At 38.8% G+C, this 129,504-nt stretch overlaps 2 protein-coding genes across 2 annotated transcripts in view; one reads left to right on the top strand and one right to left on the bottom strand.

Moving 5' to 3' along the window:
- Nucleotides 1–11,693: 11,693 nt before the first annotated feature.
- LOC306891613 (CUGBP Elav-like family member 5) lies at nucleotides 11,694–126,598 on the bottom strand (the record flags this gene model as incomplete). The annotated part of the gene is made up of 11 exons (XM_079451977.1): nucleotides 11,694–11,821; nucleotides 14,086–14,229; nucleotides 14,871–14,963; nucleotides 15,669–15,878; nucleotides 24,300–24,444; nucleotides 29,216–29,374; nucleotides 34,828–34,907; nucleotides 35,595–35,723; nucleotides 66,269–66,317; nucleotides 115,924–116,006; nucleotides 126,226–126,598. 11 exons carry the CDS (start codon nucleotides 126,596–126,598, stop codon nucleotides 11,694–11,696), a joined length of 1,593 nt encoding a protein of 530 aa, XP_079308103.1.
- Nucleotides 126,599–129,106: 2,508 nt separating this feature from the next.
- The window catches only part of sirt6 (sirtuin 6), an 11,968-nt gene continuing 11,570 nt past the window's right edge, over nucleotides 129,107–129,504 (top strand). The window contains exon 1 of the mRNA XM_079453472.1: nucleotides 129,107–129,290. Coding sequence (XP_079309598.1) covers nucleotides 129,225–129,290 — 66 coding nt within the window. The 5' untranslated portion in view covers nucleotides 129,107–129,224. The remainder of the gene's footprint in view (nucleotides 129,291–129,504) is intronic.

The raw sequence follows: 129,504 nt of genomic DNA, 5'->3' as shown, positions 1-129,504 counted from the left end.
AACAAATACTTACTTATATTTTTAATATAACATTTTATAATAACAGGTAATTCATCAACACTATGGAGTAGGACAATTGTAAGAAATTATGTTGCAAATAAAAGCATGTAAAATAAATCAAAACTATGTTGCATCTATTTAGGGCTCTGCTTTTTCTTCACTATTTTGGTTCAATTTAAAAAAAAGTCAATTAATATTTATTCTAATGAAAGTAGTGGATATGTTGGGACAACTAAATTGTTTTGCATACAAAAATCCTCTTTTGCATTCAAAGATTACGATTATTATAAGCATTTAGTTAAGTATTTCCAAATTTTTGACTAGTACAACATTTACATATTTTTAATTTAGGTGTTATTCCACATTTCTGTCTATTTAAGTTTAAAAGACTGGCTTCTATGATTGACTTGTTATTATTATTATTAAAGCTATATTAAAACAAATATTCCTAGGACAACGTTCAGCAGGAACAATGGACCGAGACAAGACAGACCCAGACTATGATTTCCATCTTTAAAAAGTTTAAGCTGAATATTTGTAAGACATGTCATGAGGAGATAAAAATGTACTTCAATAACAAGGACACAACCACGTAGCTTTGTTAGTTTGTCATCCTGCTGCTGGCACGCTTGTATTTATTTCCTTTTATTGAGGTCTCCCACTACATCTAGTGGACAGTCACGAGAACAGCAGCTCCCACACAAGCGCACCAGCTGGGTTGCCATGGTGACCTCACCACATCCACAAGATAACTAATGCCACTATAACACACACCAGGCATCATTTACATTTACATACAATATAAAATTAAGCCATTTGGAGAAAATGGTTTTTTTATTTTTATTTTGCGAGACGCCAAAAGCACAATTTTAAGCAAACATTTCACAAAAATAAGTTTCTGGCTGTCATAGGTTAGTAGAGCATGGCCATAATAGTAAATAAACAGATGGTTGGCTGGTTTGTAACTAAGCCATTTTGGGTCACCATTGACGCCCATAATAGTGTCCTACGATTAGAGTCAATGGTGACCCAGAATGTCTTAGTTACCAGCTCACATTAAAACATCTCTATGTGTGTTCAGCACAACGACACATTGTACAGGGGTTTGTAACAACAGGAGGGTGAACAAATGATGACAACATGTTCATTTTTTAACTATTCCTTTATCTGGTTTAAGGTGAACAAGCTGCTCCTCCAATTTAGACGACTTAAAGTGTGTCTGTTTTGACAAATTCTCTTAGAAATGAAGACAATTTGTAGAGTGAATTAAATCTCCAAATCTCCACCACATAGTGGCACTATTGGCTAAGAGATTTCTGTCCGAAGCAGAAATCAATGAGTTGGACATTTTATTTTTACCCCTGTCATGGCCTGTATTTCTTGCTCAAGGACGTGTCAGAATTTACATCGCAAGATATTTTTAGATTCGAACCCAGGTTGTAATTCATTTCGAGAGTCGAAGTTGAACCCACGCTGCAGTTTTCTTCAGAGGTTGAAGGAAAGCCATAATTGAAATTGATTTGTGCTACTAATTCTCACAGGTCAGCTGAAATATTAAAGAGTCCATATATCTTGTATATTACTTTGGCATTTGTTTGCCACATAAACTGTAGCGAATCCTTTTAGTACCGATGGCTATATGTTAGTTTAAGAAAATACATTGCTGTGTCTCCTGCAGCTTTACATCTGAATTTAATAGTAGTCTTAAACTTTGGTTTAGTCCTGAAGAAACGATCCTCTCAACACAAGTCATGATGTTTCTAGTACTTCCATCTGAAATGTAAATGATAGGGTTTACTGTCATCTTTATCTTTAAGGATTTAACTTAATCTCACGGCCCTCACATCCGTTACCCGAGCAGGAAGATAAAACTCTCACTAAACTTTGTTTTCTGCAAACACGCAAAACTGGAGATCGCGGCCTGTTGTTCCTTCATTCCTTACATGTGATGAATGTTATGTTCCTGTTAAAGAGAGCATAACCTGATCAATGTCTAGTTTAGAAAAAGGTCCATTGATTTTCTTCTTTTTCTTTTCAGAATGATTCATTCTGATTTAATTGGGCTGTTGGTTGGATGTATGTTCTGCCGGCGCTCCCCTTCATCCCGTGGCCGGGTGTTTGTGAGATAGATGTCAAAACCAAACTTTTTGTTGATTAAAATCAGATCAGGATGAAGTGGCCGTGGCAGGTTTGCCAAGCTCAGCAAAACACAGATGAGGAAATCAACAGTCCATTAAAGCCGAGAGATCTATCGGCACACAAACCCACATCTGCTTTTGGGACACGTTCTCGTTTGCTCACTGCGCCAGTTTAAGCAACATGTGTTTACCAAAATAAATAACGATTATTATTATTATTCGTACATTTATATAGCCCACCACACACTAGCTTATTGGTGGAAAAGTGACAGAGTTAGAAAGCCAATGAGTACACATGGGGAATGGGCGAATGTGGCAAGGTTCTGGGATTTCTAATGACCACAGGGAGTCAGTACCTCAGTTTTAACGTCTCATGCGAAAGACAGCTCTTTTGGCAGTACAGTCTCCCTTAAGAAGCTCTATGTAAGTGTTTTTCTCAGAGGAATTCTTTATTAACCTTTGTTTGCTCTCCATGTAATTCAGTTTTTCGTTTAAGAGAAACGGCTGAGACATTAAAGGGATAATTCACCCAAAAATGTACATTTGGCATCATTTAATTACCTTTCTGATCCTGTTGGATCTGTGGATTCAGTATTCACTTTATTGTGTTGTGTTCATTTGCCTATTTCTTTGCACACAGTTTTTAAATATAAAAAAAGGTTTGCAAAAACCTATGGCCTATGTTTTATTGTTTATTGTTTTTATTATATTATATTGCTATTCATTGTTATATTATTAGCTTTCATGTTAATGTTTGGTTACTTTTTGTCATTTCATTATGTTACTTATTTTTATATTGCTAGGTTTCATTTACATGTAGTCATTTAGCAGAGGCTTTTATCCAAAGGGACTTACAAAGAGTTCAGGGAGCAATAAGCGATATGTCATACAAAGAGCAATAGTACAATAGGTGCTAATACAAAGTTACTAGTTTCAACAAAAGCTAGACCACTACCTGTTGAGAGAAGAGGGTTAGTGTAACTTTTTAAGAATTAGTATTCATTTTTGATAGTTTTCCGTAAGTTGCATTTTACATTTATTTCCAGTAAAGAATTTTAGTGCCTCAACTTATTTCAATTTATTGCTATGGCAACATTTTTTATATTCATTTAGTTTAAGTTTTGTCGTATATAAAATATTTTAGAATAATATTTAGACATACATTTTATATGATTTAAATGACCAGAAATGTTTTAATATTTGTAGTTTCCAAAAATTGCCCTTCCTGGAACACACAAATGTTTACCAAAATAACAGTACACTACAATTTGACCACAAAAGTACCAATAAGGACACTTCTCTTCTGGAGCAGCTGCTTTTACACCTGCTACACGTCAGGCTTGGCGTGTCTGATCATTGGCATCAAATCTGGTTCAATGTGTCTTGATGTTTCGTATTTAAATGTTCATGATATGAGCACAATGGAGATGTTCCAGTTAATAAGTGTTTCAGAAGACTGGGATTACAGTGCACAAGTCAAATAGTGAATATTTTGTAAATTTAATCTCTTTCTAATTTAAATATCACCTGTTGTGTTCAACAGAATAAAAAAAAGACATTGTGTGAACAAAACAACGAGAAGACCGTATTTGTATTTTTTGACGAACTACTCCCTCAAGAGATCTCATTTGTGATATTTCTTTCTCGGTCTGCTGGACCATCAATGTATTTAGCTGTGGATGTTTTTTATTACACAGACATGATTTATAAGGACGAAGCGGGCTGGATGGTTGTCCTTCATGCTCAAACAAAATAAATCTTGTTTATCTCTTTCTAGCTGTATTTTGTGTTGAATATCTTATATTGCTTTCAGGTCATTGCCCTCCAACTTTGAGGAAAGTCAGAACACTTTCACCCTATGAAGGGAAGACTCACGCTCCCACGGGCCGTACCATAAACCCGATGTGTTAATAATGCTAATTCATAATCTGTGATATGAGCCGACAGCAGGACCATAATGCACAATAGATGAGGACAGATTCTCCTAAATACTGCCAATAAAGATGAACCGATGGATTCCATCATTCAACAACTAAGCAAACTTTTTTAAATGGCTGTATGCAGTCTATGAGACGCCTTTCTTTCTTAAAGACGGAGTTTCAGCGGCAACAACATGAACAAAAGTTACGTGGCCCAAACTTAACTTCTCGTAGACCTCCGCAAAGAATCTATAATGGTGGAGTACTTTTAATTCCATTTAATTTTATACAATTAATATACAACCAAATGTTAATATAAATAAATATTAATATTAATGAAATATAAAGCCAACTGTAATATATTATAACCAAACACAGATCGTGGGAAATTTTATGTCCTACGTATTGAGATGTGCATGCGATCAGACAGTGCTGGTGAGCATTTCTCATTTTTATTGTAAAATTGAAAAAAGAAGAAAGACAGAAAAAGCCCCATTAAGCATCATTCATACATAATGTCAGAAATGATCAACTTAAAGTTCATACATAAATATACAAATAAAAAAATGCAAATGTTCAAATTCTAATAACAAAATCATTTGAAATAAATAAATGAGCGAAACAATAAATAAAACACCATCATTAAAACCCTTAACACACTTAATTGTCAAAGCAGCAAGTTCGGAGGAAAGATGATGGTCTGTTTTTCTTCGAAAAGAAAAGGAAGGTTATCTTGTCTTTGACATCTCCATTAAAAGGCTTAAACTCATTGTGTCCCATACGTCCCTCCATAAGATATAAACATAGATTCGTTATTTAGCTTACATCTGTTTTGTATATTGTGCTAAGAAACCCTACATTATAACACAATCGTTCAGAGCAAACCCAACCCAGAGCTCCATCGATGTTTTCTGTCCCTTCACTGCGAATCGCTTCACCCGGACAGAACATAACCGGAAGCTTTGTACGTCTCTAACCCATTCTACCTGAAAAGAAGCTTTCTGTGCTATCAACAATCCCACCAAATACAGAAAACAGATTTCATAATTCATTTCAAGCGCATCCCTTTGCATTCAATGACGTATATAAAGAACCATAATATCATATCGGTATATTATCTAGGACATCCTTAACCCCCCCCGTTTCTTCTGTACAAAACATTCTGGATGCAACAAATGACCACAAACCGAAGCAAACATGGAGTGAGACTTGAATAGAAAGCTTGAGGTTCGTATGTTTTGATACTGTATGCAGCGTTGCTCTAGCAGAGTACTGTGGCAGTATGAAGGAGTATGAAAGAAGATAACATGGCTTAGTTCAGGTAGTAACATCATATGAATAAAAAACACAGTTTGTAAAACACACTCCCGAAATAGCCCCAAAACCTGAGGAGCGTGTCCGGCGACTCCTGCGCTTGGATTCTCGATGCAGCGCTACGTCGCCGTGATAACCGCAACCTCCGCCAGCGCCTCGGTATCCGTGAAGCTTTGACCTTTACCCTCGGAGGTATTGGTTGAAAAGGAAAATAAAATACGGTGCAACGATGCGTTTTTATGTTTTCGAAGCCTTTTACTAAAAAAAAGTGTCTCTCTACGTTTCTAGCAGTAAGCATGCACAAAGAGTGAGCTCATAACTATAGGCAGGGCAAGCTAAGAAATAAGAACTATTTTCTTTCTCTTTTTTTTTTGGCAATAGAAAGACTAGAAATTGAAATAGAACGTGAATCGTCATGTTTGTACATCGTGTATGTAAGGTTTAGCTTAAAGACATCTCGGAAAAAAGTCACATGTGCCACTGCGCTCGGTACAGCTGCCGCACGGCTAGGAATGTTCTCTGTCGTTCTGGGACACGTTCGGAATGGTATACTACATAAAAACGATATGCAGTAGGCAACAACAAACAGTATCTTTTGACCGTGCATACTCGATTCAGTAAGACACGAGCGGCGATTTGCGTATTGTGTTGTTCTGTATGTCGTTTTATACATTTTGGCAAATGCAGGTCATCCGGGTATTCCATGCGTACGGAAAATGTGCACGGTATACAAAACTAGTATGGTAGTATGCCATTCCGAACGTATCCGTAATCTCACTGGATCCTGTCTGGGAATGATGATGTCACTCTCCAAGGTCGTCACCTATCGGTTAAGCAGTTTAGTCTGGTAGCAGATTTGGTCGTGACACTAAATGAGGCTTCTGAAGCCGAGATGAAAGAGTCTGACATCATTATGGAAGGAATTTTAGCACGTTCAAAGTTATGATATTTATATTGAATAGAAGGTGCAGAATAAAAGTGTGCCTTTTCAATGTAACTCATGATTCACTTTCCGTTGTGATGATTTGTGTAGAGTAAAAAAAAGCAATACTTATGTGACTTCAATGAAAATAACGCGACTGTACACGATGACACCGTTATCAGGCGCACTCTTAAAATAAAGATTCTCGGGAATCTTATCAAGAACTGTATGTCTGTTCTTGGGTTGGCAATATGGCTCTGCGAAGATTTAAAAAGTTGTTGACGTTACACTATAGTTTCATCAGATGGGTGAATTGGTTCTGTTAACAGGACGGTGAGGACCACCTGCGTTTTTCAGAAGCACCCATCTTTCTATGACATCATATGATCGATAAAGGTTGTTCCATGACATCACACGAACATCAGGTTCTTGGATGACACCCTATAGGTGCTTAGAAGTTTGTTTTATGACATCACCTTTATATTTCAGAGTGTAATGTACTGTAATACTGTACTTTCAGTTTAGTTTTGATATTTAGTGTACAGTGTGAGAGGAAACAAGAGAAATACTGTATTTACTGGATTTAGGAGAGTGGATGTCTACAGCTACATGTACATTTTTGGATGTTACTGTTTTTTTGTATATTTGTAAAACAAACGCTTTGCACGAATGTCATGAAACCTGTCAGAGACATGTCCAGGCAAAATTTGAGATTTAAACAAAAAAATATTTATGTTTGTGAAAGTCACAATGCAAGAAATATATTAAAGGTCCTCTAAACAGCGTTTATTTTCTTTTGCGTTCTGGGTGAATTTGGTTCACTTCTTGCTTTGCTCATTTTTTTCACGGGCTTATATTGGACCTGTAAAAATGTTAAAATCCACTTTGTCCCGTAAATATTAAAGGCGGAGGGTGAAAGATGCTGTCCAATCACATCAGCTTCAAGCAGGACTTGTTTTTTTCAAAAAGAAAATTTCCTTGAAATCGCTTGAAAGAAGCGGTGCTGTCCTAGCACATTTGCGCGGTACATTGGTCACGGAAGGACAAGAGAAATTCTACTCAGAAAACAGATAACGGTTTGGTCCAAAACGTTTGAACGGGTTCAGTAGGTCAAAACAACTAAGCATGATGTTAAAGTCAACATGAAACTCAACATCTCGTTTTTACAGTTGTTGCATTTTGTGGAGAGATTTTGCAAGTGTTGGTCTTTGGATAACGTGCGTCGATGAATCATGTACAATATAACCAGCAACGGTGTTAAAAAAAACGTAAAGAGGCTCAATGTTCATTTCATGTTGACTTTAAAAGATGAACAATGTTCTCGCTGGTTTGTTTACGAACGTTTCCTCCGTACACTCTTTTGTTCCTTTACAAGACTAAACTATAATTTTCCTTGGTCGTTTAGGCCCGTGGCCCCGGCTCTACATAAGTACTACGTTTACATAGGCATGCACAATACAGTATAACTATGAGCTATTAGAAAGTTCATTTAACCTACATGTGAGATACCTGAATAAAGCATGAACAGAGAAGAACTACTGTCTCGAAAGAGTCTCTAGGTTACAGATGTGAACCGAGACGTGGTTATATCTCTGCGCGCTGTGTCACGCTGTCATACGCTCTGATTTGTCTAATAGAAACGTTCTAGAAGGCTCTTCTGGCAAACAGCATATCAGTGCAAGTCACTGACGCAAATTCAAAGCTTAATGTTGTACTATGGCACGATTGTAAATGAAAGTTCTTCATCTCTAAACAGCCCATTCTCAAAATGGAATCGTCAATCGCTGAGCGAAACGTCTTTTTGTGGCCGTTTTTAGGGCTAGTTTTTGTCATTTATTGACCTTCATGTCATTCCAAACGTGAGTGAGTTTCTTTCTTCTGCAGAACACAAAAGAAGATATTTTGAAGAACGTTGGTAAGCAAACGACACTGGTCCCCGTTGACTTCCATTGTATGGATCATGAATGGACCACTTCACAAGATGCAAACACTGGTCCGGATAATTCAATAATTTCATTTTTTTTAATCTTTTATATATATAGTTCAATTTCAAAGATATTCGTGAAACATTATGATTGGGTTATACATGTTCTCTTGTAAAAAAAAAACTGAAGAGGAAGTTCTTTTGGACCAGCTTTGAACCAACCTTGTTTACGTCTTGCAAAGTGGTCTATATACCAATTTGTCTGTCTGAAGGACAGAAAACATGAAATTCTACATGGTATGAGATTTTGTTTAATGGCAGTATCGTAAAAATTATGCTATTTGAATGCAAATGCATATATAAGTAAGATGAAATATGTCACACAAAATCAAATATGTGACCATGGACAACAAAACCGGTCTCAAGGGTACATTTTTCTAAATTGAGATTTTTACAGAGTCTGAAAGATTTCTGTTGACGTAGGATTTGTTAGGATATGAGAAATATATGGGTGAGATACAACCATTTAAAAAAGAAGAAACAGGTTTGTTTCGATGCTCTCTAATGGCTTACCGCTGTAAGGATGTTGTGGAGAATAGATGAACCCGAAAGCAGAAATTCTCAGCTTTACACCGATACCAAACTTGAGTGGGTATTTCTCAAAGAGCGTGCAGCGGAGAGTGTTTGTAGGCGTGTTTCTGGACATTTTTGTCAGCAATTCTGCCACATCCACTATATCTTAATGGAAGACGTCTTTACTTAATATCTATAATTTTTACCCATGCAATGTATTTTTGGCTATTTCTACAAATATTCTCCAGCTACTTAAGACAGGTTTTGTGGTCCAGGGTCACATATAAGTGACATTACTTCAAATTTCAATTCAAAGCAGATATTTGTCTTTAAAAAAGTGGTTGAAACCACCCTAAAAGCAGCCACTTTAAAGACATTTCCGGCGTGACGTTTCCTTTACAAACCGTGAAGCTCAACACTAATAGCTGTTGTTTGGCAAAAATATAGAGTTAAGCTTTCGTTCTGGTCGTTTTAAGATGGCGGATGAATTAAATATCGCAACGGACCGTATGGTCCTGTCAAATTTCTCTCTGAAATGCGACGTGGCAATGAAAAACAATTCAGAATGTGCCCATAACAATTCCATATCAACACACTTCATAGTTTATAACAATAGTCTAAAATACCCCACTAGACAGAATCTACCAACATCCTTTAAGTTTTTTTGCCCCCATAACCTGGAAACTAGTTTTATTCGATAAACCCCAGTAAACCTACACTATACACCCTGAAGTATTTGTGTCTAACTCTTAATTGGCATATTATATGAATAGCATGTGTGTAGTGTAAGATAATCGATCATCGTGTGGTAATATTGTACATCTTTACGATACCGACATAGATTAAAAAGATTTGGTCCTCTGGTCCCTACGGGTAAGAGAGAGTTCATTAAACTGCGCCAGTGTCGTACACACCAGCTCTGCAGGAGAGAGGGAATATAGAGAGAGAGAGAGAGAGGAAAGAGAGAGAATTTTATCCGTCCAAATGACGGGTTACCTTGGATCTTCAACATTAAACCCTCATTATTCCACAGAAGTAAAAGCTACGACTGACGCTTTCCCTTAGAAGAGTCTTTTGATATGTGCATGGATTGGTCTTTTGCTTCTAGGTCAGCCGTCGTGAACTCGCGGCCATGCACCGTTCTTCCAAAGTGTTCGGTATACGTTGTTTTTCAATGGAGGAAAAGGATTTCATCTGTTTAGTCCTCGTTTCCGGCATCATCGTCGTCCCTCGCGATGCCCGTCTTCCATCACGGTGGCGACGTGCCTAAGTTAAATGCGATATGTTTCTCCCAACTCCCTTCTGCGCTTGGTTTCTCGCTCTCTTGGTGTGTTTTGTGTTGTTGTTATTTGTTCGGTCTTTTTTGTGTGTTAGTTTTTCAAGAAAAGTTTCCATCCGTCAAAACATCAAGACTACAACTGTTCAAAACCTGCCGGGGAAAGAGAGAGAGAAATGTCAGAACTCAACTCAAGAGACAGACACATGCGGGAAAAGCTTGGCTACATGCTGACAGCTTGATATCTGGATGTCAAACCAGGAGGCATCAGTCACAGCGAGCGGCGTGTGAAGCTAAACTTGAGGCCTGAGCTTTTGACACCGCATTAAGCGAGATGGAAGCGTGGAGGAAAATGACATGATGCAGGTGTGCTGAAAGATTGCATCAGCCGCCCGACATTTACAGATTTTCACACTTTACTCTGAATGTACTCGGGTAAACATTTGGGTCAATACATTTTTTTGCTTATCATGAATATAGATATGATTTAAATATTATTAGTAAATAAGTATGCGTCGTACATTATACGTAGCTACATTTACATGCACAATTTATGTTCTGAAATTATTGATTTTCTCTACTGATAAAATGTGTTTTCTTTAAAGCTGCCTTGCAACCAGTGTTGGGTAAGTTACTCTGAAAAGTAATTCATTACTAGTTACAAATTACATTTTCAATAGTGTAATTAGATTACTGTACAAATTACTCTCACCAAAAAGTATTTCATCACTTATAGCCTATAACCTATTATTATATACTATATCAACCTTGACTAGTTAAGTGATTCAAGGATAGACGCAAAATGACTCTTAATTCATTCAAATAAATGTACTCTTATTAACCGACTACAGTATTATAAATGTGAGAATTATACATGAATGCATACACTTTAAAGTTAGACTTTGAATGTTTGAAATACTCCACTATTGTATACATTACACAGTATTTAGTTTGAAGTAATGGTAAATGGTAAACTTTACTTGTTAAGGGAAAACTAGTTACACCCAACACTGCTTGAAACTATGCAAAGTTGTCAAACGTGATATAGCAAACACCTAAATGGAATTATCAATTTTCACATAATTTAAAGGTCCAGTGTATGAAAATTTGCGGCATCTAGTGGTCAGGTTGAAAATCGCAACCAAGTTCCACCCCTTCCCTCTCCCTTTTGAAGCCCTACGGCAACTGAGAGATGATTGAGTTTTTGACGCGTTTTCGCTCATTTGTCGAATGAGATAACATATTTACGGAACGCGCTCTTTAGAGCACTTCGTCCGTTTAGGGCTACTGTAGAAACAACATGGAGAATTTCATGTAAGGGGACCTGCAGTGTATGTAGATAGAAAAAGCGAATTCTAAGGTAATACAAATATAACGCTTCTTTATGTAAGGTCTTCATAGACCTCTGAAGACATAGTTATGTACAGTAAATTATATTGCATTTCTGTCAATAGAGCCTCCAAAGAACTACACACTGGAGTGAAGTCAAGCAAAAAAATAATTGGGAAAATAAGTCTAATACAAATAGTCAATAATATGGAGGCAGAATGGATATGTAATGAAGTATCTCTCAAGATGACGTACCCCTCTGATGTGTGACGGTGCACACGTGTCTCTCTGGTTTCGGTCAGTACGGACGGCTAGCATCCTTCGGTCGCTTCAGTTGAACTTTTAAGCGTTTCATGCCGATCTGGAATCCGTTCATGGCCTGGATGGCAGTCTGAGCACTGGAAGGGTTGTCAAAGCTCACGAAGCCTGCGGAGATAAACAAGTTTGAGTCACAGAATGTCTAGGACGTTATTTTTAACTGTAGTTCAACAAGCTAATGGAGGGTTCACACCAAACGCGAGTGAAGCGATCTGCGCAAACTTGTGGCAGGCGATGCAAATGACGCGAATCAGGCAGCACGATTGCCACGAACGCACGTCAATCTCGTCTTCTGAGCTCACATCCCTCCCGTAAAAATAACGTATATTTCCAGCGAGTAATAATGAGCAAGGAACACACGAAACACGATTGTTCACGTTTGGTGTGAACAAAGCATTAAAGAAAAAAAATTTGAAGTAGCGAAACTACTCGAAACATATTTGGCTACACTGTGAGCTACACACGTATAATGCTCATAATGTGATTAAACTGAGGTCACAAATATTACCCATGTACTGTATGATGTCTGAGTTGTTTGTAACGCTAGCATAATGCTAGCATAAATAGCAAGTATTCTCAGTAAAATAAAATGATAAATAAACAGTGCAAGGAAAGAGTTTGTGTATCAAACTAAATGGGACACATTGTGTCCATCATTCTATGTTACTGTAGTTTGTGATCTGCCATTAAGAACGAAAGAAAGTATGCTTAATGCTTGCAATGCTGATCCTCGCCCAGCTCTATGTTCTCATTTTTCCATGTTTAGTATGGTAAAGCTCAATGTTAGCAGTGCATATGTTGTGGGTTGGATCTCTAGGGCAGTGGTTCTCAAACTGGTGGCCGTGGCCCCCTGGGGGGCCCCAAGATGGATCCAGGGGGGGCCATAGGTTTTGTGACATTTAACGAAATATAGAAATGTATCCTTAATTTTATGCAATCAAACATGAGAAAAATAAGAAAACCAACCAAAATAATTGATGTTCTAGTATTGTATAACTGAACGTTTTTAGTTTAATTAAAATTCTAAGTTTTAGATTATAAATCTTTATTTGGAGAACCGAAAGCCTTACAACAAAAAAGGTTGAGAACCACTGCTCTAGAGGACACAAATACTGATAAAATGCTTTGTACAGCAAGTCACTTTGGACAAAAGCGTCTGCCAAATGCATGAATGGAAATGGAAATGTTTCTTTCCTGCACACACACACACATACAAATAAATGTAAAGCAACTCTTGTCTACTATCAGCTGCCGAATACCATAGTAAAACAATATAGCACAACAAAATATTTACATCACATCGACAGCTAGATTTACTTCACATGACTTGAGGAGGCTTGATTACCGCAGGAGGTCTGCACCTTTAATACGTTTACCGCGGCGTTTATGTGTGCATGTTGTGCGCACTACAGTCCCTGCAGTACAGACCACAAAGGTCCAAAGGTGTCAGTCAAAAGTTGCTCATTTTGAATTCACGTAGAAGGACCTAGACATGAAATCCTTGAGGAAAGCGTTTACACTGAGAAGTCTGAATCAAATTAGAGTAATGGCCGAGAGAGAGAGAGAGATGCATACAATGTGTTTCTGCAAAAGCAATTGTGTTCCAAAGCTGCTTGTGTATGTGCAGAGAATGAATATAAATATGTCAGTGCAGACAGTCAAGGGCTTTGGGAGTGAGTAAGAGGTCCAATAAACCTTCATTAAACCTCAACACGCACCCGCTTGAGCCCTAGTACATATCTGACTGCATCGCACACTGAGTCCAAAATTACAATTTGACACTAAATGCACAAACTGCATATTTAATGCATAAATATGTGATTAGGTGGAGAAATAAAGCGGTTAGTTACTAGTTTATCAAGTGATTTTTTTATATAAAAATGTTTTAGTCATGATACCAAATCCTTTACAGTAATATAGTAATAGCATAGTGACTACAGTGATACGCTAGTTTGCAGCTCACATTTTAAAGGACGGTTCACCCCAAAATGAAAATTCTCTCATCATTCTACTAAACCTGTCTGACTTTCTTCCTTCAGCAAAAGAAGATTTTATAAAGAATGTCGGTAACCAAACAGCATTGAACGCCATCGACTTCCATTATTGAACACAGAACCACAGAGACATTTCTCAAAATATCTTCTTTCGTGTTCCACTTAACAAAGAGTCTTACAAGTTTTGCAAAACATGTGGGTGAACAAATGATGACAGGATTTGTCTTTTCAGGTGAACCATCACTTTAACTTTATGGTTTGAAACAATGATTGTTTTGTTCTTATTGAAGCTGAATGGTGCAAACAAAATTGTTCATAACATGGCTTCTTTATTATCGTCGTGAGCGTGTCTGTGGAGATTAAGAAGGCATGTCTGACCGAAACACTTGCTCTGATTGGTCGCCCGGTCCATGAACACCTTTGACGAGATGACGGAGCCGAAAGGAAGAAACATCTGCATCAGTTCGTTATCGCCGAACTCCTGCGGCAGGTGATAGATGAACAGATTACAGCCTTCAGGACCTGAAAACACACACATAAACATAAACACATACACCAAAAGATGAAAACATATGAAAAGATATATTATCCTGAACAAGACTCAGTGTCTACCTGAATGTGTAAAACATGTAAATAAACATACATAAATAAATAAAGAAAAATAGACATTTAAATTTCTTTTTTCTTTTGACTAGATTTTTCCTCCTCTTATAAACATCCTGTTATATTCTATATTAAAGTCCCCGTGAACCAGAAGTTGGGATCGTTTTTACTTCCGTATTTTGACGCATTTCAGAGGGAAATACAATTTTGAATTAGAAAAACAGTTTTTTGTCTTTTTCTGCGATTTGATTGGATGAATAAAAACAGCCATTGCATTTTGAAATAGAACTGGCAGCAGACTGACAGTTGAAGGGGAGGAGTTAGCGGTTGCTCCGCCCAAGCGGCCTTACATGCATCATCTAAGATGGATAGTCATTACGGGGTGGTACAGATTTTAACTGAAGATTATGAGGGCACACGATTTTTAAAAAGAGAATGACCCACATTGATAAACTATTTACAATAAATGCTGCAATATGTAATGAAAAAATAGGCATTGTCATTTTTTATTTCACTGGGACTTTAAGGGCCTAATTTAGGTTTCAGTTCTGTGAGCTCACCTTCTCGCTGCTGCTGCTGTTGTTGCTGGATGATCTGAGCGGGTTGTGGCAGAGTTTGACCTATAGAGCTCAGTGTCGTGGCAGGATATATGGCTGCAGACACACGGCCCGAAGCATACGGCCATACGCATACGAGAGAGTGCAGATGAGAGAAAAATAAGGACAAGATGAAGGTTGACCTTTATATGCTAATGAAATATGACAGGATCACAGTGCAATGAAATCTGAAAGCGCATTCATCTTATATCAAACTGATTTAAAATGACAGATCTCCAGGCATCCGTATGATCGCTGTAATATCCAGAAATTCTAATACAACCTGAGGTTTCAATCATGGCAAAGTCACCTCCCAGAAATAACGTTCACCGCGGGACAGACGGAGGATGTTTCACGTGTGCGTGTCTCAGGTAATTCTCACCAACACACGTTTCGCCCAAATCACGATTTTTAGGTCTATATTGAGTTTTTTGCATTGTCTCAATGATTATTTTCAAGACACATTTACAACGATTCCTCTGTTACTCAGGAGACTTGATGGAGTTCTCAATTCTGTTTCATTCAATTATCATCGTGATCTCAGATGTTACTTCTAAAATTGCTTAAGAGAAATAAAATAATTAAAATATCAACGTATGGAGGTGTGAAATTATTGTGATTGAAGAGGCCAAAGAATCAGGATTTGTGTTAATATTGAGATCTTCATATATTGTTGATATAGCTTCTGAAACTCAAATGACTCTATTTCTTAGTTTCTTCTGAGCTGTAAGAGAGAATATCGGAGCAATAAAAGCGATGTACCTGTGTATTGCTGGACGCCGGTGAATGCCTGCTGGAGCGTGTCTGCGGCCGTGGGGCTCTGGGTGGAATACTGTGGCAGGCCGTTGGTGTACACTGCTTCTACCGGGTGACCGTTGGGTTGGTGAGGAATGCCGCTGAAGCCGTTCACAATGGGCGCCACCATACTTGGCAGGGCGGAGGACGCCAGGTTAGCAGGCGGAGAGCTCAAGCCTACAGAGACGAACATATGATTGATCTGAGACCGCCGTTGAGGGTTAATGACAAGCCATGAACTTCACAAACCTAAAATCACTTTTAATTACCTGCACGATAATGACATTCTGCAGTTTCAACTCAATTTTCCACATTGATTTAACATGCTGGAGTTAATTCCATGTCAAAATGTGCTGACAGTGTATATTGATTCAGTGCACTTGGAGTATAAATGTGTTTATGCCTGGAGGGCAAACGCATACACCTTTAAAGGAATAGTTCACTCAAAAATAAACAAAAATCCTTCATTATTTATTTACCCTCATGTCACACCTGTATGTGATTCTTTCATCTGTGGAACACCGAAAAAGATATTTGGAGAAATGTCTCATTGGTTTTGTGTTCATACAATGGAAGTCAATGGGGTTCAATGTTGTAACCAACGTTCTTAAAGGGATAGTTCACCAAAAAACAAAAATTCAACAACATTTACTCACCCTCAGGTTGTTCCAAACCTGTAAACATTTCTGCTGGACACAAAGGAAGATAACTTGATGTCAGTAGCCAGACAGATCTCATCCACCATTTACTGCCATAGTAGGGAATATAAATACTATGTGAGTCAATGGGGGATGAAATCTTTTGTCTTCTGCAGAAGAAAGAAAGTCACACAGGTTTGGACTGTCATGAGTAAGAGGGGTGATTCCCATTTCACGCGCAAGTTATTTTACGCGTAGACATGCGGCAAATAGGGCCGAGTGCACTTGCGGTGCAGCGTGCACATTTTTCTAGGCACGCCGCCGTATCGAGATGGAAATAGTTCAACTTTTCAGAGTGTTTTCTGTGCGGTTTAAGACGCGAAATGTGAATCGCCCCTGGATAATGATAACATAAATTTTTTTTAGGATGAACTATCCCTTTAAGGAATTATTTGGCTAGTATTTGTGCAAGTATGCCAATGAGAGATGAACTCGACCCACAGATATAAAGCATACAACTCAACCACGAATTCACATTTCTCACTTTAAACCAGGGCTAGTCAACTGTAAGCCAGCAAGTCAAATGCGGCCCACCAATCATCTTTACCTGGCCCGCCTTATAAAGCCGTTTGATCAGTCTGTCCAAGAAACATAATTATTATGTTGGTTTGCGCAAGCACGCGAAAGGTCAAAATGCGTTTTGTGCCCTTAAAAGTAACCGCAGGAAGGGTACACCACATGAACCGTTGTCTCAGATAAGGGGAAAACTGTGTTGTTTTTATTACTGCATTCATTGTGTATGATTTAAACAGCTAAATTGACGAAAAACACCTGTTCATCAAAGGATATGCCCTTCTTAGTGCATGGGCCACATGAATGCGATAGGTCAATTGATTCGCTTTATAATATGCCAGTTTAATGTCAAGGGGCAGGGATTCATTTTGTGCTAAATGTAGCAGCGTTTTTGACTTTTATTAATTCCACCAAATATCTTCATAAATAGGATATCTTTTTGAAAAACCAATGCCACCCACATATTGGATGGAACGGTGGTGAATAAATTAACAGCAATTGTATTTTTAAGTATACTAACGCTACAAGGAATATGAAATACAATTAAAAAGACAATATCCCTTTGAATTAAATATCATGAAAAGGCATGCGCATGTTTTAATATATGACCTATACGTAACGTATAAAATGACCAAAATGCAATAAATAACAGAAATACAACACAACAGAAGAAATGAGGATATGGTAAAAAACTGGCCACATCCTATTTATACTTTTGGAATCTGGCCCTCTAAGAAAAGTAGTTGAAGATCCCTGCTTTAAACCATCAAACCTGTACAGTACGTTTGCTGCTTGTTTTTACACATAGCGCAAATGCACATAAATGTCCCGTGAACCGGAATTTGAGATCATTTTGACACATTTCCGAGTGAAATTGAATTTCTAATGAGAAAAATAGTGGCTGCGGCTTTTGTCTTTCTCTGTGATTTGATGGGATGTATAAAATTGCATTTTGAAATGGAACTGACAGCAGACTGACAGTCGAAGGGGAGAAGTTATTGGATGCTCCGCCCAAGCCATCTTACACAATTCATTTGAGATGGATAGTCATTTCAGGGCGGAAGTGCATTTTCAGATTTTAATGGCACACGGATAAAAAAAAAAGAGAATGACACACATTGAAAAACTATTTACAATAAAAGCTGCAATATTTCATGATAAAATAGGCATTGACATTTTTTATTTCACTGGGACTTTAAAGATAACCTTAAATATTCCTTCAGCCATGTGTCAGAACGGTCTTCTGCTCTCCGCTCGAAATGCAACTGACGTTTCTAACCGCGCAAATATTTACACAAGAGTGTCTTACAACAGACGTGTGCGGTGTGACGCAGAAGCTGTTGTTAATATTGGACAGATCAACACATTTCAGCTTTTCTGTCAGTCAAACAGCAGGTGGTTAGCGGTCAACTAGCCCTGAAAGACGCACAATATACGATCAAACACAAATCTCATGTGGTAAAGCAATGCATTAGCAGGTCATGGGTTCGATTCTTAGGGAACACACATAATGATAGAATGTATTTCAAGTGCCAAAATCATACATGTAACACACACACAACGTACAATTACTAAATCCATGCCGTTTTATATTTCTTTACATACTATAAGTGAAGCGGGATGCACACAAACAGACACAGTCTTTCTGAGCTCTTTCAACTGTGTTCCAAAGAAATCATCTGACATACACCTCTCATTCTTTTGTTGTCGCATAGTGCACACTGTGTGTTGTTGACTTCTGAGGGCCTTGTGATGAACGATTTTATTACTGTCACATCACATGCGTGGAGTAGAAATAGCACTCCCAAGTCTGGAAAACACCAGTTTAAGGTGACAGTGGCTAGAAGTTAAAACAGTTTGAGAGACCCTGGCCTTGCTTAAACCACCCAGCTTCCATGTTCTTCTCTAAACCTGCAGTCTCGTTACGCTGGATTTAGCCGGATTTTCCTGCAGGACCGTGAAAGCAAAGTGAGAAAAGACAAGTGCATATAGAAGGAGTGTAGAGGGAATAAAAGTGTGACGGTGTGTCAGATGTGTTAATAACATACGAGATCCAGCTCCCACGGTTCAAACACCTGACAGCGGTTTAATGTGAATTCATATGCTCGGTGAAATCCAGAGCTCTAAAAAAATAACCGCTGAAGGGGAGGATTGTACAAATCCACTGTCTTTACCACAAGCACACGCAAACTATGCTATTGTTTTAAAACAAGAGTTTGATGCAGGGCACATTATACTAGACATTGTGTTTCAGAACTTAATACAATTGAACAAAGACTACTTGAAAATAAGCCAAGGGCCAGAAACCTACGTGCTGAGAAAAATGTTCTGTATATCTTGAATGTAAGTCGTGTTTGAAAGTGTCTGCCAAATGCAAAATAACGAATTAAGCTTGTTAACATTCCACGTTCACTTATCTGTTAAACTATAGACCCGCCAGTGGGTCTAAAAACCTCATAAAAGTATTCCCTTAATGTTCACGTGAACTGTATTCCTGTAACTCTAACTATAATATGTGGTATCATTTGAAAGCTTAGAGTCTCTAGTTTCTGGATTAGTGCACTGTTTTGGCCTTCATCGGAAATGAAATAACTTCTTTAGGCTGAAATTCACCATTTCCCCATGTCATAGCCCCTTTAAGATCGTGTATGATTATGATCCTGAACGTTTTTCATAACGCTCAAATATTGCTCTCTGAACTCTTTGTAAGTCGCTTTGGATAAAAGCGTCTGCTAAATGACTAAATGTAAATGTTAATCCATCTAATATCTAAGTTAATAACGGCATCCCACCCTTTCACTTAGCCACAAATGCTACATAATCTTTTCTGCTTGTTTTCTACAAAATAAGTCCATTCCTAGATCTCCATTTATACCACTGTACGTGGGGTTATGGGATCAGTTTAAAATGGGGTATGCCAAATTCAGGCGTAAATAACGAAAAGCACGAGTTGCTTTAGAGTAATAATTGTTTAAAAAGTTCATTTTTCCTCTATTTGTTGAGACCTGCAGGTTTCTGGGCCCTTCAGGCTCAGAGAAATACACTTACAAAAAGCGCTTTTTTTTCTAAAGTCCGTTTTTGAGTCTTTTTTTATAGGACTGACAACACATACAATCATGTTTATCACTTTCAGCAGTGTTTTATGAAATTTGGAGGGGTTTCCTGGAATATGACACCAACATTTTGTATTTTAACCACTTTGTGCGGATATGGTGTGCGTTTAAAATTGGGTACGCCAAATTCAGGCGGAAATCCTCCAAAATGGCCCAGAGTTAAACAATTTACAAAAAACGAATGATTCAGAACATCATTTATTCCTAAAATACCTGTACAAAGATTCATTTTGTGTTATTTAGACATCAATATATTCTTTTGAGATCTGCAATTGTTGCGTCTTTTTGTTAGATAGGCCAGTTTGTTTATTTGCATTTTTGAGAAAATAAAAACAAGACCTTCATTTGGAATCTGGGGGGAACGTTGTCACGAGTATACTTACAGAATAATTCACAGAAAATTCATTTTACTTAAACATGTTCATAGAAAATACAGAAAATAATTATGGTGTGGTCACACGCACGCGCACATGCACACACAGATATATACAGCGCAGTGAAAAATTTAACATTTCATTTTTTGGTTTTCTGAATATACTGTTTATAGGTATGTGTTTATGGAATATTATCATTTTTGTTTCATTTTGTAACAATATTTCTCCCAAATTTCAAATAAAAATATATTCTATGTGCAGAAAATGAAAACTGGAGAAACAGGTGAAAATACTTAATATTTTCAGACCTCAAATACTGCAAAGAAAACAAGTTCAGATTCACTTTTAAGCAATAGAACAGTAATACTTCTACATGACTTTAGGAAAAGCTCAAAAATGATCTGTTAATGTGATAACTTAGATTTTTATCAATTTTCATGTGTTTTGTCATGCTGTCAATATTTGGTGTTGGATGACTTTATGTAACTCCTGAGGTTTGATTTTTTGTGTGCGTGAATCTGTTTTGTTTTTACTAGTATAACCTTATATGTTTTGCGTATAGTCAATGTGTGTCTTGTACGGCTGCTTTGTAACAATGAAAATTGTAAAAAGCGCTATATAAATAACGTTGACTTGACTTGATTTTGTTGAAATTCAACAGACGCTGGACTGGAATGACCACAATACATCTAGAAATGCTGAATAACTGAAAATTGGGAAAACAAATATCTATAAATATGTATACTGTCTGTGTTGGAGTGAATCAGTCGTTGAGGAGGACAGAACGGACCCAGAAGAGCGCTTACATCTTTTGCTCTCTTTTGCACTGCATGCGTCCCGTGGAGCAATGATAAATTACACTGCCATGTCAACTACTGACTGTTCTAGAGACTCAAGATTCTCTCCGGATCTTCTCAGTATGCACACACACTCACACACACACTCCAGCATCCACCCTGATTATTGATTAGATTTTTCCTCTGACCGCCTACTGGCCTTTATCGCTGTGTGTGTAAGATCACTAAACATCTGACACGGTCAGTGAGGAGAAACAGAAAGCGTACTACTAACGCACAACACTAAGATCCAAACACACAAGCCAAGATGTTGCTCTTATACAGCTTGGGAGATTTTCTCAGTTGTGTTTTATTGTAATTGTTGTATGGAGGTGTCATATGAATGTAGATTGTGGATGTCAAATAATCTAAATTTAAAGGAAAAGTTCATGTCAAATTCTAAATTGTGTAATTTTTTACTCACTCACATATGACGTTAAACATGTTTTAAGACCTCCCGGCGTCTTCGGAGCACAAATAAAGATATTTTAGGTGACATCCGAGAGATCTCCAGGCCTCCTCATAGACATCGTGGTTATAGTTGTTGTCAAGGTCCAGAAATGTACTAAAGAGATTGTTAAATTGGTCCATCTGGTCATAGTGGCTCGACTGAATTTTCCAGTTCCAGTTGATATTTTGGATTGTTTTCGCACATAAATTATTCTCGTCGCTTCAAAAATTGAGTACTTTTCTGGACCTTGACAACAACTATAAGCACGATGTCTATGAGGAGGCCTGGAAATATCTTTATTTGTGCTCCGAAGATGCCGGGAGGTCTTAAAACATGTTGAACATCATGTGGGTGAGTAAAGAAAAAACACAGCTTTGATTTTAAAATGAACTTTTCTTTAATGAGACGTGTTTGAGGTCTTATCGAGATCTTCAATATCAAACACACAAATCTGAGCTCAGTTTGACACATTGCTGACATCTCTTCTCAAACTCTAATGACAGACACATTTGTGAAATTTGTAAAATATTCGAGAAATAAAAGAGATCTCATCTGTGATTTTGAGCTTATGAGAACACAACCCGCATCCGAGGTTTTACAACATCGCGCTGGAGTCTATTTCTGATCACTAGTCGTGTTTAGCACAAGACGTGACCTTGAGCACATTGGCACGGAGCATCAAATAGCGCTGGTCTTAGATCGGCATCCTGCTGGTCACATTATTAGTTTCATTAGGATATGAAAGACAAACTCTGATCCCAGAACAGAATAAAGGTCACCCTCTCTGCAGATGAAAGCTTGGGCACAGAGACGTTCGACCGGGAGATGATTATGGCTGTCAATCAAACGTCTGGCGTTTCAGACAGCCGCACAACTACATGACACTCAAGCCGAACAAGAAGCGAGGTCTAAATTCCATCTGCTCTTCTGGGTTACGTCTTACATGCTTTACTTTTGAAACACCCCATAACATAAAAACGTGACTTTTCTATCAACAAGAGCAATATAGATCTCATTCCATAAGCGACACAAAGGTCACAGGTTTGATACCAGCGAACACACATACTGATACAAACATAGATTGAGTCACACATCTTCTTTTCACGGACCCAGTGGACTATCCTGTATCCTCGCTGTTATACGCTAGTAAGAAGAGCGAGACCCAGCAGCTGTGTTGTATGTGAGAAACGCCAGTGGTCACCATTTAAAATGCATCAGTGAGATGCTTTACGTCCAGCTCATCGATTCTCAATGGGAATCTCTGCAGCATTTCAATCCGTGACATTGATCAGTTGAGTCGAGAGTGAAAGCAGATATTCAGGGTTTGATGTGGTTGGATGCACAACAGGGTGGACGTCAGGAATACTTACTGCTAATAAAACCACCTAATGCAGTACACTATCCACTACTACACAAAGCATGGACTGGACTCGCCTCCGAGTGTCTGACTTTTCAACCCTGTGCGTCAAGTCCGGTCCACTTATTTGAGCCAATCACCACCCACTTTTACTGGAAGTGTCTGTCTGACCAACTAAACCTACAGGGGCGATTGTATGCAACACAATAAACCAGCAAGATTGTGGTATTGATCGTGTGAGAAATTGCTGTGAATTCAAAAGGATCTGTTACGAGACATTGACAGAACAAAGCTTATTTAACACGCACACAAAAGCACATTTCTATATAGCGAGAACAGAATAACAAATACCCATAATGCAACAGCCAGTCGGAACCATGTCAATGTCGCCGCCATACTGGACAGGGCAAGTAAACGGGAAAGCTGTTTTTTTTTTGATAAAAACAAAGCAAAATAACGTTTACATTTCTCAACTGATTTCAACTTTTGACAAGCATGAGTTTTCATCATTACTTCTCTGAGGAGGAACATTTTAGCCTACAAATTCTGCATTAGATGGACTTAGGGATAGATCACCCAAAAATGCTAATTCTGTCATCTTTATTCGCTCTCGTGTCATGTCTATCTTCGGCTGAACACAAAAGAAGACATTTTGAACCAAAACAACGTTGGGTCCCTTTGACTTCCTCTGCATAGACACAAAACAACAGACGTTTCTTAAAATGTCTTCTTTTGTGTTCCACATGAGAACGTCACATACAGGTTTTAAATGACATGGGGGTGAATAAATTATGTCAAAAGGTTGTTTTTTGGGTGAACTACCCCTTTAATATAGCACAGTGAATGTAAACTCAATAACTGTCCTACAGTATATTTGCAGCTGTCCACTATTAAAGCACACTCACTATTCTTTGACTCTGACTGGTCTGTTTCTAAATGTAACTATGTCTTCACGTGGCATCCAGTGATGAATGGTGACCTGGGCATTTAGGTGCTCCCTTTCGTCCCATTTCAAAACCTCTCGAGCATCTCCGGCACTAATGAAGAGCTGCTCTGAGATCAGTACTCCATGTCGGAGGAGTCAATCCGCTCAGCGTATAAATACACAACAACATGTGAGAAAAATGTTTGAATGCTACTTTTAAATTCATTCTCTTTTGTAATCTAGTAATCTCTTGTCTGCATCCTCAACAATTATTTTGCACGAAAAACGCCGTTTCAGGCTGTTAAAGTGTATGAACATGTATCTAACTTACCTGAAACAGGTGTCATAGGAGTTGGTGGCAAGCCATTCATGTTTAGCGCCCCCATCTGGTGAATCTGAGTGGCAGGAAATGCAACACTGGGCGCTAAATATCCACCGTGAGAGGCGGCCATTATCGCAGCCTGCTGCTGCATCAACTGAACCAGAGAGAGAGAGAGAGAAAGAGAGAGAGAGGGAATACAAACATTTAATATGCAATTTTTTTTAAAGAACTACAGTATTGTTTTTCTAAGTATTAGTAACATAGTCGTAGCCAAAACTTGGAGTGTCAACTTAAAGTGATAGTTCACCCAAAAATATCAATGTTGGCATAATTTCAAAACTTTAAGACTTTCAAAGGAAGATATTTTGAAGAAAGCTGTTAACCGACCAACGCTGGACCCACTTTACTTCTATTGTGTAAACACATAACCAACGCAAGTGAATGGGGTCCCTGTTTGTGCCATTATGGGATGGGGGAGTAAGGTAAGACGGTGATGTGCAGAACTGGTATAAATGAGCATTCTTTAGGAATAACTGTAGGTACGGTAAACACAAACACACACCAGCTAACCGCATCTTGACACAGACAAAGTGTGTAATCTATACATGTGGCGATATAGACCACGCTGATCTATAAAATAAACCATTAGCATGCATTCTTAATGAGAGAGCTTTCTTTAGACCAAGATGTCAACGCTTGAGCTTGATCAACACTCCAGTAAGTTTTTTTTAAACATGGAACACCTCAAGAACCAAGCACATTGATCTTTTGCGATACATATAGTCATGAAACATCTGGTACCAAGATCCCGTCACACACTACAATCTGATACCACTACTATGGTTTTTCTATGCATTTCTCTCATATTTTGATCTCCTTTCTATACAAAATCAAATACCATCGCTGTGCCACGGATGGTACAATCGTATTACATTTCTGCAGAGGCCAACGAAATGTCCAATTTAAAAATCAAATGGTCGCTATTGTCTGTGCTGACCAAATTTTCATAGCAAATAAATGGCCGGACACACAAAGAGAAGGAAACAGGTGAACTCATTCACAGGGAGAGATGCATGTGTGCGTACAGTATTTTGAATGCGTGCGTGTGTGTTTGTTCATGCATGCGTGATTTTATTGAATGCTAATGCCTGCTGATCTCCCAAGGTGCTCAGAGGCAATAAGCGCTCCATCATGGGCCAATTACTTGCGTATAGAGTCACACGACGAGAACTCTCTTAGACGGCCTTGAGTCGCTCGCATGCTGAAAGGGGGTGTGTCCCGACACGTGTTAAGGGTTGGAAAACTGATGTGAGTGTTTTGTGCCCAATAGGTTATCAATAATATTCAGTAAAACTGCTATGGCTGGGCATCTTTTCAAAGACTGTATTATTATAGTAAAAGTGTAGTAACCACAGATTGATTTCTATTTGCGTCACCATAGTTTGACTTCAAATACAGTTCCAGGGTCAAACTATGGTTGCTGTAGTACAACCCGGATAAAATTGTGGTTGCCATGGTTTAACATTTACATTTGTAGCCATGTTTTATTTGTAGTAAAACGTAAAAAATTGGTATAATTGGTAGTACAATCAAAGTGAAACATTGTAGTGAAATGTTACATATTTGTGTGTTGGATGAACACACGAACGGATGAAACGAAAAGGCTTAGAGCAGGTAAATACAAGATCCACCTTGAAATGGACTATTTTCATTACAAAATACACGTACACATACACATACAAGGCAAACTGTAAACGTCATTTGAGTCTCACACTATTAAAATAGACATTGTCTTGTTTTTTCAGTATAAATATCTAAATCAAGATTCTGAAATTTTCTAAGAAACATTAACTTAATTCAAAGGGATAACAAGCCTATTACCCCATTTGCAGGTTATTTTTTAATAAAATATTTATTTTTCACAAAGAACTATTCAGTCAAAGGTTCTTTAAAGAACCGTCTACCTTTTAATAATCCGAAGAACCTTATTTTGCCACAAAGAACCTTTCGTGAAACAGAAAGGTTCTTCAGATGTTTAAGCTGCATTTTGCTGAACCGTTTAGACAAAAATGGTTGTTCTGTGGCATCGAAGAACCATTTGAAGCACCTTTATTTTTAAAAGTGTGCTACTCTTTCACTTTTGAGTTTTCTCTGTTATAAATAAAAGAAAACAAATCGCGATTTGTTAAGTTGAGTTTTAAAAATAATGTATAATGTATAAATCATTAACAGGTTGATTTTAAGCCAAAAACAACCAAATTGTGACATCAGAAGAGTAATAATAACACTACATGAACATGATATGACATTTCATTTCATTGTCTGGTTCTCGCCTTCAATATAGCCTGAGATGCTGGAATGGCGATAAGAATGAATAAACCAAACACGCATTCGAATCACTCAGCCCTAGACAGATCGCTGCTTTCCAAAAATTGTGTGCCGAATCAAAATGAACATGACCACCCCGTTGCTCCTGTCCAGTGAATAATTTGGTTTGAATCATCTTTGAATTACCTTTGAATTATCTTTCATCTCTGTGCAGCTTCACACCACCAGGAGGCGCTGCAAACCACTAACAACCTTTCCATCCCGGCCCAACACACCCACGCCGAGTGTTTTCAAGAACAGCGTGTGTTTACAGCCTCTTTCACAATCTGAATATTCAATTTAGCACACCGTCTCTGTGCCGTTCACAAAAGCCTTTCAACTGTTGTGCTGCACGGATGTAACAGGGTTGAAATGCACTGTTGCTCTGTGACCTGCTCTTTGTGTGCGCTGAAAGCAAGCGGTTAGAAATGCTTTCTCAAACGCCCTTCACTGCTAAACCGCTTGTTTTTCGTTGGTCTGGAAAGCTTCAGCCTCTCTTTTTCTCTTGTCTTCAAATTCACAGTCAAGCCTTCACGCGTTGCGTTGCCAGAGAATGCTGGAGCAGGGCATTATGGGACATAGGGTAGAGTTCCCTGCTCCTTCCTTTGATGTCACTCCTGTCGTTAAAATCCAGGTGTGAGCTTGCTTTCAGCGCACACAAAGAACAGGTCACAGAGCATCAGTGCATCTCAACCCCGTTACATCCGTGTTAATAAATCCTGTCTAGCGCAGCCTCAAGTTGATCCTGCTAATACAGCAAACCATTCTGTCATCACGCTAAAACCAACATTCATAAACGCTTTTACACCTAGTGAGTTGTGGAAAAACTAGTTGACCATCCCGACAGAAGTCCTTCAATCTTCTTCCATTTTCTGTTCTGTTCTAATCTCTCAGTCTTGTCTAAATGTTCTTCAGGACCAGGGGCTGAGTCGTCATAGCTTTCTAAGTCTTCTCAAACTCCAGCCAGAGAAGCCAGATTTCCCACTGTGTGAAAATCGCCCCGAAAAACTCTCAAGCTATTATACAAATGCTGCTGGCAGGACGTATAATCCCAGCATCCAGCGGCGGGATCTCATCTCGGCTGCGTGTGCTGAAGTGTCAGAGTACGACCGAAATGAAAACCATCCACAATTTCATTAACTGTGTGTGTGTGTTCATTTGGTTACCTTTAGGCGGGATTTCACAATGTAGGTCAATGTGTTTGAAGTGCGTCTCATTCCCATTGAGATAATCCATGTGCAGTTTAAATTCGCAATTCGGTGTAAAGCAGGTCTGCAGCTGAAAGTGTGTTCGTGTGCACATCCGAGTGCTATGTGGTCTGCGGAATAGAGTTCATCGCTAATGTGGTTGGGTTGCACATACTTAAAATACATTCTTGTGTAGTTTCCCAGTTTGCGTCTTTGCAATATCGTGCTCGCGCACAGATTGCGTTTCACGTATTAGTTGTTTGTGTGTCTATACGTGCATAGGAAAAACACAACAGGTGGATGTTGGGATGCCTGGGTGTTTTCCTTCTGTTGGTTCCATGTGTCACAGAAGGAATCACACGTTGATAACAGTACGTTCACATGGAAAAACGCACAAACAGGAAAATAAACAGCACCCGGCTGGCACGCTCTGCCGAACGATTGTATGGATTATAAAATCAAAGGCGTGCTTTAAAATGTCACAGACGCGCCACTTCGGCATAGTGTAATTAAAACTGAAGGCCTGCAGGGTATAGTCTATATATAGAGCATCACGCTCATCCTGCCACGCGATTCTTAAACTTCTGTGAGACTCGACCAGCTCAAAAGTATTTAACTACGAAGACTTCTCGTATCAATAGCGCCGTTCCTGTATCAAATCACAGCGTTAATCTGTATCTAATGCTGTTATCAGTTCAACGCTTATGAATATGCACAGAAATCCATGTGCTTTGCGTAATTCTTTATCATTAGACGGATAATGTATTCAAAGGCGTTTTTTACGCTGAGTGTGGAAAACTAGGCCAGGAAGATAAGCAAAAAAAACAAATTTTTGCCGATATTCTCAGAATGTGTCTCATTATTTATTTATTTATTTATAGTTTAATGGGTGATTTAAGTTAAAAATGAATATTTGCCATAATAATACATATGGATGAGCAACAACATTTAATCTCATCATGATGCAAATTGCGCAATCAGATTCCTCAAGTCCATCGCCAGCACAACCCCTGTAAATGTATATTGAACACTCCATATATTTCACCCATCCCTATACGCACACGCAAGGTCAAAACCATGGGTTACAAACGAGAAAACCCTTCGGTAATCCAGGCCAGATATTCAAAATGCAAATAAACGCTTCACTTAAAGCCTTGCTCGGGATAAATGTGATTTCTGTTACTCATATTCTGAAGGATCCAAAGGGAGCAGGAGTTCAAATTGTGTGCGAACTCTGCAAGTATTCATGGCTCGGGAATAGAAATGATGTTAATGCATTATTCAACAGCGTAATGAGAGAAAAAAGACTTCCGACGAGGGCAGAAATACTCGCTTCTGAATGCATGTACTGTACTGTATGTGTGTGCTCACCGCATGTGTGTATGTACTGTAGGTGCTACTGTAGGTGCTGAAAGGCAGGGCCACGGTCGGGTTAAAGATGCCAAACTGACCGACCATCTGTTGCATGCGGCGTACGGTTCTCTCTTTATCCGTATCAGCAAACTTTACCACCAGACTGGACGAAGCTCCCTGTGACACACAGACCAAACAAATGCAGTTAGAAACATACATCCACATGCACAAGAACCAAATGTTCTTGCTTTTTTGGCAGAAATGAAGTATCATTAAACTCAAACTGAGGGTTACATTTTAAATATCTATCAAATAGATAAAAAGTAGAAACAACTTTACAAGGCTTTTGCAGATAAGAGATTTCACACTTCCAGACACTTTTTAATACAATTTCTAAACATAAAAAGAGTTGGTTCCTCTTTGGAAGTGACATTTTGGTCAAACATAATTTCATTTAATTCATTTCTATTGCACTTTTTGAAATGTTTGCATTGTTGCAAAGCAGCTTACATGTCCGTGCTTTCCTTCTAAAACCTCGTATCTCCATTTTCACGTTTTATTTTTGCCATAAATCATTCAACCATTATGTTTGTCATTGGGTTTTGCAAATATCTAACAAATAAAAAATATTATAAAGTGTGAAATTTGGACAGCCGAGGCTTTAAAGGGACAACGACGATATATACATACTAGGGCTGTCAATAGATTAACATTTTTAATCGCATTTTTATCTCGAAATGAATGTAGAATCAACACATTTTTTAACAGTATGCAACTGAGGTTGAATATATATTACATATATATCTATTCTTCTAATAAAACCTGCCTAACAGGTAGGAACATGCAGAAAATGAATAAAGTTCTCAAACACTTTACAGTCTTTACTGCTAAATACATGAAATACAGAAGAATCTTCATTAAAGCAAGAAAAGCACATTGATTTCTTCTTTTCTCTTTTCTTTGATTAACATTAGTGACAGGACTTACAGAGAACGCAGCCCCTTTAACTCTCTAATGCTCTTCCTATTTTCACTACTCTTTACATTCATTTAAGACTTGATTTAACTCGTTGCAGACAAACAATACTAGACAAAATATGCTTTCTGGCATAATCTTGTGTGTTTTTGTTCATTCAAGCATGAAAGAGAACTTAATACTGGACCGCTGTAGCGTTGAGCCGTGTTCCACAGCCAGAGGCTGTCAATCTATACTGGACGTGTCAATACAGCCATTTCAAATCACACCTAAATAGTTTAAAGTTCTGTATATGAATAAGAGTGTGATTATATAATGTAACGCTAGACAATGATGACGGAAAAAACGGATGTCGCGTTACTGGCGGTAAATATTTTGAACGTCTTAATCCCAAAATATGAATCGCATGCGTTAACACGGTGATGTTGACAGCCCTAATACATACATATAGATAATACTCAATCTATAATGTGATTTAACAAACTTATATTTAAAATACAATTTTTGTAATGTTTCCCTGTGGCTCAGTGGTTAGACCAAGGCACTAGCATCGCCAAGGTCATGGGTTTGAACCCAGGGATTGCACATTGTTAGAATCAAATGAATAGTGCAATGCAATGGAGGTCTCTTTGGATAAAAGCGTAAATGTAAATGAGCTATATTAAATCATTTCTGATACTGTACCTTTAAAGCAACACTTTGTAGTTTCTTCGACCTTAAAAAAATGTCTCTTAAATTATTTCAGAGGAAGAACAACTCTTAACTGAATGAATTCTACTGCCGCTGCTACCTGAGCAGCCTCATAGCGGCTACAACCAGACTCTGTAAGTTCTGTGTTCGGGTCGGTACACACAGCTCCGCACATCCCCTGCCTGCGGAAGAGTGCCACATGGTTTCCAAATGACGTGTCTGCATTCGCCGGTTCCATCTGCTTGGCAAATAAATGAATGTGTATTGCGCTGGACATTGGGAAGCGACATTATTTACAACACTGGTAACAGCGCTTATCACATGGGGGAACCTGTGAGTTCCATAGTGTTGCTTTAAGACCAGACTTAAACTCACATAATATTGTCTTGGAAACAAATGTTTCCGAACGTTACTGCAACCTACATTTAACCAAAACTCCATTGTGTGTCACCTGATATCTCTCACTGGCTCTCTTCACAACCACCACCACCACCACCTTCAATCTCACTCTTTTTCTGTTACTGTTTTTCTCTTGGTGCTAATGAAAAGTGCAGTTCAATGTCTCTCTGTCTCACACACACACAAGTGCACACGGACACACGCACCCACACACAGATTCATTAGAAGGCCGTTGATGATTTACTGAAGCACTTGACCTTTGTGTGCTGGACCTCCCTGACCCGCTAAACCAGCCTCAAATCGATCGACCCCAAAGGCCAGAATATTCCCTTCACTTCACAGAGAGCGAGAGAGACCAAAAAGACCTGGAACACTAAAGGTTTCAAAACCCCTAAACATTTCCTCAATGCAGAAAATGTAGAAGGACATACAAAATATATCTGAATTATATATTGATGTTAAATCCATCTCTATAATATTTTATCTGTCAATAAGAAAAACTCTCAATCTGAAATTGTGAAACGTATGTTGAAATGTTTGTCTTTCTAACATTTAATATTCAATGGCTTATCTAAGCCTTTGTACGGATGCCACCCACAGCCATCTATTCTCCATATCTCTTATCTTATGTAGGGTTGTGGGAAGTGCTGGAGTCTAGCATATGTTGGATTTGTTTACATTTGTTAATGCCCAACAAACTAACATGAACAAACAATTGTTTCTATGTTAACCAACACGAAAAGTGTCATGATTCTGCTGCATCATGTCATGTTTCTCTTGGTTCAGTGGCAGGATCATGACAGAACCTCATGTTTAATGTGGAGAGAGGCAATTATTGTCACGGCCTTCCAGCCGGTGGCTCAGCCGGCCTTCCAGCCGGTGTCCAGTCCGGCAGTTATACTAGTTCCCCCCAGAAACTCTCCCATCAAGTCCCCGGGGACTCCATGCTCGCGAGCGCCCCCGGGAACTAAGACTGTTCCCGGCATAACTGCGGACTGGGCACCAATAATTGCCTCTCTCCACATTAAACATGAGGTTCTGTCATGATCCTGCCACTGAACCAAGAGAAACATGACATGATGCAGCAGAATCATGACAGAAAAGGCTGTCAAATAAACATCATGTAAGTCCATGTTAGCTAATGCATTAACTAATGGAAACAAATACATCAAAGAACCAAAATAGACTTGATAATTGGGATACTTGTTTTTTTGTATCTCAGCCACCCAAACGCCTCTGCAACAGCACAGCACATACAGTGACATAGCTTGCTAACATGCTACTGGGCACATCTAGATAGACAGCTCACCAGATTTTGTCTCTCGCTCTGTCTTTCCTGTCGTTTATTTCTCACTCAGCCATTCTGTCTCTTCTATGTAAATGTGCTTAATTAACAGTATGTGAGAGCAAAGCTTACGCGTATGTGTGTGTGTTGGAATGATATGGCCTTGAACGTTTCATATGAGGATAATTACGCTCAAGGTTGGGCTGATCTCTAAATACAGATTTACAGTCATCATCCGACGCCATGCTCAACCTGTCTTTCTCTCTCTGTGACAGTTAGACGTTGTCATAATGGTTTTTCCCCTGTTTGATCATCTGCACCCCCCTCTCTCTCCGTCTCTTTCTCTTCGGTCCTGCTCTCAGAGGATAGAGAAACACACCTCTTTATCTGTCCTTTCAATGTGTGGCAGAGGAATTATTCATCTGAGCCTCAGAGAGAGAGAGAGAGAGAGAGAGAGAGAGAGAGAGAGAGAGAGGGAGAGAGAGAGAAAGAGAGAGAAAAGAAAGAGAGGTGCGAAAACATGTAGAGGCAATGTGATTCAAGTCGGGGGTGTACAGAATCGCATCCTCAATTCTATTTTTGCAGCATACTGTGATTTGACTTTGGTGTTGGCAAATCTTCGCACATTTCCAGCACTGGTATTGAATAAAATCTGTAAAATGGATTTAAACACCACCAGGGCCAACACAATTTATTAAAATGCTGACTTTGCCACTATTAGGGTTGATTCAGATTTTGCGTCTTAAACCGTGCAGCAAACTGCACTGCTTTCTCCGTTTCTTTCAAAGCGCCTGGGGGTTTGCGCTCTCCTGGCATCTGTCGTCGCTAAGCAACCATGTGCCACGCTATCCATTGAGACGAGGAGGTATAAACAAAGGATATATGACCTGAAAATACCTTGAAATAACTGCTACTAGATTTCTTAATGCTGTGATCATCTGTGTCTCCATCTTCACTGAGTTTGTCTATACTGGTTGGTTGGTTCTTGTCACATGACCTGCGTGCGTCATTCTGAAAAGTTGAAATATTTTCATCTTGATGCGGCGCAGGCGCACCTACAAAGATGAGCGCACCGCACCGCATGCGCGTCGTGACACTATTTGAGCGTGGTTGCCGCGTGTCCACATTTAAAATAACGAATTTGCACATGCAAAAGAACGCGAAATGTGAATCTTAACATCAGATTTTTAATAGCATGATTATTCTGGAAAGCAACATTATCACAATATCTATTCATATAGAAATATCCTATAAAATGATATATATGATGGACAATATTATCTTACAATATCAATAGCAATGATTACGGTGAAAAATATCACGATGATTGTCAATAGCGGTATTTTATGACCTACGCATATGCAAGCTATGTCTCAGCCAATAATCGGTTGATAAAAGCCATTTTGGTTTTAAAACAGCCGATGATCAGGGCTGATATGTCCGGTCAATCAAAAGAGGACCAAGAAAATGCAAGAAAATTGTGCCCTGCATATAGCAAATTTTCAGAAACATCACCAGGTAGATATTTAATATTGATGTCATTATGCGGATTAATAACATCCATAAAGTCATCACTCTGAATAATCAGCTATCGTTGCTGGTGAAGAAATGTAGTATCGGTGCATCTATAGCGCCTTTGTATTAGTTGCTTTAGTTGATTCAAAAACGTTTCCCGCCTCTCTGAAACGCGATGATTTTTTACAAAGCTCATGACTCTAAAAAAAGCAAAGTGTGCTATGATTGGCCAGTTAACCAGTGCGTTGTGATTGGTCGAATACTGCAAAAAACATTTGGGCGGTCTTAGTCAAATCACACCACGAACTGACGTAGATTTGTGGGGGTGTAGTTACAAGCATTCGCTTTTAGATAGAATGCATCTTTTGTTCCGACACTTACATTTTTGCAATTTTACGTGTCGAATACATGCATGGCCAACTTACAAAACACCAAAGACACATAAAAACACGTATTCGGGCCATATGGCGCCTTTAAAAGTGAAGCATCACCAAACAGAACTGCAGGTTACACATATCACCTTTAAATAGCTTCTAAGGTGTACTAACAACATTTTTTTCTTAGTTTGTAGTGTAAATTACATTTTCAACAGGGCTGCTTTACTGTAGAGAGATGGTGAGAGAGAGAGCTATTCAGCAGAGACTAATTTGCACTTGTATACCCATTGACGCACATACATCACCATCAAAATGAGACTGTGAGTATACGTGCACATTTCATCATATGTATGTGCACGGTCATCTATGTGTGTGTGTGTTGTACTCACAGGCATGGTCTGACTTCCATGCAGCCCACCGATAGCCGACTGCGCCTCAGTGTGTGTTGAAAACTTAACAAAGGCACAACCTGCAAAACACAGAAACAGAAAATAATGAGAAACATAGTTCGAGCTTTTAAAGGTGAAATGTTTATTTTCCGTAACTCGTGTATCTGCTCTGAACGTTTAAATCTGGATCCTTCTGTCATTCCTCTTCACACATGTTTCAAACAGGTTTGACCTCTCTGGCATGTTTTAACTCTGTGTGTGCATGTATGCGTGTACGTGTGTGTTAATGGACACAGTTATCAGTGCCTGCATAAACAACCTTTGCAGGAGCGCCGGGCCGCGGTAGGATTTGTCAGCTGATACTGGCATCCCGCAGCGAGAGTCTTCACCCGGCACCCTCCAGAACGCATCCTGCCATGTTAATGTCGAGAAACTCCATCACGGAGCGTGTCAGCACAGCGTCCGGTTGACGCGCGCATGTCTGAATAGACTGACGTTGTGAAATTGAATGTGTAAATGAAAGCATTTCTTCAAGGTTGAATGCAGCTTTTCTCTCGCCTGTTTGTTTGTTTTGTCTTTGACTCGGTAGAAGGTCACAGTTTTTACACTGCTAAATCCGAAATGCTTTTTTGACTTTAATCGGATAAAAGGACGTGTCTGTCATTCACTGGCGTGCGCGCTAAACTGCGTATTTGTGGCAGGTTTTTTGTGCATTTGACAGCAGGTGACTGTGAACATTGAAGAGAGAAAGTAGGCCTAATCCTCACCTTTACTGTTTCCATCAGGTCCTCTTAATACGGTGCACTCTTCGATGACTCCGTACGGCTCAAAAAGACGATAAACGTCTTCTTCCGTCTGCTGTTTATTCAGCATCCCCACGAACAACTTTCTGTCTTCTGAAACACATACATAAAGATAAAGTTTATCTCAATGTGTCTCAGTAGGTCACAATGTTTGTCAGGTTTACGAAATTAATTCTTTAAAACACATTCGAGACTTTCATCTAAACACGCAAAGAGCAAGTCAACAGGATATTCTTTTGAATGTCGTGACTGGCAAAATCCAATGGCCTGAGTTTGGGGCAGGGCTAATGGTTCGGTTGACCAATGCCGTTTTTTTGTCTTCTATTTTGGTGCTCATAAATGACACTCTCCATCTTAAACTCTATTTGACACTTGAATGTCAAAACTGTATTGTCTGAGTAAATGAGGGGAAGATGGCTGCTTAGAATTGTATTTATCTATGACTGTTGCACACACGCACACAGATCACGCTCACACATACATAGATACACAGACTCAAACTGGGAATGGGGGGGCCCAAAGATGGATCAAGGGGGGCCACAGATTTTGTGCAATTTTATGAAATGTAGCAATATATCATACATTTATGCAATCAAACGTCATAAAATAAGACCACCAACCAAATAACTGTGGCTCCAGCATTGTGTAGCCGAATATGTTTTTGGTTTAATAAACACCATTTAGTTTGATTAACTGTATAAGCTATTTTTCTCACGGGGACCAAAAACGTCCTTTGTGGGGACATTTGGTGCGAACACTGTAGCAAGCACACACACTTTATGGTCTTGAGGAATTCAATGAAGGCAGGCCATTTTTCATTAAATTCTCCTCTGGGATGTGTTTCGTCACTTTGAGCTGTAACGCACGCGCACACACGCACACTGGGTTTCTATACATTGTATTTCCTTCTCCTTCACAACTCCTTGCCGGTGGAACATTCTTACAAACTCAGTCCGGTCAACCACATCTCTCACGACATGAAAAAAAACACTTAAAAGATCTTCTGTGAATACTTGCGGGGTTAAAAACCTAACCCTCTTTCTCTCCTTTAACAAGGTATTGTTCTGGCTGAAGTTCTGGCATGAAACTCTAGATGGCGCAGTCCAAAGTCTAAACCAATCTGCAGCGCATTTCAGAAACCCTCCTCAATCCCCAGCTCCACATGCATAGATCTACTACAAGGTGGTCACTTAAGCAATGCAGGGTTTTTTTTCACACAGCATATGTTATATGTGCAGCAGCAGCATTCCTATATATCCTTTATATGTCATGCACACTATCATGTTAAAAACTAGTAAATTGGTATTAGCACTTATTGTATTATTGCCCCGTGACATATTGCTTTATTGTTTCCTAAAGTCGCTTTGGATAAAACCGTCTGCTAAATGACAGTGAATAAAAACAAAATGCATATTTTTTTTAGACAAGAATAGATTAGAAATAGATTTCATTTGTATAGGTAGGTCAAAGAGCAGAAACAGCTTTGAAGTAGTTTAAATGTATAATCATTGAGACTTACAGCAAGCAATAGGCACAAAAAAAAGAGTTTGACTTGCTGAAAGTTTTTATTGGAGAATGCTTTTATCATAGAAGCGATTAAAGTAACACACTCAAATTAAGTGATGAAGACAAAATGTAAGGCAAAATAAAAACTAAACTAAAAATGAGCACATGTACAACTCCAGCGCTGAAACATTCACTCATACAAACATTGCACTGCAACACTTTTACACATTCCCTGCTCTGTTATCCTTCAAAGTTGCATCATCTTGTGCGAATGTGTGTGTTTAATGGAGGCGTCTGTGCTGCTGGTTGCAGACTATTGCAGCTGAGTTGCATTGTGCGGATCTGTGACCTAAAGCCTTTAATGAGAGAAACCACCTCTCACACACACACAGGACGGGAAAGACTGAAAATCCGCAGTAACTGTCACTACAGATCCCTGAAGAGATATGGACCCGTACAAGCGAAAATCACAAACCAGATCTCTTTAATATCTCACTAGTTCTTCCTAGACAGCAACATGATTAATGGAGAGCAAATGGAAACTTTTGCTCGGTAGATTTTCCTCCTGAGAAAATCATTTCGGCAATTCATCTCCTATTAGAAAAACATGTCTCTCTTTTAGGGTTTCAAAAGAGATCTCGAAAAATGTGCGCTCGGAGGTCTCAGCGTCTCAAACATTTCTCCTCGAATTCTTCCAAGATTCATTCATAGCTTTTATAACCCGTATAGCATGTCATCGTTTGTCTCTATAAGGAACTGTACCGTAGGTCAATGTATTTCACTATAGTAAAAAATGCAAACCGTGCTCTTTTCTTTGCTGTAAAACAGAATGAAATATTCCTGTGGGTGAAGTGTCACTTTGATTGACAGACGGATGTAATTGCTGATGATGCAGATAAATGATCTCATCCGTCCATGAGTGCGTACTACAGAGACACCGTATTTACAATTTATATCAGACCACTAAAGCATCTGTCTCCCGCGTGCCAGACCGTTCTGGCCACGATTCTAATTATCTACGCAGACCCCTCATTTGCTTCTCATTAGCATGTTGAATATTCATGAGTCTAGTGTGTTAGCCCCTCCCTCCCAGGGGCCTGCCCGAATTTACACACATCGGCTCTGTTCCAACCCCTTCAGTGAGGGCTGTTTTAACGTATAATGCATACATAATGTAAAATAAAATATAAATAATTTCCTTTGCTTACTGAGAAAACCTACCGATCCATCTCTCTGCATCTACAGATACAGTATATATATATATATATATATATAAAGATAAATGATCGACAGATCCTTGCACATGCAGATTTTACGAAATATCAATTATGTTTTTGTCTGAAATCCATTCCACTGAAATCTGCACAGGGATTCAATTCAGCAGATTACAATTTAACGCAACACTTACTTTGAAGAGGTTTTCCAGCAATTGAAACGGCGCATGTCATGTTTATTAGTGTGAGGAGACTAAGAGAATAATTCTGTGAGTGCTTTCAGAGAAGAGGAGACCTCAGAGAAATGAGAAGTGAGATGAGGAGAAACGGGAGACGCCGCAGGGCATCAGCGGAGAGAAGCAGGATGATGCAAGAATGAGCTAAACGTGTGCAGTCCAGAACTACACTGTGAGCCGGAGGAACTTTCATGTTTAAGACAATAATGGACACACAGACACGCACGCATGCACGCACGCACGCACACTAAGGCCATTGGGACATGAAGATGCAAAGCAGTGTGAGAGTTTACACACATGCACAACCCCAAATGGCTTAGAAGATCTCTGTTGTGTTTTATTGAAGTCTCAGATGTTGCTCCGAAAATTGCTTGAGATAAATAAAAACAGAAACAAATGAGACAATTGTTAAAGTCCATGAAGAGTATGGAGATGTAAAATATATGTAGATTGTACACGTCAAATAATCTGGATTTGGGTAAAAAAAACATATTAATGTAGAAAATGTCCAGTGACATACGAATACAGCCTCAATCGTGCGGATTTGGGTCAATTTAATGAGAAATGTTTGAGTTCATATTGAGATCTTCAATAATATTGACTTCTGGTTGCAGAATGGCCAAATTTGAGCCCACTTCGTTGACATCTCTTGTAAGATTCTCGTTTGCGAGATTTCTTGCTCATTTTTTTCTCAGCAATATCTGAGATGCAGATGAGACTTAAGCAAAAGTTTCCATTTACTTTCCCATATTCATGAATGACCTCAATCCAAATACAAGCGTTTACTTGCGAGATCTCCGGTCCGAGTTTCTGCGGTCAGTTTTCTCTTTCTCATCGACAGTCACAGAATTGCCAAGGAATTCTTGCCGAGCAAGTTAGTTACAGTTGTCATGACATAAATAACAACACACAGGTGAAATATGTTTCTGGCCTTAAACTGTCAGACAAACCGAACTCCCTCGAAATCCTGCCCTTCCAAGACAAGTCAGCAAATGTGAAGTCAGCAGAAGCGTAACGCTGAGAGTGACTGACAGGAAGGGAAGCCCTCCAGCCTTCTGATTGGCTAAACAACGTCGCTCCGGTCAGAATGTTTTTGCTGTTTACAGAGAGACGGCCTGTCACACGGACAGGTGCGATTTCTCATGACATCCATTTTAGCGATATGTGTCAAGCAGGAGAGATATTTTCTGTAAAAATTGCTTACAGGCCTTTTAAATAATTTCTGCAGGATCTCACACACGTACACAGAGTTCTCCTCAGTATGCAGTCTTGCCTGAGACTGACAGATCAATTGAATGCTTTTATTAATAAATCATAAGACATTAAAGTCTGTCAAACACTGTATGATGAAGACGCGGCTGTGGGCAGAGACTCCCAAACTGAAGACTGATATTTCTACAGACCTCGGACATTTTAGCTGCTCCTTCTCTGTTGCTACAACACAACGAATGGCGTCCGAAGACTCTGGGCCTTATTCATGAAATATATTCAGTAAATTCAGACGTAAAACAGACCTTCCTGAAAACGTTCCTCCGGATTCAAAAACTACTTCTTAAACGTCAGCTTTGATAGTAGAATTTGTGTATGTTAATGAAAACCCCGCCTATGAATTACAGCTACGTATATTACGTATCTAGGAATGCTTGAATCCAATACCTGGGTTGCTGTGATATATACCCGCAACAGTTATCCCGTGTGTTACTAGTTTAAAGAAATTTGCTGGATATGAAATGACATGTGTTTGTCCCACCCGCCTCTTCTGCACTGTGATTGGACGGCTGTGTGAAAAAGGACAATGACGAGCTATGCGTTTTAAGTTAAAAAGTTACAAATAATAAAAAAACGCATGAAATATCATGATACATAGTGCATCAAAATGCAGGGTCATCAGTTTGTCTAAAAGAATACAGAACGAGCGGTTTTACAAACTTTTTACACATGGTATGGCCCGGGTGTACATTTTCTTCGTACCAACTGACATTTTGAAAATACGAACATTTTCATGAATTCAAAAATTTGTGCTGGAATGATTTTCCGAACGATTTACAACATTTGTTCTGCTCTTGTTCCATTAATGAGACCCATTGCACTTTTGCACATTTGTAATTTCTTAATTTTCAGAATGTCAAAGTGCGGATTTTCTATGCAAACCAATCTTTCAATCTTAAAGGGGTCATATGGCGCGAATACGTGTTTTTCTGTGTCTTTGGTGTGTTATAAGTTGCCCATGCATGTATTAGTGTCGGAACAAAAGATGCATTCTATCCAAAGCGAATGCTCACCCAGACCTGCCTGAAAGATCATGTGTAACCACACCCCCACAAATCTACGTCAGTTTGTGGTGTGATTTGACTAAGACCGCCCAAATGTAAACGCAAGTGAGGTGGGCGTACCTGTCAGTACAATTGCTTTGGAACCTGGTGCTTCAAATATGGTAAGAGGCATTACATTTCCGCCACGCGCTTCCAGTATTCGTATAATCACTACGCAATGGTTAACTGGCCAATCATAGCACACCTCACTTTCAGAGCGATGAGAAAAAATCTGCACGTTTCAGAGAGGCGGGGCAAAGAGGAAAAATACAGCGTTTTTAACCTTCTATACACAGATATTACATTACATCTAAAACAAACAATAATATTCGTTTAAGCCGTGTCATATGACCCATTTAACTAAACAGTTAGGATTTCTCTAGTTTTTAAGGGAATCTATCAGTTGCCCTTTTCACCTTCATCTGAACACACGGCAGAAATAAGACGCAGCGCTCTGAGCTGCTGATCTGGGGACAGTCAGTCCTGTAGGTGGTATAGGTATAAATCTGCAGAACAGCAGGATTTCAGCCTTTAAAGTCTTTGTGTGTCTGTTCTCGACAGAGACGAGAGCTTAGACCAGCTCCTCACACACAAATCAAACCGATTCGTGTGTTTGTGTGCTCGCACAAGACAGCAGAAAGAAAACTTTTATCTGTGAGGTGCACAGTCAGCGTTCCCACAACAAAGATCGAATTTACAAATGCTCCGGCGGAAATGACAGAGAACTCGGAGAAGACACGCATGGACACTTTCCGTTCCAAATCCTATATATAAACTTAACTCAAGTCTTGATCTTAATCGTGACCCTGCCTGTGAAAACCCAGCTAAAGTCATTTTTGTGTTTTCTACATAAAATCATACTACATATAAAGAATATTGAAAATTTAAGCTTGATACTTTTAATATTGACTGAGTAAAGCCCAAAATTGAGAATCTTACTGAAATTACTGCTTGAAATCAAACGTTGATAGCTCATAATTAGATTAGACTTAAGCCTGGTCCAAAATATCAGTCATTCATTTAACCTTGAGATGTAAATGTAAAAACATTCACAAAAATATCAGTACAGAAGGTATGATTTTGTAAGGGAATGTTATTATTTGTTTAAAATCACAAACATGTAAGAAGAAAAGAACCCTAGAGAGTAATATGTTCTGATACATAACCAGATTTGCTGAGTTAACTTTAGTAGGGCCGTGTTTAAGTGTTTTGGGTTATCTTGAGTTGTGTAGGGCTGTATTGAGTTGTGCCGGGCTATGTTGGGTTGTGGCGGTCTATACTGAGTTGTGCTGGGCTATTTTGGGTTGTGGTGGAATATACTGAGTTGTGTTGGGCTGTATTAAGTTGTGCTGAGCTATGTTGGCCTACGCTGAGTTGTATTTGGCGGTATTGAGTTGTGCTGGGCTATGTTGGGCTGTATTGAGTTGTGTTGGGTTATGCTGGGGTGTATTGAGTTGTGCTGAGCTATATCGGGTTGTATTGGGGTGTATTAAGTTGTGCTGGGTTATACTGGGTTGTGTTGGGCTACACTGAGTTGTGCTGGGCTATGTTGGCCTAAGCTGAGTTGTCTTGGGCTGTATTGAGTTGTGTTTGGCTATGCTGGGGTCTATTGAGTTGTGCTGAGTTATGTTGGGCTGTATTAAGTTGTGCTGGGTTATACTGGGTTGTGTTGGGCTACACTGAGTTGTGCTGGGCTATGTTGGCCTAAGCTGAGATGTCTTGGGCTGTATTGAGTTGTGTTGGGCTATGCTGGGGTCTATTGAGTTGTGCTGAGTTATGTTGGGCTGTATTAAGTTGTGCTGGGTAATACTGGGATGTGTTGGGCTACATTGAGTTGTGCTGGGCTATGTTGGCCTAAGCTGAGTTGTCTTGGGATGTATTGAGTTGTGTTGGGCTATGCTGGGGTCTATTGAGTTGTGGTGAGTTATGCTGGGCTGTATTAAGTTGTGCTGGGTTATACTGGGATGTGTTGGGCTACACTGAGTTGTGCTGGGCTATGTTGGCCTACGCTGAGTCGTCTTGGGCTGTATTGAGTTGTGTTGGGCTATGCTGGGGTCTATTGAGTTGTGCTGAGTTATGTTGGGCTGTATGAAGTTGTGCTGGGTTATACTGGGTTATGTTGGGCTACACTGAGTTGTATCTGGCTGTTTTGAGTTGTGTTGGGATGTGGTAAGCTGTATTGAGTTGAGTTGGGCTATATTGAGCTGTGTTGAACTATGGTTTCCTGTGGTTCAGTGGTTAGAGCATGGCGTTAGCAACGCCAATGTCATGTGTGGTCCTAGGGATTGCACATAACTTACTTAGAAAAAGGTGTGGTATAATGCAATGTAATTCGCTTTGGATAAAAGCGTCTGCCAAATGCATAAAGGTAAATGTTAGGTTGTGTTGGGCTGTATTGAGTTGTGCTGTGCTATGTTGGGTTGTGGTGGGCTATACTGAGTTATGCTGGGCTATGTTAGGTTTTGGCAAGCTGGGATGGGCTATGTTTGGTTGAGTTGGGATGTATTGAGTTGTGTTGGGCTAGTACAGTATGTTTGGATGTGAAGAGCTATATTGAGTTGGCCTATGTTTGGATGTGGTCGTGTTGGGCTATGATGGGTTGTAGTGGGCTATATACTGAGTTGTGTTGGGCTGTATTTAGTTGTGTTTTTGCCGTCTTATACTGGATGACCCATTTCTTCAGTCTTAGAACCTGAAAAGAGAATTACAGATGTTCTGATGTCACCGACGAGCGCTGTACATCACACAACCATACCAGTGTCATTTCGGAAGTGAAAGAGATTAAATATTCATCCCTGCAAACCTATCAGAGATCACATCTCACGCACGTCTCCTCATCCCGGTTCTCTGATGCGCCCCATGCTCTCCTCTTTAAAACAAGAGCAGCATGCTCCCAGCTGAGCCCTGCGCACACATTCACAGTGACTCGGGTCTCAGGCGACCTGCTGCGAAGATCCACTTCAGAGCTCGAGTTTAATTATTCTGTATAAAACCCTCAGATCCCTGGGAATAAAATGGATTTACTGTGATACAATTATGATGAGCAGATACTGTACAAATGAATACTCGAGAAAAAACAAAATAAGCAATAAAATGCAATATAATAATGATAATAAAGCATAATAATCGTATTAGATATATACTTTATGTGTGCACACAGAACTTTACTGTGAACTAACTACAGTATAATAAAGAGCATAGTGGATGAGTCTTCTAACCGGGAAGCTTCTAACCAACATATTTCTGTAAATATTTAGCATCTACTTACAGCAGAATTACAGCAAACACATGAAGGGATACTATCTGGGTTCTGTAAAGGTTTTGTTAGCATCCATGCGTACAGCTTTGGGTTTTTAATATAAATTCCCCTGACAGATGTGCAGTACAGGGACGCCGTGTCTCCGAACACACACCTCTCACAGAGCACAGCGCCGCTTTAACATCAGTGAACTCACGCTGGAGTCCCATCCATCATCGTCATGACAACCTGACAACAGGCCTTATGAGAGACCAAAGATGCTCATGGATGTGGCAGACACACACGCACCGGCCAGGAAAAGCAATAGAGGGTCGGTAATGAAACCGCACGGAAGGGAAAAATGGAGAGAAAATGAATTCATTTGTCCATATTATCATACACTGACGTGTGCAGTGATGGGCATCTCCCGTACACAAACACAATGTGCTATGTGTGTGCGTGAGCGTTAATGTATTGACGCTCAAAAATGATATTCATCTGCGATCCAGTCAATCGTTCAAAGTGTTGGTGTCAAAATAAAAGTCTTTCATTTCCTGACTCTGCGTGCTTGTGTGCTGCAGGATTCCAGCCGAGTACAAAATGACAAAAAGTCAGATGTCAGACTAAAGAATCCCACAGAGCTACTCTAAGCTGGCAATTGTTTTTTTATTTTATAGCTGGAGATTACGGAGAGCCATCTCTACCACAATATCACATTTATTGTGGTATCTTCATGCGGCCTTGCAACTTACATTTTCAAATAATCAACCTTCACTTTCTTAAATAATACATTTTCATCAAGGGGACAGCAAGTTGGCCCTGCAATATATGTGGACTGGACTTTTACCACGTGGCCACAAACACCAACTTCTCCAACACCATCGATCATATTTAAATATGGACGTCCAAGTGATGGGTTCCTGATGAAGTTCAGTTCAAAGACTTTGGCTGCAACAGATTTCAGCTCTTTTCTCGGAGGTGTTGAGTAGGAAAAGGGAAGCCGGATGCTGAAAGCAGATGTTTAATTGGTTCCATCTCAAAAACATTTCTTTCCAATTAAAGTACTGACGTGAGTGTCAGAAACAGAGGATTTAAAGTGTTCGTTTGGCAAAGCTCATTGTCATGACTCCATTCACATCTAATGACATGACAACAGCCAGAAAGACCATTCAACAGGACGACACAGCATCGGGTCAATCCTACCAATAGAACAGAGCAACAATACACACAGACGGGATTTAAGACGCTGTGATCAGATTCCGACAGCACATCTACTCAAAAACTCACAAAGAACTCTCTTAAAACCACTGGGAAATAAAACCCAAAGCTTCTACAATGGCAAATTACTAAAGTCTGAGAAGTTTGTGATTCTGAACTGTTCTGCATTTCTCTGTCTTTGATAACACAACTAAGAAAAAATGATTTAAAACAGATCCTGGTTTTGACTCTCTCTTTGAAAGAGGCTGTTGCTGTTGTTTTTTTTATGAACCATATATAAACACACTACGAGTTGATCCCAAGTGCTGTACAGTACACAAAAGCAAATCCACGTCGCAAACACATTAAAATCAAAATGTACATGTTTCCAAAAGCTACAGATTGAAAATAGTTTCATAATGATGTACAAAAAGTTGGTCATCATTTTATCACCCTCCTGTCATTTCACACCTGTATGAGTTTCTTTCTTCCGCAGAACACAAAAGAAGAAAAAAGTTTGTAACCAAAACATGACGGTTCCCATCCACTTGCATTGGCTTTGTGTCTACACAATAGAAGTGAATGGGTCTTGTCGTTGTTTGGTCATTTTTACTAAATATATACTTTTGTGTTCTTTAGAAGAAAGTCTTACAGGTTTAAAATGACAAGAGGGCAAGTAAATGATGACCGAATCTTTTGGGGGGGTGAAATATCCTTAAAAAATCTATCCATTTTTGGATGGATTAAAAAACGTCCAATAAAGGAGGAGACCTCACATGATTAAAATGCTACTTTCTCAAAATAATGTCTGTTATTTTGGTTAACAGACAATAAATGAATATTACAAATCAAACAATCTGTGAAATTAAAAGCATTAGGCAAACATGGTTAAAAACACTGTTTCTCACACATCATACATCACTGTCAGATATAATATAGGCTCTATGCATCAAACGTGTCTTGATCAACAGAGAATCTGCAGTAAACAAAGGAAACAAATGAACAGCGTCCTACTAAACCTGAATCATCTGCGTTTTCCTAATGTTACGATCTCAAAAAATTTGATCTTTTAGTGAGACAAAATCTGACACGAATTGTTGTTTAAAGTTGAGTTCTTTAACGAAGATGTCCTCTAAAGAAGGACATGGCTTGGAAATGAGAGATTTTAGCTTTAAAGAGATGGTTTACACAAAGTAGTAAAAATGATGTCATCAATTATTCACCCTCCAAACCTGTGACTCTTTCTTTAGCGAAACACAAAAGAAGATATTTTGAGAAATGTCTCAGTGGTTTTGTGTCCATGCAATTGAAGTCAATGTGGTTCAAGGTTGTCTGGTTACCAACAGTCTTCAATATATCTTCTTTTGTTTTCTGCAAAAGACTGAATGACATGAGGGAGAGTAAATGATGAAAGACTTTACATTTTTGGATGAACTGTCCCTTTAAGTTTTTGGTTTTAATATTCACTAGGGCTAGTGTCAAACCCCCAAAGTTTCAGCGTTTGTTGTATCCGTATGCGGCTCGCCCTCAAACTTTCATGCCTTTGAATTTCTCCTTCAAACACACAAACGCACACACAGACACAGCTGTCCATCTGAATGGCTCCCTTCACAGACGTAAATCCGGGCGTCTCCCTGCCCTTCACGCTCCCGGCTAGCCCGATCAATGAGGGCTTACATCGTCCATCTATCTCAGGATACACTCACAGCCCAACATGCTTCGGTCTCCATGACCTTGCTGTATTTACCTTTAACTTACAAGACAACAGCTTGTTTAAATAATTTCTTTCATTTGATCGAGAGTGTCTTTTGTTTGTACCACTTACTGCACATGTGTTGGGGAAAGGCGGCATCCTACTGTGCTTCGGATAGAAATGCAATTACATGAGAGAGAGAGAGAAAGAAAGAAGGAAACAAAGAAAGAGAGAGAGAGAGAGAGAGTAAAAAATGACAGATTTGTGTATATATTCGTTAAAAACACCCCAGAATATTCCATTAGAGGTGATTCTGTCTGCACTGTTCTGTAAAATGTCGTGAATCACCAACAAGATGGATGAACAGCGTCACTCTCTCTTTACATCCAGTCTTTTGCTAATTTGCACTTCACCGAAAATATCTGGCAGCAGCGAGAGAGACGCGGAGGAGCACGGCATGATGGGACAAGATACACATCTCGCACAACAGCTCCGAATGACTGACGACTCCAGATGGAGGAACGCTTTCGGCTCTCGGTTCTTAGGAAAAAATAAAGAGGTGAAAGGTGCTTCTTCCCGAAGAGGTTTTATATGAACAGATAGTATTGAGGCAAAATAATTAAAACCATTTTCTATCATTTTCTATGATTCCGTCTCGGCGTGCGTCTCTTCAGAGTGGCACGGGCGCCCAGAGCCTGCTGGGAAAAATCATTATGTATAATTACCGCGTCTCTGGCGATCACTTTCATTTCAACCGCAAATACAATTTCAGCTCTCATAAAAACACAGACGGGACGAGATGGAGACGAGGAGAGGGAGGTGAATATCTTCTGCTCCCCCCGGTGCTATGCTCCGGCGCAGGGTCGGGTTCTTTCTTCTGGTGCGATAATGTTTGTTTGAATGTGCGAATGGATCGTAGGTTGAACGGATGTGAAACAAAACACAATAAGGTGAATATTGACATATTCAACCTGTTATGGCCATTACCATGCAAGCCAAAGAAAAAAGCAACTGGTCACTAAAACAAAATGACATTCAAGACTAGATTTGTGTATCATTATTATAAGCTTACCATTGTATATCGTGAGAAAAGAAAGTCATCAACATTCTTTTTTCAAACATGCTTTTTTGTTTATTTCTAACCTTTAAAAAGTTACGGATTGCCACTTTAAACATGCAAAACCATGAGACACAATTTTATTACTGTATAAAACTGCTTGCCAAATAGTATGCAGTACACACTGTGCAGTATGCACACCGATACTCAATTCTGAACACAGCTCATGTCATCACTCTCATCCAACCTTTCTTCATCTTTAGTAACACCATTACGACGGTAGGCCAATCGTTCTGTTCGCTTCTGTGGTTTCCATGGTGACGGGATGCCTGTAGGCTGCAGCGAATTATAGATGTGATGTGCACGTGTGTTCTGTTGTCTTGGCGACGGCTGTAAGTGATGAGATGAGAAGCATGTGATGAGAAACACACAGCCGGCTGTGTTCGTTCCGCGAGATGTGCTTGCAAGGTCTCGACCTCAGGGATTGTTACAGAACTGCAAGAGCTTGTGCATATTAAAAGGAATACGAGGACGAAATGATTAAAGGAACACACACAGGCAGTCCCCTGATAGAGATTCTCATTTCTTTGGTCTGAACCAGACGAGCATCAAAGCAGAACAAATGTAAGCTAATTATATCCAAAATAATACGAATGCATTCTGTGACCATGAAAAATTCTCCATCGGCCAACGCAGCAGGACAGGCGGAAACACACACATGCGCACACACACATCAAAGGATCTTGATCGGTTTAATGAGAGTGTTAAACACGGGGACAAAATCACTACACTAAAAAATGTTGGGTTATTTTTAACCCGGTGTTGGGTACACCAACAATGGGTTAAACCAACCCAGCATTTTGGGTTGAAACAACCCAGCATAGGTTTGAATTATAACCCAACCGTTGGGTTTGTCCATTTTTTAAATGACCCATTGACCCGTGAACCATTGGAGAGGAATATAGTTATTATTTAAGTTTATTTGAAAGGGACCGTGTACAGCTATAACATCAATATTTTCACATCATGCATTGTACCGTATTTAGGCGAATGGCTCATTTCCATCCGCAGATATGCAAACATATTCATTTCTTTACAAAACATAGGAAAAAACGAAAGAAATCTATTAAAAAACGTAAATGGAGGACTAAGTAATGATGAAAAAGTAGATAATAAGAGCTCAGAATACACTATCGGTCAAACGTTTTTGGACAGTGACTCACTTATGTGTTCATATTTTATAATAATAATAAACTCATCAAAATTATGTAATAAAACAAAGGGAACCATGGGAATTATGCTGTGACTTCAGCGTAGTCACCTTTTGACTACAGTTCCCATCTGTTCTGTGCTCTTTTTGACAACATTTTGGATTTATTTTGCGTTTAAGTCAGATTTGTGTCAATACATAGTGTGGATGAGTTCACTATTATTCTAAAAAGTGAAAAAATACCTATATAACGAATAAATATGTAACCCTTTTAAAAAGCAGTATGACATACTGTCAAATAAATGTGGTATTTATTTAAAACTTTATTTCAAGTTTAAACTTTGTGGACAGGGCCCATGGGCTGGCCGGAAGGGAATTTTTTAACGCGTCTGCATTTGTATATTCACAGCTAAAATACCCAACATTCAAGTTCTAAACTTGTTTTTGTAATAAATACAACGTTAAAAAAATAGCTGGCTTATTAAGGTTACAACTGTTTTCTTGTGAATTGCTATGGATCACTGCATTAGTACTTTAAAGGGGCAGTTCACCCTTATATGAACATTTTAATGGTTGCCCCAGAAATCCCAGTTGTTTACATTCTTCTAAATATCTTTTGTTGGAACAACCTGAGGTTAAGTAATTCATGACAGAATTAAAATTTTTGGGTGAACCATCCCTTTAATATTTCAAAATCTGTTTCTTGGGAATTGAGCTGTTAAAAGTGAACATTTGTTCGGTCCATTGCCTCATTTGCATAATTCCTTCAGCGAATCGGCCATTAAAGAGCACAGCCGGCGCACGCGGATACATGACGAATCAGCGATCGCGATTCATACTCATCGAGCTCCCCCAAAGACTTTGTCACGTCCGCTGCATGCAAATGACCTTCTGAAAGCCAGAATTTCATTGGCAGGCCAACTGGGCCGGGGTGGGGCCTGAACGAGCTCCATCTTGCGAGATTCAAAGGTTTGTGTTGTGAGTATTCCAAAGCGTCATTTGTATACAATTATGATAATAGCCCTTATTTCATGTTGTTGATAAGCATGATGGAAATGGCAGAAAATGGGATGTGGGTGAGGGGAAAGCTGCATAGAGACTCACTAATGAGGGTTTCTCTGCTCTGATGTGGTTTGATCCCTAATGGAAAGCAAATTGAAAATCAGTGGTCCCACAGCGGTCTGTGTTAACCGTACTGTACGCTCCCATCTGGCCTGAGATCAGCAGTCCCATCAGGGATGGCGCTAAATCTTGGTTGCCGTGGTTATCTGAGATGCAGGTCGCTTGCATGTGGCCAATGGTGTGTTCGAACACAACCTCATGGCGCCTCGCAACTTCTTTAAAAGGAGGCAAGTTATAAGAACACCTGAAAAAAGGTCAGTTTGCCCCAAAATAAAAATCTGTCTTCATTTGTTCACCCTCAGGTCCTGTATGCGAGCCTTTCTTCAGTGCAAAACAAAAGAAGACATTTAGAGAAGTGACTCTTTGTGTTCATACAATAGAAATCAATAGTTCAATGTTGTTGTGTTATCAACGTTCTTCAAAATATCTTCTTATGTGAAGAAAAGAAACTCATGCAGCTTTGGAAAGACGCGAGGGTGCGTAAATGGTGAAAGAACTTTCATATCCGGGTAACCTAACCAAAGACACAAAGTAAAAAGAGAAACACATCAGATATATCATTTAAGCAATTCTTGCCCGCAGCGTGACGTGTTAATTGAAGACGGGCAGCTGTTAGATCCGCTGTAGTGTTTCACGGCTGGGGATTACAGCGCCGTTTCTGTGCTCGGCTGATGTATAATGTTGTCAATAAACCTCGGCGGAATCCTGTACATCATCTAGCACTCTCACGTTTGCCACTTCATTTCAATCCTTTCCCCGATTCTCCGTTTTTTTCCCGGGGAAGTTCACGCTGTGCCGGTGAAGTATTCTGCCGTATCTGTTTCCTCTAATTCAGAAGCTTTATCACTGGAACACACCAGCAGGGACTCATTTTCATCAATAATGCAACTAAAGTGCCTCGATTTTTCCTGAGCGTACACAAATCACCTATACTGTCATGTTGCTGTACTCGCCAAGTATGAGTAATAAGCTACTTCAGATCGGCGTGCGTGTGTGACTGTGTGTGCGTTCGGAGCGGTGACCTATATTTAGGCAAAAGCGTGAGGCGTGTGCTGATTAAATATGTGAAAATGTGGAGAGAGAGTCAACACAGATGTAGAGAGATGCTGCTCTGCAGCTGTCAGGTTAGGAAACATTTGATGCGGTACAGTAAACGTGGTGAAATATCTTCATCTCCACTGGCTAAAGAACACATATAGACCGATGTATTTGGCAGATGCTCTGATCAAACGTGACTTTGGAAGGGGTTAGTTTATCCATCCATGTGTCACTCGAACCCCATGACCTTACTGTTAACACTTGAGTTTTCATTCATTCGCTGTGCCCATAACCACATTCTTATCTGTCCTTTAAGGTACGGTATGTGTGCCTCCTGTTACATGTTTTCATTGTTTTTCCTCCTTTTCTTCCCTCATTCATTCCGTCCTTTCTCTTTGCTTCTTTGTTTTTTCTTATTTCTTTTGCTTTGTCTTTTGTTTTCTGCCTGTCTGTCATCTTTCTTCCTTTTTACAATCTTTCTTTTTCCATTCTTTTCGCCCGTTTCCCTGCTTTTCTTCCCCATTGTTCTTCTTTTCGTTTGTCTCTTTCGTTGTTGTACTTCTTATTTTTCGTTCTTTTTATATGTTTCTTTTGGTGTCAGTCTTTTTGTTCTATTTTTCTTTTCCTGTCTGTTTTTTGTTTTCTCTTTGTTTTCCTGTCTGTCTTTATTTTTTCCCGTCTATCAATTTTTTTTTCTTTTTCTATCGGACTGTATTGCTGTTTTTTCTCTCTGCCCTTCCTTCTTTATCCGTCTTTCTGTTTTAGTCTGTCTATCCTTCTTTTTATTTCTTTTTCGGTCTGTCTTTCTGTTTTTTCTGTCAGTTCTTTGTTTTATCTTTCTTTTACTGTCAGCCTTCCTTTTTTCCTGTCTGTCTATCAAATTTTTCTTTCTTACTGCTTTTTTCACTCTGTCTTTCTTTTTCTGTCTGCCTTTCCTTCTTTTTCTGCCCATCTTTCCCCCTTGTCTGTCTACCTTTCCTTGCCTCTGTCATTATCATGTTTTATTCTTACTCTACATTTGATTTTCAATATTATATTTTTAGACTTGTGTTTGATTGATTTTCTTCTTTTTTTTACCTTCTCTCTCTCTCTTTCCTTTCCCATCTCTCTCTCTATTTGTTTCTTCTCTCTGAGCTTCATCATGTTGTATTCCTCAAAATGCCATAACACAAACCACATGTAAACCACACCACCCCCACCTCCAGAATTTCCTCGAGTTGCTTCAGTTCAAGGCTGAATTGTTTAATGACTCTAATCTCACTGTCTCGCATCACAGCGATGAGAGCCTACATTGGTTTGTGTGTGCGTGTGTATGAGAAAAGCACACAGCACAGCCGCCCGGCCCAGTATGTGTTGTTCTTAAAGGTAAATTGAGCCGTCATGTCGTTTCTGTAGCGGAAATATGGTTACATAAGCGTCTAGACATCAATGACAGTTCAAAGGATTCATTGCAGCAAAAAGTTAATTAGCAACTGATTCCTCCTCCATATTCTCATCAGCTCCTCTTCACCTGTGTCTTTCATCTCTGCCGAGTCTGAAGCGCACGGCCCGCTCTAATACCACACGGGACTGTGCCTCCCGCTTCTCTGTGACATACTTACAACAGAAGTGTTTTCTAGCTAAAAGATCTGAGACGTGCATGAGCTAGAGCTCAGAGCATTTGACATTTCAGGAGTTATGTAAGCTGACGAAGAAGAGCTTTTCGTGGGAAGAATTTCAAATGTGAGGCGTCATTAAAGGATTCAAAATTAACTTAAAATTAAAAAAGTTTTAAAAAGACATAATACAACTATTGACAAACAGTAAAGACGCTGTGCTTGCATTAAATACTAAAGAAGTCTAAAATATGATCTTTAACAATGCAGCTATACTTTTGAAAAGCATGTGCAACATGAAAATCAAACCCATGGCTTATGAGCTACAGAAACTTTTGCTGTTGGTCAATAATCGTCTCGAGGTATTTCAAACGAAACATCAGAGACAAAGCTTCAATGAAACACAACTGGGAACTCTGTGAAGTCTCTGAACTATGAATGCGGAATCACCGAGCGTCTCCGAGCGATAACATGTACGGACTGTAAAAAAACATCTGAGAGAAGGTCAAAGAAAACTCTGACCCTGAATACATCTGCACAACCATCTGGTCAACTCCTCACCTCTTCAAAGACATCTGCTGCTCTGGGCACAAACGCAGCAGCTTCACAGGAGCTGGCCGGGGTCCTGAACACAACATAGGTGTCTCTGTTACTGCCTGCTTAGAAACTGATGCTGTCTGTGGGCGCTGGCCGTGGTGCTGACAACTCTTAACTTATGTTGAAATAGATTTTTGGCATTTATAATGACTCTGGATATAGGGAGCCAAGACCAAGAAATAAACATGACCTTGCCTGTAAAGAACGGAGGGCTTTCAGAGAAACCACAGTTCTGGCTGTGCCTGTTCGTCCACAGGCAAACTCGGTCACTGAAACCAAATATTTTGAAAACTCTGGCCAGGGTGAACATATTTAGAAACTCCAGTTTCAGCATTGTCATGTAGACGTTTGACGTTGAAATGCGTGAATAAATTTCAAAACGCGTTTTCGTGTGTACTGCCGATCTATATATTTTCTTAAGCGATGCCGTGAAAAGGGAAAAAAGATCGGATGTGGCCTTATATTAATATGAATCTTTTACTTCATTCCTAGAGACCAGTTTTAGAAAACAGATGACCAGCAGCAAGTATTTCGACTCCCTACACTAAAATATAAACTGCATTAGATTTGAAAATATCAAAGCAGACTACACACAAAGTCAAAAGTAAAAAAATAAAACAGGTTTTCCAATCGAATTTGGTTTAGTTACCATTAATTTATCTGTAAAAATGACACTAGTTCTGCCATGAAACTCTAGAAGGGGCAGTCCTAAGTGTGCCCTACCCGACATAATAACTACTACACGGCGAAGTGATTGGTTGCCGCAGTGCAGTGCGTTTCAGAACCCTCCTCCTTCCCCAACTCCACCTGTATAGATCTGCTACAAGGTGGCCACGAAAGCATGGGGTATATTCATATGTCATATGTGCAGCAGCAGCCTTCCTTGTATGCACACAGCAGCATATTGTGGATGTATTGGCAGTAGCAAGTCTCCTTGGTCCGCCGCTGCAGTGTAGCAGATCTATTCCGCTAAGACCAAATACATTTATATGTCATGCACACTACTATGCTAAATCCTCCGAGAGTTATCATGACAGAAATACATTTTACAGACCAGACACTGAGATTGTAAATAATGTAAATTGTAAATAATGGGAAAAAGTAACAACAATAAACACTGAATGAAACAGTCGGACCACTGCAATTCTCTCTCAGAATTATTCAATCGGTACAAAACTACACAAAACCTTTTTTTAAGAAATGCTCTGTTGTTCACTCAGAACAAGAAAGAAAGAGAGAGCGGGAGATATTACGAGAGAGAGAGAGGAATGGCGCTTTAAGCCGATTAAAAGCTGTAAATAGGCTTAAATATTGACACAACTGAGGGCCCAAACAAATGCAGCGCTTTTTTTCTGCGGGACTCATCAGCGAGGACCGAAAATCCTAACGCAAAACCACTTTCTTCTCTTTGCTCGTGAAGCCCTTTCTTTTTTCCTTGAACAGATAAACAGATTTTGTTCTATCCATGGGTTAAATTTTTCTAATATGCTAAGCAGTTGTCCTACAAACGGCAGCGTCTCGCAGGTGGAGCGGAAGTTTACACCTTCATCATATTCACTGTTTTGTTTGCTTAGTGTGCAGTCAGCTGGGAATATCTCTAAAGCAAAGTCTTTCATCTCTGTTTGTTTTAAAGAGCGACGACAGCGAGCGGTTTTTATTTCTTTATTTAAGACAACAGCAACAGAGTGTGTTTGTGCGTGTGTGTGTGTTTAACCCACATCAACACACCAACAGCTGAATCATGACAAAGTGAACTATAAAATCTACAAACAAGAATCAACACGCAAAACAACTTTAACTTCAAGACAATGAGTAACTAGAAGCAAAGCATTATGGCAACTTTACCACGCTTGAAAGAAATCATTTGCCGTGGCGTCCCAGCAAACACGCTCTGACGACATCGCCAGTTGGTCTTCATTTGGTCACCGTGACTTTTCACAGCTATTAAACTGGAGTTTAACTCTGTTTTTTTTATGCGCAGGCTTGTCCAGCATGCACATTCTCTGTTCTGCAAGAGCCATGCGCTCCCATCATTTCAATATAAACGGTCATTTCGTTTTACCTCACTGCATGATATATTACTGTAGCGATTTATTCATATTCATTCTTTACTTTATACCTTATACCCTACAGATGTGAGAGTAAACATATTATCTAGAAAATTATTCAAATAATGCTTAAAATTAAATCTTTGATGCACAGATTAAATCACAAATAAATGTAATTGTCCATGTGATGGACGGTGTGTAAATAATATATATGTTCCATTGACGTCTTCAGAAGGTAATCATCAGAGATACTCTTATTATAGAAATGGGAGGTTCTATAATACTTCTAATTGGTGAACCCGTAAAGGCTAACAAAACCCATTGACCTCCATTCAAAAAACTAGCATCCGGTCTCCTTTCCTGCGTTCCGCTGAAGCCAACGCGTTAGCCGTCATGCAGGAACATGTCCTGGCACTCAAGGGGGCGTGTCCTGGCGTTTTCACGTGGGAAAGTGACGTCAATGCATACCCTCTATAAGGGAATCACAAAGTTACGTTGTTGGAACGCTATTTGGTACATCGTGGCTACGAATATGGCCCGGTCCAAGTACGTCATCACAACGTAACTGTGTTAGCAGGGGTGACACATAAAATTCATAAGTAACATACATACAAACTCAGCATTGTTGCGCTTTTGACTAAACATATATAATATTATGTCTGAATGAGATAACTCTGTTTGAAAAAAAATGCAAATATCATGTTTTATGATTATGCTATCATGTTTTTATTGTGTAAGCTAGCTGTATTTTATAGTTATTATGGCTTGAATCGAAACAAACCAACTGCAGTTTGATTGATATGACTTGGAATGCACAATAAAAAACATTTTTTCAACATATATATGTCGCTTGGTTTGAGCTCAGGACACACAGTAGTCTCGATTTACTTACTAATGCACACAACACAAACCTGCGCTCTCAGAAGGTCATTTATCCTCAGTGAAAACTTTATTTGACTTCAGCTGAAGATAAATGCTTCACAGTAAAGCTTGTTCCTGCAGCGCTGTGTTCTGAAGGTAAATGAGAAGAAAACAGATAGAAGCAGAACCTCTACATCTCCACAGATGCTGTAAACGTGATAAACATTTCTTCTCTTGCCTTTAAACACAATGTTTGGATGGGTTCTTTACGGCAGACGTGATTTCTGTGATGACGTCGTAACAATCAGCTTCATCGGCTAAATTACACAAACTAAAATGGGGTCAGATAAGACTGTGTGAGATTAAAACGGTTAAAAGAGTGATAGAAAATGATTAACAATTCATTATTATTAATTTAATGATGTATATTAATTGGTGTATTTACAATGTTCACAAAAGACTTAAAACAACACACTAAGACGGAAGACTGTTAAAAGCATGGAATATGTTAATACCACACCCTAAAACAATCTTAAAGTCCAAGCGGGCTAACAGTCCAGTATGCGATGTGTCCACCGGTGAATTGAATCCAAATAAAGTGTAAATCCAAAATTAGCCTGGAATGGCAACCTATGGCCCAATAGGTAACACCACACCCCAACAGTCGTTTGAGAAAACCCATCTAACCACTTGTGCCCCTTTATAATGGTTGCTGAACGAAACGTTTCCTGGAAGGATGTGCAGGAGGGTTGGAGCAGAGATACTCTTATATATATAGAGAGAGGGAAGGGTCTGTAATAGAGGGTATGGACGTGTCGTCACTTTCCAACATGAACACCATTTGAGCACCCCAGAGCGACCTAAGATACTTGATCTTGGTTTATGAAATATAATATAAGAATGAAGTAAGTTTACGGGAAAAAAAACAGCAAACAAATCTTTCCATGGGGTTCGAAAAATAAACTTGGTACTTTAGGTCAAACTAAATTCAAGTTTATATTTCTCACCCCATGGACAGATTATTTTGCTTGTTTTTGACATAAATGTACTTAATTCTTACGTTCCTTCTCATAAAACATGACTAAGAATCTTAGGTCGCATTTCTTGTCAAACTAATTGTATATTGATTTAAGAAGTGTAAGATATTTTCAATAAAAACAAGACAAAAATGCTTAGTAAGAATGTCATTTTTTGCAGTGCAACCAAAGCATTGTTTGGTTGTGAAACATGTTAGACATTGATGGACAGGCAGTCGATTCCTTAAATGAACAGCTGTATCCTCACAAAAGCGATTTATTCAGTGTAGTGATGCATCTCTTCCATTGACATCCATTAAAAAAACTGCATCCGGTCTCCTTCCTGCCTACCGGCGTTAGCATTAGCCGTTACGCGTTTTTGGCTAATGACTGCAGGCTTTCCTTTTAAAGGGGCTTTGGTTTGACATACGTGTCAGCCCCAACACAGCAGCAAAATGTATATAACCCAAACAGTATTAAAGAGACAATACGTTTTCCAATATGTCTTCAACTTAAGATATTAGAAGACATGTATTTTGCAGTATTAAACACATATTTATACCGATTACATCAGGCTCCGGAAATTCTTCAAAAAGAACACAAAGAATGTTCTCAGCTGCCATAGTTGCAACTCTTGCGTCACCACAATAGGGTGCAACGTTTCGTCGGGGCTGAACGCAGCCGACATAAATCAAAATTGGTTACGTAAAACATATTAAAACTCCAATATACATCAAATATTGAGATATATAAAGTGGTTAAAACATGCGTCATGTGTGACAGTGTCACAACATGATGTGACCCAGATCCCTCACATCCGGAAACTATTACAGACATAACACTGGATAACAGAAGGACTGAGGCATACGGCTAAAGCACATTATTTATAACACTGCATATATAATAGAACTACAGCTACATTCTTTAATCGTTTATTCACTTTCATGTCATTCCAAACCTGTATGAGTTTCTTTTTTCAGGGGAACACAAAAGAATATATTTTGAACAATGTCGGTATTCAAACAACATCAAAATATCTTCTTTTGTGTCCTGCGGAAAAAGGTTTTGAACAACATGAAGGTGAATACACATTTTTATGACAAAACCGAAATACAACCAAATCATGTCAAGATGCAGAAGTCAAAAACATAAGCGGCGCTCCACAATCCTGTAAAACACAATCAAACAGCCACAAAGAGATGTTGTGTGAGGTACATTTATGTACCTGAATGTTTCTTTCTGAGACGCGTTGAGTAAATCTATAAATCATGCTCTGCGCTCAGAACAGTTCAACTGAATAACACAATCATGTACATTCCATTAAAACTCTCCTTAATCCACATTCACGTTTCAGCAAGCTCAGTCCACTTCTATACATCACAAGACAATGAACATCCAACGGCTCTAACAAAATCTATGATGCGGACTTTAATACAATCATAACGTATAATTAGCCACGGTTTTCGTCATTAACGCAAAGCGCAGTATGGAAAACCTTTCATGTGAGAGAGTGTGAGAAAGCCAATGTTCGGTCTGCTGACCCTTAAACACGGGAACAAAATGTCAGAGTTTAACAAGCGTGTAACTAATGTCCGTCCTCATTTGTGTGTGCGTCGATTATGAGATCTTAATGGTGGTTTTGTGTGCAGGGTCTGAGATTTTGCCGAGCTTTTCATGTCATTTAAATAAAAAATGCATAATCAATGAAAAATCTCATTGTCTGGTGGGTCTCCGTGGGTTAAAAAACCAGCTCCACATGTACAAAGCACGCAATACAATATGAATCGCAAGGAATGCAATGACAACATACTGAGATTTTCATCAAGGTTTCCAAAGTGCCTGTTTAGTATTCCAACTCGATGACTCTTTCTGTGGCATGCCGGAGTTTGGGGATGGCTCCCAAATGAACAGTAAAGCTGTGTAATGTCTCTCCTCCCCTCCAGTCTCCATTTCCCTCCATTTATTACTGCTTCTCCCAAAAAAAAACCCATTACCAGCTCACGGACAGCTGTGATAGGTGGCCCTGCTTTTCTCGCTGCACCCCTGAGAACCGTAGCGCGAGTCGGGCCCGAGCACGTCCAGTGCCTGTGCGGGCCGGGCCGAGGGCACGTCTGAGAAAGCCAACAGCCCATTCGATTTGATTGTAGATCAATATCTGAGAAAATGAAGCTTTTCTTTATTATAGCCATAATGTGTCAGGTCATCTGTTCCGTGACTCGGCTAATGACCGCTGCCGGACCTCTCGGCTCACATCCCCTCCGCGTGCCATCCATCACACGGGCCGAAGCCGACGCTCTATCGCTTATCTACATCGGCCCAAAAGCATTCTGGCCAATTAACGTACTGCGGAACGGATTCATGAAAGGAAAAATCAGCAAGCAACATTAAAGTTGCAGTGTATGTTAAGGGGATGCAAACTACACTCTTAAAAACAAAGGTGCTTAAAATGTTCTTCACAGCCATGTCAGAGATAGAAGAAACATGCTGGTTCCACATAAAACTTCAGTCAAACACTCTTAAAAAAGGCACTTCAAAGGTTCTTCGATGTCCTAGAAGAACCGTTTGGTTCCATGAAGAACCTTATATATCTGAAGAGCCTTTCTGTTTCACAAAAAGGTTCTTCAGATTTAAAAAATATAAGAAAGAGATGGTTCCTCAAAGAACCTTTGGTTGAATGGTTCTTTGAGGAATCAAAAACGTTTCTTCTACGGCATCACTGTGAAGAACCTTTTAAGCAACTTTATTTTTAAGAGTGAAGGTTCTTCAGTGAACCATCTCTTTCTTACCTTTTCATAATTTGACGAACTTTTGATTCGCCACAAAGAACCTTTTGTGAAACATTTAGACAAAAAGGTTCTTCTATGGCATCGAAGAACCTTTGAAGCACCTTTGTTTTTAAGACTGTTGTCAGATTTTGTGCACAAAACTATTAATTTACAGAACGTGTGTTATATGAATCGGGAGAGGAGCGGAAGATGTAAGTGAGGTCAAAACTAAATATTAAAATCTTCTGCTCCAAAGAAACTAGATATAAAAAGAGGTTTATTGAAAACGTGAAGTCATCATTTTTACTGTTCCTCTCAAGTATTACAACTGAGCTGATTTCACTTCCACACACTTCAAAGTCTACACTACACTTCACCATACTAAAAAACACATACTTTACATACACACCATCCTAAACTCTTAAATAGTAAACAAAAGGGCTTATCGCACTTGAAATTGTTATTCTAACCCCCGGGTACACGGAACCCTGGGTAATCTGTATTACGTTTCGCACTGCTTATCATTTACCAGGAGTTAAGAGATAATAAACCTGATGTTTCACACTGTACATCACTAACATACAAAAACTTTAGATTTGAACTGATACACTCTGAAATAACCGATTAGAAGGGTATTTTACACTTTTTTTATTTGACTTCAATTGAATGTAATTGTTATTCGATCTCATTCTACTAATTTGACACTAAATATTCATATAATAGATATTGGCAATCCAGTTTCAGTTCTTACGTTGCTGAAGCACACTAACCTGAAACAGAATGGAGGAGGATGAGAATAAAAGTGAGGCAGGTGAATAAGTACAGTGATTAAAGTGTATTCTGAGCTCGCTGAACTGGATATAAATGATGCAGCAGCCAGTCAAACGGAGGAACTTCAAAGCTGAGAGAGAAAAAGAAAGAGCGCTGACTTTCACCGAGAGAAGATTCATTTAGCATCACACGCTCAGAACAAGACTCAACCGGCTTCACGTATCACACCGAAACGCTTTAATAACACCGGAAAATGAAACACGTCCAGGAGTGAAAGAGACAGAGAGAGAGAGAGAAAGAGGTTTTGTTTCAAAACTGGCCGCCTACCTACCGTAGTCAGCACTTACGAGACATCATACAAGATGCAGATGCATTCTTTGGAAAAAATAAGGCAGACACATAAACGCATTGTGGGAAATTCATTGAAAAAACTGATGAGACGTAATTTCTCAATTTGACTCGGTACTGGCATCAAACTGTTGGAATCAATCGCGTCTCTTCGGTAAGTTGCTGTCTATCTAAAAATGGACCAATCAGCAGTTCGGCTTTCTTATGTAGCGGCCGGCGTAGGCAGTACAAAGAAAGCTCAGAAGGTTTTGGAACTGAGCTAATCTGTGTAAAACACACTCTCTCTCTTTCAGTGTTTCTGTCTTTCTGTGCATCTGTCTCTCTCTCGCAGTGCTATCAACCCTAAAGACGGCCTAGAGAATCAGGACACTGCTCAAAGAGAGAGAGAGAGAGAGAGAGGGTGAGGAGAGATAAGGGCTCTTCAAAACTAGGGCAGAAAATCAAACATTGGGCCACAGCCAGAGAGAGAGAGAGAGAGAGAGAGAAAGCAAGACAGATAGAGAGGAAGAATCATAATACAATCTCCCTTTGATATAGCTGAAGAACACACACACATCACTCAACATTGCTCATTCTTACACTGCAAGATGAGAAAGACACTTTTCCTACCGTCTATACATGCATTACATTTTTCAATTTAATTCAATTCATTTCCCTTCTGTTCTGTTCTATTCAGTCACACTAGACTTTCATTGACTTACATTTATACGCATGTGAATGTGGCCAACCTGAAACGCAAGCTCATGTAAAGAAAATTGATTTTGAAGTTCAAGTTTGTTGAACTCTGACATTTGTATCACGCGAAGACACATTGTGAACTTTTCAGGTGCTTTCAATAAAACAACACCACGAACATACAGATCAAGTTAAAGTGGGTCCAAAATGAGATAAATCTGTAATTTTATGTGTATTCCAATTAATATCAATCAAACTGCAGTTGGTATGTTTTGGTTTAAGCCATAATAAATAAATAAATACTGTAATACAGCTAACTAACACAATAAAAAACATGATTTTTGAAAAGAAAATTTCAAAATCTCATTTGGATTTATGTAAACATGTAAAGTTGGCAAACCAAAGCTCAAAAAATTGAATTGTATTCTGGTGAATTACGGTTTCCTCCAGTACTTTACAATCCAAATGTGAAACGATCTTGTTAATATAAAAAATGTTGAAAGACCAATTCTGTTTAAAAACAAGAAAAATCGCCATTGCTACAGATTTACAAACAGTACAAATAAAGAGGTTCCCGTTTAGATATCAAGGTAATAATAATATTGTCTGGTTGATTAGAATTTATTATTATTATTATTATTAATATTCTTATCATTGAAACAGGGCTCCCGTGACTCTCATCCAGCCCTGGATGGGTAAACTGAGTAATATCTGTAAAGTCTGGTCATTAGAAGAGTTTCACCAAAGTGCAACACTTTCAGTCTCAAAATGAGGTGAACACAACAGCGTTACACAGACACACACACACACACATGCAAACACACCGAACATATATCATCTGGATAATTGCATATAGGAAACACAGCAAGCTCCGCCCCCTCACAATGAGTAGATCTATTACAGCAGTAATCGATGCTTCTCAACGCTTTACTGCCGCTCGGAGACAAACTGCATCTCGTGACGAATGAGGCGTTTGGTTAATGATCAGGTCGGGATGATAAAGGTCAAACCTTTATGTGTTGTGCGTTATGATAGCGGAGCAGTTCAACGGGGGGAGGGCTGGGGGGATTCGTGCACATGACTTTCAGCAAGCTATTGTTGTGTATATCCTTTATTTATCCTGTGTGGTATTTAATGGTGTGAGAGAGTACGATGTTACTGGAACACACTACACAGTGTGCTGCTCATCTGTAAAGTAGAACGACGTAAACTGGGAGAGCGGCAGCGTGCACAGGAGAGCCATTAATCTCTTGATGAACCTACGGATCATTAAAATACCAATTTTACTACAGAGTAAATTCTCAAGTCTTGAAATCAGAGTGGTTTTACCGGGCCATCTATTGATCGCTTGAACTCTTTTACGCAGCAGTTTCTCTGCAAGAGCAGCCACGAGCTAGCCACTAAAACATCAAAACTCCTCTCTGTGGTTCCTCATAAATGAACAAATGATCAAACAATCACTTTGTGTTTCTTTACAGCCTGGTTGAGTATGTGAACAATGTATGTATAGGTGTAAATGTATGTCTATATGTGTGTGTACATCTGTGTGTACGGTAAATATGAATGTGCATGTATTTGTATGAGGACTCTTGACAGGTAAATGTGCGTGACAGCAAAAAAATTGAAAAGAAGAAGCATAGGAGATATTTATCTTCATTGTTATTTCATTATTTTATTATCAAATAATGATTTATTTACAGTTGGTTTTCTTCTTTTTGCTATGTCACACCATATGACACATGTACAGTATATTTGTGTATGTGTGTGTGTGTGTGTGTTTGTGTATTTATGTATGTCTGTGTGTGTATAAGTGAGCATGTATGTCTATATGTTCGTGTATATGTGTGTGTATAAGTGTGCATGTACTTTAAATGTCTATACGTATGTATAAGTTTGCATGGATAGTATGTCTATAGGTGTGTATGCATTTGTGAATGAATATATGAATGTGTGTTTATGTCTATGTTAAAGTGTGCACATATGTATGTATGTATGTCTTTGAGCATGTATATTTATGCATGCCCGTGTGTGTGTAAGTTTGCATGCACTCTATGTTAACGTGCTCAAATATGTCTATGCATATATGAACTTGTGTATATGTGTGTGTGTGTGTGTGTGTGTGTGTGTGTGTGTGTGTGTGTGGTGTGCATGTACTGCATGTGTATGTATATATGCATATATATGTGCATATATATAAGTGTGCGTGTATGTCTATAGGTGTGTATGTGTTTGTGTATGTACTATATATATATATATATGCATGTGTGTATACGTGTACATTGTATGTAAAAGTGTGCATGTACTATACAAATGTACATAAAAAGTCATTTGTATGTTCTCAATCAGCCAACATCCCTACAGCAAACTATTTCAGATGTTATTATGACTTTAAAGATGCAGAATAACTAGAACAGCAACAAAAATATTGACGTAGCAGAACGAGCAGTTGTTGTATCTGTAAAACACTGCATTTGGCATATTCGTACACGTGCTTACAGAGCTGATGTCATTTCCTTCCACAATTGATCACAATCTAATTGAATCTTTGTTAATAAGCGGGAATTAGTCAAAGTTAATCTGATCATGTCCTTCATCGCTCTTATCTTCCTGATAAGCTATTGACAGGAGCTTTCCTTCCGTCCAGACAACCCAAAGATCTGCCAATATCAGAGAGTCAGCCTGGAGCAAAGCTACAATCGGCATCTGCGTGATTCTCTAAAACTACTTGCTGTGATGTTCCCTTAACAAACAGCACTAATGAAGAGCTCACCGCAGTTCAAAAGCTGCATTCAAACATCGGACAGTTTCTTTCTCTAGCCACTTTTGTTTTCGAGTTTATCCCTCTTCAGATGTCCACTGAGCGAGGCATCAAATCCGAACACAAAAGATCTCTAAACGGCGCCACATTTGGCCTGTCAGAGCTGAGATTTGAAGACCCGTCGCTGGGAAAGCTCTTTTGTTCGGGCCGCTAAAAGCATTTCGGCATTTTAGACACATCCCTCTATTTTCTGCCTCGTAGTGGGCGGCGGGCGGTAGATAAACAGAGTGAATTTGGCCCCGTGACAGAACGTTCTCGCCACAAATCTTTTTGTCCATCCGAACCATTAGGAAACACACGGGCTGCTCGCTGTGAAAGATGGCGGCGTACGGACCTAAATTTGATTTTTTGGTAACAGGGATGGAGCGTTCACCTCCCCCTGCATGTATTATGCATTATGTCAGCCCAGAAATGTATAATCAAGAATAGATGGCACATTTTTAAATGTCATCTCCTCTCGGCACGCAACAAAGCATTTCTACACGTGCATTACTGCGATACGTCCATTCGCTTGTGACCTCCTAACAAACACAGCTGTTTGGAAAAAAAGCCCACTTCAGTGTTTTGTTGAGTGTGCATCCAAGCCCACCACCCTCTAAATTTAAGAAAAGCAGACAGAGACTGGGGGTCCCCGTCACAACTCCAAATTTAATGACTATTTCATTTACAGTCTTATGCTAATATACTTGGCAGAAGCGGGAAGGGGTCCGTGCACACATCTGCACTCAATAACACAATCACTTTTCCCAAAATTAATACCCACAGCAGCTATCAGGAAGGGGGAGAGAGAGAGAGAGAGGGAGAGAGAGAGAGAGAGAGAGAGAGAGAGGGAGAGTCAGCCGGGGGCGTGCAAAAAAATCATTTTCTTAATCAGTATTCTCGTCTTGTTTTCCAGAAGAAACTATCTAAACATCCTTAAAACAAGATAAATATACCTGAGAAGCATAATTGCGCTGGAAAATAAGGGCTGTTTGCAGAGAACATGCCCTTGAATTAGGTTTATTTTTCTAACGCTGCGAATAGTCTTGAGCACAAACGTTACAAAATGATGTTAGAATTATGCTAAAAAAAACACAACTAAAATTGCACTTGGAAAACAATTGCACAAGCAGAATAGGCTGACAAAAGACAAAACCCTCGATAATTATCATCATTCATCTTTAAAATACCCGCTGAAAGAAAAATGTACTCGCATCATTCGCTTTTGTAGATCAACAACAGTGTGCTTTTAGGTCAAAGCTGATGTCACGCACAGAAAACAATTGAAAGAGAAAGTGATAAAGAGAGAAAACAAAGTGAGGTGGAAAGAAAATATCATTACCTCCTCGACTCTCACTGTCCGCTGGCTTAACCTGAATAGGCCGTGTCATCTGCGAGAGAGACAGAGAGAGAGAAAGAGAGAAAAGGTTAATCTGGAGGTGTAAGGAAGAGACAGGCGGATGAGCGGTTTGGAGCATGCGGCACATCTCCTGTATCCTCAGCTGTCAGAGTCACTGAAGCTCGGAGACTCCCAGAAGCCCGCGGGGCGAAAGAGCTCACAGTCACTAACATGTACCTGCATTAACATTATTCCAGTCTCGCGCTCATATCATGACTTCAGTACATCTGTGGGTCGGTTTATATTTAGATGTCTTATGGGATCAGGAGAGACATGCACGCGTGATCAAGAAAGAGAGATTTGCGAACAGGTTTACGAGTGAGAGCGAGAACGTTACATATATAACTGAGACACAAACACAACATGCGTTGACACCACCTTAGTTCTGTGTCAGCCTGCGAAGTGCTCCGAAAGGGATGGATGGAGTGAGCCGTTGGTTGCAATTCTTAACCTCACCACTAGATGCCGCTTAATTCTGTTTAGTATAAATAGTAATTTTTTGTTTAGTATAAATAGTATTTTTTTATTTTAATCGTATGTAGCAATTGACAAAAAGTGTGTCAATTTTGAGAAAAACGTGATTAAAAAAACCTTACTGAAAGCAACCTCTGAGCAATCCTTATTATCCTATCAATCCATCTCTGTTCTTTTTTATTTCTTTGCTTTCTTCGTTGGGTATTTTGCTTCACACTCACAGACGGATGTTTGTCAATTTTCTACGTGCCGTTTCTCCCCAGCAGAGACGCACACATTCTGTCTTTCATGAATAGGAAGCGTGCGCCGCGATGCAGAGAAAACTCCAAACAGACACATTTGCATTTGTTTAGAGTCTGAAGAGGAGAGAGACAATCTCACGCATCTAATAAGTCAGCGGCAGCTTTAAATCTGCGATCTGATAAGGGTGCGAATGAAATGGCAGATCATGCTTGCGTTCTGCATGACTCTACCGGAACACCGGAAATCACAACGGCAGACGGACCACTGGTGAGGAACATGGTGTATTATTGCAGATAAACAAAAGAGCAAGTGAACGACACGAAGAAGTAAAAGGAGATAGCAAGAGGTGTTCGCTGATCTCTGCTTATCATTCACGTTAAGGATTTCAAAGCACCAGTGAACCACAACACTTCCCAAATGTATTAAGTTTGTTTAAATGTAAATTCTGTCATAATATTCCTGAAAGGTCTAAGGAAGCCCACACGAGCCGTGTGCTACTATGCACAAAAACTGACCACTAAACAGTTGACACCAATCCTATAAATAGAACGTGGAATATATACAAAACCAAAAGTGAACAAAGAAGTAAAAAGCGGTCGAATGAAGATGTACAGGGAGGTGAGAAGCTGTTGCCCGGGGCGACAACGCTGTGGCAGTGGTGATAGAATACTCTCCCGTATGGGGTTGTCACAGTGACGGCGCACAGGAGGTCGACTCGCAACAGGAAGCAGAAGGTGAGACAGGAAGTAATGGGGACCGATCGCTCACTTACGATTACAGCCACACGGAGACATAAAAGAACACGTGTGTGCTCACACACACACACCTTAAAGGCACAGTTCACCCAAAACGAAAATTCTGTCATCATTTCTCAACATCGAGTTGTTCCAAGTCTGCATAAATTTCTTTGTTCTGATGAACACAGAGAACGATATTTGGAAGAATGCTTGTAACCCAACAGTTCTTGTTCACCATTGACTACCGTAGTAGGAAAATGTGTTTATAATAGCTTTTGACATATTTGAAGAATGTTGGAAAGCAAACTTTCTGGGGCACTTTTGACTACCATTGTTATTTTTCCACTATGGTAGTCAATGGTGGCCAAGAAGTGTCTGGTTACGAGCATTCTTCCAAATATCTTTCTCTGAAAAAAGAAATGTAAACAGATGTGGAAAAACCCCAAGGTGTGATGACAGAAGTTTGGGTGAACTGTCCCTTTAACAGAATTCAAAGCGTTAGGTTCCCATGAACAACCCAACGACGCTGCCAGTAACTGCAGATTTACAAAATGTTTTTATTTCTCTCATTGTGCGTCACGAAAACATTCAAACAAAAAATACACTGTGTTTTGAAGTCACGACAATAAAACAAGCAAGCGTCAAGTAAAAGTATCAATAAATGAGACGCTATGAAAGATCTGTATTACACAGGGGAACCCCACGCCACTGTCCACTTCCATTCAAATTCATTCTCGATGCGTTTCACAGCGACACTCTCTTAAACACCCAGCATGTTACCACCTGCGAACCACTCCCAAATGCAACGTTTCCAAACGTTCTACGACCACCATGAGGTCATCGCTGCCCAATTATGCATTATGAAGCTCATTTTATGATAATAATGCTGATAAAAAGCCCTGCCATGAAGACAAATGATCCACCTGCGCTCTCTCTCACACACACACGGTAAATACACAAATCTTGATGCGTACAGTGTTTATGATAATGTGTGTTCTTCTGTACTTACAGCTCCTCTGTATAACTGATGACTGCAGCAGGATTCTGTAAAAAAACACTGACGCCACATAACCCACTAGAGACTCAAACTAGAAGGAATCCCTGTTTACTTATGTTTGTCCTGCATGAGGAAACGCACACATCAAAACAAACCGCTTAACTAATCTTTTACAAAAATACAGTATACATTTGGTTCTGATTGTAGAAAGTGTACAAATGTACCCTCACCATAATGACTATAGTTTACCCATGGTAAGTAAAACTATCAAGCCATAAAACAATGTTTACTGCATTTTTACTATAGTAACACCATGGTTAATTGCTTGTTAAAGGATCACTAAACTGGTTGAAAACATGTGTTTTTACATAATGCATACAAGATATTGTGTTCATTTTTCATTCGGCTTTATTGTAATACATTTATGCTGAGTATTAATATATACGGATTATTCATTATTGTTTATTACTGTCCGTGGTACTCTGTACTTCTCTGTATTCTGATTGGTCAGTTCATTCCAAGTTCACTAACACTAATAACACACCGTTCATCCGGGTACTGTGGGTCATCTTTACATGCACATGGAAGAACAAACATCTCAAGAACCTTTTTGTTTCGCAATCTTTTTCTTTGTAGTGAGGAAATATCGTTTATATTATAAACCTTTAAGGAATAATGCTTCTGCGGTGGATTTTGTAGCATCTTTTAAAATATATATATACTGCCAATATGTTAAATGCATTTCTCCGCTGTCTTCCCTTAAGGCCGGAGTCCTGATCGCCCTGTTGGGTTTATTTCGCAATACCAACAATCCTTTACTTAATATACCATTTTTAAAATAATATTGAAATACAGCCGGTGAACAAAACAAACTGTATCATTATTCCACTTATTATTTGGTCGATGAAACCATTTTCTTTTGCAAGCGCACATTAAAAGACAAACATAGCAATGTGCATGCGCGCACACACACAGTTCCCCTGATGAGGACTGACTGTAGGTCACGGGGTGGTCCGTCCGTCAGCTGGAAGCGGTGACCCCTCATGCCAAGCGTGGCTAAGAGGAAACTGAGCTAATTTGACGACGCACACATCCACCAGGAGACGGAGTGATCCTTATAAAAACATCTATTATCCTAGTCCTCATAAAGCTGTTGTGCTACCATAATTGTACGTATATATTCTGTAAAAATGTCCATATTCATATAGCATGGTATTAAATGGTGTACTTCAATCGATACAACCACACTAAAAGTGCTGATATAGTTAGTGCTGTGGTTTTATATATTTATTTCTTGTTTATATATCTATTGCATAATGCATAAAGCATTATCACATTACAAGCATGCTATTTTCATGAATATCGCCACGTCTGCGCTTACGTGCGGCTTCCACCTCACATTAGCATCATATGAGCTTCGGCAGGAGATGTTAACCAGTGAGCTTTAATATCTTGTTATTTAGAGAGACGGTGAAATGTTCTCAACGCTCGAAGGGAGGAACGCCTCTCCATCTGGCACATGTACTTGTAACACGAATTTCGCTGAAAAAACAAACCGCAGCAGGATTATCTAACCACAAGGCACACGCACGGCTTAACCAAACTCATGTATAAATGCAGATCTGACTCTCTCAGCAGTAAAATTCCTGACCCCGGCATTCATTCCAGGTTATTTCATCGTAGCGTCTGTTTACCACTGTCAATTACCTCCGAAGATAATGTCGACTCGCTCCCCGCTCCGTAGAAACAAACGGGAGATGTGTTTACAGTAATGTGCTTACAATGAAAGCGTAGCAGGCAAACGGCCCAGAGGGCTTTCAAATATGAGCTTCTTGTTTTCTTTAATAGATTTACATGAATTCTTCAGTGAAACTATTTGTTATTTGAGATGTGAATTTGTCTAAATCATTAGTAGGACGAACTTTTTCTGTTGCATCAACTACGGACAGAGTACTTTCTCAAATTCCAAACAAAAATGATGTGCATTATTTGCATTTGTTTCCAAATAGAAATGGTCAAACTGTTAATAATAAAAAAAGAATGTTGTATTGTTAAATATATTTTGCATGTCTATATATTTTTCATTTTAAATGTGGAAAACTACATGTATGGGTCATGAGAAGGAAAAAAGTTGTGTACACAGCATGACAAGAGAATCTTGTAAGCCATTTAAAAGTACTAGTAGATGTGTTTCGTCACATAAAAACGAACTTAATGTAAATACAAATTTGGAGGATGAGAATGTTCGTCTTGCATTCTTCTTTCTTCCACTATTTCTTCATTTTTAACATACGTGAACATTCTGTCAATGATTTGTTTGTCATTTTTTATAATTTGAGATCTTTTTTTCACAATATTTTTACTTGACTCTGTTTAAATTCCGATAATGCACTCAAACAAATCGGGACGCGTTGCGGTTATGAGAATTTCAGCAGAAAAATAAAATAAAATACAAAAATTATTCATTCCTGTGTAATAACTATATTTTGTCCATGCAACGTAGAGAACGAGTAAATGATCTTTAGTATGATCATTTTTTATGTTACCGAATTGTATGTTTTACAATACAAATCCTTACTGCCACGATGTTTCAGTGGTTTCGTTAAAAAACAGAATCATAAACTAGCTTCACATTTAAACCGTAGTCACAGTGTAAAATACATTTACGCGACCGTAACTCTGAAATCCAGCTTTCTCCTCTCACAGCGAATCAATGCAGGGGCCGGTCTTCAGAAGGTCAGCCATTCAAGCACACCGGCCTCCGTGTGGCCTCCGGCCCCTGCGTGCAACCCGCCACTCTGCTAACTAGAATTAATGGACGTATTGATTTCCTTCCCCACAACTCACATTGAACGTGGCGAGAGAGAAGCTCTCGCTGAAGGACGGCTCAGACCTCGGAGGCACTCGGTGAAAAGATTTGATTTAAATAACACTGTAGGAGGATTGATTTAAGCAGATGCCTGTTGTGTGCTTCAGTAAAGACCGAGGTGAGATGCAAAATTCAGAGCCACGGGAATCTCACGGGGAAGAAACGAGAAGAAAAGTGATGCTTGAAAACGATGGCGCTTAACGCGTTTTTCTGATTTATTCAGATTGGTAAACACTAAAGTACATCAAATGTTTTATTAATCTATAAGGCTACTTTAGTAAAAGGCAGAGCTCGAGGCATCAAAATTGACCAGGGAGTTTGGTTTATTAATGATCATTAAAGGCCTGTGTTGTGCCAAATCTGCCCGTCCGTCAAATCTGGGCTGATACACACCCTGTGTGTTTGTAAGCAACAGCACTGAGATCAGTGTGTATAGACAGGTGTGTAAATATCAGATTTTCATAAGCCATCTGCTGACATCCTCACCAAATCCAGCTGTGGGCGAGTAAGCCGCTCCTCAAGATTTTCTCTTCTCTCTCTCTCTCTCTTGCTCATTCTCCGTCTCTCTGTTTCTCCCCGTGGGCTCAACTAAAACATATCTTGCTCTGCTCCGAAATAAAATCAATACAAACACACGCGCGCTTACAAACAGACACAAGTGCACTATGACTGCAGGTAACAACAACGTACTCTTCTTATCCAGGTCACACACTCCATTAGAGAAAGTTAAGAGACGAAAACAAAATAAACAATCAAGATCACTTTAATATCTCATAGACCGCAGTTCAGATCCAAATGAGTGCAAATGGACACCTCTCATACTGAAAACACCCACTGCGGTATTGAAGAGACACCGGAGCAGTAAGAGCATTTAAGAGATACGGACACTAAAACACAGACAGACAGGGAATGAGAGAGAGAGAGACAGGATCGAAGAGGAAATGAGGGTGAAAGAGAGACTGGATTGCGGCCGATTTCAACACGATGAAAACAGATTTCATATTCACACTTCTGTAGGACTCAGCATTGATAAATGTCTACATAGCAGAACGGAGAATAGCCGGGGGAAGAGCGCTTCTGCCGTACGGCAGATCAGCTCTCTGTAGTCTGATGGTTTCCTCTCCAACTCGAGTTCAACAGGATTGTGAAAACAGTCGTGTTTTATTATGAATGTGTGTTTAGTCTGTGAAGGCCATGTGAAGATTTGATGGAGCGCTCAGTTGTTTTATTTAAGTATCAACTTTGTCTCAGATGTTTCGGCTGAAATTGCATTGGAGAATAAAAGCTGTATAGCTGAAATCCATGAAGAGTATTGTAAAGGCCTGAATTTGGGGAAGTTTGATGAGCAATATTTGAGTTCATATTGAGACTTCATATCTCAATATTGAGATTTGTTGACTTGGAATACATTTTCAATGAAGTGACTAATTAACTCTCACAGTGTATATATAATCCACACTTCAATAGTATGTATTATATATATATATATATATATATATATATATATATATATATATATATATATACTGTACACTGTCAGTGTTAATTTGACATTTTTTAACACTCACGATTTTGCTGTGTTGAGACATTCTTCTAATCCATCCTGTGCTAATAGCGACCTGACAGAATTCATTTTTAATAATAATTGTAGAATACCCTTTTCCCAATACAACAAACTAATTTAATTTCATAAGCGTCCTGTGGCGCAAGTGGATTCATTTCATTATTGTTATGACTGAAGAACAAATATAACTTACACCACCGATAGCGAATCTTTTATTTCATACATGCTCTTGCTGGGATACGAGGCGTGCTCATGTATTTGTATTTTCCTTTGGCCTCAGTGACAGAATGCGTGCTCGGCTGCGGGTTTATGCATATGTGTTCTCATTTAAACAGCACAGCTGTCACTGAGAATTACGTCCTCTCGCTTCTCTCCGCCCGAGATCTGACAGCTGTGATGTGAAGAGGACGAGACGAATGGAGAGCGGTTGAAGCCGACAGCCATCGACAGAGCAACAGGTTGAGCCTGAGAGAGGAAGGGCAAGGTTTTCTTTAACCTTCAAATAAACATGCACCAACGCATCGGCCACAAAATTAAAAACTCACGGTTTATTAATGGATAAAAATAGATTTTTATCATCCAAAGTCTCGATTTTATGGACGGTAAAGGTTCTTTATGGAACCATTGAGTCAAAAATGTTTCTCTAAGGGATTGTGAAGGACCTTTTTTAAGAGTGAAAAAATAATAAAAATGTAAAGAAATTAAATAATAATAAATAAATACAAACTTTGCTATATACATTGAAATAATCATTTCAAAGAGTCTGAATGTGCTAAATTCATTGCAGCTGTTTAATTTTTTAGTAATCTTTTATATTTTTGATATATTTTTTACACGATTTGATAATGTGTCAAAAAGACAAATATGAAGAATATACGAAATATAGTATTCTGCAAATGGTTGGCTTTGTCCAAAAATCATCCAAACACGTACATCACATAACTGTCGCACAAACACGGGTACATTCTGGAATCCTTGAGGGGAACCTTCACAAAAACCTTTTTACATTTTACCAATACAGATCATTTATTACGTTTATTCATCAATATCCCTCATTGGGCCGCTGACATCTTACCACAAAGGAGGCTGAACACACGCACACACACATACACTTTCCATATAAATGTTACACTGATTGGCAGCCTGCTACAATGGGGCAAACAGCAAATGTCAGTGACCTGCTCTTTGCGCCCCTGACTTCCTGTCAGGCAGGAAGCGCATCATAAATGAGTGGCGGGTGCTGGAGGGCAAGCGCACTGTATAATTTTAGAGTCGCTGGCACCTGCCACACTTAGAGAGCCTGACCATCAGAATGAATGAGGTCATAGCCCATGTGATCAGAAAACTCTAATTTATATGTAAATTACACTGACACTACAGTCGCACGCATATTTCAACACTCTCAACCACACTGCAATTGACACACACACACACGCGCACGCACAAAGCTTCGCATCCAAACCTAGTGAGCAGCATCATTTACTGACTATATAGGTAGCTGCCTTTTAAGGGAATGTATAGACAGTACGCAACAGCAGAAGGATACACAATATGAACCTAACATGGTAATATGGCTCCACAATCACATTTACCCTGAACACATCACACGTCTGTTTTGATCTCCGGTTTGTTCAATCGTCTCACATCCACGAACCCTTTACAACCCTTCGGCCTTTAATGCTGCATATTTAAGATCAGTAAATAATGAATGCTCTCTGATCCTGCAGCGCGCACCATTACAGGACCTCTCTCCACTGCGGGCAAACATTTGGAGAGGGAGATGTATCTCACTGAAAATTAAATTACACAGTATATGTACTGTAAAATATGCAAACATATGCTGCTTCTCATCAGACAATAATGCCTTTCAGCTTTGCTACTGCAGTAAAGTACAGCAGGTAAACCTTAAGCAGTCAAATTCTACACTTCATAAGGACTTTTGTTTCCCTGCGGTCCACCTATAATGCTAGTCAAGCTTTCTTCCGACAATAGACTTTTTTGCAACTGCACAGTGTTTTTTATATATATAGAACATCTTGGGTTACAGACATTATATAGAGAAACGGAATATGTAAAAAATATGTTTTAATTGATATCTTTATCATTTTTAATACCTTTATATGTATATATTAAATTGTCATTTACATTTATTCCACACATTAGATGCTTTATTGCTGGTCGAGCTTTCAGGCAACAAAATACTTTTTTGCAATTGCATAAGTTCTTATGCATATATAATACAATATACAGACATTATTTTAATTGATACACTATATACATCTTTATTAATAATATCTATTTTTATGTATGGATTTAAATATAAAATGAACACTAGAAACCTTTCTGTTGCTAAAACAAGAATTAAAGCTCGGCTACTGTACCTTTAAGAATAAACAGCCGCTGAAAAATTAAAAGACCACTACAGAGACCGTTTTTCCGATTTTAAAATGGACTATTTATAGTTATGTGTTCAGGAAAACGGATCATTTCGTTTTATTCTGTGAACTACTAACAATATTTCTCCCAAATTTCAAATAATTGTTTCTATTTGAATTCATTTGCAGATAATGAAAACCGCATGGAGAAATAACCCAAAAGATGCTCTGTGCTTTTCCAGACCTCAAATACTGCAAAGAAAACAAGTTCATATTCACTTTTGTGAATTTTCATCACAGTTCTCACGTGTCTTGTCATGCTGTCGGTCTTTCACATCGTCGTTGGATGACTTTATGTCACTCCTGAGGTTTGACACTGGACTGGAATGGCCACAATCCATGTATACGTCCATGGCTACATATACAGTATATACACTCTGTATGTAACCAACCTTCACCACTGAAAGAGATATGGAAGCCTTGGTGGAACACAAACATCTCTCCTTTACCCCTAAAGATCAGAGACATATAATCGACTCCCGTACGGCTGTCAGGTGAACAAACACAACATCACAGTGGAAGACTTCCACGAGAATCAAGAGATCTGTCAGTCAGTTCAGTAATAGTGATGATGTTACCGTGAGGTCCACTTTCTATTTATTTGGTTGAATATTTCAGTTTGTCTTCACTAGTCACAACGCCCCAGAATTCCCGTCCTGATCATCATGGGCATCATTAGTGTCCGGTCTCACCGCGCCATGGCAGTGCGTCTAACTTCTCTCTCACCCATAATTACTCAGTTTCAGCCAAACAATAGCCGCGCTTTCATAAAGAAGCTTCCTTATGATTCCCTTAAAATGAGAGTAAATAAACTCCCAGGACTATATCCACCCTGCTGACTCGATGAGCTCTGTAATTATGTTCAGGAGAAAGCGGCGGAACGCCTATCGATACGGCACAAAAGCGTGCAGGAGTCTGGTGTTAATGAGGAGAGCGGCCTCGTATCTCCGGAGGGTTCTGCTTATCTTCCGTCCCCGAGGGCAGAAACCCAACGCTGCCTGTGTGCATTTAAACCCTTTACAAATGCTCTAATCACCTGAACCGGGGGCTTTAATGGACCCTCTGCCGCTCAGATAAAACCGGAGCTGCCAGTGACAGCGAGAGACGGAGAGAGAGAAGAAGAGAAATGTGAGGCGCTGAAATGAGACATTAGGAGATGAGGTTCGATTAAAAAGAAGACGCATGGGCTCTGCCACAAATGGAGCACTTGCCGCCTTGATGTCTACACACATAACAGGCAACCCTGCAGACGTGACTACGCTCGCTTGCATAAGAAAGAAAAATGACAAATCTTTTTATTATCTGATTGATTTCTCTATATCATCGATCAGATGAAAAAGAAAGCGAATGGAAACTTTTGCGCGAGTCTCCATTGGGTAACATCTTAACTTGGGGGTCTTTAAAAGTAATTGTTGAATTAAAAGAAACAAGAAAAGGAAGTTGATTGATACAGACAGAAAAATCTTACATCTGACACATTCAACACAGAGAGAGAGAGAGAGAGAGAGAGAGAGAGAGACAGACAGTAAGACAGGCCGAGCGTTTACTTCTTGTGCTCAGATAAAGGTGCGAAGGTAAAGATCAATGCAGACGTTAAACACTTTAAGACAGACAGACTCCTCCCCTCCGGCGCTTTAGCCAATCAGAACATCAAACACTTGCACGTTTATCAGCCATTAGCCTGAGGCACCCAATGACGGAGCTTTTGATGGATGGAGCATCAATAGATGGAGAATCTCGACTGACTGACAGCTCTCATAACCCAGATCCCTGATGCTGACATCCGCTTCTGACACACGAACGTTGATCATCTAACGGCCGGTGGCGGTACAAGACTTTCTCTTCATTTTCTCTTCTGCAATGTTTCTTTTCTTCTCTGACAGGAAGGAGATTTCGACTCACTTCTGAAAGGATTTTTATTCATTCAGGTCGTCTCACGTCAGATAATATTCACATGATAAGCACACCAGTGATGATGAGATGTGTCAAAACACATCTTAAAATAAATGTTTTTGTGATCTTCAACAAAACCGGGGATATGAAGGATGTTCACGTTGTAGTTCGGTACTTGTAATTACTTTGGTCAAGACCAAAAAAGAATGATATATTTTAGTTTGGCTTACCAAACCAAGCATTGGATGGCAGCATTCGCACCGACAAAGCTATCGCACCAAATCTTAACATCAAACCAAACCAGTCATATGCAAACACAAAATAAAACGATACAAGAACCAATGTTGCAAAAAATGTGACAATATCATATCTGTCCTTTTCAAATGGAGTCTGCCTGAGTCTGTAAGGATTGGTTGGAGGTTGATTGTAATGGGCCTTAAATAAGGTTTGTACAGGCAGTGTGAGATATTTCCTGATATTGACCGTCGTGTCCAGACGGTTCCTGAATCAGTGACACAAGTGTCTTTGATAAAGCAGGTTAACATTGATTAATCCTGGAGAAATTTGGGCTTGAGAAAAGAAAAGAACAAGCAGTGTTTCCTGCTGAATCCCTCAGGACACAGAAGACTCGACACACTCATTACAGCGCCCGCCGCAGAAAACAATGCAGCCATGCGTCAGCCTGTTAGAGCTGAGAGAGAGAGAGAGAGAGAGAGAGAGAGAGAGAGAGAGAGAGAGGCATGGCCATGTGAGGTGTTTACAATACACAGAGACTTCTTTCTTTCTTCTTATCCTTACTTACTTTCTTTCTTTCTGAGCATTCTTTCGTTTTCTCCTTTCTTTCCATCTCTCTGTTCTTTCTTTCTTTCTTTTTGTCCTTTCTTTCCATCTCTCTGTTCTTTCTTTCTTTCTTTCTTTCTTTCTTTTTGTCCTTTCTTTCCATCTCTCTGTCCTTTCTTTCTTTCTTTCTTTCTTTCTTTCTTTTTGTCCTTTCTTCCCATCTCTCTGTCCTTTCTTTCCATCTCTCTGTTCTTTCTTTTTGTCCTTTCTTTCTTTCTTTCCATTTACATTTACATTTATTCATTTGGCAGACGCTTTTATCCAAAGCGACTTACAAGTAGTTTTTACAGTGGCACATTACTGCAGAGCAATCAGGGGTAAGGTGCCTTGCTCAAGGGCACTTCAGTCATGACCTGCTGGCACTGAGTTTGAACCTGCAACCTTCTGATCACAAGCCCAACGTTCTAACCCCCAGGCCACAACTGACCCCTTCTTTCTTTCTTTCTGTGCATTCTTTCTTTTTGTCCTTTCTTTCCATCTCTCTGTTCTTTCTTTTTTTCCTTTCTTTCCATCTCTCTGTTCTTTCTTTTTGTCCTTTCTTTCTTTCTTTCTTTCTTTCTTTCTTTCTTTCTTTCTTTCTTTCTTTCTTTCTTTCTTTCTTTCTTTCTTTTTGTCCTTTCTTTCCTTCTTTCTTTCCTTCTTTCTTTCTTTCTGTGCATTCTTTCTTTTTGTCCTTTCTTTCCATCTCTCTGTTCTTTCTTTCTTTCTATTTGTCCTTTCTTTCCATCTCTCTGTCCTTTCTTTCTTTCTTTCTTTCTTTTTGTCCTTTCTTTCCTTCTCTCTGTCCTTTCTTTCTTTCTTTTTGTATTTTCTTTTTCCTCTGTTCTTTCTTTCTTTATTTTGTTATTTCTATCCGTCCTTTCCTTCTTTCTTTCTTACCTCTGTCTTTTCTTTCTTTGCCTCTTTCTTTGCCTTCTTTCTTTTTGTCCTGTCCTTTCCTTCTTTCTTTTTGTCCTTTCTTTCCCTCTGTCCTTTCTTACTTTCTTTCTTTCTTTCTTTCTATCCTTTCCTTCTCTCTTTTTGTCCTTTGATTTTTTCTTTTCTCTCTATCCATCTATTCACCATCCATCCTGTCCTATCCTATCCTATCCTGTCCCGTCCCGTCCCATCCTATCCTATCCTATCCTATCCTATCCTATCCTATCCTATCCTATCCTATCCTATCCTATCCTATCCTATCCTATCCTATCCTATCCTATCCTATCCTATCCTATCCACACTACATATTCTATATTTGTACTAGATAAAGAAAATGTGTGTCTGATAACAGAATATTTGCCATTTTACAGACTTTTGCTTCAAAATCACTTTTTAAAACAGAATATTTCTATTTCCACCATTTTATACAATTCTCATCAGTACGTACAGTAGTACCATTGTGTAGCTGTGTTGAAGCACTGAGCCTACTCTGATAGACTTGCACTCTTATATAACACATAATCTACTCAAAAAGCAGGTGTGCATGGACCCACCATCCGTCTAGACGTCAAATTACCGGCAACTAACAGCAAGCAGAATCTCTCTGAGATCGCACACTCGACTGTATAATAAGACCCCAGTATCCTGAAGCTTGGGATTTTCTGCAGGGACACATACAAGTTTGTTGTTTATTTAAAATAGCATTTAGAGACTCATAAAGAGACGTGTACAGTAACATCCTGATTCAGTTTTAATTTAGTTTGCAAGTTTTCATACGTCTGTTATTAGATTCTACATTAGCAAGCACCGTGATTATGCTTTTTGGCAGTAAAGTGAGTTTGTGCCATATTATAAGTCATTAAGGAACATTGATGTTTACAGCTAGAATAAAAAGACAATGTGTGGTTGAAATACAATCACAAAACATCACAACAGGAGGCTGGAACAGGGCTGAGAAACACTGATCTATCTATGGTTTACTTAGATACTAAATGCTTTCGATACAGATGTGATCTAATGTGAATGGTTGAAAACCGACACATTTTTCCATGACGGCAGACTGGTGTTGTAGCTGCACTCAGTTACATTTTGCCTCTATTATTATTATTGTTCCTGCCTAAAACATTTCTCTCTTGTTTGATGTTGGTCACAAAAGCAGTCTCAACCAAATTAGACTTAAACAGCTTTAAACTAAAGTAGATTAATAAATCACAACTAATTAGCTCTCCTCACTAACCAAAAACATTTGCATCATGTAATGCAACGTGTATTAACCATTTAAGGTTAAAAAACGCTGCATGTTTGTATCTCCTCTTTGCCTCTCTGAAGGCGAGGTGTGCTATGATTGGCCAATTAACCAGTGCGTTGTGGTTGGTCGAATGTGACAGAAATGAAACGCCTCTTTCCATATTTGGAACATCAGGTTCCAAAGCGATTGTACTGACAGGTACGCCCACCTCACTTGCGTATACATTTGGGCGGTCTTAGTCAAAACACACCACGAACTGATGTAGATTTGTGGGGGTGTGGTTACACGAGGCGTATCAGGCAGGTCTGGGTGCGCATTCGCTCTTTGATAGAATGCATCTTTTTTTCCGACACTTTCAATTTTTGCAATTTAACGTGTCTAATACATGCATGGCCAACTTATAACACACCAAAATCACAGAAAAACACATATTCGCACCATATTACCTCTTTAAGATTCTGTAAAGTCCATTATTCTTTCTATAACATGTACTGTTTTGCATCTTACCTTTCTAAGTGTTTTTCTTTTTGTTTCGTTTTTCTTCCTGTAAAGCTGCTTTGAAACAATGCAACATTGTAAAAAGCGCAATATAGTCAAATTGAATTAAATTGAATTGACCATGTAAAATGACTATGCTCTTTACAAACATTTTTTAATCCGCCAGAAACAATAAACCAACCAAACCAGGTGGTCTTTGACATTTTGGCAAATGCCTCGCGACTTGGGATCGAATAATTCTTATCTCAGATACTATACAAAAGGCAGTCAAATACATCCATCAAACTCACAGAGCAAAACGCGAGTGGACAATGCTAAAATAGCCCCAGGTGAAATAATGGGGCAATAACACAGTAACTCTGGGAAAACACAGCTACTCTATCAATGTCAGCTGACCTTTCGTGACTTCTAAGAATATATGACACGGTCAATGTTTGATCCAAATGCTAAATCAATAACACAATACATATCCCTCATGGCAGCATTCAAAACCTCAATAAACACTCAAATTTACTCTCATTCTTGAACGGAGGGATTCTAGTGAGCTAAACCAGGTGAACGTGTCCAGAAATGTCTTTATGATGCTTAGATGTCTATGAACAAACATCTACTTGAGATAAAGTGTAATGCAATGTTATTTCAACCCATCGTTGGGTAAAACATGGACAAAACCATCCTTCGAGTTATAAATGAATCAATGCTGAGTTGTTATCAATTCAAAACCAACTGGTTTTGTGTCTCTTTCAACCACACAATTTGTGTTCAAGCAACCCACATTTTTTAACATGAAACGTTTAGGCAATAAAGAATTATTTAGGAAAGGTTTTATGGCTAATCTTTTTCTCCACACCTCCAGAATCAATACCAGGCTGTTTTAGCCGTGTGAATAAATGCTCCGCTGGGCATCTGATAACTCTGCCCGGGTTCCACATCTGTCACAGTCTGATCTAGATATGTCAGAGTCTGTTCCCTCTGAGGAAAGTCACCAAATATCACGCTTAACACAACCTTGAATGGTTGTCTGTGGCTTTGAGAGTTTACAGCACTTTTGACCTTTCTTCAAACATTTCATCTTTTCCAAACAAACACTATCACTGGGCTGACAAAGTGCACCTGCCCCAAACTCACGTCATCCTTAACCAAGCAAAACTCCATGCAACTTCAGTCCGACTTGTGAACATGGATTTAATTTGCAGACCGCATTTTGACAAAACGCTAGCTCATTGACAATATGTTAAATGCTCTCTCATTTGTAAGTGGCTTTGGATAAAAGCATCTGCTGAATGAATAAATGTTAATGTAATGTAATGCAAATGTGGGACAAAAATAACCTGTATTTACATTTTCCAGGGGAGTGGACTAAGGAAAAGAAGAAGGCTTTTTAATAAAAGATAAAAACAATAATAAATCACATTACGTTTTACATTTGGAAGTCTAGAATGAATATACAAAGTATTGGGACGTCTTCTACCGATGAACAGGTTTGACTACTTTCAGGCTTCCCACTCTAAGCCAAATGTCAAGTTCCCTGACATTTCACTGACTAAAAAGTAGAATTTCCATGACCAATAATGAATAAAACCTTCTTTGAAGTGCTAGTTTATTTTTTTAGACAAATTTCTTGAAATGTACATTTTCCTGGCATAAAGCTACAGCAAATAATGATATTCTAGAGAATCGTGTGCTTCTAATTTTAAAGCAACAGTTTGGTCAGAGCTCTTTTCGATTCCAACATGACAATGCACAAAGCAAATATGGTAGAACATGACTGGTCAACATAAAGAACCCGGCTGAACACTCATCACCCAAATGACCCAATGACCTCTACGTAGGGTTACAGTCAATTCAAAACAGAAAAACACCCTTCCAAAACTGCTGCGACAAAGATGGAAACAACATTCTTTAATATGGTTTTGTATAGTATAGCATTAGTATTTGTTTTGTATGGAATTACTGGAATAGATTATTAGAAAAAAATACGTACTTTTGTCCATATTGTGTATGTGAAGACGTTTTCTATTACAAATAACCAACCTGAGAATATTAGGAAAAAGTCAAGTTTAAATATTTGGAATCTATATCATTATAATCCCAGATTTTAATAAAAAGTAAAACCTTGGGGAGTTTAATCTACTCATTTTAAAACAACAAAGAGAGAACATGTTCAAACTCATCCCTTTGTGTGTGTAGGTCAGTGAAGTGACCTCTGGGGAATAGTAGTGTGGGTAATAAACAAGGCACTAAGTGAGTAACCACATATAGTGTTTGTGCGTGTGGGTGTGTGCGTGCTTGCTTGTGCAATGAGACAGCTGTAAAAATGTGACAGTATTGTGCAGGATCTCACAGTCGTTCATCTTTACAATAGCAGGGCCCCACAGATCAGACTCCTAATGCCGGTTATTAATAGAAATACACGCACGCATGCACACACACACCACTTTGGCTCAATATTCCTGTGAAAACTCTCAGAACTGCAGTCTTGAGATGAGAACAAAGGCGAAGAGAAAACCACTTTGGACTAACACAAACACGGATGTGTGATTCTAAACCTTTTGAGAAGCTGTGAGTAGTCGGCTATACTCTTTGCACGAAGAACATGTGTTTGTGCATAAATTGCTACATATGAAGGAAGATTCAAAACAGTTTCTGTCAGATTTTATTTTAGTGAGTCTTTGAAAGCAACTCCCTATGTAAACGGTAGACAGCAAGGACGCACGTCTGTTTGGAACACGGTTAATAAATACCATAAACATGAAGCGTAAAACAAGACAGCTCTTGAAACCTTTCTGCCTGACTTAGTAGAATCACATCCTAGCTTCAAAAAGCACATGAATACCTTTAAATACCTTTAACAAACAGCGCACCTAACTCAAGCACAAAAGTACCATATGGTCAACTAGAGCCCAAAGCAAACATGCATTTCAAATAAATATTAAAGCTAATAAATGCAATAAAACTAAGACCAGAGCCGGACAGTAACGGAGTACATTTACTCGAGTACAGTACTTAAGTACAATTTTGAGGGATCTGTACTTTACTTGAGTATAATTTTTGGGGAGTACTCATGACTTTACTCAAGTACATTTGAGAGGCAAATATTGTACTCTTTACTCCGCTACATTTCTATCCATAACCGTAAGTACACGTTACTTCTAAAAAGGAAAAAGAAAAATCTCGGAAACCACCAATTTGTTTTTTCCCTCTCAAACGTGATTGGATTGTGCAGGCGCCACTTATTGGGCGAGCCAATCAGCAACAATCACCCAGACCTCAGAGCTCTATCATTTGCTGTACACAGCTGTCAATCATCTCACGTCTGCATGACACGTCCTGTGTACACTTCCTCATTCAGGACATCCGCGATGAAGCTAAAGTAACATTTCTTCACCAAAACAAGAAGCTAATAAATGCACGATTGAAGAATATGTGTTTTGTGTGTATTTTCATGCGATTTGGGGGTATTTTTATATGAATAAAGAACAAAGGTAAGGGAAGAGTAGCCAATAGCGTCATATAAAATGGTAAATATAACATGAAATGAACTTGAAAACATCGCGACCGGTCAGCTGATTTTCTTTAATCATTATTATTTTCTCTTCTTTGCTCTATGCTGCGTGTATAACACTGTCAGGTTCAGAGGTGTGTCAGAACATTGCTATATCGCCTTCTTTGCTGGTTTAGGTTTATTGATTTCAGGGGCGGCGTTTGTGTATGGCCCTAGCGTTCAGAAAACATTGTTGAAATAAAGCACGTGTGCATAATGAGACTCATTATAGATAATTAAACTACTTTACACTGATGTGTACATGTAGCATAGGCGTCGGAAGCATGTGTATTTGAGAATGTATAAACACCGTTAATTCACATAGCGTCATTGACGTATAGTCGGTAAGACCGAAGATATGTAGTTTTGACGTGACATCATCGTAATGTTGGTTCGAAGCTCTTTTTGGCTAAACTCGTTTGTCTGCATTTTCCTCATTTAAGATCATATACAGGCATTTATTTTCAATAAAACAAAGAAACTGCTTACAAAATGCCTAACAGTGGTTTTGGAATCAAGTGTGAGGTTATGGGTAGTGGGGATGGTCTTTATTTTCCCAATTAGTTGGCATCCATTTAATAATTTTAATAAATCGAATAATTTACACTATTGTTATTGTATTTCATTCATAATGTAAAACGCTATCTGTGAAAAATCTAAAAAATATTGTACGGAAAGACAGCGCAGTCGCAGTTTAGGCTATTATGTATTTTGCGATTTGCCACTAGCTATGCCAGGATTAGCTTAAAAATGAAAAGAATCAAGGCTTAACAACCCTGCGACAAGGTAAGACATGTTTTATATTTAATCTTGTTTGCTGAATCTGATCAATGGTTGGTTTATATTTTAGTCTCATAGTCGATTAACGTAGTCGTTGGTGGTGGTTATGACAACATCTGGCTGTGGGTTATTTTTTACTACTTTAAGTTTTGTGGTTACATATATGTGGTATCATTTGGTTTCATTGTGGTTCGTTTTTGTATGGTCTGAAGAAATTTCGCCATACCCTAGGTTTTGATGAAACGCCACCACTGATTGATGAAAAAACAGAGAAACTCACATGTACACACAATTGTAAGCTGAATTGTATTTTCTAATATTACTCATTAATGTAAGCCGAGTATTTGCTTTGATGTTCTTGAGTATGCGGTGTGTTGTTTAAAACTGTTCGGTTCAAATGTGGGTGCAAAAAATCCATTAAAACTCTAGCAGAGGTGAAAAGAATAAAGCATGGTAAAAAGATTAAAATTACTTTATTTTACTTTAAATTCCTTTAACATTCTCCAAGGTATTAACATTAACATTTTTCATAACTCCATGTAGGACGTTTCTGTACATAAATGTAAGCACTGTGGCAGTAGTAATGCAATATTTAGAAAATGTACTCTTGTACTCTTGATACTCAAGTACTTTTAAAAACATGTACTTCAGTACTTTTACTTAAGTACACATCTGACTGTAGTACTTTTACTTGTACTTGAGTAAAATTTAGCAAGGGGTATCTGTACTTTTACTCAAGTAATGAACCTGTGTACTCTGCCCGCCTCTGACTAAGACGATGATTTACCATTGTGAGGTAGATGTGTAGGATGTACATATCCACATATCTAGACAATATTCAGATCACTTAAAGATGGAATTTTACACAACATTTGAATGAAAAAAAACATTTAACACTGCAGCTCAAAATGTTATAAAAATTAAATCTACATTTACAGTACATTAATTACAATCAACCATCTATTCTGTAGATTCTGGATCTGTGGACCTTCCAATAATCCACTAAAAACATCTGAAAATATAAATGATCGTGTCAACCACTACACACTACATTCCCATGTGAACACAGCCTACATTTACTGCTTTGGCAACCAAAAGTAAAAGCTGAATGTCTGTATGTGTGTGAAAAGTTGTCTAATTTCTGTCATGTAATATTGATGTGTTCGCTTTGGGCGCGCACGCGGTCATGATCTTGTCTTTATAATTCATGTGTGATTTTCTCACACGGGCACAGCTCGCCCCATTACAAGTCTCTCATCAATATTTCACAGCTGTAGAGGGTAACCACAAGCGTGTGCGTGTGTTTGAGCACATCTATGAGTGTGTGTTTATGGAAGGATCCATTTGAATGCACAGTCACAATGTTTCAGCACCACATGTGCATGGACAGCTCCCCTGTGACATCACTACAGCCTTGAGTTACTGGACCAGAAAACTCCTGAAGCGAGTGCGTGCGCGTATGTTTGTGCGCGCTTGTGCATGTGTCGGTGAATATATGTGAACATGCGCATGCTCAACAGACTACAAGTTCACATGTCAAGTTAAAAATCATATTCTGTTTTTTGTTTTAGTTCTGTTATGGTATAATCTTTTCTAGATGTATTGTAGTCATTTCAGTCCAGTGTCTGCTGAAATTCAACATTACATTAACATTTAGTCATTTAGCAGACGCTTTTATCCAATGCGACTTATGAAGAGTTCAGGGAGCAATGAGCCATGTGTCATAAGAGAGCAATTGTACAATAGGTGCTAATACATATACAACATAAACAAAACTCAGGAGTGACAAAGTAATCCAACGACGACGTGAAAGACTGACAGCATGACAAGACACATGAAGACTGTAAAACATGTTATCACATCCCATTTTTTTTTAAATATAGAAATATTACTGTTGTATTGCTTAAAGGTGAATATTTTCTTGTTTTCTTTGCAGTATTTAAGGTCTGAAAAAATACAGAGCATCTTTTCTGTTGGATTGCATTTCAACTGTTTCTCCAGTTTCATTTTCTGCGATATATATATGCAATTTCAGAAAAACTGAAAGTAATTTTGAAATTGTCTCTTTTACACCGCTGTATGTACAGTTGTGGACCTACATTTACCCTTTTTTTCCAGAATCTGGAAAATGTTTATAATTTTAGACAAAAAAGATTAAAATTGAAAGTTAGATTTTTGGGACTGCCCAGAATAAACTATTTCACATAACCACATATATAATCGACATATATTATGTATATCAAAACCTTAAAAGTAATATATGCTTGATTCTTAATACTGTGAACTGTAACATTACCAGGACGAATAATAGACATTGTGATAGTTGTTGATATGTCCCTTGTTTGACCTATAAATCAAACAAAAAGTCCACAAGGACTTGCATTTTATTTGGTTTTCCAGGATTTTCTGCAAGATGCTTAGAGCGCTTTCATACTTGGCCCTTTTCAGGGGGTCTGAGCATGGTTCTCTGGCTTTTGGCCCATATGTGAACACTGCAAACGATGTCAGACCCATTGAAAGCGAACAAGGGCTAAGGCTGGAATGCAGGGCTCTATGTTTATTCATTGCACATTTTTGTAGATTTTTAATACACATGATCTTCAATATAGCATTGTATATAGTTTTAGTTAATTCGCCATTCAGTCCCTTTTTACAGTGCACACACTCTGCTAACGTTCATTATATTTTAATTTATACTATATTTACTATAATAAAATCATTATTAAAACCATGGTAAATGTTTCTACGGATCAGTCCCCAAAAAACAGTATGCACATAAAGAGATCTGAGTCCCCATTACTGCTTAAGTGGACCAAAAAGGATCCAAGTCCTCTTTCAGGTAGAGAGACAGTGTGAACATAAAAAGAACTCTGTTCTTTTTCATTTGGTCCACTTCTTGGTGTCTGAATTTGGTTCTTTTAAGTGTGAAAACAACCTAAGAGTTATCTTTTTACACTGACAACAATCGTTTCATACACAACTATTACAAAAGCTGATGACGAGACATTAAAAGTCAGTTGCATTGTTAACATATGACCCCTGTGTATATACATACAGTACAATACTGTATATGTAGACTTGCTGGAGCGGTGGGCTCGTAAAATAAGGCCTGACTGGTTCTGATCACTGAGTCACAGTTTCAAATCAAACGGGGAGGCATGAAAATCCTGGAAAACCAAATAAAATGCAAGTCCTTGTGGACTTTTTGTTTGATTTATAGGTCAAACAAGGGACATATCAACAACTATCACAATGTCTATTATTCGTCCTGGTAATGTTACAGTTCACAGTATTAAGAATCAAGCATATATTACTTTTAAGGTTTTGATATACATAATATATGTCGATTATATATGTGGTTATGTGAAATAGTTTATTCTGGGCAGTTTTTGGATGAGGCGTGACATTATCATCAGAGCAGAACGTTCACCAAAGCCGTCTGCTCGTCCCTCTTCTTTTCTCTGTGACACGTTAATCACTGCAGAATGTCACGCTCCTCGTTCAGACAAAGGACAATCATTGCTGTGATAATTTGACCTCTCCTTCAATCAGTTTCACTGTAATTGCATCAGCCTCCATTCCTGTGTCATATCTCTCAATGGCACTAATGAGAGCGAGAGAGACTTTGACATCTGGCCCCTGAGGAGTTCCACTCATCTGATCTATTGTTCGCCCTATCGAGGTTTCACAAAGAAACTTTTTCTTCCCCAGGTCTGTCTACTGTATGCACTGGTGCTTTAAAAACCATTACAGTACAATGATCTCAACCTAGATTCAAGAACGTTATTCTCCAAAGAACCACAGCGGAACTCAAGAACCTTGTACAGCACAAAATGGTTTCTTTTCTAACCTTAAAGGAACAGTTAACCTAAAAATGAAAATTCTGTCATCATTTATCCACCCTCGAGTTGTTCCAAATCTGTATCAATTGATTTATTCTGATGAACACAAAGGAAGATATTTGGAAGACATACTTGGCCACCATTAACTACCATAGTAGGTAAATAGCTTTATAAATATCTCTGTTTTGTTGAATTGCATGGAAAGCAAACAGTTCTGGGGCATTTTTGACTACCATTGTCATGTTCCTACTATGGTAGTCAATGGTGGCCAAGAACTGTTTGGTTTCAAGCATTCTTCCAAATATATTTCTCTGTGTTCATCGGAACAAAGGAATTATTCACAACTTCAGGGTGAGTGACTGAAGACATTCATTCATTTTTGTCTGTCACTTTAAGATGCTGTAAAAACTATTGAAGAACCGTATTTTTTAAAGCGTATCCATATGTGCAACTAATACTATATATGACTATAAACATGGAGCCATGCCAGCTGGATTTCACACATCATTGCATTATTTGGGTCAAAATAGAAATGCAGTCTGTTTTGATGGATGCGTGCAGACAGCCTCAATGATGATCATGTTCTTTGTTGCATTCTTTTTCTACTTCTGCATCCAATAAGAATTTTAGACTAATGTATTCCCACTTAATTTAAAGCTGGCTGGGATCTGGCTCTTTCTGCCCCCACAAAAAGCAGAACTTACATATTCTTATCTGATGCTTTTACTACTGTGCAAGCTAACTAACTCTGTGTGTGGTAGATGTGTGTGGTACTATGAGTAGCATTCATTCAATATTATAAGAGCATAGGATAAAAGCCAAGGAAAGCCAGTGAGCAGAGACACAGACATCCACACAGCTCCCGCTGTGCCACACCGGACACACAGATCAATTTAAATGATCTACGAGAGATATTAGTAATGACATTTATGAATACTTTATGGAATGTAGAAAATGTCATCATAAATTTTGATTCGGGCAAATGAGGCTGTAGCTGAAAGCAAACAGCATCAATGTTTGACTTCAGACACAATGAGGAAATTAAACCAAAACACAGATCACACACACACACAATTCTGCATTAGAAAAGACACATCAATGTATAAGATGTAATACAAAATCACATAAATGCGCTATTGTGCTTTCTGTGATGCAACAACTTTAACTGCTAAATATTTTCTAAAAACAAAATCTTAGATTTTACAGGCGACAAAACTTCATTTTAGTCTTGCATCAACACAAACACGCACACATTTTAAATCAGTATCCACACACGAGTTTGTTTATTCTATCACTGAGCGAAATGAGAAAACGGATCTAAGATGATATTGATCATCTCTGTGTCCTTTTCTCGGGTATTTAACAAGCATCTCTCCCCTGGGCCTGTGAATATTCTTCCAAGGCACGTTTCTACGGCACGACACGTTTCCATGGCGAGACATCGATGATTGGTGTTAAGGATGCAATTATGCAAAATGAATAATGGCTTGTCGCCGTTGCCCACCATGTCTGGCTATCACGAAGCACACACACCTGCGCTATCCCAACAGACGGCACATTCTCGGACACAACATGTGTGTGAGCTCAGTTAACAACAGTGACCTTTAACCTCTCTGATTGACAGCCTTCGCTTGATCAAGTTACCACCTTATCAACTGTGTGTGTGAAGAGGTGAGCTGTCAATCACAGTTGTAATGGATTTATTGCAGCCTGTCAATCGGTTGAACTGACAGCTCTGATTCCGGCATGGAGACCTTGAAGTGACCTCACGGAAAAAAGAAATGGATAAGTCGCCCACTCAGAACGCCCAGAAGGATGATAGTGTTGGAAAAAACATCTGTTGAGTGAATCATCTCGTTTAAATCGTATGCCATTGTTGAACAATCTAAAAGTGTTATAATAAAACATTATTCTAGGTAATTCTTCACTGAAATTTGCACAAATGCAACATTCAAACACAGAAACACAATGGCCCTGTTTGAGGAACAAACTGGAATCGTCTCTACTGTCTTTCTGTTTCGAAACACACACAAAAAAGACCACATCTTACTGTCATCTTCAGAGTTATGCTCTATACACAAACAGACAAACAGACAAAGATATGGCGAGCCTTTCTACAGCAATGCAGAACTGCAGGCGTCTGCGATAAAAGAGCCCGAGAGGTTATTCTTAGTGCCATTCATTTTCTTTCACGTAGCTGTCATAAATTACAATAGTTAACAAGTCCAAAAATGTGTCAGCGTGTTAAATTCTGATGATACATTATGCAACAATATTTAAACACACACGATGAAACGTTTGCCACAACAGGAACAAACGTTACTGCGCATGCGCTTTTGTCGTCCAAACTTAACTTCCGGGACATCATCCGCAAACAAAAGAGTCCCTGTAAATTATTTCTGATAACAAGCAAAATAAATTACAAGTAAATTACATAAACTAGCAAGTTAAAAGTATGTCTACACAGTATTATTTGGGGTTACCAGTAGAAGAACCGTTACATGGCTAAACTTATAAGCAACAAATTGTTTATTTAACAAGATGAATACACAATAAAATTCTAAGAGATAAAACTCTTTATTTAATACAATTATTATACAATAAAATATGAATTTAAATTAAATTAAATATAAATCGTTATATTATTAGCCACCAACCAGACCGAAAGTTAACTTCGGGCCAGGAGTATGGGTTGAATGAAACCGTATACATCAACATCAGTTGAATCGGCCCAAACCCATACAGCTCTGGAATTCTTTTCATTCATACGCACAGACTATACCAAACAGATATTACAATACGTATTTCACAGTGAATATATATAATGATGTCTTGGAAATATAATCTGAGATTTTAAAAACTAGGGTTGTGTATTCGTCCATTTGGTTGTGGACCGTAACTGTAATGGCATAACTTAAGCATTAAACTGTTTGCAAATAAACGATACATTTTATATTTTAAAAGGTTTTTAAAATATGCTATATAATATATAAACACTAATATATATACAACTTTTTAAAATATAAAATGCTTAAGTTTTGTCATTTAAAACAGCGACATCTGCTGATGGATACCATGCCTTGTTGTCACAAGAACATGCCAGCTGAAGATAATGAGGAAATGACGTCGCTTACTTTGCCTTGGAAGTGCATTCCAAACGTCTACATAATGGCACGCAAATGCCCTGTTCATTCCAAAGTCTAAACTCCAAGAGCTCTGGGAGTAGGGCATAGGAATGACTATATTTGGAATTTTCCCTGTGACAGCTCGTGATGGTTCGGTGCGAATATGTGTGCCGTTACACCCCTAATAAAAACCAATGAATAAGGCAGCACTGGAACAGGTATGAACGGATCAGAGTCTCAAAATAACATAATGAGATCGATAACGCGAAGTTTCTAAAGAACGAAGGATTACACTGCTTTTAATCTCTGGAGATCATCACCAACAACAACGTTGTTTCTCTTGCAGAAAACAGAGAGAGGGAGAGAGAGAGAGAAAGAGTGAGCGAGTGAGATGGAAGATAAATGAAAACAGCTGAAAACAACATCCAATTACAGTCCAGCTCGCTATCAGAGATCCATTACCGCCTATCAACTGATGGAAAGTGTGTGTGTGTTTGTGAGCAACACACACTGTGTGAGACACAACCATCATTCTCTCTTACTAAAACACTTTTGTGAACACAATCAAAAGATTTTACATACTAACGGCTCTGTTCTTGACTTGCTACATGGTTCTCAAGTGACTAAAACGGTTCTTTGCTGTCAAAAAACGAGATGTTTTGGAATGTGGTTTCAATACTTATCTTGGTCATTTTGAACAGAGCCCTCCAGGATCAAGAGACAAGCCAACAAAAACCACAACCTGACTGGAGAATGCTTTCCAAAACATTGTACTGTTATCATTAAGAGGAAGTGAATGACAGACGGACAGATGGAGAGAGCGACTGTCAGAGAGATCTTTACAGAGGAAACATCCATCGTGTTGCCTTGACAACCACATCTCGCCGCATCCCTCTGCTGCTCGGATGCTCTGACTTGTTGCACGTTGTTATTTCTGTGTCTCTGCCTTCAAGACACAGAACAGGAGACAAATTAAACAGCATTTATCACGTTCCCATAATATTTTGACTTGTGGAACACAGGAATACAATTCAGAGTGGCTACAAAAAACACAATTCTCTGATAATCCGAGTACAACATCATCTCGTAGTCTTGTGTTACATAAGTACTGCTAACTGCTACGTGACAGCGTGCTGTCGATCTGTACCACACGATGGTGCCGTGATATGAATCTGAGCTTTACTAAACTCATTTCAGCAGAAAATCCGGGGACATCAGAAGTCTAATAGGGAGCTGATTTGCTTCTCTTAAAATTGTGTAGTAATTGTGGTTAATACTAAAGCAAAGCACCCAGAAAGAGATTTTAATAGACGTCAAAACACCAGTTTTGTGGAAAAACATTAAAAAGTAACCAAATGTTTAAAAATACGATTTCTTATTTTGGGGTAATCTATCCCTTTTAAATCTGACATTCACACTACAAGTGTGACACTACAAACTGCCATTTTAATTTCATGGGGACTTTAAAATGATAGTATGTTCCTATAGTGTTTGTGTTACACTACCTATACAAATGAATAACCATTTCAACATTACTAACAAAGTACAGACTATAATTGTACATCATTTGCATTCTACGCGTACCCTTTGCTGCACGTGTGTAGACTAAAGACTAGTACCTGACACTCTGGCATTTTGATCCCTAAGGCTATGTTCAGATTTGACTTCTTTTTAGAAGCTGCTAGCGTCTGTTTTACATAATTATCCTATGGAGTAAATTGTTTTTTTCAAAAAAGTCCTGAATGCTTTTTTAAATGCCACCACCGGCAACTTTTTCTGCAGCTCAGAGCGTCTTTTGAAGTTGAAAAAATGTGTACTTTTCTGAAAAAACGCCCCATGTGAAGACCTGAGTGATGTTGGCCCCCCACCCAACCCAAATCATTTGCAAAATAGCCTCAATAGTTTGTGCTCCGTTTGTGCCGTAAAAAGATAGTTTGTGCTGCTTCAGATTTTTAGATAATACAATTTTTATTATTGGTCATTCGGAGGTCACTCGGCCCCCTGACATGCTCCAAAATCAACGCAAATAGTCCCGCTATTTTGCAAATGTTTTGCATTGTGCTGACTGATGCCGATCGTGTAGCGAGACCTATCATTTCCATAGCAACATGCGAGGAAGGTGATTGGTCGAGCAGATAAAATGGCGGTTAGTATTGTAGTTTTTAAAAATGTGATTGGTTATTGCAAAAACGCTCTCTGTTTATAATTCGAATAGACTTCAGTCTATATGAAGCCTGTTTGAATCTGTTTCTCTGAGCTGCTTTCGTGCACAAATGCTGCCTGCGAAGTCATTGCCAGGTGCTATTCGCTACACGATGGCACTGGTGAGATTTTGGGACGACGGAAGAGTAATTCCTGGTCGTATAACACTGTGTGGGAAAAGGAGGATTTTTTGACCAGCAAATCCGGGTGTATTCTTGGTTAAAAGTAAGTAATATATCAGCGATATGACAGATCCTCTTTACATTGCTGAGCACTTCCTTAAAGGGGACGTGCAACGGTGTTTCATTCTTTACAACGTTAAACGTACGGTCTTCTCATGCTTGACATGGTCAGCTTGTCAAAAAACAAGTTGGATGTATGACGTAGTATTTCTGTGCTCGATATATTCCCCCGTAACAACTTTTCTAAGTCCCTTATTGGACAATTCTCCCGGAAAAGCACGACCATGCGTCAACCCGCCAGAACGAGAACAATCCCATGCATCTACCAAGGAGACCGGGAGAGAAGAAGCATGCGCACATGTCAACCAGCTGGAGCAAGAGAGAGAGCACTGCGTTTCCGAAGTTTGTTCACTGCATTTCGGTGAGGAATGTTATATAAACTCTGGATATAACGCTGGATTTGGAGATCGTTTGAAACTGAAAGATGAAGCGGTCCCAGCGTTAAAAGTTGCAAGGAAATGAACCGCACGCAATAAGTCAAACTAAGTCATACGTGTGTGTTTTGTTGGCAATGGGTGCGCACGTGCTTTTTCTTTCATACATTTGATCATTTTAAAGACTCTATGGACTTTTGAATTAATATTAAATATGAAATTAATAAATGCACAAATAAACGCTTTACAGAGTAGCATCCAGAGTACATGCAGCAGACTATTCTTCAATCTGATGAGAGGAGCAGTGTCAACACCCAAACCCACAATGGCATTCTGTTGTCTGTGCCACAGCATAAACCAATGGAGTTATGAAATGACCCCACAGCACTTCCGTGTGTGTGTGTGTGTGCGGCAGAACTCAGATAATGGCACATTACCTCTGTAAAAGCCAAAAATGGCCAACTGTAGTCAAACTGACCTCAAAACAGTTCTAACTGCCCTAAAGGGAGCGAGAGAGAGAAAGAGAGAGGATGACAAGCATGAGAATACGAAACATGCATTACGGCAAAATTACGGCTCATGAAAAAACATCATTTTGCATGAATGTAACATTATGAAGACATGTTAATATCTGGTTGCCAGGCGCTTTGAGAACACTAGGTAGAGTACACACACTTAACGCACTCGCAAGATTGAATCTGAAATGAAGTGCTGTTTGCTAGGACACCGCTATTATTGAAGACTTCAAAAAAACACCTCCACAGCCACATAGCAACCCTTCAATGACAGCGACAGCTTCTGATTTCTTCAGAAAATCAAAGTGTGTGTTTAATCTGTCCATCTTCAGTGAGCCTTCAGTGACGACAGTCTCTCTGTTCCTTCTTGTGTTTCTCTTCATCTCATGACAGACCCGCTCTCTAATCTCAAACTCACACTCGTCACATCCTCAGGCTATATTCATGCTATCTCTCTCTCTCTCTCTCTCTCTCTCTCTCGCTGCGCACCAAATGCTTCACCCACGCAGGATTACAAAACCCCCTCTGCACACACACATAGAAAAACACACACACACAGACATGCTTGAGGTGTAGATTCAAAACAGCCTTGAGTCAGAATTTCCAAAACCTAATCACCTGCCTCCATAGGCAGCGTGTTAAGACATCACAGCCACGCACCATCACTTCACTCTGTAAAATGCTGGGCTGTTCAAAACACAGTAGGGTAAAATATGGACAAACCCCAAAATGCTTTCAATGAATCAATAAAGGTTTATATTTGAAAATCACCTTAAGAGCGTAACAAATGTAGGGAAGAATGATGCCGATTAGTCAAATTCCAAAGACGTGCATCTATCTTGAAGAAGGCAAGCCATACCTAAGAGTATGGAGATGTAAAATGACAACGATGTCATAATCTGAGCTCAGTTTGTGACATCTCTCCTGAAACACTAAGGGTGACATTTGTTCGATTTCTCGGGAGAAATATCTGCAGGAGACATTTTCATTCTCCCTGCGGTGAATCTCATTGATGCTTAGGAGAAATAATCGAGATCTCATCTGTGATTTTCAGATTTCTTATAGCCTCTGAAGATTTTTTAACTTCCTACGTAGGAATGCTATAAATGGAAGCGTAGTACGTTTCGGGGCAGTGCCAGATTTGGAGCGCTCGCGTTGAAGGTGGTGTGAGAGAAGAAGTGAGAAAGTGAGCTTGCGAAAGACAGAGAAACACAAATAAACATCTTATTAACACATTTTCACAGCATATACGTGTTGCTGTACTAATCCACTGCAAAAACTACAATATTTAACATACAATGACTAGAGTCCACAGGTCGGACAGGGACAAGCAGCGTCTAAAAATGTTTTTGGAAACACTTTGGCAAAACAACAGTAAAAAAGGGGAAAGGGTTTTCCAAAATAACTTCTGTATAAATTCGGTTATTCTCACGAAGCAATCGTATTGCGAGTGAAATTTTTCTAAGATGAACTTTCTAAATCTCTGCTTTTTTAGCTTAACTTGATTTGACATTACTGTGTTCTGGGGTATAAAACATGACGCGAGCAAGTAAACATGACCAATATTTAGTTTTGAGTAAGCTACACTGTAAAAAGCAATTCCGTAAATGAACTGTATCACTGGGAAACCAGAAATATACCGTAAAATATCAGTTTTTCCTGTCAAATTATAGGATATATATTAAATAGCTTCCCAGTTTTCTTCTGTAATTTTATAGTTTTTGATCGTATTTCAACACAAAACGAAAACAAAAAGAAATAAAAAAAAAACAGAAATTTTCTGGCAGCTGGGGCTGTTTCCTTGTACATTTGCAGACTTTTTCTGAATGTTTACGTTTTTTGACATTATTTCAAAAATACATAAAAATTATTCTCAAAATGGTTCGCTAAAGCAATCTACTCTTTCCACGTTCCTGTTCTGCATTATATAAACATTTGTATGAGGCATAAAGATAACCTGTTGGGCGAACCGGGCGGCAAATGTTCTGTTAAAAATCACACATTCATCTCAGCACGGCACACGATTCACACTTCTGACAAAAAAAACTGAAGTGAAGCTCTGAAGAAGACACACACGTGTGATGCGCAAAACAAAACCTTGTTCAGTTTTAAACTGTGTGTGTTCCCCACAGACCTGAGACCAACTGTTCACCATCTCACTGAAGGTTTGTGGGATGTGCCTCTATAATAAAAAACAACACCTCTATACCACGCACCCTCACACATGCCCGAAACAACTCTTCAAACAGCGGCACCATTCAAAAGCCAATGCCATAGATTCATGAATTGTTTAAAGTAATGGCATATTCCTCTCAACTAACACTTTCCGTCCACATTTATGTATTTATCTAAATATAAAATGTATTCAAATATTAAATAGTCTTCTAATGATCTTCTCCATCAAGTGAAAGGGTTTTATCATTAACTATAACTACAACAATTAGAAATTGCCTTAAATAAACTGAAATAAGTTGAGGCACTGAAACAAAACGAGCAATATTAAAACATAAGTAAATAAAATGACAAAAGCCCAACAACAACTCAAATTGAAATGAAAACTAAAGATATAAAAGCTGAATGACTCTCCGCAGCATCAGTCGGGTTTTCTGAAATCTCACTGAATAAATGATTTTCTCCCGAGTTTTCATTGATGTCAGATTGATTCAGAAACACCACGGATGTGCTCTATTGAATTATTCAGCATTGTGTGAGAAAAAGGCTTCGCATTATCCATCCTTTAAAAAACAACAAAAACTAAAATGATCAACAATATAGATTTTACACCCTGTAAAAACATTTGTATTTTTTATGAATGTTACTTGCTATACTTTCTTGTCAGTTTGTTTCTTCTTCATCGTGTATCTGCGATACATATATTCATATACGTGGATATATGTATTCGCAGTACAGTATAAATGGTGTAGCAAAATCTCTCTTGGCTGACATCCCAGACTACAGTATAGATTTTAACAAGATGTATCAGATCTATGGGAAAAGTGTAGCTGTAGCAAAGACCCGGCTTTCGGTAATAAAAAACAATATCGGTATTTAAAGACAAACAATTCTCTTTCATTTCTTTGTGGTTTCAGTGCAGAGATTTTAAATTGTGGCTTTTTTCAACAAATCAATCGTAACCTTTAAAATTCGTAGTTTATTTCTCTTTAAAAGATTCTTCATCGTTCTGTCTTCTTTAAGAAATGTTTGATCTAGGGCCCACGAAAGGTCTCCTGCTGGGCCGATCATCTTCATTCATGACAGCCAATCAGATTCAATCAGGAGTCTTCATTGACTGGCCAACGTCAGACGTACGACTTCAAGAGGCCTAGATAAATCCCATACGAAACAGACCGAATAAAAAAAGCAGAAAGTGCTTCGTAATAAACAAGAGACTGTATTAAATAAGTCAGACCGCCGCCTTTGTGTTGATATCCACTCAGCGGACAGTTTGCGAAATATATGAACCATCTTAGAATTTTTCCATTTCCTTTCACTTTTCTTTGTTTCTTTCCTCTTTTCCTTTTCATTAGCCGTTCGTTTAATTAGCGTCAGCGGCGCGCTAAACACTCACACATTAATGTGGATCTGTCTCTAACCTATACAGCGCCAATGTATTATTAAATGCAATTAATTTTGCATTACAAAATTACAGATGAATAAAACATTACAAGAGAGGAAGGAGAAATGAGGATGGTGCAAGCGGCCAATTAATTCTGATTAAGCTGTCAGTCTTTCAGCACGGGCCAACAAGATGAAAAAGGGAAAAAAATGCAATTATACATGAGAAAAATTCTGTGTAATATGGAGAGAGAGAAAGAGAGAGAGAGAAAGAGAGAAGGAGGCAATTTATATGAATATCTTTTCAGGTCAATTTACACAACCCCTCCTCTCTTGGTCATACTGTATTAGCAGTCGATCAAATCTCTGTGGAGTGAAACAGAGACATAACACACACACATTGCAAATTACATACATAACAATTCACATTACAGGCGGTATTATAAAATGTTATACGTGTTTATTACACAGCTTGTTGGAGTGCTCCAAACTTATAACAAATGTATAACCCGGATGCAGCAAATCCCTTTGATGGGTGTTTTTGACAAATGAAATATAAATATGACTTTTAATATATAATATATGACATATTTACAAATGATTCAACCAAATTGACGTTGTTTCTTACCTTAAAACCGAAAGTGAACAGCTTTTCCTGCGAAAGGTCTACATTGTTATCATCGGGCAAGTAGCCATGTAATAAGCGGCATAATGTACAAGTAGCCGGCTGTTATCGCGAAATAAACCACGATCACACTGTCGGGGCTTATTTCTGCTATAACAACCGGCTGCCTGTACATTATCCCTTCCTTACTGTCCCAGGTCACAAGTATTCAAGTTTCCCTTCCATTCTGAATTTGGCACACGTTGCACCTCTACAGTAAATTTACAAAAAAATCAACATTCATTTTGGGTGAACTGTGCCTTTACCGAGACCTTCTCAAACCTTGTCTGTTTTATGCCTCTTTATGCTTCCTTTTATATCTACCATACAGAGTCTCATATTTTTTTAATCAGCGCATTAGAACTTAAACAAGAGAGCTCTGGTGGGACTGAAAGAGACAGATGAAAAGAGAGAAAGAGAGAGAGAGAGAGAGAGAGAGAGAGAGAGAGATAGAAACAGGGATCACAGAACGTCGACTAGAAAACGTTACAAAACCTTTATTCTATAAAATGAAACAATTCTCATTCAAATTTTGTTTTTATTTTACTGTTTATAAGATATACACTTATATTCATAAAGGGATACTCGACCCAAAAATTTAAACCTAGGGAACAAACCCATACAGCCGCAGATTATTTCCAAATATTATTTTCTGGCTTTAAAATGTACTATTTATAGGAATGTCTTTAGGTAAAATTGTCATTTTTTTAATTCTACATTATTTCTCCTAAATTTCAAAACAAATATTGTTTCTATTCGCGTTTATTTGCAGAAAATGTAAACTTTTGAAATGGGTCAAAATAACTGTGTTTTTTCAGACCTCGAATACTACATCGAAAAGAAAATCACATTCACTTTTAAGCAATACTACAGTAGTGTTTCTACATGTATTTAGGAAATTATTTTTTAATGTGATAATTTCAGTTTTCCTGTGTCTTGTCATGCTGTCAGTCTTTCCCATTGTTATTGGATGACTATATGTCACTCCAGAGGTTTGATTTTGTTTCATTTCAACAAACACTGGACTGGAATGACCACAATACATCTAGAAATGCTAAATAAATAAAAATCTCTTCCTTTTTTTCTGCGGCTGTATGTATCTTGAATAATTCACTGAATGAAAGTGCCTGCAAAATGCATAAATGTATATGTAGAGAGAGACAGTCAGGCAGGGGGAAAAGAGAGACAGAGAAAGACAGACAGACAGAATGAGAGAGAGATAGAGAGAGAGATGATGATGAGAGACAGATAGAGAGATAGAGAGATTAATAACACAGGCTCTCTTTCCTCCTGTGGGCTAAAGCTGCATTATCAGTCGGTGGGCAGAACGAAGAAGAAAATGAATAGCTCCATCTTTTGAGAGAATGAGAAAGGCTGTGAAGGCAAACATCAGAAATGAAGTGTAGAGACGCGTGGGGTTATGAGATCTTCAGGGAATGATAAAGCACCTCACGCAGTAATGGGGTCTCAGACGGTGACCTTTCAGTTGTAATATTCCCCCGTCTTTCTCCAAACCTCCGGCCATCAACAAGTGAATCTGCGTAACCAGGCTGGAATATGAGCGCGGTGAAGCATGAGCGTGTGTCACGTCGAGGTTATTAGTTCTGCGCTTCACATTACTTTTATTATAAAGGTGCAAGAACTTTACATTTAACAGCTGGAGGCTAAACAAACGTTTTTTTATTTTAAATGTTTATTTTCATCTAGACAGCCGAGTGCACAACAATAAAAGAGGACAGCATACTGGAAAATGTTTTTTTTTGCCTCATTCTTATTCATAAAGTCAATCAGCAACAAAACCGTCCATTTAAAGCAGGATCCCTTTAATCCTTCCAAAGCCATGTTTTTATCCTCTCGTGTTTTAAGCAGAATAATTAATGCACAAATAAGCCGGTGGATGTGGGTGGAAGATCCAGGTGGCTTCATTTTTTAGGACGTTGGTCTTCTTATAGGAACAGTTCGTCCAAAATGAAACTTCCATTAGGAGCTTACTCGTGCCTAGTGTTGTAGTCGAGACCAACTAAGACGAGACCAATACCAGGCGGAGACCGAGACCAAGGCAAGACCAATACCAAGCAGAGACCGAGTCAAGACCAGAATCATGAATCAGAATTTTTGACTTTACTATCTTACACAGAATCTCATGCAAACACTCAAAGACAATTTCCAAAGATTCAATGCCCCAAACCAACCAGTTTACAAGCGACTCTTACACAACTAGTTGAAGGTGCAATATATGTTTAGCTACTGTTCAAAAAGAATGTGCCCTTCACGTGAAGATGTACTTTTTCACCAGTGAATTGAATAATAGAAGCCATTTAAAGACAGCAGCGGAAACAAGCAATTCAAGGTTAATGTGATAAGGGATTCGCCCATCTAAACACGTGTATCTCTGCAGCGGATTTCATTGTGCAGATTTAATTACAGGTAAAATAAATAAATCACTACATTTCGTCCGATGGAGATGTGTTTGCCCGCAGTAAACTGAAGCCCCAGATTACGAGTTTATCTATCAAAAGGAATTGAAAATTATATTGATCATGAAAATATGATGTAATACGTGGATGATGTAACACTGGAGAACAATAACATGATACTAGACAAAAACTTGTCCGATTCTCAGAAAAAACAGAACTGGAGGTAAAATGTGCATGGTATAAAACTGCCAGTGCTAAAATATAATTTCTCTCAAAATAAACAAACCATACACATCTCTAGATATTTCTAACATGTTTTGCAATTATTAAACATTGTGAATATTGAACAGACTAGGATGCTTTTATGTGGCCATTATATTTCCAAGTAAGCAAATATAGACGATGGGCATTTTGATTCATTTCAACCTTAATTTAAAACTAAAAAGTTTTTGGAGTTTGATTCATTGCTGTGAATCAGTTCAATACTCAATGATTCATTGACTTTGTTTATGGACATGCTTTGTTGTGTTCATTTAGTGGAAACCCTGAGCTGAGAATTTTTATATTTCTTGGTATAATTAAGGTCTCTCAAAAATGTCATGACAAATCTATACAGTAAATAACAAGACAAACACTATCATCAAAAGACTGAGGAACATAAATGTGTGTATTTAGGATATAAAGTGATGTCAGTTTTTGTTCTAGTGCTCTATTGCGATGGTGTTGTGAAAAGCATCTTTAGGTCAACTTCAGTAAATCAAAGAGGACATTGGGATCTCAGCATATCGTACTCACGTTCTCACACAATTAAAATGACAGAGCTATCTGGTGCCAAACACAGCAGCGCTACATCGTTCATTTGGCAGCAGTGAGCGAGGCTGAAAATAGCCGCTTGTCAATAACGTTCACCACAGAACCACTGCGGCCTTTCCACACGCTCTGATACCAAACACTGTGGGCTGCTTTACTGTCTACAACATCCCGACTCAACCTGAAGCTCGAAAGTGACCTTCCTCAAACGCCCTACATAGGACATAGTGCATCTCCCACAAAACGGACTCGACAGACCAATCGGTTTATGTCACTAAGCAGCCTTACGTGTATGACACGGCTAAAAAAAAATTATCTTTATGTTTGTTTTAGATGTAATGCAATGTGTATACACGATTTAAGGTTTAAAAACGCTGTATTTTCCACACACCATGCATCTCCTCTTTGCCCCGCCTTATCGCTTATCGCTCTGAAAAGCGAGGTGTGCTATGATTGGCCGGTTAACCAGTGTGTAGTTATTGGTCGAATACTGCAAGTGTGTGACGGAAGTGTAACGCCTCTTACCATATTTGGAACATCAGGTTCCAAAGCAATTGTACTGACAGGTACGCCCACCTCACTTGCGTATACATTTGGGCGGTCTTAGTCAAAACACACCACAAACTGACGCAGATTTGTGGGGGTGTGGTTAGACGATGCGTTTAAGGCAGATCTGGGTAAGCTTTCGCTTTTTGATAGAATGCATCTTTTGTTCCGACACTGTCATTTTGGCAATTTAACGTGTCTAATACATGCATGGGGAACTTATAACACACCAAAATCACAGAAAAACACAAATTCGTGCCATATGACCCCTTTAATTTCACTAAGATTAACATTTTTGACATGGCCTTACTAGTTAATAGTAAAGATATTAAAATTCTATTTTCACAGAATGTTCTTCACATTATGTAGGATGATTTATGTAGAAAACAGTAAATTCCCACCCATGGTCACGTTCAATTGTTTAGTTTTAGCGTAAATGTAAACAAAATAAAGTCATCGCTGTTGTGATTTAAGGTTGTTAAGCACTTTTAGGAGACAGAATAAACAGTAAATATGGACTCAATATTATTGAATAATAGCTTTAAAAGCGGTGTTAGCCTTTTTTCCAAATACAATTTAGAAAACTGAGTCGGGCCGAGTACCAAATAAAACTTGTGGCCAATCAGCAGAAAGGGGCGTGTCTGCTCATGTTGACGGAGGGAAGAGAGCAAGCGGACATTAGAAAAGACTGTAGAAAGAGCAATGTCTTATTTTTTACATAAAAGAAAAGGGTCTGTGGATTATAAGTGTAAAAAGAAGGATACAAGTCAGGCAGGAGCTAAAAGCCTTGTTATGATTATAAAGACTTTCCAGCAGACACGTTAGTTTTAGCGGAGGTACGCTAGCACTTGCTACGCTAGCATACTATGGATTTCAAACAGAGGGAGGATGCAGAGAAAGAAAATCTAAAAATCACTCCCCAGGAGGCTACTTTGATTCGGGTTTGCGAGTAACATTGGTTTTGCTATTTGTCAGAACCAAGATATGTTGTCGATGTTGTTATATTAGCTGCGTAACGAAGCAGTTTTGAGCGTCATTTTTTATCTGGAACCAGTGTGCTGCTTGAATATACTTGTGTCGTCTTCGCCTATTTTTTTCATTCGCATTATTATTTGCGTAGTCTAAGCTATGATAAAGCTAAGCATTTCATGCCCGCGTTGCACGGCATGTTCGAGGGCGGAAAAATGCAGGAAGGGGTGTGTTCCTTTTGCGTAGTGGTGGATGGGTTTTGTTGTCGATTTCAAATAACAGTTTTCAGAAATCGCTTACGGCACCTTTAAGCATAATTATAGCTATCTGTCACAAAGATCAGTTTATCACTAACAAAACCAAGAACCGACGTTGATAAAGTAAAATATCATCGTGTACTCACTCTCATGTTGTTTCGAGAGAAGAAATTTGACAGATTTGTGATGTGGCTCTTAGAATCGTGCATTTAAAAAGATTGAAGACTGAATCTATCTCATCTTTTGTGTTCCATAAACTCTTATGGCTATTCAGTTTTGTATGAACTTTTACAATCTGCTGTGTACGATATGATTTCATCTCAGTGACCTTTCTGTTTAGGGATGGACCTTCATGCTTGCTTATTTCTATTTGTATCGCGCACATTCATACAAAATGATCATAGTCGCATTTTCCTTAAAGATCAGGTTGGTTTAACTGAAGAAAGAAAAGAAAGTTAGATGACAGAAATTCTTTGTTGTGTACATCTCTTTAAGACTCCTGAGCTTTGACATCTCCTATCCTATCCAAAACCAAACTCAATGTTTATATCTTTATAATAAAGGATTCTAATAAGAGACAGCACACACACAGCAACATGCCCATTTGTGTGGCAGATCTGGTGTGGCCGTGGTTGATGAAGGACAACATGGAGAATTTGTCAGCATAAATCAGACACACTCACACACACATCCTTCTCTGCATACACACCAGTACACAACACAATTCACACTCAATAAAGTACACTTTTCACACATAAACAAACACACATACACACTTGCCTCGGGCTTATTACAGCAACACATCAAATTACTGCTGCACTTTGAAGAGAAAGAAGAAAAACATGCGTGGGGGCGGGACTTAGTGACCTAGAATTCATAAGCGTAGCATTGGATCGTTATTCGTTTTGATGTGTGACTGTGTGCGCCTACATTATAGGTCATTGCCAAGTGGCAGCAACATGAAGCTGAAGCTCTCTCTCTCTCTTTATATATATATATGACTGTTATATAAAATGGCAAATTTTCTTAGTTGGGTGTTCATGAACGCAAAGCACAAATAGGAAAGACGGTTCAGAGAGCATTTAAAATCAAATGTACTTTTACAGTCTCGCATAGTCTCAAAGCTGCTTTAAAAAAATAAAGAAATTGCAGAAACATATTATATATTGCATGCAAGCGAAATGAAATACATGGCATACACAACACAAAAAGGTTCACAAATGATGTTATTAAAACACACAGTATGACTTTTAAAATAAAGGTGCAATGCATGACTTCTGCCTCACTTTTATCTCTGCTTGGAACATAAAATGGTTCTGAAATGAGCAGGGAAGGACGAGAGCCGCGAGGGAACGGCGCGAGGCCGGTGACGCAAGTGATAATGAGTGTCAGCTGCGCGACGCACCGGTCTCGCATCTCTCATGGAGGAGCTCCAGAAGCATAAAAGGATGAGCGACAGGAGTGTCGAGGAGAGAGGACCAAGCCTGGACTTTATGTTGTTTTATTATGTTTGTGTGGCCGGCAGTCGACTTTTGTTTTTTTGTTTGTTTGTTATATTAAAAAGTCGCTTTTATAATCATTATTTGAAATCTTCCATTGCGAATCGGGCAAACACTGAACTTTAAAGGGATAGTTTGGCGGAAAGAAGATTATTTACTCACCTTCGGGTTGTTCCAAATCTTTATACATTTCTTTGTTCTGACAAACACAGAGAAAGATATTTGGAAGAATGCTTGCAAACCAAACAGTTCTTGGACCCCATTGACTCCCATAGTAGGAAGAATGACTTTATAATTGTTTTTGCTGTTGAACACAAAAGAAGATATTTTGAAGAATGTGGGACATCAAACACTTCTGGGGCACTACCATTGTCATTTATCCTACTTTGGTAGTCAATGGTCGACAAGAACTGTTTGGTTACAAGCATTCGTCCAAATATCTTTCTCTGTGTTTCTCAACCAAACAAAGAAATGTATACAGGTTTGAAACAACTAGAGAGTAATATTCACGACAGAATTGTAATTTTTGGATGAACAAAGTTATGAATTTCAGCTTAAAGGCTTCACTATTGTGATTGCTTTTGCAAACGTTTAACAAAGCACCAACACAAAATGTTTAACAATGACTTTCTTTGATTCTCAAAACCAAATTGCTGATTTAAAAAAAATGGCGTTTATGGTTTTCTGTTTATAAGTAGATTGTGACCATCTAGCAATTGTATAACAACAAGACCACCTAAAACACCCCGATAACTTACCTCACAGCAATACTTTGGAAACCCTTCACATGATCCTCAAAAGATGTCAAACACACTTGCAGTCAGAATGAGAAAGTTTTGCTCTCGTCGGCGAACACACTTGAGCTCATGTTCTGGGTTGCCTAGAGACGGCTGATATGTAACGTTTGTTTGAACTAATTCTCCTGCCGAAGCGGAGGCAGATTTAGCACGAATCAATGGCAATGATTTTTAAAAAGGAAGCACGCCGCCTTTAAGACACAGCTGAAGCACTCTCATCGCATAACACAACCCAGAGGAACCAAACCCCAAAAAACACATAATATAACATCGCTTTCTTAGAGACTGCAATAAGATTCCATTTTCCTTAAACCGTTTACTTCTGTCTTTTCTCTGGATTTTTCATTTTGACCAAACCACTTCCGCTATTACAGTTTTGTACTTACTGGATAAGCTTTTAAAAAGTAAGGATGATCTAGTTGATTTCATATTTTTACAGCTCTTACTCATACTGTATTACTGTATGTATACACATGTAGTATGAAAAAGCATCATCTGAGCAATACATTTTCTTGGGAGGTCAAGAGCAGGTGCAAACACAAATACACATGCGCGTATCTCTTAAAGGTGCGGTACATCAGATTAAGAAAAAGCTTTATGCTATGCTGATCGAATGACAATGAACTCAATTGAGTGTGTTAGAGAAACATCTATTGTCTTCTGTTAGATGAACTGTAAAACAAGACAGCCAAGCAAAAAACGCCACCACGGTCGGCCACAGAAAGGGTGTGTGTGTGTGCGTGACGCTGAAATTGCATTTTTCTCATTTCACTTACACTGATAACAGGCTTGGTACCGTTTCTATGGCAACTATAGATCCCTCATGCTGTGCCAAGCCGAAGGATCTAGAGAACAGTGGATGGAAAAGACACGCGCACACGGCTGTAAAGATTGAAATGTCGACTTCTAGCCTTGTTTGTGTCACTGATCATGTTCTTATTCACATGGAAATATAGATAAACGCTGTAACGTTCTTTATTATTTATACTTGTAAACATCACCAGCTGTCACGTTATCAAATATTAAGGTTTTAGAAATGTCAACATTCTGTGTCAAGTTAAAATATCTGATATGGCTATCTCATGGCCCAATTATCAACTATGAGACAGGAGTTGTGAAATGTCAAACGATTAAAGACACACAAATCTACGTTTGATCTAAATCTCGCGACCAACCATTAACCTTCATTCAAACACTTGCACGTGAACACAAACAGCACCTGCAATAACATCTTGCATTTTCGTGACGTGATCCCAAAGCTTAACTTTATACTCAAAAGTATATATACAGCGCAAGTGCTTTTCTTTAACTTTCCTTTAAAAGAATTCTACAGGAACAAGCTTGGATAGCCAAGTCAATGAAGTTCATGCTTTTCTCCTTCGCTCCTTAATTTCCTTAAATATATGCCGACTGCGTGTCCTCATTTGTTTTTCTTGTTATCACTTTGCCGTCCTGTGAATCGGCCCCGCGGGAATGGGCAAGCTTTAACTGAACTAAACCGAATCAAAGCAAGTTGGGAGAAAATGAATCAGATCAGACGCAACCGAATTTGATTAAATGGAATTAAAGTGAGCAGCATTGATCTGGAATAAATTTAACCAAACTAGGAGATGAAAATGAATTCGCGCCAAATTGTGACGAAATAGCTGTGCGACAGACACTCTTAAAAGAAAAGGTGCCTCAAGATGCCATTGAAGAACCTTATTTTTGTCTAAATGGTTCCGTAAAGAACATTTCTGTTTCACAAAAGGTTCTCTGAGGTAAAAAAGATTCTTTAGATTATAAAAATGGTAAGAAAGACAGGGTTCTTAAAAGAACCTTTGACTTACATTGTTCTTCTATGGCATAGCTGTGAAGACCCATTAAAGCACTTTTATTTTTAAGAGTGTAAACATTACTACACAACGTTTGTAAGAACGAGATGGTTCCTTATAGAACCTTTTTGTTGAACCCAAAATGGTTCTTCTATGGCATCGCTGTGAAGAACCTTTAAAGCACCTTTATTTTTAAGAGTGTAAGCAGAATTAGGATATAGACAGACAGACAGACAGACAGACAGAGAAGGATGGTAAACTTTTAGGCCAAATGGCAAAAGGCAATAAATGTGTTGTCGTCTGTGATTCATAATTCAGCACTTTGATTCCATGTGACTTCAATCTTTTACTTAAGATGAAAAAATCACAGGCAATTTACCCAAACTGTCCAATAACATCTCATACAAATGCTGTTTCTCTGTCTCTCTCATCGTCCTCCTCTGAGCCCCCGTGGCCTGCCGCCCGCCTTCCACGGACACTTAATGGAGATGCGGGAACTCTGCCGACCCGTTCGTGGCTTTCTCCTCAACACACACACATGAAAGCACGCGCGATGGGGGCTTTCAACGTGACCCTACTCGCCCTGTTTGCGTATTCAATTTCTCTCTCTTTTCTCTCTGAGTCCGACATAACACTCGACATATTACTCTATTCATCTTCCAGCTCTTTCTATTTATGTTCTTGTTTCTGTGTCTCTCTTTTCTCTTGCGTTCCAGACGTCCCTCTGATAAATACCCTAGTTATGAATTATATCGTAGTTCTAACGGGTGAGCCGACCACAGCGCAGTAATTCCTCATAGTACAATACAATCTGACAATCCGATAGAGCCCTTAAATAAAGGAAAGTAAGGCAACGGCGCCCATACGCCATAAATTTACCTGGAACGTTTCAGTTGAGTCATCCGACTTTATGGGAAATCGTTGAATTGTACAACGGGGTTGATTCACTCACACCCCTGATAACAATACAACACGCATTGATCAATATTAGCAACGTCCACGCCATGGATCGCACCCTCAATTCATCTGCCTTACATTGGTTCTTTGAACCTGATTGGTCCCTGGTGAATTGGTTGAATCTAGAAAACACGAAGAGCTGAGCTGAGGTCTCATCAGCACCATTACATGTATAGAGATTAGAGATACACTGTCAAATACAGAACACCACAAAATAATTGCGATTAATCACATCCAAAATAAAAGTTTGTGTTTAAAAAATATATGTCTGTGCACTGTGTATATTTACTTGATATATTTAAGAAAATAAATTATATATTAAAATGAAACAATGTTTATATATAATTTAAACTATATATAAATATTAATATATACTGTACATGCAAATATTTCCTGAATGTATGTGTACAATCTCTGCTTAAAACCTACTGTACAGGTTTTATTTATTATCCCTCCAAGGCCTTCTGTCATTCTCTTTTCATTACATAAAAATACACATATATTTGTATCTACATTACATTCTAAATATATATACAAATAATAATATATTCAATTATTAGCAAAAGAATATGTTAAAAATACAAAATAGAAATATTTATTTTAAAAAATATTCTTTAAAAGAAAAGCCATTATGACAATGACAAAAAAATTAATAAATCAAATATTTTGGGGCTCAAGCCACGAACGTTTTTCCGAAGCCCCGAATCGCTTCAGGTTTCTAAAATGAATTCATACTCTAGTTGGCAGCCTTAAGCTTTAAACTAGGTAGTCAACTCCAGTAACGTTAACGTAACCGAGAAAAACATTAAGATTAAAACAGAGGTAAATTAAATGTGTGCAAATTAAAATGCTGAATCTATTTACTGTAAAAAATCTAATCTATCATTAATACAGTGGCTTTGTTATTACTTTGAAAGTGCCTATTTATAGTTATTTGATGTGAATACTGTTAACTGATGCGGAGATTATCGGTTAATGGCTAATGTTAACTCTCTGAATAGCCTGCCTGCGGGCCATTGCTCAATGTGGGCCGGCCCACTGTTAGGATATAAAGAAATAATAACAGTCATTTTTTTTGCCCACTTGTTACCAGCTGTTCGTGATTTCTGTGCCCTTTTGTGTGCAGCTGCAGCAGCGGTAGCGGCTAGTGCTCGTCAATGTCAAAAGGTTAGCCAATCAAATGAGAAAAGACAGGGTTTACAGAATTTCAACCAATCAAATTACAGTGACCAAGCAGAATGTCAGCCATTCAGATTGAAGAACACCCAACTTTCAGCTAATCGGCAGGCGAGCGATGAACAGAAACCATGCGTGAAATCCAGCACGGGGATGACTGACTGTTTAGTGAGATGTCAAAAGTCAAACATAACAAATCCAACGGTTTACACTAAAAATGTTCAATGGTGAGATGTAGAGATGCAAATTTCTGCAACATTCAAGATTGGTAATGTTGTTTATTTCAAATTCCGAATCTGCCTTTTTTATGTAACTTCGTAGTTACAGGTTTACAAGAGACATATTTTGACTGTTTTTATGTAAGAGAAGAGAAAATGTCATTGTCAACATTTCTTATGTTATGGATTCAAAATGATAAAGCAAAGAACACTTAGAAAATAGTAATGCAGCTGCCATAAATGGGGTAAAAATCTCCTTGGGGACCATGCCCATAGATTTGGGCTAAGCCCCCGATGTCTACAATGTCTGGCTCCGCCCCTGGTCACATGACTTACTGTTCTACAGTCTGCCTCCTGAAATAGTCTCTCCAGACTAAAATGACTCTCTCCTGCTCTCCTTTACGATGACACCACTCCAATCACATACACAGAAACACACCCATCGGTGTAAAAGCGGCTCATTCCCCTTTTAAGGCGCCCAGTTTTATAACTCCATTCAAGCAGATTCTTAGTTCATAAAATGCATAAACAGCTCTCGGTCTGAAAACCATGACTTGTATTATCATCATTTATTGTGCTACACGCCCCATTAGGAGCAGTTGGATGCTTTGACGTCAGTGTATGAATGAGTTTTCCCAAACCTCATAAGCACATGAACGTAAACGCTTCCTGGGAAAAAGTATTTAGCCATTTCCCAGTATTTAGCAATAAGAACATTAGGCTCTTTTTGGAGCATGACGATAATTTAGTACTTTTGCATTCATTTCATAGCAGTTAAAGAAACAGTTCACCCAAAAATGAAAACTATTTTAACATTTATTCACCCTCATGCCGTTTCAAACCTGTATGACTTTTTTTCTTCTGCAGAACACAAAAGAAGATATTTTGAAGAACGTCGACAACCAAACAACATTGAACACCATTGACTTCCATTGTATGAACCTTTCTTCCGTATTATCTTCTTTTGTGTTCCACACAATAAATTAAAACAGATTTTGGGTTAACTATCCCTGCAAATACATCCTATTCAATTTTTTATATTTAATAGTTTTAAAATATTTTTTTTTTATTCTAAAATATAAACAAATTACTAATATAAGTATTTTTTTTAAGAAAATGTCATTTGAAAATGACCAAACAATCCAAATCCAAACAAATGTCCAGAAACCGGAAGATTCTTAACAGCTTCATTTCTTTAATGAATCTCTATCTATATTCTTGCATATGGTGAGATTCGCCCACACATCGGTTCCAGGCCTGCACTTTTATTGCTGTTTTCTGCATCCATGTGTGCAAGTCAACAAGGTTAATGTTCATAACCTTTACATTAATCTGCCGGAGCTCTTTACCATCGCCTGACTTCCGGCAGCTGGCCCCCGGCAGTTATAGACCCTGTGGGAGCAAATGAATGTGCGTCCACACATCTGCTCATGACAGCTTACCGTGTGTACATGTGTTCGCACGAGAGCCAAACAAACCCAACAGCACACCTATGATTAACACACACACACATAAATACAAATATACTGCATTTCCCTATGGACTCACGGCTCGATACGCACATATTTACACACAAACAGAGGAAAAAATATCGCAAGCACTGAAATTAAACGGAGATGCCACGGAGAGATGTGTCAAAAAAAAGGAAGGCTCTTAGCATCCCGTGTGCTACAGACATTACATTTCTTAATATCGTTCTTCACAATCATTTCAGCACTCATTTTACCTAAAAATCACGCCAGCTCGCCTTCCCTTTAAACATAAAGTGGAGGAAATCTGTCTAACGCTAGGGGTGTGAATCAACACTGGTCTCATGATAAGATTACAATTATTATGTCAAAGATTTGATTCGACATCACGATGCAACACGACGTGTTCAATACTTTTGGACCGATGTGGGTTTTTCAATGGCCGATATTAAAAAAGCAATGTGGCCGAAAAGAGGCCGATATACAATTTTTTTTTTAAAACAGACTTGAACACATGCGAAAGGGTCACCGCATGACATTACATGAATTGTGTGCAGCTAAACATGGCTTACTACGAATAAAGTAACATAACAAATATTTAAACATATTTGATGCTTACTATACAATTATTGTATCTCATCCACCTTACAAGAAATATCAAAATATCGGTCTACCACTGGTTTCATATAAGATAAGAAATAATAACACTTTCTAGAATAAAACAGTAACCACAGACATTTGATGTTCAATTGCATGGTTGAATTATCAATCGCGATGCATCATATAAAATCGATTATTATACTCGTAGGCGCGCGGGTCATCTCCGCTGCTGTCAATCCCACAATCCACCTCGAGAGCTCAGAGCTTACAATGCTGCCGTCAATAAAACCAATACACCTCAACAGCGTGACGCTCAGCTTTCTTTGAAAACACGCCAGTAAAAACTACTGCTCTCAAAACATTGATTCATGTACAAACATGTTGCAGTAGTAAATCGTACTGTAAAGACAGAAGGACTTTCACTACTGTGCTTTTTTGTAAAACATATACAAACACAAACTAGACCTGAAAATGGCGCAAAAATGAACCGTGGTTTTACTCTAGTAACCATAATTTAGTGGTTTTATTAGTATTAAAACCATAGTTACCATAAACTCACTATTGTCTTACCAAAATCACCATGTTTTAACCATGACATTGCCGTAAACTGTGGTATTACAAACAGTAACCAATGTGACAAAAACAAGCATGGTTACAAGAGATTTACTATAATAAAACCCATGATAAATATCTCTCTGTAATTCAAACAAAAACATTGCAAAGAGGACCTTTACGCTTGGTCTTCTTATTAATATGTGAATCTTTGATTCAAAGTTAGATATAAAGATGCTGTTTTGTTTTCAACAAAAGAAGAAAAATATAATCGTATACACAATTTGTATGTTTGTCTCTTTACTGTTCAGCAATTATACATTTGAAAGGGGAAAACATGATGAATAAATGTTTGACGCGGTTCATGATGGAGAACTTAAAGCATACAGACCTTAAAAAGGCCAAAGGCATGAGAAAATTAAACATAAGTGACATTTGTTATGTCACAAACACACAAACTACAGCAGTATGTGCTTGACCTCACCAATGGCCACAAGATGATATCAAAGTCCCTTTACGGAAGTGGTGCCACTGGGCGGCCATGTTTCCAACGCCTCTGGGTAGCTATTTACGTCATAGCAAGTCCACAGTCCTATCTACTTGAATGGGGGAAGGCAGATATTTCTAAAATCGCTGGCAAATATCACAATTAAACAGCATATTTCCAATCAATTATTAAACATGACATGACCTGAATCTTAACTTTGGTTTGCTAAGCTTAAATTGTGCTAAAAATCACCTTATTCGATGTCGCCTCATCTACTGCGCCTGATCACAGGCTGGCAAGCGCCTCACGAGAGCCCCGCCCCAGAGAAGTCAGTCTTTACTGATTGGCGATTGGCTCATTTTACTGGAAGGTGGGACTTCCTTTGCTAGTGCGGCCATATTGAGTGTAACATACCTTGCCGTTCATTGTAAAGGCAGTGGCGCATCATGTCAATATTCAATATAATCAAAATCACAAATTCTTACATCATTCACTTCTCTAAAACGCATTTGATCTCTTTTTGACTTTTTTTAGTGAAATGAAAGTGGATGGTGACCCCGGGCTGTAAAGCTACAAATGCTTGATGTGTTTCACGCAATAGTGTGCTACAGAGGTGGTCAACATGAGCAAAACATTTTCTCCCTATTCGCAAAAATTATTATTGATTTGTGGCTGTCCTTCTGAAACCTTGTCATTATTATTAGTCACCCTTTACGTTTGTCATTGGGTTTTGTAAATATCTAACCCATAAAAAGTATTAAAAGTGCTTGTTTTTTAATGGTTTTTCTATGTCTTGAAAACAGTTTGGACATACAAGGTTTGGAAAGAACAGTGACGATATGCAACACGAATCTAAGTCTTCCTAAATTCACAATATTGCTTTAGTCAAATCTTTACCGCATGAACAATTACTAATGACACAAATGTTCATAAGAACAATACTTAAAGGGATAGTTCAACCCCCAAAATGTGTTCTTTTTTTCTGTTGAACACAAAAGAAGATATTTTGAAGATTGTAGGAAAGCAAACAGTTCTGGGGCACTTTTGACTACCATGGTCATATTTCCTACTATGGTAGTCAATGGTGCCCAAGAAGTGTATGGGTACAAGCATTTGTCCAAATATCTCTCTCTGTGTTCAACCAAACAAGGACATTTATACAGATTTGAAACAAGTGAGTAATTCATTAGAGAATTTTCATTTTTGGGTGAACTATCCCTTTAAAGTTTCACATGTGATAAAAAATTGAATAGGGGCAAACTATTTTTTTCAGCTTTCCTATAAATACACTGGGACAAACATGTTAAACATTTTGTCAAAATTGTAGCAGAATACGAAAAACGCTGAGAAAGAAACACAAATGACGTATAAATGTCCGCTGTATGTGTGGGACTGGATTCGTGGGTTTGACTTTTTTACAATACATGCAGATGTGAACAAAAACAGAAAGAGAGAGAAAGAGAAACATACCCCTGGTAGAGTCTTCTGTTCATGCAGTGCATTCTGGGCTTTGATGGCTGATTCACGAGCGCAGTAGGTGAGAAACGCACAGCCTGGAAAAATGAGACGAGAATCAGATACAGAGCAGCACACGCCTACACACACAAACACATCCACACTTATAACAAAGCTTCATGTTACGCTTTCATACTGTCATTTATCACAAACAATGTGTGCAGAGCAAAGCTTAAAGTCGTAAACATTTGTGTTCCGTTTTGAATTCTACACAAACCAGTCAAGTTTATTTCACCATTTTCATTGTTGCAAGCCAGCTGTACAAAAAACACATTGCAAACAAACAGATGATAAATAAAGATAAATTAGTGATAATAAAATAAAGGAATAGAGAAAAACTACATTATATATAAAATGTGCAATTTGTGATGCGGTTTCTAAAGCTTAAGCTAATAGCCTGGGTGGTCCGAAGGTGATCTGAGTAGCTATGCTGTTGCTAGGGCATTCTAAATGGTTGCTAGGTGTTTGCATCATGGCACAAATGGAAGAGTCTCTCGGTGATAGTCTGAGTTCTGGATATGGCCCGGGACCTTTTCATGTAAGTCTATGAGATTTATTTGAGCCCTTTTTATCAGCCACTAGGTGAAAATCGGAAGTCTGAGGGCTTAGAAAAGTAATAGCTCACCTCTCCTCAACAAGCCGCACATTAATGTTCAGAGAACTGAAAGTGCAGGATGGATCACGCACCAAAGTTTAATACGGTGTCAGGGGTTTGTGCAAATCTCTGAGGCGAGTCACACTACTCAATGATGAATTCAGAGAGGAACAGGAATACTGATGATTCTATTTGAACTATTTGAACATTTTATCCAGACATGTCATCTGTGTCAACGTGAGATACCCCCGCTTCAGTTCTTCAATGGGCCGAGGGGCTCTTTGACCCGGTGTCGCAACATCACGCAGAGGTCAAAGCCCAGAAGCTCTGGCCCGGAGAAAAGGTTCAGGGTCTCACTATTGATCAGGCAAATCAATGAAGACACAGTGGGTCTCCTGAGCGTATTTCTGCCAAACACCTCAACCAGAAATCTCTTCCCTTCCGAACTGGGTTATGACCCAAGAGAAACCTTTCACTCGTGGTTCGGCTGCCCTGACCTTGTAACCTCAGTTCATCACCTCTAATCCCAAAAGAGCCACTAGCAATGATTTCCAATCGCCATGGTCACACATCCATCACGTCTGTCATTGTGAACACTTTCATCTTTATCCTAGTGGGCTCCTAAATTGACAAATATATGCAATGTAAGTTCTTTCTCTAATATGAAAATGGGCAGAAAATGGGCATCTTTCCTAGACATATGACTGTAGTTTTGCTTAAAAGGGAATATGAACTTGTTTTCTTTGCAGTATTTGAGGTTTGAAAAAATACAGAGCATCTTTTCTGTTATTTTGACCTGTTTCTCCAGTTTTCATTTTCTGCAAATAAACAATATTTTTATTTGAAATTAAGATGCATTCTCGCCATTTTTTACCCACAATTCAACCCCGCCGCGTTCATTCCTCGTCGCGTAAACAGCATGGCTGACACGGCCGAGTTGGAGGTGTCCGAAGAACCCGTTGGCCCTCTGGATGTACACTACACAAAGATGGAAGAGTAAACAAACATGTTGTGGTTTGCTCATATTGCAGGAAGGACTTTTCATTTCACCGAAGCAACTCGAGCCTTAAGTATCATCTTAACGCCAAGCATTCATTTGTCGGGGCTTCAACTTCAGGTGTAAAGCCTGGCATGCGTCAGACCACCCTCACCGAACGCAGGGTATTAAGTATGTCTACGTCTGAGAAGCTGACAGACACAATTGCCAGATGGATAGCCAAGGACTGTAGACCGATTTATATTGTCGAGGGCCTAGCAGAAGTTTGGAAAGTGGCTACTGCAGACGCATTCTACAAGCCACCGTCGAGAGGCACAGTGATGACTTAAATCATGTGGTGAGATTAAAGACAATCTTCATGAAAGAACTAGTCTCCCGCCAAGAAAATACTAACAATGCATGGCTCAAGCTTGCAACGGCACTTGATCCACGTTTCAAAGACTTGAAGAGTCTGCCCAAGAGTGAAAGGGAAGATGTGTGGACCTCACTTGGAGGCATGCTTTATGAACAATCAGCCAGAAGGTCTCTGCTGACTTCTCAAGATGGACCACCCAGGAGGAAAACTCACTTTCTACAGATGGGCTCAGAGTCAGATGAAGAGGTACAACCTGACAAAGACATACGCAGGTACAGAGCAGAGCCAAGCATAAGTATGGAGGACTGCCCTGTGCAGTGGTGGGCTCCATTCAGGAGCACATGACAAGATGGCCTTGCCGGCAAATATCTAGCGACTCCTGCATCCACGGTTCCATGCGGACGACTCTTCTCAGTCGCAGGCCATATTGTTCAGAAGAACCGGTCTGCTTTACATTCAGAAAATGTTAACCAGTTAGTTTGCCTTAGCAACTGGTTAAAAGATGAATAAATAAAAGATAAGGGCCACATGCAATTGAGTGAAATTCCAGTTGTTTTTTCACTTTTAAGTTGTTCCATTCACCTATCCTGTATTTGCTTAGAGCAATGGCTAAATTGCCAAAATTGTTTAGAATTAAAATTATTAATAAAAAAGAAGAGACAAGTGTAATATGCGCTTCTTGTCATTTATCTTTCTGTTCTGAGAACAGTACACAGAAAATGTGAATGTTTTAGGATTGTGATTAATCGAAATTAATTAAAGAACCTTGTGATTAATAAGATTAGAAATTGTAATCGTTTGACAGCCCTACTTTAAAAACATTATAAATAATACACAAAATACACATTTTAGAGAAATCTCATATTTTTTCCATGGCTGTATATGTGTGTGTGTACATATGAATAGATACAATTCTTTGTGTTTTTATGTCGTTTTCCAGTACAACTATCTAAACATTGAAAGAAAATGAGTGAAGATGTTGGGGCGGTTTCCCGGAGAGGGATTATCTTAAACCAGGACTAGGCCTTATAGTTAAATTAGGATATTCACGTAATTTTTATAAACATACACTGCAAAAAACATTAAAGTGTGCATCTTGAGACAAAACAATCACACTGATATATTCAAAGATGTCAGTGCAGGTTGCTTTCAATCAAGTCCCCTCTAACATATAAATGCTAGACTAAAGGCTTAAACCCTGTCTGGGAAACCGCCCCATTAAGTCTTGTTTGCTGAGAAATGTTTTAAAATGAATCAATAAATGTTTATGCTTAAAACAAGAAAAATTATACGCCAATGGGGTTGGATAAATGGTGGTTGTTTTTTCTTCTGTTAAGCAGAAAAAAGCAAATGTGTCTTGATTCAGAAATGTACAACAGATATGTGTACTGGAAAACCACCCAATATTACTGAGCTAGAAAACTACTTTTTTATATCGTTATCTACATATAAATAAAATTAACATACAGTTAACAAATTAAAAAAAAACTATAGACCACTTCCTTAGACGTAAACACTGGTCAAGCAGCACTTCATTGTCAGACTCTTTCCGTCGATCTTCGTTTCAACCATTCGAGAACATTAAGGCCACGTTTACACGATGAAAAACGGAAAAGTTTTTCTTTTGCGGTTTTGAAAAGTTTCACGTACACACGACACCGTTATTAAAACAATCCGTGTTTACACAGATCCGCAAAGATGACAAAAATGCTGTATTACGACATCAGTTTGTAAAGAAAAAATACCAGAGTCCTAGACGATTGATTGATGGTTTATTGGAAGGCGGACTTCCGTCGCTAAATAGACCATACAATACAGAGCGCTGCAATTCTCCTCATTCATAGTGAAGAGAAGCGTCCGCACATATACAAACAAACAAGATGGCGAAAAGTTTGGACATTCGAAAGGTTCTTCCATTGAAGCTCGTCAACAACGCCATCGACAAAGTTGCACCACCATCTACTCGTCCTCCCGGGTCTGATCCAAAAGTCCTATTTAAAAACCCTTCGTCACCGTGAATGAGTGTTAAGATTTTGCTGTATATAAAATGCTGGCTCCGCTGGTGGTTATAGCACTGGTGTAGTAAATATAAATCTACACATTTTTTAATCTAAAAAAAGCGTTAACAAACTATTGCGCAGAGCAAAAAAAACATGTAATCCGCCATTGATGTATTTACTTCTTCTTCGTTGTGTTTGGATGTACACCCCCACACCTAATACGCATGCGCACGATGTCGTTTTCTCATTCTTGCGTACTTCGGGGTTTACACGGAAATGAGAACGCCGTGGTTTTTAAAAACTTGCACTTTGAAACCCGTTTTTAAAAGTTTGCGTTATCAGTCCCCTAAAACGCCATTTCCGTGTAAACGGACAGCCAAATCGCATAAATTGTTTTGCGCTTTCACTTGAAGACGGTCTCGTGTAAACGGCCCCTAAGACACAAATTTGTATATTCCGACTAATAACTATTGGATTTCATTCTATAGGTTCTCAAGGATAAACAAATAGACAAAATATTAAATCAAAAGCAGATCTTAAGCAGCGAATCCTGTTCGTGTTCTCCTCCTTGGTTCTGATATCAATATTTACACGGCTCATGAATAAATGGTATGTAATGATTGTGAATATATAGACCCAGAAATCTAGCGTAACCTGTAAACCTTAATTAAAGCGGTCACGTTCAGATGAATCCAAACCAACACTCAAAAGCCACGAGTCAAGAGTGCATCGACCAGCTCATGTAGAACTAATCACAAACACACACACACATTCTAACATCTCTAACATGGTTTCCTGATGTACACCCGAGTCTATCACTGTAAAAACAAATTGTTGTTACCCGGTTGGCTTAAAGTTTTGAGTTAGTTCAATTTAAACTCAACGCGTTTAGTCGACTCAATGAGAAATTCATTAAATTGACTAATATTTTTAAGTTGAATTAACTTAAATTTGAAGGAAAACATTTTTAAGTTGAACCAACAAAAAACTAATAAAATGTTTACAGTGTAAACTACAGGAACATTAAGGTTGTGTATACACTAAATTAACTGAACTGATTTTTTACAAATGATCAATAGCCTTTAGGTCATGCAGCTCAACAACCAGCTCTGTTTATTGGCTTTAGGCAAAGCAAACGTCAAAGTTGTGATTGGGAACATGGACAGTATGACACAACTGCGACGCAAACAGAATGAAAACACAGCATTTGGCTTTATACACGGTGGGATTACACGCAGAGCAATTTAAGATAGGGACGGAAAATTGGATTCAGCGAGTGTTATTCGATGCATGTGCTATCCGTGTTGTGTCGGGCATGGATCAATACAGAACTCTAGGAGCAGAAAATGATGGTTATCTCCTTATCATTTTCCATTACAATCCTCTTTGATAACACATTTCATCACAGTACGGTGGGGAGGGGAGAGAGGGATTGAGAAAGAAAAAGCAAACGATAGGGAGATGGAGCTATGGACAGATTTTTTGGCCCTAAAACAACTTTATCTTTCCGGTCTCCCTACCAAACGCTGGATTACGGACTATAAATTATATTAAAATCTTCCTTTTGTAGTCATTTAATTTCCTCGCCTAAAATAAATCTCACCCTGCAAACACAAAGCACCGGCAGCCAGGAGCTTGTGAACACCCTAAAATATAGCCAAAGAGATTGTTCTTGAATTAAACGACTCTATTGGCAATTATTCATGTGTGTTTTAAATACACGTGTCTCTGACTTCATTATGTTAACGGATTAAACCAACAAGAGCTTTAGGACAGGAATAAATTAAGTCTTTCTACTCAATTTGTAAGAACATTTTAAATCAAAATAACGCTTGATGTTAAACTAGATGTTTGCATTTTCTGAAGGAAAATGTTTAAATCCATCCGCAAATTTTTTGGTGGATTTAAACGCTCTTAAAGAAATCATAATGCGGTTCTATGGTTAAAGAATGCTGGAAGAATCCTGTTGAAGGTTTTTATCTCCATGTGATTGAAAAGCAAATAACAGCCTCTTACGCTTGGCTACCCAAAGTCCCTGGAGTGCCTCCATTTCATTTACATTACGCAGCTATTAAGTTATATAGCTTTACATTATATACAGCGTATGTGCCCAATAAAGTAAACGTAACATGTCTTTGAGCCGAAGGGTACGTAATGTGCACTTTAGATGTGTTATGTGTATACGTTTATGAGCTGCCGGTCAGATCATTTGTGCGTATGATCAATTTATTTAAAGACGAACCTTAATGAGGACCTGAAAGTCTCAACAAGGGGATTCGTGTTGTAGACCATTTGTTGGAGCACGACATACCATGGACTGAAGCTAAATAATGCATTTGGGGTAAAACGTAAATATTTGTAATGTGAGTTTTGTCAATATTATCCTTAAGTTAAAGGGATAGATCATCCAAAATCGAAAATTTTGTCATAATTTACTCACGCTCATCCCATTCCAAACCTTTGTTCTGTTGATCACAAAAGAAGATACTTTAATAAAGTTGGATACCAAACTGTTCTAAAACTAAAAACATTCTGTTTTGATTTCTTGGGGACTTTAAAGCTGCGCTTTTGACACAACACATTGAACAACTTAACACATCTGAACTAACAAATCAGATTTGGCTATATTTTACACAACTACTTTGAAGAACCCATACAAAAAAAAACTTTAATCTTAATTTCTTCACTGATCTTGTCATAGATCATTCTGGGATTGTCTTTGTGAAGGACACGCGCATACCCTTGAATTTGGCCAAAAGTAGAAATCATAATCATGTTGCCATCATTTTGAAACAGCCTTCACTCCCGTGATGCCTTAAAATGCTGCCTACATTCCCTAAAAATGTGCATGTTGCAGAAGAGCTGATACGTCTTTAATGAGGTCAAGCATTCATAAAGAATACCGCACAAATAAGTAAAATAAAAGAGTTAGAAATCAATACATATAATATATATATAATATATTCTGTATGTTATAACACAGCTTTGCCTGAAGCTCTAGAGCAAACAATCCTCGTCCATTACCCATAATGCCCATCCCCAAGAAAACCAATATTCCTCATTACATATTTTATACCTTGACAACACAATACTAAACAGTGATCATCTAAACGTTAAATCTGACCAAAGCAGATGTTAGTTTGAGTAATAAGCTTCTCCATACATACCCTGCAGTCGCTACCCTTTATTGACATTGTGACTAAACGTTTGTGTGCGTGTCTGTAAACGCTGGTCTAAAGGAAAGCATCGGTGGTTTTGTGACTATTCAATGGCAGTCAATGACGGCCAGTGTTGTTGGTTACCATAGCTCTTCAAAATATCCTCTTCTGAGTACTGTAGCAGAACGAAAGTCATACAGGTTTGGAATAGCATGAGGGTGGGTAAAGTATGTTAGTATTTTCATGTTTGAGTGAACTATCCCTTTAAGGTCCTCTGGTTGAGAAACACTGAGCTAGACCAACGTAAGCCCAGTCTGGGAGACCAGTCTAAATAGCCAAGACCAGCTGGGGACCAGTTTAGGTTGTTTAGCATGGTTTTGAAACAGATCCATCAAATGACGTATCTAACAGGATTTTCTAGATTCCAACTCAGCGTTGGGTCAAAATAGGGACGAACCTACAGTAACCCATTGGGTTGGTTATTACCTATATGGTAATGTACTGGGTTATTTCGACGCAAAATGCTGGGTTGTTTTAACCCATTGAGGGTCAAATGTAAAAATTGTGTTGTTCCCTTGCTGAGCAAACTCTACATTTAAAATAACTAGGGATGCACGATAAATTATCGGCAATATCGGTATCGGCCGATAAATGGTCATTTGTAAAGTTATTTGTACTGACCGATAGTAAAATTTAAGCCGATATATCAAAAATAGGTTTACACTGCTCAAAGATAAAATCCTGTAAAGTACTGTCTTTATGTCATGATCATTCACTTACTTCTATTAGCAAAACATTGTTGATGTAGGTACAGTGTGTAGATACAGTATTTATGAATGTGTAAATTATCGGAACAAAAGGCAAGTGTTTGACTCAGACTGCTGTCTGAATGCTTTTTGTCTTGAGACCTGTTAGACTCGTGGCTTTTGAGACAATTTTTCTTGGTTGCTCGGGAAGAACATCTATAATTTGTTTATTAAATAAAAAATATACCAGAAAAGTTTAAAAGTTAAAAAAAGTAAAGTAGGCTTAGGGTACATGGTTTTCAGGGGGAAAGAGAACGTGTTTTCACATGAAAGCAGCTGTCCACATTTTGCCTTTTGTTTTAGTCTTAGGAAATGTTATATTAATATTTAGATACTGTATATCGGTTATCGGCTTCCAATGTTAAAGTATTATCAGTTATCATTATTGGCGCAAATTTACATATCGGTGCATCCCTAAAAATAACCCGGCATTTTAAATAACATAAAGACAGACGTGAACAGTGTGTGTGTGTGTGTGCGTGCGTTTTATGTGCGGCGTGTTTGCATGGCCTTGTTTTTATATCCCGGTGGGGACCTAAACCTGAATGCACAGCGACACTGTAGAGACAAAAATTGAGGTCCCCATGGGGAAAAAAAGCTTATAAATCGCATCAAAAAATGCAAAAGGTTTTCTATGATCTTTAGGTTTAGGGGATAAAATATACAGTTTGTCCAGTATAAAAATCATTACGCCTATGGACTGCACCCATGGAGATAATAAACCAGACTTGTGTGTGTGTGTGAGAGAGAGAGCATTTGAGTGTATGACAGGCCTCCAGCGCTGAATCATCCTCCCTCTCTCACTCTCCTATGGGCATAAACTATTATTCATGTGTGCGGTGTCTGTGTGTGTGTGTCTGAGCGTGACAGAAAGGAAATATTTCAAGCGAAAGAAAGGAGGGGGCTCGCAGATACTCACAGAGGAGTATGTTTCTTTAAATGGGTTTTCAAGATCAATTAACGTGACGTTTTTATGTTTTCCTTCACTATCAAATTAGAAAGGTGAACTGGAATCCGTCAATTGTAAATGAGAGGTCTATGCGTTAAAGGAATATAAAATCTATGAAATTACCGTTCAGCTCAGAAGAAGAACTAAGAAGAAATCCCTGCAAAAATAACAATATTCTGTTTTGCTGCCCAATGGAAAGAAAAATCACAAATGAGATCTCCTAAAAGTCTCAAGTGTTTCTCCAGCAATGAGTTCAAACCCAGTCATCTTAATGCCCAAATGTGTCTCGTCTTTCACAAAAGATCCCAACAAAGACTTTGTCAAGACAATGCCAAAGTGTGCCATGAAAAGTGACATATTTGAAATGAAACATTTCTCATCAAACCCAAATCTGAGCTACACGTCCCATTTTATTGAAAGCAGATCAATATCACTACTATAAATAACCGAAATTGGTGACCGTACATTTGGATGAGATTTGGTTTTGGGCACAAACCACAAACCCAAACGGCACATTTCGAACGAGACCCATTGTACTATATGCGCACTGAAGTTGTGATGTATATGATTTCTTGTGCATAAAAGGTTAAATGATTCATTCATTTAGCAGAGAAGACACGGGGAGCTCTTAGTATGCATCATCTGCGCGCTGTGCGTTGCTGCCCTACTTCTGTGAGAGCACACAAAAATATGAGATGATACACAAGTGGGAGTGACCACAATCCATCCAACATCCTTTTTATTAGCGCAAAACCGCAAACAGGCTGAACACGACCACGAAAACACAAGCATCAGAAACAGACCATGTTACCCCTTAAGAGGGATGTCGTTTCTGTCAACGTCAAATTAGTTTTGAATGACATCTGACAGCCTGCATTGATTGAAATCCGCTGCGATTATACTGATCGTATCAATTCTGTGTGGAACAGAAAACGGCTGCGCGCCTAGTATATAAAACCTATTAAACCTAGTATATTCTAAACATGCTTGATGTCTCCGGAATGAGTAAACCGAGGTAAACACTGTTTTTCTATTTCTTATCTTACATAACAAAGGATACCCGGGTGCACAAGCGCACAATGCATTACTGGATCGCATGAGAAATAAATCATGCAACTCGACGAAGGAGGTTTGAATGACATCTGATGAAAATCTGTTGCAATCACTCTCTGTGTGGTTCAGTGTTTGGCGAGAGAGCGCAACGGGTAAAAAGAAATACGAGTGAGACAAGAACGCACACTGCGCGTAAAGAATAAACACATGCGCAACAGAACACGTTTGATGTTTTTCATTTACGTAAACAGTGCCAGACATTACAGTTTTCTCTACGTTATATCAAAGAATGCCTGGCAAACATGTTACCAAAGCACTAAACACCCATTAAGAAGCATCATTACCTTTGTGCATGCCAGTATAACGGTCCTTGAGGACCGTCAGCTCGTGGATCTTCCCAAACTGCTCGAAGAGAGGTTTGAGGTCCTTCTCCTCGAGATTGCGCGGGATCTGTCCTATAAAGAGCTTGATGGCATCCTGGTCTTTCATGGTGCCGTTGTCGGAGTGGATGGAGATGGGCTCGGAGCCGTTCATGGGCTTGGGGAAGGTGATGTGCGCGTACTGGGGCTGGTGCGGGATCAGGAGCAGTGGTGCCGCTGCCTGGCTCGGTACCGCCCCCGGTCCGGTGAAGAGCAGGCTGGCGTGGGCAGGATGAGGATGCTGCTGGTGCTGAGGATGCTGCTGTCTTCTCGCTTCAGTCTGGGTGAATCTAGCCATTCTGCGCGCGGCGGAGAGCGCAATGATAATAACAACATACACACGCACGCACACGCGCCGGGAGAGAGTACGCGCTCAGCTGGAAACGCGACGCTCGCTTTCTATTCGACGCGCGTCACGCTCGCGCCCCCCGCTCCTGAGAGAGGTGCGCGGTCACGACTCGCATACGCGGCCCCGTAGCGCCACCTGCCGACCGTGCCATACTTTGATATGGAAAAATGGGCTACAATGCAAACAATACATATAGGCAACTAATAAACGAGAATCGGTCTCGGTGGATGTCTACTGGTAATGTGTTGGGTTCTATAGGTGGGATATCTGGCATGATTTTATGTTTTAACAGCTTGTGGCTCATAGTGATATTTGTAACCAATTAGAATTCATTATAAACATATTCCAGACTAAACCTTCTAAATATTACTTTTGCACTGTATGGGGTGGTCAGGGATATCATAAAATATATCGGTGCGATTGTTTTGTCTCAAGAAGCATATAGTAATGTTTTTTTTTGTGGAAAAGTATGTTTTTAAAAACTATGGCCTAGTCCAGGCCAAAACCAATCCCTGTTCGGATAACCGCCCCATATGCAATAAGAAAAGCTGATTTACAAGCACATTCGCAAGACCCGTCACATTAACACCAATCCAGAACAAGTTACTATACATATCTATTGTGTTTTATAATTTTGCTGTTTTCTATCATTTTATATGATGATTTTTCCATAGGCTATGTTTTTTTTCTTTATGTCTACTGTTTGTTCTAACATGTATTGCTGCTTTGCAACAACACAAAACAATTAAAAGACTATAAAAACATATCTGAATTGAAACGTTTTAACCTATGGCCAAAAGCTAGTACACGACCTAACAACAAAATCAAAAAAAGAAAGTGTCGAAAGACAAAGTAAATCAATAACGTTTCACCATAGTCACATGCAAACAATTTAGCCGCTTTTTGACAACACTTTGCCTAAAATTAGCCACAGGATAACATGGCTACGAGACCGCAGATTCTGGTTTATATTCATCGCATCTTGAATCTATTAAGCACAGTTTTACTACAAACAAAACAACAAAGCAGGGGTTATTGGTAACTAGTTCAACCTAAAAATGTAGAGGATTTCCACGGAACAACTTCTAAATGCTATGCATACATAAAGTGCCATTTTCAGCATCTATGGTTTAAAAATCCAAGTGAATGTGAACATTTCCAGCACTGACAGTAAAATTTGGTATTTGTAGCAAAACAGTATCAATCACAACACTGTCAGTATCAATCCACCAAAACATGCTACACTTTCACTATAACAAAACCGTGTTCAATATTCCTAAGGGTCTATTTAACTTCAATAACTGCATTAACTAGTCTACTGCACTGTAACCTTATTAACTGCATTTACTCGTCTTCTGGACTGCAATTGATTAACTCAACTGCATTAACTCATCTATTGCACTGCAACTTTAATAGTATGTCTATAATTTATGCACACTTAAGTCACTTGCACTGTTGTTTAGTCTAAATCGGGGGTATCCAAACTTTTTGTAAGCGAGGGCTACCAAAATATCTAAAATCCTTTGGAGGGCTATTTGTTGATAACATACTTTCAACCTTTAAACATGTGATTCCTTATTTTTATCTCACAGAACCAAATTCAGTTTTCTTATATTAAAAAATATATTAAGGCTTATAACACTTGCTTATAAGAAAACTTTCATGACGATGTACTTGGCTGATCGGTGTAGTCACAGATTTATTATTGGTGAGCCCTGTGTTTAGCGCGCACATTACCGAGTTCATGCGGGCTACCAGGTGCCCACGGGCACCACGTTGGGGACCACTAGTCAAAATTATTATCTGTTCATAGCCACCTGTACATGAATGTTCATAGTATATAGCCATCTGTATATATTGTTCATAATACTTACTTCTGTCATATTTTTATAGAACATACCTACTGTAAAGTATTTTCATAGTCCATGTATAATATTTTCCTAATATTGTATTCTGCATTTATTCACTGTATATCCTGCACTTGCTTATTGCACTTCTGGTTAGACCTAAACTACATTTCGTCACACTGTAGGCTACTTGTATATGTGTAATTACAATAAAGTTGAATCTAATCTAATCTCATCTAAAAAAAACAATGTTGGTCTTGCATGTGTACCAACTCTCCACAAATCCAGTCTAAATAAATTGTCTATTTCTATTTAGCAGATGCTTTTATCCAAAGTGACTCACAGAGAGTTCAGGGAGCACTGGAGGAGCAATAATACAATAGGTGCTAATACAAAGTTACTAGTTTCAACAAATGCCACTGTTGAGAGAAAGAGAGAGTGTTAGTGAGTGTACATTCATTTTTTTGTAATACGGTATAAATGGTTGTGTAATCTCTCTTAAACAAGAATAACCGAGTTGCTACCGAACAGCTCAACAGCCTCCATCAACGCGCTACACTCCCTACCACTGACGTCACTGGCACGTATACGCATCATAGTGCCACGCAGCACGCACAGTCTCGATTACGTTGCCCGGCGGAACAACACTCAACAGCGATTGAACGGTGAAGCACACGCTCTTGCTTTTACCGACACTTTTGTCTAGCGGTTCATTTTGAAAGTCGATCATGTCGGTGAATTACGCCGCCGGCCTCTCTCCGTATGCGGACAAAGGCATCTGCGGTCTCCCCGAGGTAATGTTTACATCTGCTAGCACGATAGCTAGAATTAGCTTCGTTTCGTGCACATCAGCTTCATATAAACACACGTCAATCTTTCTTCATTTTTTAATCTTATGCAGTTATAAGAGCTTTCAGCATACGCATGCAACACAAAGTGCCGATGTTCACGAAATAAAAACAATAGAACAGCGCAGATGAAAACAGTGCAAAATGACATAAGGCCTTA

This window comes from Barbatula barbatula (assembly GCF_947034865.1).
Source record: "Barbatula barbatula genome assembly, chromosome: 3".
In the NCBI taxonomy this organism is placed as follows: Eukaryota; Metazoa; Chordata; class Actinopteri; order Cypriniformes; family Nemacheilidae; genus Barbatula; species Barbatula barbatula.
Note: the sequence above shows the minus strand (reverse complement) of the source record. Positions and strands in the feature narration are given on the sequence as shown.